This window comes from Camellia sinensis, unplaced genomic scaffold (genome assembly GCF_055761805.1).
Source record: "Camellia sinensis isolate YWXY unplaced genomic scaffold, ASM5576180v1 Unanchor13, whole genome shotgun sequence".
Classification (NCBI taxonomy): domain Eukaryota; kingdom Viridiplantae; phylum Streptophyta; class Magnoliopsida; order Ericales; family Theaceae; genus Camellia; species Camellia sinensis.
This window is the reverse complement of record NW_028129009.1, coordinates 1,518,808-1,634,068: the sequence shown is the minus strand read 5'-3', so window position 1 is coordinate 1,634,068 and position 115,261 is coordinate 1,518,808. Positions and strand designations below refer to the sequence as shown.

The window sequence follows — 115,261 nt, the reverse complement described above, 5'->3', positions numbered from 1 at the left end:
TACTGCGAAATGGAACTGATAACTGACTGAAATTGAAACTGAATTGACTGAGTATATGTTAGTTAATTGCATTCTATCTGTTTAATTGTCTGATTATCTGTTCATGTTTATATGTTTAAACTGCTAATTGAAGGCCTTACCGACGGCCGAATCTGAAACCGATTAGTGTTCTATGATCCTTAGAATTAAGGTGATTTTATAGTATAATTATCTGAAAATTGATTGGGTATGATTAAATTAGATTAAAATAAGCCAATTAAAGAGTTTGCCATATTTACCATTTTGCCACTATCTCATATACACACACTTGAGCCTTTTACACTCCACGTATGTGATCAAACTAAACATTTCTTCTCCTCTTCTTGCCTCAACCGACCCAAGCTAGAGAGTGAGAGAGAGTTGAGTTGTTCTTGAGAGATTTGCTTGATCTTGCTTGGAATTGAAGTGTATTTGCATATTTGAGCTCCCTTCTTGAACTACAAGACTAAAGGTAGCTCCATTGTCTTCTTGTCCATGTTTTGAGTTGATTGTTGCATGGTCCATGTTAGATTGTAGAGCTAAGTCATGATTTGGGTCATTAATGGTGAATTGAAGCTTAAGTGTTGCATGCATGTACATATATTGAAGTTTTGAGGTTGTGGTTCATCATACCTCACATGCATGTTCATCTTTTGGTCATACTCCATGAGTTCATCTTGTTTTTGAAGGCTTGAGCTCTCTTGAAACAGCATTAAAGCTTTGAAAATGATTTAAGATCATGCATGTCATGTTTGAAGATTGTTCTTGGAAAATGATTTGAAATTGGTTTGAAATTGGGTTTGAATTAAACACCCTTGGGCTTTGATTTCTCAAATTGGGCTTTAAAACATGTTATTCTATACGTTTATAGATGTTTTCTGGAAATTTAGCCCAAGAGGTCGAGTTTTGATGCTTTTGAACTTGAGTTCGAGCTTGGAGGTGCAATCTGGGTTTTCCAGATTTCGCACTTCCGCTCGAGCGGGGAAATTTACGCTCGAGCGTGGAATCCGAGCAACCAGCATCTCTCTGCACTGTTTTGCAGTCCGCTCGAGCGGAGTATTGGGCGCTCGAGCGGAGTCATGTCTCAAGCTCGAGCGGGCGTCGAGCGGAGATTTCACCCATCCAGTACTTTTACAGTACGCTCGAGCGGGAAAGTTTGCGCTCGAGCGTGTACCTTTGTTTGCCTGTACGCTCGAGCAGGGAAACCTGAGCTCGAGCGGGACTCTGTTTTTCTGAAAATCCTGAACATGCTTTTAAATGTACATCTGTGCATCCTCATCCCATTCTAGGCATTCTTAGGCCTAGTTTAAGGCATCTTGTTGAGGATATAGATGTAGAACACACCGAGGAATTAGGGATTAAGTTATTATATTTCCCAACTGTATAGCTTAGTGTGTGTTCAACCTGTGAACTGTGTAGGGTTGGCAACTGGGGAGACACGCTCTAGCATACTGTAGCCCAGAACTCTGTGAGTAACGATTGTGTAAAGATATGTTCAACTGATATCTTTTGAATACTGAACTGAACTGTTTACTGAACTGGTATTACTGAATGAATGTATGTCCTTTATTTCTGAACTGTACTGTGGCATCCTTAGTACCTACGGTTTACTGTTACTGTTACTGTTACAGAGATCTCTGTCGGTTCCCTCGTGGAACCACTACTGTTTACTGACTGATGGCCATCATTACTGTTCGGTCTTTTAAGACCTACTGTTACTGTTATGCTAATGGATGTACCACATATGACTGTTTACTGTACTGAACAACTGAAATACTGATTGAATTGAACTGTTTTCATTACTGTAAGGACATTCATTCTAAACCCCTTTACGCTTTATGTTATTCACTGGGCTTTAGCTCACTGCTCATATATATATGTAGGTGTACAGGCACCAGAACGAAGCTAGGAGCGTCAGAGTAACTCCAGTTTTGTCAAGCCAGCCTATGTGCCTCACTGCGAGGTTCCGTGTTGCCGTGCTATGACTTGGGGGTGTTTTGTTTGTTTTTTCCCCCGCCTGTCTCCTTACTGTCTGACTGTTCTGTATAGACTGACTGTTACCGTACTGTTTTGTACAGACGGAATGTTTTCTGTACCGCTATCTAGGGTTGAGTCCCTAGATTGAATGAATGTCAATATTGTACATACTGTTCTGTACTGTTTATGTATAAATGCAAGGAAAATCTTTTGCATACAGACTGTCACAGCTCATTGGACATTGTTTAATTACTGTATTGGCTTCCGCCAGGCCCTGTACTCTGTTTTACTGTATTACTGTTAAGCAGGCCTTCGGTAATCTCGGATTACTGGCCGGTTACGGTGCTAAACCCATAGGGCCGGGTTTGGGTCGTGACAGAGTGGTATCAGAGCGATACTTATCACGAGTTATACCGCACACACGTGTCCAAATGAGCTATAGGGTGTCCTAGAAAAGTTATTAGGGCATCTCATGAACTTGAAAAGTGTGTGGTTATGTTATGACTGAAGATCTGCTAATGTGTTAAACTGGTAAACAAATGACTGCTTATGTTTAAAACTGTTATAACTGCTTATAGTGAAATGGACAATGCAAATGAACCTGAGTCCTCATCTACTGAGGCAAGAATGGAAAGAATGGAAAGAATGATGGAACTGATAACTGCTAGACTTGAACAACAACAGAACCAACCGCCCCCACCTCCTCCTCCGGTTCGGCCGGAACCTAATGCGAATGTGGATGATGGGGATATTATTGCTCTCACCCATAAATTCAGCAAGATGAAACCGCCATCCTTTCAGGGAGGCCTCGAACCGTTAAAGGCTGAAGCTTGGGTGCTTGAAACAGAAAAACTATTTGAAGTGTTTCCGTGTTCAGAAGCAAATAAAGTATTGTTAGCTACCTTCACCCTACAAGAAGAGGCTAGAAGGTGGTGGATGTTGATCCGTGACTCAAATACTGTTATGACATGGGCTCAGTTCAAGGAGTCCTTCTTTGAAAAGTATTTCCCTCAGTGTGTTAGGGATAGGAAAGTGACTGAATTTGAACAGTTGAAGCAGGGCACAATGTCCGTTGCAGAATATGAAACCAAATTTACTGAACTTGCCCGTTATGCACCGCATATGGTGGATACTGAGTATAAGAAGGCCAGAAAATTTGAAGGTGGCCTTAATGTGGCAATACTTGACCGGATAAATGTTTTGAAGTTACCGACTTTTGTGGGTGTTCTCGACCGGGCATTGATGGCCGAGTCGAACATTGCAGCGGTGAAACAATCTGAAACACCAACAACTGAATGGCATGGAAAAAGGCAGGGTTTCAAATTCAAGAAAGGCAAGCACAACCCAGCCAACAAGAAACAGAATACGGGGACAACAACTAGCCCCAGTCAAGGGAGTGGATTCATACCACCCTGTCCTGAGTGTGGCAAGAAGCACAAGGGGGTCTGCTATAGAATATCTGGAGCCTGTTACAGGTGTGGCAAGGTGGGCCACATGGTTAAAGACTGCCCCTCTACTCCTCAAGGCAATAGTAAAGCTGCAGCCAGCGGTGCAGCATCAAATGCTCCACCAAAGCCTAACCCTAAAGCTGCCGGGAAAGAGCCTGTGAGGCAAGGCCGAGTGTTCGCACTAGTACCGGGAGATGTGCAGAATACCGAGACCGTTGTGTCAGGTATTCTCTCTATCTGTACTCAAAATGCATATGTACTGATTGATTCGGGGTCTACACATTCTTATGTATCGCATGCTTTCTCACGGAAATTGAATAGACCCTTAGAACCTATGAACTATCTGCTAGCCGTATCATCACCCGTAGGAGGGTCCATGACATGTGCTTATATGTACCCTGCATGTGAAATCATTGTTGGGGATATGCATCTGTTTATTGATTTACTGCCATTGAACATTGATCATTTTGACGTAATATTGGGGATGGATTGGTTACAAAAATATCATGCCACCATTGACTGTGTGACCAAGCAAGTTGTTTTCCGTCCACCTGGTTTGCCTGAATTTGCGTTTAATGGGAATGGAGTAGTACCTCCTCCGTATTTGATTTCATCTGTGAAGGCTGTTAAACTAATTAGAAAGGGATGTAAAGGATATCTGTGTTCTGTACTGACTGTGTCTACTGATAATAGTGATAAAACTGATGTGAATTGTATTCCTATAGTCAGGGAATTCCCAGATGTATTTCCAGATGATCTGCCAGGGGATTTGATTGACAGGGAAATTGAATTTACCGTTGATGTGATTCCGGGAACACAGCCAGCTTCGAAAGCTCCTTACCGAATGGCTCCAACTGAACTGAAGGAGTTGAAAGTGCAACTGCAAGAACTGTTAGATAAAAAGTTCATCAGACCCAGTACCTCACCATGGGGTGCACCAGTTTTGTTTGTAAAGAAGAAAGATGGCTCACTGAGACTGTGCATTGACTACCGTGAACTGAATAAGGTAACTGTAAAGAACAAATACCCATTACCGCGTATTGATGACCTGTTTGATCAGTTACAGGGTGCTAAAGTATTTTCCAAGATTGATCTCAGATCCGGATACCATCAGTTGAAGGTTAAACCGGAAGACATTGATAAAACTGCTTTTAGAACAAGGTATGGACACTACGAATTTTTGGTTATGCCTTTTGGAGTCACGAATGCCCCTGCTGCCTTTATGGACCTTATGAACAGAATTTTTAAACCATACCTTGATGACTTTATCGTTGTATTTATCGATGACATATTGATTTACTCCAAAAGTGTAGAACAACATGAACATCATCTGAGACTTGCCCTGCAAACCTTAAGAGAACAGAAACTGTATGCTAAACTGTCTAAATGTGAATTTTGGCTTGACCATGTTATGTTTTTGGGGCATGTTGTTAGCAAAGATGGAATTTCTGTTGATCCACAGAAAATTGAAGCTGTAGTGAACTGGCCTAGACCAACAAATGTGACTGAAGTCCGAAGCTTTTTGGGATTGGCTGGATATTACAGAAGATTTGTCAAAGATTTCTCCAAAATTGCCCTACCACTGACACAGTTAACACAAAAGGGGACATCATTTGACTGGACTGACCAAAGGAAATCTGCCTTCCAGGAGTTGAAAACTCGATTAGTGACCGCACCAGTTCTTACCTTACCTTCAGGTACGGATGGTTATACTGTATTTAGTGATGCTTCTCATAAGGGTCTGGGGTGTGTTTTAATGCAGAATGGGAAAGTTATTGCTTATGCTTCCCGACAACTGAGACCACATGAAAAGAACTACCCAACCCATGATCTGGAACTTGCTGCAGTAGTATTTGCACTGAAAATCTGGCGTCACTATCTGTATGGGGTGACATGTGAAGTGTACACCGACCACAAGAGCTTAAAGTATTTCTTCACACAGAAAGAACTGAACATGAGACAGCGGAGATGGCTGGAACTGATTAAAGATTATGACCTACAGATACTGTATCATCCGGGAAAAGCCAATACCGTTGCCGATGCATTGAGCCGGAAATCGATCGGAAACTTAGCATGTTTGCTTACCGGACAGAAAGGGTTGCTTTGTGACCTTGAAAAATCTGAAATAGAAATTGTTTTGAGAGAACGAGGTGGAACCTTAGCTGCTATTTCTGCTCAACCAGCACTGATTGAAGAGATTAAAGAGAAACAGCAACTGGATGATTTCTTGAAGAAGATCATCGAGGAAAGAGAATCTAAACCGAGACCGGGATTCAAATTCGAGAACAATGTACTGAAATTTCAAGAAAGACTGTGTGTACCAAATGATACTGAACTGAAAAGAAGAGTCCTGCAAGAAGGCCACAATTCGAAATTGTCTATCCACCCGGGGAATACGAAAATGTACCAAGATCTGAAACAGAATTTCTGGTGGCCGGGAATGAAGAAAGAAATTGCTGATTTTGTATCCAAATGTCTTCATTGCCAACAGGTCAAAGCTGAACATCAACGACCTGCCGGACTATTGCAACCCCTACCCATACCAGAGTGGAAATGGGAGCATATCACGATGGATTTTATCGTTGGATTACCTCGCTCCAGAAAAGGTATGGATTCCATTTGGGTTATTGTTGATAGACTAACCAAATCTGCTCACTTCTTACCTGTCAAGACGATTTATAATGCGGACAAATTGGCTGTCATCTATATTGATGAAATTGTTAGACTGCATGGAGTGCCTGTGTCTATTGTTTCTGACAGGGATTCGAAGTTTACATCGAGGTTTTGGCAAAGCCTACAGACGACACTGGGTACTGAACTGAGACTGAGTAGTGCCTACCATCCTCAGACAGATGGACAGTCAGAAAGGACCATCCAAACTCTGGAGGATTTACTGAGAATGTGTGTCCTTGATTTTCATGGAGACTGGGAAAGTCATCTGCCATTAGTTGAATTCGCCTACAACAATAGCTACCATTCGAGTATTGGTATGGCGCCTTTCGAGGCATTGTATGGCAGAAAATGTAGATCTCCGATTTGCTGGGCAGAAGTTGGAGATGGGCCGTTGCTTGGGCCCGAGATTGTGTATGAAACAACTGAAAAAGTGAAACTGATACAGCAAAGACTGAAAACTGCACAGAGTAGACAGAAAAGTTATGCAGATGTCAGAAGACGGGACAGAGAGTATGAAGTGGGTGATCACGTTTTTGTGAAAGTGACACCAATGAAAGGCCAGACTCGTTTTGGAGTCAAAGGCAAGTTAGCACCGAGATACGTCGGACCATATGAGATCATTGAGAAAATCAATCCGGTGGCGTATCAAGTTGCGCTCCCTCCTGAAATGGAGCATATGCATAACGTCTTCCACATCTCTATGTTGAGAGACTACCTTCGGGATCCTTTCCATGTAATAGAGCCTACTCGTGTAGTGCTGAGTGATGACTACACTTACGAGGAACGGCCTATACAGATTGTTAACAGACGGATCAAGAAACTGAGGAACAAAGAGATCCCGCTAGTGAAAGTTGACTGGCAGAACCATGGTGGTGTGTATGCCACTTGGGAAAGGGAAGATGACATGGCCAAACGATATCCTGAACTGTTTCCACTGAATCCTGTTTTCTTCCAGAATGAAGGTAACTCGAGTTTAGAGGACTAAACTCTTTATAAGGAGGGGAGACTGTAACAACCCTCATACTGTTTACTGATTAATGACTGAATGATTACCGTTAATCATTGATTACTGCGAAATGGAACTGATAACTGACTGAAATTGAAACTGAATTGACTGAGTATATGTTAGTTAATTGCATTCTATCTGTTTAATTGTCTGATTATCTGTTCATGTTTATATGTTTAAACTGCTAATTGAAGGCCTTACCGACGGCCGAATCTGAAACCGATTAGTGTTCTATGATCCTTAGAATTAAGGTGATTTTATAGTATAATTATCTGAAAATTGATTGGGTATGATTAAATTAGATTAAAATAAGCCAATTAAAGAGTTTGCCATATTTACCATTTTGCCACTATCTCATATACACACACTTGAGCCTTTTACACTCCACGTATGTGATCAAACTAAACATTTCTTCTCCTCTTCTTGCCTCAACCGACCCAAGCTAGAGAGTGAGAGAGAGTTGAGTTGTTCTTGAGAGATTTGCTTGATCTTGCTTGGAATTGAAGTGTATTTGCATATTTGAGCTCCCTTCTTGAACTACAAGACTAAAGGTAGCTCCATTGTCTTCTTGTCCATGTTTTGAGTTGATTGTTGCATGGTCCATGTTAGATTGTAGAGCTAAGTCATGATTTGGGTCATTAATGGTGAATTGAAGCTTAAGTGTTGCATGCATGTACATATATTGAAGTTTTGAGGTTGTGGTTCATCATACCTCACATGCATGTTCATCTTTTGGTCATACTCCATGAGTTCATCTTGTTTTTGAAGGCTTGAGCTCTCTTGAAACAGCATTAAAGCTTTGAAAATGATTTAAGATCATGCATGTCATGTTTGAAGATTGTTCTTGGAAAATGATTTGAAATTGGTTTGAAATTGGGTTTGAATTAAACACCCTTGGGCTTTGATTTCTCAAATTGGGCTTTAAAACATGTTATTCTATACGTTTATAGATGTTTTCTGGAAATTTAGCCCAAGAGGTCGAGTTTTGATGCTTTTGAACTTGAGTTCGAGCTTGGAGGTGCAATCTGGGTTTTCCAGATTTCGCACTTCCGCTCGAGCGGGGAAATTTACGCTCGAGCGTGGAATCCGAGCAACCAGCATCTCTCTGCACTGTTTTGCAGTCCGCTCGAGCGGAGTATTGGGCGCTCGAGCGGAGTCATGTCTCAAGCTCGAGCGGGCGTCGAGCGGAGATTTCACCCATCCAGTACTTTTACAGTACGCTCGAGCGGGAAAGTTTGCGCTCGAGCGTGTACCTTTGTTTGCCTGTACGCTCGAGCAGGGAAACCTGAGCTCGAGCGGGACTCTGTTTTTCTGAAAATCCTGAACATGCTTTTAAATGTACATCTGTGCATCCTCATCCCATTCTAGGCATTCTTAGGCCTAGTTTAAGGCATCTTGTTGAGGATATAGATGTAGAACACACCGAGGAATTAGGGATTAAGTTATTATATTTCCCAACTGTATAGCTTAGTGTGTGTTCAACCTGTGAACTGTGTAGGGTTGGCAACTGGGGAGACACGCTCTAGCATACTGTAGCCCAGAACTCTGTGAGTAACGATTGTGTAAAGATATGTTCAACTGATATCTTTTGAATACTGAACTGAACTGTTTACTGAACTGGTATTACTGAATGAATGTATGTCCTTTATTTCTGAACTGTACTGTGGCATCCTTAGTACCTACGGTTTACTGTTACTGTTACTGTTACAGAGATCTCTGTCGGTTCCCTCGTGGAACCACTACTGTTTACTGACTGATGGCCATCATTACTGTTCGGTCTTTTAAGACCTACTGTTACTGTTATGCTAATGGATGTACCACATATGACTGTTTACTGTACTGAACAACTGAAATACTGATTGAATTGAACTGTTTTCATTACTGTAAGGACATTCATTCTAAACCCCTTTACGCTTTATGTTATTCACTGGGCTTTAGCTCACTGCTCATATATATATGTAGGTGTACAGGCACCAGAACGAAGCTAGGAGCGTCAGAGTAACTCCAGTTTTGTCAAGCCAGCCTATGTGCCTCACTGCGAGGTTCCGTGTTGCCGTGCTATGGCTTGGGGGTGTTTTGTTTGTTTTTTCCCCCGCCTGTCTCCTTACTGTCTGACTGTTCTGTATAGACTGACTGTTACCGTACTGTTTTGTACAGACGGAATGTTTTCTGTACCGCTATCTAGGGTTGAGTCCCTAGATTGAATGAATGTCAATATTGTACATACTGTTCTGTACTGTTTATGTATAAATGCAAGGAAAATCTTTTGCATACAGACTGTCACAGCTCATTGGACATTGTTTAATTACTGTATTGGCTTCCGCCAGGCCCTGTACTCTGTTTTACTGTATTACTGTTAAGCAGGCCTTCGGTAATCTCGGATTACTGGCCGGTTACGGTGCTAAACCCATAGGGCCGGGTTTGGGTCGTGACAGGCCACTAAGAGATGGTCTACGAGACCTCTCCCTCCTTTCAGGAAGAGAAAATAGAACCTGGTTCGTAAATTGAGGCAAAACACAAAAGGGTCCCGAGGTCCGGGGGTAAGGCTCTCAGCCGAAACTCCGAAACCTCAGAACAAGCACAACATGCGCAATCACCGAGCGCTCAATCGATGACGTCTGAGTCTTAAGGTCGGTCAAAAATGGGGTGTCTGCAATACCAAGTATGAAGACTTACTTGAACAGAACGCTGGAGCATCAGAGCAAAGTTTTCATACTCGCTCATCTCGGCGTTTCGGTCGAGATCTCCAAGAAGAAGCAAAGTGGTACTAAGAGCGACGCCGACATTAACGTCGTTGGCACTATTGCCAGCTCTAACTGGCCTGTCCTCTAGAGTGATTTGGGGGGCCCAGGGGGAATCAGACTTCATGGAGCCCGAAGTTGTTGCAGAAGACGACCTCGGCCTCTTTGATCTTGTGAACTCGGATGGTTCGGCCTCGGCAGGCCTCTTTTCGGCAGCAGATAGGGCCTTATCACTCTCAGCCAATTTGGAAATTGGCAAGGTGTCCTCAGTATCACTCTCAGCCAACTGCTTTCTGGCGGCCCATCTCAGCGGCAAAAACTGTTCGGCGTCGTCGACGGCATTGAGATGGCGGGATCAACTGTGGCGCTGAGGTAGATGGTTGGTCTGCTGGATCTGAGGTTGAACCCTGATCCGGTCGAGATGAAGAAGCTGTTGGTGGAGTTGTGGCGGAAGGAGGAGACTTGCCTTTCTGCTTCCGTAGGACGTCGGGAAGTACCAACTTGTAAGTCGGGATGAAATTAAGTAGCAAAGGGGCTCTCCGCTTGTGTACTGGCAAAGCCAATAGTTTCTTCAAGTCTTTGCTGGGAAAGAAAGACTTGCGAAAGCCCTTTGGTGGCTGGGGGAGAACTGCAGAAAGGAGAGCACAGACGTTAGAACAAAGTATTGAAAACTTTAAAAAGAGAGTAAGAAAAAGTGACACTTGGCCCTTACCATCTTTTTCCCCGAAAACTATTCGGCTTAGGGGATAAAAGTAGAGGTCATCGTTGGGCTGAAACTCCCAGTTGCCCGAGACGATGAAGTAATCGTCTCCAGCACCCTTGTTTGAGTCTGGGAGGTCGGCAATGAGCTTGTACTCAGTGGACCTCGGCTTGAGGTAATAGATGTGTCCTTTTTCCGATTTCAGGCGACACATAGTGTAGCAAGACTGGAAATCGGCAAGAGTAACCCTAGCATTCTCTTGTTTGGCTAAGGCTATTGTTCCGGTTATGACTCGGTAAGAATTGATGGAAAGCTGCATTGGGTTCAGTTTATGATAGTGAAGGATTTCTCAGAAAAAGGTGTCAAGTGGAAACCAAAGTCCACACTCGATAAAGGCCACTACTAGGAAGGGCATGAGGTTCACATCGGGTATAATGAAATCCTCCTCCCTTGCCAACCTGAGGTGGACGTCGGCAGGGATGGAAAACTCCTGCCTAAAGTACTCTAATTTGGTCGGGGTGTCTACCCTATGCTTCCACATGCCCATGACGTCGACTTAGGGGGAAGGTGTATAAATTGGAAATAAAGGTTCTATAAAGGCTCAGAATACCTTGGCAAAACCTAAAGTTCACACTGGGGTAAGAATTTGTGAAGATCAGAAAGGGATTCGTCTCAGTTTTCCCTAAGATTCGTATGTTCTAGGGCAAATCTCAAACCTAAGTCTAAACGGAGATTGAAGGCAAGAATCTGGAGAAAATACAAAAAAACACAAACAAGAGCAATGATTCAGAATCAAGAATCATCAAGAACACTGTAACAGAGTGTGTGCAAGGGTACAGAGCCAAGAACAGTGACAAAAGTGAACAAATTTGTGAGTAGTATGTGAATGTTCAAGACACAAATTGGGCAAAAGCAAAATCGTAAAATAAATGTGCTCAGATACGTGGTTTATAAATCACGAACATAAGCATAACAGCAATGGCAAACAAATAATAAGGTAAAACTTTCTCAAAAACTGGAAACCAGGAGGGAACAGAAGCTTACCAGAGGAGTGAAGCCGGTGTTGAAGACGCCGGAGTCAGGAGATGATTACAATCAGAAAAGGACAACGAAAGCTTCACCAGAGGAAATGAATGAAAGCTGTTACAGAGCTTGAAAATCTGGAAACAATGGCATATTTTAGAGAGAGATAGAGAGTTGAGAGCTTGAGAATGAGGATGCAAAAGTGAAGAGACGGAGAGAGAGAAATTTATTTTTGATCAAAACGCAGAGAATGGCGGCAAAACACCATCAATGAGCCTAGAACGACGTATTGATCAGACGGCGTACGCAGGAGTGAGACGACTTACAGGCGCGTATCGAGTACGGTCTAATAGGGGACAAACACGTGGCAGAAATGGATGATTTATTTTGCGTGACGGCTCATACGTGTAATAAAACTCTTGGAGTTCTTGGTTTAATGAAGCAATGACATCGGCTGATAGGAAAATCTCGGCTAAATAAGCTCGATTAAACTTGGTTAAAAATTCTGAAGCCTTGATGAGACAGACTACAGGACCTGGTTGTGAGAAACCGGTATATTATGACTTCAGTAAATTTATGATACAACAAGATAGCCGACATTAACGATATATGTTCCATCACCTCAGGATGCCGAGGTAATAGAATCTAGGGGGCAATTGTGGGGATATATTTTATGAGTACCAATACGTGGCCAAGGTGACGCCGACGTATCAGCCGAGATGCCACGTGTCCTGGTCATGATGCCGAAGTTATCTCGGCTAGGCCGAGGTTATCTCCGAAGATATCGGAATTCGGGATAAGCGGATAAGGGACAAGAGTCCTAGAATGAGGAAGGACTTCAGCCTGGATAAGGATAAAACTCTTAGGGAGTTTATCTTTATCTATTGGAGAGTTCAAGATAAGCACTGAGTAGAAGTCCATTGAAGCTAGGCTTCTATTGAGACTAGGATTGAGTTGGCTATAAAAGAGAGGCACCCCCATGAGTCTAAGGTATGCAATTTATATTCTGAATAGTGAAGTTTAGCACTTTATCTATCTTTGAGAGATAACTGACTTGATCATCGGAGTGTCCCTGGGTGGACGAACCACCGCCGGAATCTCTTCTTTCTGTTGCAGGTCACTCAGGCGCCATCTATTCTGCCAGTGCTTTCCAGCTGAATACTGAGTTGGCAGTGTGGTCGGAAATTCACTCACACAGGTGGTTTGAATGGTTTTTATATTTTAGGAACCACAAATTGTAATACTTTATGTGAGATGAGGCATGCTGTAATTGTAATATTCTAAAATTTCAAACTTTTTTTCTTTGGACTGCAGTGATTATAATCAGTGTGTTTGGTTTGAATTTTTTGAATTAAATTTTTTGAAAATTGAGTTTTTTGGTTTTCGTGTTTTTTTTTTAGTGAATATTTTTAAAATTTTAAACATTTTTCTTTACTTTTTAGATGCAGCTTACTTAGATGTATCTAAAAAGTAAAAAAATTGTGAAAAAATATTTTAAAAAATTAATAAATACATAAAAATACAAAAAATATACTGAATTCTCGTATTTTTTTTAATATATTTTTGGTATTTAGTAAATTTTTAAGAGATTTTTTTCACAATTTTTTTACTTTTTAGGTATATTTATGTTAGGTATGTCTAAAAAGTAAAAAAAATTGCTTAAAATATTTAAAAAATTCAGTAAAAACAAAAAAAACAAGGAAAACAAGAAAGTAAAATTTTCTGAAAAGTGTTTTTTGAAAAGCCTAACCAAGCAATCTGAATACTTTTTTAAGTCATTGATTGTAATACCTTTTTTTTTTTTTTGAGGAAGTGGACAAGTTGAATTATGTTGAAAATTTATAAAATTTTAAATCGCTAAACCGATTCGCATTCATCAGCCAATCCGCTCAATCCACATCTGCCGGATTGGCGGACGAATGCGGATTGATTTTCTTCAATCCGTCAATTTGACGAACGGATGGCAGATTGGAGGTTTCGTGTCCGCAACCGACCCGTACTCACCCTTAATTTAAACAATTACAAGTAAGTAGTAGTAGGGAGTAATTTTTTCATAATAGTGTGGGCTAAATTGTAATAACAGTATTTCTGTGGGAGGGGGAGGTCAGCGTAAATAAAATTATTTATTTATTTATTTTCATTTCTTCTTTCCTTTTAAAAGTAGCATAATAACGATCAATAACAACATAGGAGAGAGCAACAGGAGGAGGAGAAGGAAGAGCACGAGGCATAATGATGGGCGGCGAAGAAGAAAAAGAAGAAGAAATTGGGAAAAAGGATGAGGAGGAGGAGGAGATGGTGGGGAGTATTGGATCGTACGGAGGGAGGGTGAGAATGGTATACTCGTCGGCGGCGGCGGCGGAGATGATGCTGCTGTGGGGGATTCAACAGCCAACGCTCTCCAAACCAAATGCATTCGTTTCTCACTCCTCCCAACAACTCCGCCTCGACGCTTGCGGCCGCACTCTTTCCATTCTCCAATCCCCTTCTTCCTTGGTAACTTACTCCCTCCTTCCCTCCTTTACTCCTCTGTGTGTGTGTGTGTGATGATTGCCATTCTGATGTGTACAAGTGAATCAATGGAATGGGAGGGTTGAGTGGTGGGTGGGGCGTATGATTATGATAAGATATGATATGCAGCAAAATTTCTTAATTAATTAATACCTAACTTAGCTGCCCTACTACTTGAAAGTTTAATCTCTCTCTCTCTCTCTCTCTCTCTCTCTCTCTGTGCAATGCAAGAAATCACTTCTAGGTGAATATTCTATTCTGGCTAAATGGCTGAATTTAGGGTTCTTTCTTTGGCATTATCAGATCATAGCAATACAATCATCGTCTAGCTGGATGTGCTCTAAATTGTGAAAATTATGTTGACAACCTCTATTGATTTTCATTTTCATTTTCATTTTCATGGTCTATATAAAATGGTCTTGATACGCTAATCTCTAAGGCCACTATATGCAATAAATACTCACCATTTTCAATTTCATTTTCTACACTAAAGCTTTTATATTAGTAAAAAGTGTTGGAAATTTTGGTTTTAAAGGCTTATGTTGGGCCATCTTTGAGTCCAAATTTCAGTGGGGCTCACACGTCATTTGAGGTGGGTCCAAGTGGTGGTGTGTTCTTTGCCGCATGGCAAGTCACAGGATGAAGATGGATCGTCAAAACCATTTATAAGTGAATGAGAAGTTAACGTTGTTTTCGGTTTGGTGAAATGAGAAGTTGAAGAGTCAAATGTGGTTTTAGGTATCCTACATAGAAACAATAAGAGAGCGCTTATATGAGTATATAAGCTTTAAGTTGACATGCTTGGGATAAGCCCCAAGGGGCACCCCAAGTTTTGTAAGGAGAGGAGTTATGGACAAAGTGGGTTTGACCCAAATCCACCACACGCGCCGCCGTCGTCCATCCAGCCGGGCCGGATGCGGGTCGTGGGTCAGGTCCTAGCTTTAATTTTTTGGACGAAATTCGTTTGACTTTTTTCAAAATTCTTGCGGGAAAATTTGAAATCCTAACGGATTAATTCAAACTGTTGTGCCAAAATTCGAATTCGATTTTTTTGCTTCTTGGAACAGTGCCGCTCTGGTCACCTCTCTTCATTTTTCGGCGGTTCTAGGTTTCACACCTGTTCGAAGGGTTTTCTACCCTTCCAAACAGACACCTCTTGGCCTAGAAATATAGGATCCTTCAGCAGATTCAATTCATTCCATTGTTTCCTTTCCCGTTTTCCTTCTATGCTGCATTATTCTTCATACTAGTTCTTAGAGGTTTAAGAGAGTTTCAGAACTCAGGTTCTGGTTCGCCAGAATAGATTGTTTGTAATGTTACTACAATCTGTGTGAATGATCATTGTATCCTGGGAGATAGACACCGATAATCCGTGAGCACCTGTGTGGTGGTGAATCTGTTTTAAGGATAGAGTGTTACACACTTGACTTGATCGTGCTGTTCTTCTCGGTACAAGAACTTCCTGTATGTAATTTATTTATTTTATTTCAGTTTTTTATTTTTTTACACAGAAGATTGTTCCATCAATCTTAAGACAAATTCGAATTATTCTGTTTATACAGAATTTTTCGTTTGTTTCCTTTTTAAAATTTCCTTCTAGTTTTTTTTTTTTTTACAAAAATTATTTTTTGTGTGAAATTTGTCAAAAATTAATTCTAATTTTTCAGAAATAATATTCTAGGTTTTCATTAATTAAACTTCTGATTTTCAGTATTTTAATTTTTGAAGTTTACAGAAATAATATTCTGTGTGGAATTAATTTGATTAAATAAAAGTTTATTTTCAAATTACTTTGAAATAAAAGTTACAATTTTGTTTATTTTATTTTTTACAGAATTATAGTGTTTTTTTTGGTTTAATTTTCTGTGTAGAATAAAATTTTAATTTTAATTCTATTTTATAATTTAGAATTTAATGGCTACTGAAACTTCTAATCCAATTGGTGTTGCGGCTGCCTCAATCCCTTCTGCTGTTGTGACAATCTTGGTAAATCACGGGAAAAAGCCAGAAAAGTTCCTAAGAACTAACTTTAAAAGATGGCAGCGAAAAATGCTGTTCTATCTTACGACATTAAATCTGACGCTTTTCCTTCATGAAGATGCTCCTGTTTTGAAAAAGGATGAAACCGACCGATAAGTGGTTGCTGCGGTCGATGCTTGGAAGCATGCGGATTTCCTTTGCTGCAACCATATCTTGAATGGGCTTGATAATACATTGTACAACATTTATAGCCTATCAAGACGACAAAGGAATTATGGGAGTCATTAGAGAAAAAATACAAAATAGAAGATGCTGGCTGGAAGAAATTCGTGGTAATTTTTGAATTTTGTAATGGTTGATTCAAAAACAGTGATTAGTCAAGTTCAGGATCTCCAACTCATTCTGTATAACATCTATGCTGAAGGCATGTCCCTAAGCGAGTCCTTCTAAGTTGCTGCCCTAATTGAAAAATTACCACAAGGTTGGAAGGAATTCAAGAACTATCTCAAACACAAGCGCAAAGAAATGACTTTAGAGGAATTGATTGTACGTTTGAGGATTGAGGAAGACAAGCGAACTTGTGAGAGGAGGGTTAGAAAACATTCTATGGAGTCAAAAGCTAATGTGGTGCAACATGTACCAAAAGCAAAGAAACGGAAATATACCGTAGAAAATTCCTTATAAGGGTCTAAGGGAGGGGAAACCAAGAAATTTAAGTTTAATGGCAAATGCTACATCTGTGACAAAGAAGGACGCCAGACCAAAGATTGTCGTAGCAAGTGAAGAAACCTGCTCAAGCCAATATCATCGAAGTGGATTGAATCTCCAATGGTATTGATGACATAAACCTTTCAGCCGTTGTCTCTGAGGTCAACCTTGTCGGAAATCTCAAAGAATGGTGCGTGGATACTGGTGCTACTCGTCACATCTGTGCTGACAAAAAGATGTTCTCCTCATATTTTGTTGTGGACAATGGAGAACAACTATTCATGGGCAACTCCTCAACTTCTAAAGTCGAAGGACAAGAAAAGGTTATTCTGAAAATGACATCTGAAAAGGAACTCATTGTTAACAATGTGCTGCATGTACTGGATATTCGCAAGAATCTTGTTTCCGAATCTGTGTTGTGCAAGAATGGGTTAAGGCTAGTTTTTTAGAGTGACAAATTTGTACTTACTAAAATCGGGATGTATGTAGGAAAAGGTTACATGAATGATGGCCTTTTCAAAATAAATGTAATGACTATTGTATTTTCTATGATTAATAAGAATACATCTTCTTCTTACTTGCTTGAGTCTTCAGATTTATGGCATGGTGGACTCGGACATGTTAATTATGGATTTTTGCGTAGATTAATTAATATAAAATGTTTATCTAAATTTGAAATTGATCCAAATCATAAATGTGAAATTTGTGTTGAGGCAAAATTAACTAAAACTCATTTTCATTCAATTAAAAGAAGTACTGAACCAGTTGAATTAATTCATAGTGCCATTTGTGATTTTAAATCAATTCAAACTAGAGGTGGGAAAAAAATATTTTATCACTTCTATAGATAATTATACTAGATATAGTTATGTTTATTTAATTCGAACAAAGGATAAACCTTTGGAAACTTTTATTTAATATAAGAATGAAGTTGAAAATCAACTTGGTAAGAAAATTCAAATTCTAAGAAGTGATAGAAGTGGTGAATATGAATCACTTTTTGGTCATCAAACCACTACTCCTTACTCACCTCAGCAAAATGGAATTGTTGAAAGGAAAAATAGGACCTTAAAAGAAATGATGAATGCCATGTTAATAAGTTTTGGATTACCTTAGAACTTGTGGGGGGAAGCAATACTTTCTAGTAATTATATTCTAAATAAAATACCAAAAAAAAAAAGTGAATCAAACATTTTATAAAATGTGGCATGAGAGAGTACCATTCTACAAATACTTAAAAGTGTAGGGGTGTTTGGCTAAAGTGACTATTCCTAGTCCTAAAAAGACTAAGATATGTCCAAAAACCGTTGATTGCATATTCATCGATTATGTCAAGAATAGTAGTGCATATCGGTTTTTGATTCATAAGTCAAAACACTCAGAAATTCATGTAAATATTATTATTGAATCTAGAAATCTATGAAGCACGGATACTCCAAAAATAGTGTCCTACGAGTACCGGGTTCTTACAGGGTGCGGGTGCGGGTACGCGAACTGGTACGGCTGCACGCGTACCGGGTACAACAAAAAGGGTTTTGGTACGTTTGGTTCAATCGGGTACGTCGTGGGTACGCTGGGGGGAAAAAACAAATTTGTAAGAGAATTAGGGATACCGGAGCAATTTATTTATGTTCTTTATTAAAAAGAACAAAAAATATAGTGTTATTTTGTAATATTAAGAATATATAGGTTTTGTCCCTTCTTGCATCTCTTCACTTCAGCAATAGCAAAGAGAACGGCGCAGTCTTCTTCGTCTTCTTCTTTAGCAACAGCAACATCTCTTCACTTTGAAGCCCTCCGGCAATGGTGATGCAACGACACCCTCCAGTGAGTGTTCTTCTTCGTTTCTTCGTCTTCGTCCTCGTTTTTTCTTCTTCGTTTCTTCATTTCTTCGTTTTTTTCTGCAGATCAACAACTGCTGGTCTTCGTCTTCTTTATTCCTTTCTTCGTCTTCCCTCCGGTGAGTGTTCTTTATCTCTCTCTCTCTTTTTTTTTTTTTTTGTGCACTTGCAGATCAACAATTTTGGTGGAAGAGATTATTGATTTGTGTAAATATAGTAGAGTATTATCTTGATTTTGACTTAATTCAAGTGCTTTTTTGTGTAATGTTAATTGCTGCTGTTGTTCTTCATCTGCTATCTTTATGAAATCTTTCTTTGATCTCCCGTTATGTCTTTGGCCTCACCCTATAAAAATAGCAAATTGATGAGCAAAAAGCAAGATTTGAAAAATAAATTATGATCACAGTGCATAACATGTCAAAATGAGAGATTTCACAAATATTATTTTTAATGCTTAATGGTTTTCTATTATAGGAAAATATGTTCATCAAGCAGTTTAGTTCTCTTTTTAATTTTGATATTTAATTTTAATTTGTAGGTTGGATCCTTTAACCATAATTATAAAAATAAAAAAATAAAAAATTATCAGCGTACCACAGCCGTACTTGTATCATACTTTTTTTTTGAGTTTTGCCGTATCGGCGTACCCGCACTTGTACCCCCACCATACTCTTATCCGCACCCCCCGTGCTTCATAGCTAGAGATGCATCGTTCTTTGAATATGTTTTCTAATAAAACTGGACAAGATATTAGTACTAGTCATGATCAAGAAAAAGATCAAGTACAAAAGCAAGAGATAGATCAAAATGAAGAAGAGGAACCTAGGCATAGTAAACGTGTTAGAACCTCAAAATCTTTTGATCCAAATTTTCTGACCTTTTTGTTAGAAAATGAGCCTTTAACTTTTAAAAAAGTTATGTCCAGTCCTAAGGCTCCTTTATAGAAAGAGGCTATAATCCATCTTGCAAAATCACATATAGGAATTAGTGGATTTGCCACTAGGTTGTAAACCTCTTGGATACGAGTGGATTTTCAAAAGGAAAATGAAAGCAAATGGATCAATTGACAAATATAAGGTAAGACTTGTGGTCAAAGGACATAGACAAAAAGAAAGTCTTGATTACTTTGACACATATTCACTAGTTGCTTGAACAACATCCATTAGAATATTAATTGCCATTGCATCTTTATACAAATTAGAAATTCATCAAATAGATGTGAAAATAACTTTCTTAAATGGTGAGTTACATGAAGAAATCTACATGGAACAATCAGAAGGATTTTCTGTTCTAGGGAAAGAAAAGAAAGTGTGTAAATTGGTTAAATCATTATATAATTTAAAACAAGAACCAAAGCAATGGCATGAGAAGTTTGACAAGACAATGATGTCAAATGGATTTAAAATTAATGAATGTGACAAATGTGTTTATGTAAAAAACACAAATGTTATGTTATAGTATGTCTTTATATTGATGATATGTTCATCATAGGTAATAATAACGACATAAAGAAAATGTTGAATGAACATTTTGACATGGACATGGGAATTGCTGAGGTAATTCTTGGTATGAAAATTACCAAAATATCAGAAGGATATGCTTTGTCACAGTCACATTACATTGAGAAAATACTTGACAAATTTAGCAAAGATGATTATCATCTTGCTAGAACACCTATGAATGTTAATTTGTTTCTTTCTAAGTATGTACAGGAAAGTATTTATCAGTTAGAGTATGCCCAAATTATTGGAAGCTTAATGTACTTGATGAACTGCACTCTCTCAAATATAGCTTATGCAATAAGTAAATTAAGTAGATATACGAGTAATCCAAGAGTAAAATACTAGAAAGCTATTATAAGGGTTCTAAGATATCTCAGATTTACTCGTACCATTGGGCTAAACCATACTAAATATTTAGCTGTACTTGAAGGATACTGTGATGCAAACTGGATATCGGATACTAGAGACTCAAAATCCACTGGTGGGTATGTCTTTACTCTTAAGTGGTGCGGCTGTATTTTGGAAATCTTCCAAACAGACTTACATTGCTAGGTCTACTATGGAATCAGAGTTTAGAGCATTAGATAAAGCTGGGAAAGAAGCAGAATGGCTTTGTCACTTCCTTGAAGATATTCTAATATGGCCAAAACCTGTGTCTGCTATATGTATACATTGTGATAGTCAATCGGCAATAGGTAGAGCACAAAGTCATATGTATAATGGTCAGTCACAACACATTCGTCGTCGACATAATACTGTGAGACAACTACTCTTTAATGGAATTATTTCTATTGAATATGTGAAGTCTGAAGATAGCATAGCGGATCCACTTACCAAAGCATTAGCAAGAGAGTTAGTTAAGAATTCATCGAGGGGAATGGGACTTAAGCCTATTTAATAAGAGTTACCACAACGGCAATTCAATCTAGTTGACTGGAGATCCCAAGACTAGGTTCAAAGGGACAACTGAGTTGTGTATGACTTATAAGGATCACCGGAGAGTCGAACTCTTACCATTTTTATGATGAAATAGTGATGTTTGCAGCGTGTGAGGATAAGCAATGTTTTTAATGATTCTTATATCTAGGAAAACCTAGTAGAGTATGACAGGATACTTTTCATAAAAATCACCTATATGAGTGTGAACTGGGCTGGTTCTATGAGTTTTGTAAGGGTTACAATTCTCTAGAGCACTCATGAAGTACCAGGTTGTTCAAGGCCAAAATGAACACAATCGTGAGAACCAAACTGTGTCTAGAAATATGTTGTGTGAGTTCTATTGTCTTGGTTTACACAAATAGTTGAACAGTTCAAGACATCACGTTCGTTGATTAGCTAGTAAATCCGATAGTCTCACAAGGGAAGGTTGAAAGTCAAAAGCTACCTATCCTTTGCAGAATATCTCCGATTTCTATACTCTCTTTAGAAACATCATGTTGCATTTTCTCTCTGTCAATTCCATTCATGTGGGGGATTGTTGGAAATTTTGGTTTTGTAAGCTAATTTTGGGCCATCTTTGAGCCTAAATTTCAGTGGCGTCCACATGTCGTTTGAGGTAGGTCTAAGTGGTGACGTGTTCTTTGTCGCATGGCAAGTCACACGGTAAAGACGGATCGTCAAAACCATTTATGAGTGAATAGAAAGTTGACGTCGTTTCGATTTTGTGAAATGGAAAATTGAAGAGTCAAATGTGAGTTACCTTGTTTTGGGTGTCCCATGTAGAAACAATAAGAGAACTTATATGAGTATATAAGCTTTAAGTTGACATATTTGGGATGGGCCCTAAGAGGCACTCCAAGTTTTGTAAGGAGAGTAGTTATGGACAAAGCGAGTTTGACCCAAATCCACCACATGCACGCACCACCGCGTCCATCCAGCCGGGCTGGGCGGGGTTGCGAGTCGAGTCCTAGCTTTAATTTTTTGGACAAAATTCGTTTGACTTTTTTTAAAATTCTTGCGGGAAAATTTGAAATCTTAACAGATTAATTCAAACTGTTGCGTCAAAATTAGAATTTGAATTTTTTTGCTTCCCGGAACAGTGCCTCTCCGGTCGCCTCTCTTCATTCGGTAGTTCCAGGTTTCACACCTGTTTGAAGGTTTTTGCCCTTCCGAACAAACACCTCTTGGCCTATAAATACAGGATCCTCCAGCAGATTCAATTCATTCCATTGTTTCCTTTCCCATTTTCCTTATGTGCTGCATTATTCTTCATACTAGTTCTTAGAGGTTTAAGAGAGTTTCAGAACTCAGGTTCTGGTTCGCCAGAACAGATTGTTTGTAGTGCTACTACAATCTGTGTGAGTGATTATTGTATCCTGGGAGATAGACGCCGATAATCCGTAAACACCTGTGTGACGGCAAATCTATCTTAACAACAGAGTGTCACACACTCGACTTGATTGTATTTTGCTATTCTTTCCGATATAAGAACTTCCTGTAAGTAATTTATTTACTTTGTTTCAGTTTTTTATTTTTTACAAATAAGATTGTTCCAACAAAAAGCTATCCACTGCGCAAAGTCCATTAATGTCAATTAAGTCTTGCTCTAGTTTCTACACACTTTCATTATCAAGAAAATGAAATAATAATAATTGTTCTCTAAGATTTTCAAATTTCTTTGCTTATGCTCCCTTCCATTTTTCTTTCATCTTCTAAATTTCTACCCATTGATCAACATGAAATGTTTTTCGAATTTGTTTAGTCATGGCCCTTTCCAATAATCTTTAATGGGTACTATTTGGGAGTTGTTTTTTTAGAAGCAACATAGGGTAGGGTTGCTATAGCAATTTTATATTATATCAATCAAGACGAAAGCTTAGCTTTGCTCTGTTCAAGTGATTTTGTCAAAGCCATAGAAAGGGGAAGTGCTTTTTCAGCAGGCTGATAAATGAATGTGAATGGCATCATGGAAAGTTATTTAAATTCTTCTTCCAAAGAATCTTTAATGGGCAACAAGTTAGATTTCAATTCTTTTAAAAATATACATATCTCATGAAATTATTGCCACTCGGTCATTTATTTATTTATTTATTTTGCTATTGCTAAATTACTTTTGCGTACGAGTCAACGTAGTAATTGTTTTAGAGTGTTTATAAATCATACCCTTCTTGTGAAAAAAAAATAATTTTTTCAATAAAAGATAATGCAATTCAGTGTCAGTAAAAACATGCTTAAACTGTAAAGCATAACAATAAAAATGCTTTTCATAGTTAAAGTGAAGCGCATGTACAAAAGTGAGTTTTTTTGTGTTCTTTTATTTTGTTTAATAAGATGTAATTTATTAGTTTTAATATAATAGTATTGAATGGGCCCTTGATAGTCATTATGCTAAAAAACTTGACAAAGCTTGACAAAAAGAGATTTCCAAGGATATTTTACTGGAATGGAAATACAAGCTTCATTACAATACTGCAACTAAGTCTCATCTGGAAAATAGCATCAAACATCAATTTCAATACTAATCTTAGCAAAACTGAGCCTTTTACTGAGGTCAGCATACAAAAGGGCTTCACGTTTTCCGTGCTGCATCACTCTTTTGTGAACTATAAATCCTATAATCCTTAGTTTTTGAGGGGAAAGATCTTAAAAGCATTTGGGAAATGATTTCTTTTGGCCTCTTTGATTGTACATGGCTCCTCCTTTTAGATGATTTTCTTTTTTAATTTTAATTTTCTAGGGAATGGAGAGCCTTGTGTAGAATGTGAATTTCTTTTTATTTGGATAGTTTTTCATGTTCTCTGTCCTTTTTTATTTTAATAAATTTATTTTGCGTTGTTTCCGATAAAAAAAAAGACGGTAAAATATGGGTCATAAATTCATAATGCTCTTACAGAAATGTGTTGTTACATGATTAATTCAAAAATAAATAAATAAATAAATAAATAAATAAAATAAATAAAAAAATCTGTGCTCTATTTGATGTCTAATTGTTAAAAACAAATTGCTCTAGAAATATCTTAAATTCTATTATAATAATCAATACAAGTCTACTCTTATCATAACATGTTCCTGGCCCATTCGATGGACTTGAACAATCCACGTTCCAAGTAATGTAGGTTTAAAGTCAAGAAACTTATACAAATACTGCTAGAGCTGCCAAGACTAAACTGCCAAGCATCCTGTATTGGCACCACCACCACTGAGTAATGGCTTTTTCTTTTTTATACTGTACAATTTTTTGTACCATTTGCTGATAAATAAGAATTTGCAGTGGGTGAAAGGATATTTGGGTTGACTGACCTATGGAGTTGAATGGTTATCAGAACTTTGTAAAGCAGCGATAGTTGATTTGGCTAATGGCTTCCTCATTTGGACCATCTTTTCACTTTGTTTATATTCTAGTTATGGTCATTTTTAGATCTTTGATTTTTTTTTTTTATTTGTTTTTCTTTTTATAACTTTAGGGAACTCCTGGAGTAACAGGATCAGTGCTTTGGGACAGTGGAGTTGTATTGGGGAAGTTCTTAGAGCATGCTGTGGAATCAGGGATGATGCTTCTTCAAGGCAAGAAGGTTGTTGAATTGGGATCTGGCTGTGGATTAGTTGGGTAATAATAACAACTATTTTTAAGTTCCATCTTTGTCATTATACCATACCATATGAGCAAACTGAGTAAGTTTATTTTCCAGTTGGTGAAATGGCTTTCAAATGAGGGAAGCAAAAAAATAAAAATAAAATTACATGGTCAATAAACCTTATAAAATAGGACTTTTATTAGAATTCTAAGCTGATGAGATGGTAGACCATGTCTACGAATGATTAGTAAGTGCGTAGCATGAGGAGTGGAATTTTCACTCTGATTTTTTTATATTTATTTTGCTAATTTTATATGAAAGTAATTGCTTCTCTTAAATTATGATTTTCTTCTGTTGTGTTTCCAGCTGCATTGCTGCCCTTTTGGGTGCTGAAGTTATTCTTACTGATTTGCCAGATAGATTAAGGCTGCTGAGGAAGAACGTTGGAACTAATCTGTACGGAAATGTTCGTGGTTCTGCAGCAGTGAGTCAATTCGTTTGGGGAGAGGAGCCTGATTTAGAATTGATTCAACCATTACCTGATTATGGTACAAAGATCTTATATCTTCTCTTCCACATAACAAAGGTTTTAAAAATTGGCTGTTTCTATAACCAAGTAGGTGTAACGGGTGTTACAACTCCGTTAAGTGCCTGTTACGGTGCCGTTACAAATTTAATGGCTATTGTAATCAATTTTCCTAAGAACCAATACCAGCTCTTGGTTGTTGGATGTTGCACCCGGACCTTCCACATGGCGTGTCTTGACCTACTAATTTAGTCCCATGCTCCATATGCATTGTCATCAAATTACCAAGTATTCCTTTAATGCTTCTGGGCCAAGTTCTGATCTTTTATGAGTTGTTTTGGTGCTCATTTAAAGTTTCTGAATTTTAGAGTTTTTTTTTTTCCTTAATTTTATATAGTCTTATTGTGTTATTCTCTTATTTTGGATGAAAAAAGTGTTGGGGTCAGATGTAATTTATGGTGAGGATGCGGTGATGGATTTATTGGCCACACTACTAGAACTTTGTGGCACCCAAACAACAATTATTTTGGCTGGAGAACTTCGAAATGGTACAAAAAATTTTAAGTTTGCTTTGTTCTGCCCTATTGTTCTCTCTCTCTCTCTCTCTCTCTCTATATATATATATATATATATACATATAAATATTTGTTTTTCTGTGCAGATGCTATCCTTGAATACTTCTTAGAATCTGCATCAAAGGAGTTCATCATTGGGCGTGTGGACCAAACTCAGTGGCATCCAGAATATTGCAGCCCACGAGTAGTGATTTATGTCTTAGTGAAGAAGTGAAATAAGAGAAAATGATGATTATCATTCAGCAATGAGTCATTATGTCATGCATCACATTTGTTTTGTGCTATTTTTCTTGGATGGCAAGTCATTTCCTTTGCCGTGACATGCTGCTGTTTGAAGCATGGAAATAATCTACTATGTTGGGGTGGGTCTTTGGCTGAAGATGTTTGATTGCTTTAAGGAATAGTCCTTTTTTAAATATATATATATATATATATATATGACGAGACTTCATGAATTTAGTGCTATGTTGTTGACCTACTTCAAAGTTATATGTTGCTGACCTACTTTAATTGACTTTGATTTTGTATATTTTGCAATTAGGCGAGGATGGTGAGGATTTTCCAACCAAAAAATCCCCCTCCTCCAACAGACAAATCACCACACTCGCAATGAGATTATACCATACACACAAGCTTACACTCACACAGCTGTCAGTCAAATAAGGAGGGCATCAGTTGGATCTTATATAAATGGTGTCTGTCCCTTCACTCAGTACTCTTTGCTTTTGCATTGATTGACTGATAGAAGAATCAGTTTAAGAGAGGTGTCCCAGCACCAATCTAGGGTTGCCATTCCACACACAGGTTAGAACAAATAAAGCTGAGATAAAAAAGATCCCATATTATGGCAGATCATCAGAAAAGTCATCCGGTCGTGGCGGATGGGGAAGCACAGCCAACACTGAATAGAGTGGAAGCACAACCAACGACACTGCCTTTAGTGTCGCGTGGTTTATCAAATTCAGAAAAAGGAGATAATCCAGTAGTGCAGCATCCCCGTTCCCTTCCTCCATTCAATGTTCCAGTAGTACCAATCCACTCAAATAATCCACCAAAGAAGCCGAGAAGCAGCTGTTGTTGCTGCAAATGCTTGTGTTGGACGATTAGCCTTCTTGTCCTATTATTGATAGTTGTAGGAATCACCTGTGGCATCCTTTACCTTGTGTTCCGCCCAAAACTTCCCAACTATTCAGTTGATAGCCTGAGTATATCTGATTTACGGCTGATCAACTTTGGTATGAGCCTCTATGCCAAATTTGATGTGAAGATCACTGCCACGAACTCAAACAAGAAAATTGGAATCTATTATGAAAAAGGGAGTCAGCTAAGTGTGTGGTACTCTGACACCAATCTATGCCAAGGAACGCTCCCAAAATTCTACCAAGGTCACCAGAATACCACACACCTCGACGTGGCTCTAACCGGTCAAACCCAATATGCGAGCACTTTGATGACAGCATTGCAGCAGCAGCAGCAGACTGGAAGAATCCCTTTAGATCTCAAGATAGATGTGCCTGTCAGCGTTAAACTTGGCAAGTTGAAATTGAGGAAGGTAAGGGTTTTGGGCACTTGCCTCCTCGTAGTTGATAGCCTATCTGCCAACAGTTTGATCAGCATTAAAGCGAGCACTTGTAAGTTTGGGCTCAAGCTCTGAGACTTTGCCATCCTTGTACAAGCTCATAGTCATGGATCTCTCTTCTTCTTCTTCTTCTTCTTCTTCTTCTTCTTCTCGAATTATTATCATTATTATTTTTCATCAGTTTTGAAATTGAGCCGACGAGATTCTCTTTTCCCTTCACTTGTCACATTATCACTTTCATTTTTAATTGTTATTATTATTATTATTATTATTATTATTATTATTTTTTGTTTTTCCATCACAAACGGTTTATACTCAGAATCCGTACAACTGTAACAGCAACAATTTGATGAATATTTGATGAGTGTACAAATAGATCCTGACCGTCTAACTAACTGGTAACAAAAAAGGGCTTCTATCAACAGTAATGCCGTCCATCTCCATGAAAACAGGAAAATTGACTAGACTGTACTGTATCAGTACCCATTAATTACACTATAAAGCACTAATCACTCACCAGTTAAAGCACGTGGCCTATGCTCTATTGTAAACAGAGACATTCCGGTTTGTGAAATAGCTCTCACAAAAGCCATGTTTGCAGTTAAAGTTGGAGCTCGCCATTGATCTCCTGTGCCAAAAACAACCTTGTTCTTGTAGGCCAACTTTCTGGTGGTTGGGAGACTCATCATGCGTGCTGACGGACTGTCACCCACAACCCTGCACCAATAATTACTTACTTCATAAGCATAAAGAAAATTCGATTAGAGTATGATCCACATTGAATCAATGTGCTTTCTAATTTTACTATTTTTACAATATAAAATCAGTGACGACGCTAAAAAATTACTTACTTCATAAGCATAAAGAAAATTCAATTAGAGTATGATCCACATTGAATCAATGTGCTTTCTAATTTTACTATTTTTACAATATAAAATCAGTGGCGATGCTAGAAAATTAGAGTCTTGTGTTGCATAGTTTCCTTGCATATATATCCACATCAAATTTTACTTCTGTAAATTGTTGAAAACTGGAGGGAAAGGGGGAAAACAGAAAAGAAAGAAAAAACAAGAAAAACAAACAAACATTAAACAAAAGGGAAGGAAAAAAAAACGTTCCATATACCACTGGCGCAGCCCTTGACTGGTTAGAGACCCATTTGGAAGCTTAAGGTGAAGACCATGGGTCCAATGCAAAGGCTCGGGCTTAATGGAATTGTTCAATTGCACAATTCTTTGGGTATTTTGGTTAGAAAGGAATGCAAGGAATGAGAATTTTTTAAGATAAGTTCGATGAATTGGGAGTCTTGTGGGATAGGATTTATTACCTATTTTCATTTTGGTAGTCAGTTTCTCCTCCTAAGGAGATCCTTTTATTTTAGATAGGTAGAGAGATTGGAAAGTAGTGTGCAATTTTCTACTTTTTGTTTCTCTTCTTTTCTTTTTTAATCTTCTTGGTGGATCTCTGGTCCTCCTCCTATTGTAATAGTTTTGCTTAATTAATTTTTTTTCCCTGTTGCTGATAAAAAAGAAAAAAAAAAAGAAGAAGAAGAAGCATTGTTATGAACAACTCGCTAATAATAATCAAAGCAAAACCTAAATTGGATTCTATAATAATGCATATATGAATAGAAATTTGTTAACATTATCAGGTTATGTCATCCAGTCTAACATTTCTTTTAGTCATAAATAATAAACCATTTAAAAGGAAAATATGCAAATTAAACCTAGTTGTTGTAATAAAGGATAAACTGATCATAAAACTCACATGAGGCATTTTAGCAAGTGATCAGCCCTTGACTTCTCATTTGGCCCCCCACACATTGACACTAACTCTTTAAACTCCGAACAAACACTTTCACATATCATGCCTCTCTTTCCAAATAGCACACCACCAAGTTCCATGTGGATTGGATTCTGAATTTCAGACATTACCTGGCAAGATGTATAGATCAATTTCCATCACACATGGACATGGCGAGTATGATTAATGCATGAACACTTCAAAAATGCCACAAATATACCAGAGATTCCATGTGATAGTTATCCCCACGTAGAAAAGAGAACTGACGCCATTATTAAATGTGCAGTTGGACTTTGAAATCAATACTAAATAACTGAATGATCTCTAAGTATTACTAAAGTTTCGACAGATTAATACTATGAATGATTCCATTTTTTCTACAAAATTATTAAAATTGTAAGTTCCTTTTTTCATATTATGAAAGTCTTAATATATGTACAAAATAATACCTATTTGTATCAATAGATGCATGTTAAACAAATTATGTGTGTGTGTGGTTCAAAGTAACATTCTAATAAATGACATATCTTCAAGGAATGAAACTCTTAACCAATCAATTTCATTAGTAAATACCAATCCCATTCATATTTAAGCTAATAATAACCTTACTTGATAAAGATTAGGAGCTCTTTTGTTGACAAAATATGCAAATCTGTGAAAAATATCACCAATTTTATTTATTTTTTTGCTTTTTACTTTTTCGGGCTGAAGAAAGAACCACCATTAACAAACTTGAATAGTGTTTTTTGAACTAAAACCAAAAAGCTCCTCCGAGGTCTACTGCTAAATAGTAACTATGCAACCTATTCCTTTGGAATGACGTACTTTCATCATGAAGCCTCATTGACCTGGATAATGAATACCTTTGTTCAATCTTGAAATCTCTATCTTGATCTTTATATTCTCATTGTTAAGGTTTAAAATTCTCCACATCTGAGTCCAATACAGCAATGAGACAAAATGCACAAGAAGAAATAATGAAGGGAGAAACAAACTTGTAAGGGAAAGTGGACATAAACCAGCAACAATAGGAGAAGAAAAAAGGTGAATAAAAATACATAAGATTAAAGGATAGTGAAAGAAGTTGGTGATACAGAAAAGGAAAGGAAGATAAAGAGAGAACAGATGTACAATGAAATGCAAAGACACAGAAGAAGAAATCAGCCAAGATGAAAGAACCAGAAATGAATCAGAAATCAAGGCATAATTGAAAGAAAATGAACTAGCAGAAATCATGGGAGAGAGAGTTTCCTGTCATCATATATCCACAGTCAGCCTTTAGTTGCAAAAAAAATTTCCACTAGTAGTGTACACTGTACCCACAGTTGTTTAATATAAATTTAGCTGATGACAGTGTTCAATGCTAAAATGGAGGGGAAAAAAATATCCACTCAAACTATCCTAGGTCTCATAGCTAGCTATATTCAAGGAGATGCCTGAAATACAAGTAGCCAAAATTGGAAAGAATAAGCCTTCTTGATCAGCTTTATATGTTCACTGCACGTAGAATTGGCAGAAAAGATAACTAGTCTAATGCATACAATAAACACAGGATGATGCTCAAGATTATGATGTGGATGGCACAGCGCATGCACTTGAAATACAAAATATATACCTGGGCAATCACAAACTCATAGTTGCTCTTAAAGCGCTTCCTTAATTCGCTCTCGGATTTAGCCAGAATATTGTGTGTACTGCCATTACTGATTCCCGATATAAGAGCAATCAAAGCAGTAGTATCAAAATTTATGAGATCAGCTTGAAGCGACAAGTCCTTTTGTGGAGCAAATTCAGCGTCATTGACATTGACATTGACATTCAAGGGGCCTAATTTCATTCTAGAAATGAGAGAGAAGAAAGAGGTAGCCAAGTTGAAAGGAATGCAGTCTTCTCTGGTGGGGGTTGCAGCAGCAGCAGCAGCAGCAGCAGACAGGAGCAGGAGTGAATCCTTTAACCCCCCACATTCTATCTGTGGAATGGGATCCCTATCCCTACCCCTTGAAAGATCAACCTTTATTTGAAGGACACATGGAGACGGAGGAGGAGGAGGAGGAGGAGGAGGAGGAGGAAGAGGAGGTGGAGGTGGATATATCCAGTCACCACCACCCTCTAATTCCTCAGAAAGATGGAAATGGGGAAAGTGGAAACCCAAGTCAGAGGAGGCTCCAAATTCATGTTCAAGCTTAGAGCGAATAGTGTCATCAAGTCCATTTGAGAAGAAAAGGATGATTGAACAAGGTTTAGTTGATGGGGGGGAGTGGGAAGCCGCATCAAGAAGTTGTTGAATTCGAGTTCTTAAAAAGAAGGTCTTCTTCTTCTTCTTCTTCAAGTTATTAGTATTAGTATTATTATTATTATTATTATTTGCACAAGAAGAGGCATTATAATTGTTATTATTCCAAAAGATATAGTTGGGATTTCTAGCAGAAACAAGGAACCAGACTGGGTTTCCATTGAGACTACATACTATATCAACATGTATTTTTGAATTTTTATTGAGGAGATTCGAAGAAGAAGAAGAAGGAGGCAAAGGTGGGAGAGGAATGGGCTTACAAACACGAGACACCCCTTTCACAAATGGCTGCTGGAGGATGTGGACCACTGCCTCAAGATGACCAATGTTCAAACTGCGTGAATTCAAATTCAAATTCAAATTGGGAAGAATGGGTAAACGAGAAAGGAAAGAGAGCTCGGACTGGGCAAGTCTGAGAAGGGTTCGGTTGCAGGAGGAGGAGGAGGAAAGAGATGAGCATGAGGATGAGCTGAGTATTCGAATTCGATCTATAACAAGTCTGCATCTTTGCTTAGCCCTTTCTATTTCTATTCCTATTTCTATTTCATCTCCTCCGCTCAAACCCACCACCGCCTCCTCCCTCTCCATCTTTGTCTTCATCCTTGTCCCCCAATCCACCATATTCTTATTTATACTCCCTCATTTTATCCTTTATTTATTTTTATTTTTTTATATTTTGAGTTACATTTTTTTTAAGTGACAACAATACAAAATTAAATATTTGAAACATTTACCAAAAAAAAAAAAAAAAAAAAAAAAAAAAAAAAAAAAAAAAAAAAAAAAGAAAGAAAGAAAGGTTGACTAAAAAATAATAAACTAACTTTTTAATACTTTTTCAATAAAATTTAATTTATTTTTGCTTGCAGTTACTTAAAGAACTTTTAACAGTGTCTAATACTCATTTGTATAAACATACTTAAAAAAAAAAAAAAACTTACTTAAAGTTGAAAAAAGTCCAATAAATTTTGAGCTGTGAATGGCAACTTTGTTAGATAATATCTCAATGGGACCACATAATTAAATGTGGTGTTATCATTTATAAGAAACCTACAATTTAAGTGATTCAATTTAGTTAATAGGCTTAAGGGTATATGTGTTATGGACCTAATGTGTAGATACTAGTTGTATAATTTCTATTTCTATGAGGGGCAGAAATAGAAATTAAAACATATTCGTTAAAGTTGGTTTTCATTCCTTTTGAACTTCCACAACCTTTCAGTTTTGAAAACCAATTACAACCTTTAAAAGGTTATGGTCCCTATTCCTTCCCAAGTGGAAATAAGAACACTGCCATTTTTTTTCTAAATCCTCTCAAGGAAAAACATAAAGCACCAAAGGGGAAAGGATTAGAAGGCAATAACATAATCAATAACAAAGAGTTCATTGATAATCACGCTTCCATTTAACCGTTCATCAATAGATTCAGGTATGTCATTTTGTCTTGATTTCTTGATAATACACATGGTAAATGATCCAAAGTGTAAGGTTTATGTTCTGAAATTTATGTTAACAATTGGTATCAGAGCAGCATATCATGTGTCTTATCAAAATTGATATGCTTTATTCATTCTATTTAGTTTCCTAGAATCAGATTTGTAAATTTTTTTTTTTTGGACCCGTCAATTCTATTTATATATGTATATATATAATTGGAATTGCTTCAGATTATATAACATATACGGGGTCACAAATTTAGAAATCTTTAAATTTAATGTAATTTCATACAACGTCTACAAAAATTTAATTTTCTAACATTCTCAATATAAGTCAATTCAAACAAGATGTCACAAAAGTGATCTCTCTTGTCTAGATTGTTTTATATAGAATGTTTTGAAGTTCATGTCTGTGTATCTCATGCGGGTATTTATCGGTCCAAAGACATGATTAAGACTTGGCAAAATTACACACACATTTTGTGGTGATAAACATGTGCCAATTGTCAAAAAAACCTAATGTGAATAATAAATCCATCAAAAGATAGATTTGTTATTTGACATAACTTATTGTCAATGTTTGATCATTACAACAAGAATACCACTTACAGTTAATATCACTACCCAAAGGCTTGGTATTAATGTTGTGCTAGGTATCTTGAGATGTTGTCATTAAATTAATTTATTTAGAGATTATCTGTTTGATAACTTAATGTGAGCATAATTGTTTATTCCTTTTATTTTCTTTTCTATTAAGCTTTAATGTCGACTACTTCAATCTCTGCCAACATGAACAATGTTCCAATGTTAAATGGAACAAACTTTAAGGACTGGAAAGAGAACATATTGATTGTTCTCGGCTGCATGGACATAGACTTGGCATTAAGGGTGCCAAAACCGAATGCTCTCACTGCACAAAGTACTCCTAAGGAAACTGTGTACTTTGAAAAGTGGGATCGTTCTAACAGGCTAAGTCTTATGATCATGAAGCGTGGGATTCCAGAAGTTTTTCGGGGTGCAATAACAGAGGATGTTACCATTGCCGGTGAATTTCTTTCAGAAATTCAAAAGCGTTTTGCTAAAAACGATAAGGCTGAAACAAGCACGTTTTTAGCAAGCTTGATTTCAATAAAGTTTGGGAACTTGTCTCATTACCAGTTGGTACGAAACCCGTAGGTTGTAAATGGATATTTAAAACCAAAAGGGATTCAAATGGTAATGTGGAGAGGTATAAGGCACTGCAAGACCACTTAAGTTATATTGTGACAATAAGTCTGCAGTTTTATATTCCAATAACAACAGGAGCTCGACAAAATCAAAGCATATTGATATCAAGTTCCTAGTTGTAAAAGAAAGAGTGCAGAGTGGACAGATTTCCATAGAGCACATTGGGACAAACTCCATGATAGCGGATCCACTTACGAAGGGACTACCACCCAAGGTCTTTCATGAGCACACTGCTCAGATGGGTGTTGTTCTATTTGAGAACATTCTGGTTTAGTGGGAGTTTATATTTATATTACTGCTTTATGTCAGCCTTGAGTTTTATCTATGTAATTAGATTAATTTCTGCAGAAATGAAATATTCAGTTTATTACGCTCTGTTACGTATTGTGAAGTATTGATCTCAATAAAGTTAAGTAGGACCAGTTGGAAATAGGCATGTATGGATCACATCACATGTAATTTCCATGCTACGCATCCATGATTGATCTATGTCATTTAGCTGTATTAGTATACGTGACCATTGGTGGGTCGAGTTACGATTGATGTAACGAAGACCGCTATGATCCTATATTAATATAGTTAATAGACAAGATTGTTTGGATACCCTCAAGTTATAATAACAAATTTCTGAGCTCACTAAAGTTAAGCACATTTTTCAAGATACATATGTGGTCCAGTGGGAGATTGTTAGATAATGTCTCAATAGGACCACATAATTAAATGTGGTGTTATCATTTATAAGAAGCCTACAATTTAAGTGATTCAATTTAGTTAATAGGCTTAAGGGTATATGTGTTATGGACCTAATGTGTAGATACTAGTTGTATAATTTCTATTTCTATGAGGGGCAGAAATAGAAATTAAAACATATTGGTTAAAGTTGGTTTTCATTCCTTTTGAACTTCCACAACCTTTCAGTTTTGAAAACCAATAAATAGAAATTAAAACCAATAATGGTTAAAGTTGGTTTTCATTCATTTTGAACTTCCACAACCTTTCAGTTTTGAAAACCAATTACAACCTTTAAAAGGTTATGGTTCCTATTCCTTCCCAAGTGGAAATAAGAACACTGCCATTTTTTTTCTAAATCCTCTCAAGGAAAAACATAAGGCACCAAAGGGGAAAGGATTAGAAGGCAATAACATAATCAATAACAAAGAGTTCATTGATAATTACGCTTCCGTTTAACCGTTCATCAATAGATTCAGGTATGTCATTTTGTCTTGATTTCTTGATAATACACATGGTAAATGATCCAAAGTGTAAAGTTTATGTTCTGAAATTTATGTTAACAAACTTGCCTAAATTTACTACACTAATTTGATATGTAGTAAATTAATCATTTTGTAAATGAGAATGAGAAGGTGAATAAAGTGAGATTTTTTTCTCTCTAAGTCACAATAGTTAAGAGATACGTTTAATCAAAATAATCTCAAATTTATATGGTGCAACTTTATTGAATTGGAAAAAGTATACATTATTATGCTGTGTTTGGTTGGGGGATTTGAGGAAGGATTTGGAAATAGAAAGGGAAAAGGTGTGTGAAACTATGTGCAATTTAGGCATGTTTTATTCACATTTCACCTACATTTTCTATTTTCCTTTCCAAATCCCTCCTCAAATCCTCCAACCAAACACAGCATTAGTGTATTTATCCATTGTAGGGTTTTTTTGTCCCTACATTATTAATTAACCTGTCAGTTTCAAAAGCCCAACACCATAAAATTTCATTTTCTTAAAACATTTAATATATGACATGGGATATTTCAGTATGATGTCATTAGGTCCTAAGTTTCTCCATTGACAACAAAATGAAATGAATGCTTTTGGTGACAAAATAAATAAATAAGTAGACACAAGTGAAAGAAGGATCAGATAGAGCCAACCACTTCCTAGTTCTGTACATTTTGGACTATTAGATAAAAAGAATGCTATTATGGTGTGGTGTGGGCATATACGCAGTCACTAATAAATCACTTTCAAACACTAATATCAATCATCATCTTCATTCCCAAGGCTCAAAGGCAAAGCTTATAAAAATCACCAATCTTATGTTGGCCTTGCCATCCTTTCCATGGCCAAAGAAATTATGTGAATGTTAAAAGCTCCATTGGCAAATGCCAACCAGCATATGCCCATGCATGCACAAACAAACATAGACACAAAATCAGAGAGAGAGAGAGACAGAGAAAAGAGCATAATTTGCAGGAAAAAAGGAATACCGACCAAGAAAATTATCACGCCTTCATTTAAATAGTCAATTTTACACAACAGGACATGTGCAACGCTTTTCTATCAAACAAATGGACAATTGAGCTCGCTTCCATTTAATGAGAAGGAAAAAAAAAAAAAAAAAGAAGAAGAAAAAAGCACACATTAGTTGAGAATTGGAAGGATAAAATTATTCCTTTTCCTGGAATAGTAAGTTTACACACAACAGGGACTTGTACAAAGCTCTTTTACATGTGAGACAAGAACCTCTCAAGGAAAAAGGACCAAAAGATATCTGTAAAAAGAAAACAGCAATGTAGACCTTTTTGGTAAAACAGTAACTGAAGAATTATTTTCATTGTCGCAAGTCGCCAATTCCTTGCTTGCAATTATCCCATCCCTGTACGGCGGCGGCCACATACGACAGGAGAACGCTACCATAAATGGCTTATGTTCTATCACCCTTGAGCGTGTTTGAGCTGTTTTGCCCCTTACTACTTATGTTCTCATCATTCCAAGATACATGCACTGGGGGAAGTTGATAATCATCGGGTTTCAGGGCCAAAGCAAAATCAGGTAATGTAGGAGCTGTCTCCATGATTCTGTAATCAACAATTACGATGTAAGTAATTCTAGCAAAGAGGCAAATCCTGCTCAAATGTATTTTAATTATGCATGAGATCATCTGCAGTGCCATGCATATATACCAAATATAGCAATAATGGTAAAGACCAAGTGATGGCACAACTCTAAATTGGATAGAGGTCCATCATCAGATTTGGAAACCTAGGGTGAAGCCTGCAGGTCCATTGCATAGACTGAAAAGTTTTTGGTCTAATAAATGTAATTAGTAGATTATTATTATTAATATCTTAGTTAGGATTTAAATAATTATTAGTTAGGGTATTTTGATTATGTAATCAAATATTATTAGGGTTTTAATTTCCTATTTTTATTAGGATTATTACTTATTAGCCTACAAATTGAAATTTGGTTTAATAATATTGCGGGTGTTTATATGGTTGTAGCCTCTTGAGTGTTTCTTCGCTCTTTCTCCTACGACATTCTACACCACTTTTTTTTTTTGTTTTGTTGGGGGGGAGGGGGTGGTGTTCTTTTTATTTAAAAGAGCAGCCTGAATGGAGATTCCTACTGCATTTTGCACAAATTGAAGCCCAGTATTGCCACTTAAGACTGAAGAGAACCCAGTCATAAAGTACAGTGCACAAAAGATATCTGTGCCAGTGACTGGGAATCCATGTGAATTGACCAAATATAAGAGCGCAAAAAAAGTTCATTGATGGAAACCCATGACGCTATTCTCCATGGGATAGTACTGATTATTTAATCATTATCCACATTACAATCAGTAACTGAAACTAGAAGGAATTGCAATCCGATATCAAGCTTAATACACAAAAGCAAAGACTTACTTCTCATAGGAATACAGATCCCGGTTTATTCGCACCTTACTTGATGTATCCTTTGGAATCTTCTCAGAGAGATACTTCATGGTTCCCCAAAGAGGGGGATTTCTGCACCAAAAATGGCAATTAGGAGGTTTGTATAATGCAATATCATCTACGGTACAAGGTGAAGCATTCCCATCTCCACCCTTGTTGGCGAAGTAAGTAGACAGTAAATGAGAACAATTACTTCTTCAGAAAGTAAATTTTGCATTGCAACGATCAAAAGGTTAAGTCAAATGACAGAGGTTCAATGAGCAGTAACAGCAAATTGACACAATACAGTAACAGCACGTTCAACATGTCAAGGTATCTGTGAGAGGGATTTACAATGTAAATTGACCAAAAACTGATTATGAAATTCTCTTTATATACCATCATAACATAGTTAAAACAACATCGGTACAGCGACTTAAATATATCACTTGTTTTTTCACCGTTTTATATCACCAGAATACATGTCAAGATATCATTTTCTTTCAGTAATTACTTAGTAATTATCTCAAAACAAGAGAACCAATCATGAGTACCCATGTGGGAGGTGATACAAATTGGTGACAAAAAATCAGTGACATAGCAATTCTCTACTGATCTTTGCTTCCAAACAGCAAGAAAAGAGCAATGTGCCACTTGCCGAACTTAAATACTAGATAGAATCTATGGATTTGACGCTCCCTTAGTGAAATAGAGGGGAAATCGTGGGATCATTGGCTGGGAGGCTAGTAGGATTTGAAATCGAACTCCGAATCCTAGAGTCCAGAGAAGTCAAGAAATTGCAACTAGGTTCATCTGATTATATCAGATCGCAAAGAAAATGAAACCACTGAAAAAATGGGGTTTCCTAAACTTCTAAAAGTAGAACAAGCAGGAGCTTTGCATGGTTTTCTCTAACTTGATTCAATGGTCTACAAGAAGGGAGTATAATTTTTTTGATATCAAAGAAAAGCAAAGTATACATCATCAGAATTAGTATTTAAGAAGATTACTAAATATTGTATTAAGAAAAAAAGGGATCTTGTGAACATATTCTAGTAAATCCAGAAGGCAAGAACAATTCTGAATTTAGCAGTGCTATTAATCAGGCCATGATTTAGGCACCAATTTCCAACTGTATTTCTCGTTCACAAAGAATGGCCTTAAAAGCCAAAGCTGACGGAGATGGTAAAGTAAAGTGTTATATTTTAAATTGTGAACACACCCCTTCACATGTCACGAAACTCCAGGACTGGGAGGTGTTGGGATTCAGAAGCAGGATCTGCTTACTCCAGTATTATGTTAACAACCAACTGCTCCAAAAGTTTTAAGTGAATAGAAAGGATATACTTGCATGTTCTGCATACTCCAGTATTATGTTAACAACCAACTGCTCCAAAAGTTTTAAGTGCATAGAAAGGATATACTTGATGTCTTTTTATTTTTTATTTATTTATGTAAGGCTCATAAGCAAATCAGATTTCCTGACATCTTCAACACCCAAGATGTTGTTCTAACTGTATCTGTGAATCTGCAGAATGCATTTAAGGAACCAAAGAGGAAGGAAAACCATAACTGGAAAGACGAGAGCTTTCTCAAACATCATACCTAGAAACTTGTTCATCTGCCTGAATCCAAGTATTTCTAATAAAGCAGATAGCCACAAATGCCCAGTGGAGAAATACAAAGACAGATTCATAGCAGAGGGTTCCACTCCAATACATGGAACTTATTATGCAAAAAACTTTTTGACTGGCCTTTTGAAAAGTTTATATGTGCAGATGCTAAAGTTCGAACATGAAGATGTCCCCTGATTGGAATCTTTACACAAAATACAAATGTGAATTTGAACCTTGCTTGATGCCTGCAGAAGATGTCATCAAGGCAAAAAAAAGATCCATTATGGAGAAAATTCCAATTAGGATGTATGCTGGATGGAGGCAGGGTACCTAAGCCAGAATGAGCAGCAAAGAGGAGCTTTATGATGGCTGTGGAGTAGACATAGGGGGAAAAAAGAGACAAAGATCCTCTTCTTGTAGATATTGAAATCAGCTAATGTTGTTTGTTCCATTGGGAAGTACTACCACACTCATGGCAGCGGACATGAAGGTGGTCAACTCACTCATCAAGTCAGTGTTGTCTACACTAGTCCGTCCCTCTTTTTGGCTCCCTTCTAAGGGGTTAACTACTCTTGACAACTGGCAGTTAATATGTGATTTGAAAGCACAGGATGTTATCTCTTGGGGACATTTTATTTATTTATTTTTTTTTTTCTTTCCAGTGCAACACAGGAAAGCACCCTCTTTTTGTCATCCCTGCAGCTTTCCAGATTTGTATTGAACCCGTGGCGTAGCTAGGACCCTCATGTTTGAGCCTATGCTCAAACCCACCTTCTATTTGAGTAAGACTGGAAAGAATGCCCGCCAAATTCAAATAAGGGAATCCTTCCCCCAATCATTCAAGGAAAAGCTCAATGAAGGGAGGGAGATGCGGTGGGGTAAGAAAAATGCTTTTGGAAATCAAGATATGATTTGTTTACATAAAAAAATGAAGAAGGTCAAGTATGTCCTAGGGTGCGTGTTATCTAAAGGGCCATTTTGGCTTCTGCTTATATATATATATATATATATATGTATTTACTCAAATTTTGAAAATTGAACATAATTTTCCTTGTGTAGCTGTAACTTGTAAGTTTTATGTAGTGTTTACTTGAAGATATGAATTATATAATTTTAGTTTGTTTAATCAAATAAATGGATGGTTTTATTTTTATTGTTTATTTATTTAACATATGTAACATGGAAGTTTGAAACACAACACTAATAACAGAATAAATAATAATAAAGTGATGTATTATGAATTTATGACACATGAAATCATTAAGAAAATTCCTTTTCAAAGCTACTTAAATATAGTACAAAATTTAGCACATATATTGGACCATGTAAAAATATACAAAATCCACAAAAATTTTGAAATAAAAATATTTGTATCAGTAAGTTTATGTGAAGTCATGTGGAAAAATAATTTCACAGCTCTGATTGCCACAACCATTATGCTACACCCATTACTTCCCTACTTTGTGTCACTGCCTCCATCATTATTGCAGATACCACAACCGTTACTTGAAACCTTGTTTCAAATGTAGGGACTAATTTAATAGCTAAAAGATGATTTTACGGTTGAAAATAGTGGCTTCTAAGATCTGGTCAGAGAATATGTTGGAAATTACTTGAAGAAGAAGAAGATGCGCTCTAAGGGGCTTACTCTCACAAGAGCTAAGAAAACCATATACATAACACACTAAATAATTCTCCAAAACTCAATTCTTATTGCATAGAAAGATTATACAGGTATATAGGGTATAGAGTCCAACTTACTCCAACCATGACTAGAACTTCAAAATAGGAAACCTTTGACTTTCTTGACTTCTAAAGTACTTTAGATCTAGCAAACCCATATATAACAACTCATTTAATAACTTGACCCAAAACAAGATCCACATATCCATATCACAACCCAAGTCCAACAAACATTTTTTGGAAATAAAACTGCCTCTCTCGTTCAGGCCCCGGGAATCCCTTGCTTTTGGCGACGGTCTTTATTTACTTTTTTTTTACCACTCCCCCCTATCACAACAAGGCCGGAAGAAAGTTTTGATTTCCCAGAGTTATTTACCAAGCTTGGGACTAGTGGAACATTTTAGGAATTTGAGGTATCGCTTGAAGTAAGGATGAAGTCTCATTCATATAGTTATGTCCCTAGCTTGCGCCCCAACATTTCACATATAAAATGTTGTAGTTATTTGAAAGTTAAGAGCATAATTGAAATTGAAGATGACACTCAAGCTGACCCCAGCAAATCATAACATACCGTGCTTCAAAAAACAAATCCCACACGTTGAGTGAAAACCACAATAGAAAATTGACCCATTGGTTTTGCCAACAGAAATTTCAACAGATAACATATGTAAAGTTACAACAAATATAGTAAAGGGAAAGGTGTTACATGTTCTATTTTGTCTGTCTCCATACTATGTTGCCTGACACAGTTTGTCTGAAGTGAGGGGGGCAAACAACCTCTTAAATTAACCCTAGTCCTATAGATTTCTCATCCAGCACTTTTCAAATAGTCTTCAATCATGAGGGGGAAAAAAGATAACTGATAAATAAAATTAATTCCCGGTAGCAAAGAAAATAGGGATTTCAGCAGATTACCGTGAAAGAGGAGGAACTGTGTTGAAAGCTTCAGATGCCTTCTTACTCTCTTTGAGATACTCATCTGCCGCTTGCAAAGCAGCTACAGCCATCCCATGGGATTTCTCTGTGTTTCCCTCATCAAGGATCAAACCGTGATAATAATATGCTGCAGCCTGGGGACAAAAGTATAAAAACTATGCATCACTCTAAACAAGAATAGCAAAAAATATATAATTAGGAATTGATGGAAATTCTAAATACTAAAAAACAAAATGAACAGAAGAGACCATGTTCTGTTATAAAGGTGCTCCAATTCCAAAGAATGCTGGTGGCCTTTTGTTTACCCATTCCCTATGCTACTGTGTGTCAATCTGCAACAACTAATGCTGGTGTGATTTGTACTCCCTTTGAGAGAACTGGAGATCAACTAGCAAACATCTCAACTAAAAGAGTATCTACTATCTACTATTCTGTTTTACCCAGTTCCTGACAAACTAGGTATTCAAAATATCTTTGTTCCAGCTTGAGGGAGGGAGGGTGGGTCGACTATGCTTTAACTTGCTTACCATTCCTCCTTGTATTAGTCAAGAGGGCATTTTACTAATTTTGCCAACTGGTATAAATACAAGGGATTAAGGCAGAGAACAGTAATTTTAGTTCTCTCCTTTTTCTCAACATGTGCCTATTCTCTCTATTTTCTTGTTTTTCCTCCATAATCAACTTAAGTTCCGTTTTGATTGAAGTTTTAGTATGACGTTCACGACCGAGCTACATTTTGATCAATTATGATTTGTCAAAAGACTTAATGCATTGATAGTTTGGGTTATCCATTGATGAGACCTATACTTGTTCTTTGTTGATTTTCTTGTGTTTCACTTCTTGAGTGATGAAATGGTTGTTGTTTGTGAGCCAATAATATATTTATATTTCTTAATCCCATCATTTCATAGTGGAAGATTGATTTGGAGTTTGACCAATGTAGTATGTAGGCCCATTGCCAAACCATGTAAATTTGGTGTCTTGTGCTTACTTTTATTTGCTTTGAATTTCAGCACCTTGTTGTTATTGGTATATTTGCTCGTTCTCTATTCACATAGAGGGAAAATATAGTGGTTTCTCCCTGTGGAGCGAAATCCCACATTGCCTGAATACTAAAGTAATGTTACGCATATAAGCGTGAGGGCACTCTCACCTCAATAGCTAGTTTTTGGAATTGAATTCTACCCAATACCATGTAACATGATATCAGAGCCAAAGTACTCAAGGATGGGTAAGGTGCATGTCTCTGACCTGCACGTGAGGGAGGGTGTGAAGCGAAGTCCCACATCTGAGTACTAAAGTGATGTTAAGCATATAAGCGTAAGGGCGCCCTCACATCAACAAATAGCTTTTGGGGTTGAGCTCTACCTAATACCGTGTAACACTCCCAACACCTAATACCGTGTAACACTCCCAACATGACGGACTTGGCTCAAGCCCAATTGGGACAAGCCAGGCCAGGCAGCTAAATTTACATGCCTAGAGTCTACATACAGCTTCAACATACATAAACAAAGAAACTAGACTAATAACTGAAACTGAATGATAAAAAGAATAAACAACAAAGAAAGCAACAAAACAATCAAAAGATACCTTTGCTTCGATGTATTTCCACTTAACAAAGAGCCGATGCTTTTCTCCCCAACCATTTGATAGTGGAAGGTTCATTATGTTATCTTGAGCCTACAACATGAGAAGCAAAGACAAAGCAACACATGTTTTAGGTGCATCTCTATATTTGTCAACAGACAACATAAAAACAGTATGATTAATGCACAAGGTCCATGATGGATAATCAATAGCATGTACGTGTATGACAGACAAAAACAGGTTAATAACTTGTTGTTAGAGAAATTTTTTTTGACAAATTAATGATGCCAGAACAAATAAAATCATTATTCCCTTTGTCCCAACCAATGTTTCCAGAACTGCACTCTTTGACCAACCCACAGATGGGATTGGTCACAAGCCAGCTATTCAATAGTCGGTTTGTGTGACAAACGCATGATATCATCCCATGAAAAGAAATAATAGAATTATGTACAATCCGAAATTTATGGAGAGTTTTGGTTTCTACAATTAGCTATAGCCTTCACTTGCCCATTTTCCTACCAGTTAAAGATCCCAAAAAGCCAAAACCTTATAAATCATCAGATCATTGACAGTAACACAATATGAGCATCCATACTTAAGAAAGACAAAATTGTGGGGCGCCATGCGCAAACCGCTCTTCAATCTCCTGGTGAGTTGGATGGGAACAAGACACAGTGGGTTATCTATGAAGCAAGAGATAGATAACGTGTGCAGCGGCGGTCAGCAAGATAGAAACGGCAGTATTTATCGAAAGGAGGTAGACTAATGTTGATTAAGAGTGTTCTATCCAACATTCTGCCTTACTTTATGTCCGTCCATGTGATTCTGGTGGCAGTGGCAAAGCGGATTGAGAAATTGCAAAGGGATTTCTTGTGGGGTAGTGGGGGGGAGGGTTTTCATTATCACTTGGTGGCTTGGGATCGAATTTGTCATCCCAAGGTGAATGGGGGTTTGGGGATTCGAAGGTTGGTCTTGTTCAGTGTGGCCCTGTTAGGGAAGTGGTTATGGCGTTTTGTGGAGGAGCGGGATCGTCTCTGGAGAAGGGTGGTGGTAGCGAAGTTTGGTGTAGAGAGGGGAGGGTGGTGTTCAGGGCGGGTGGGGCAATCTCATGGTCATGGTCTATGGAAAGGGATTTGGCTGGGGTGGGAAAAGTTTTGGAAGAGAGTGAAGCTAAAGATAGGGGTGTGAGATAGAGTTCGGTTTTGGCATGATAGGTGGTGTCATGACCTCACTTTAGAATTGCGGTTCCCCTTGATTTTTGGTATTGCCAATGACACTGAGGTGATGTGGGTGTTGTGCGGTCTGGCCAAGGGGTTTCGACTGTTTGGAATGTGCGCCTGCACCGTAATGTACAGGATTGGGAGCAAGATTAGTTGGTGGAGCTATTGGGTTGTTTATATGAGTTACGAGTAGGGGAGGTTGGGCAGGATTCTTTAGGGTTGGTTTGGCATAAACTAAATAATACAAAAAGTCAAAAAGTCACTATCCTATTTAAATCACATCATCTTATTTAAATCACATCACCTCTCTAACACATCACATCAAACCCAACCCAAACCCAACCCATATAAGCCAATAAGTCAAAAAGTGCACTTTTTTAGAACATCTCAAACCAACCCTTAGTATGGGAATGTCCTGGGGACGTTTTCTGTATCTTCTTATTATGGTGTGCTTGCTCACGAGGAGGCGGTTGCTTTCCTTGGAAGTGTGTCTGGGTCTCGGGTACGCCATCTAAGGTGGCCTTTTTTGTGTGGATGGCCATGTTGGGGCATATCTTGACTATGGATAATTTAATTCGTCGGGGCCACATATCGGTTAATTGGTGTTGCTTGTGTTGTGGTGATGCGGAGTCGGTGAATCATTTGTTCGTTCATTGTCTGGTTACTTCTCGACTTTGGGTACTAGTTGTTGCGACTTTTGGATTGACTTGGGTGTAACCGAATTCGGTTAAGGCAGTCATGCAAAACTGGGTGGGGGGTCAAGTTGGAAGGAGCCGTCAGAAGGCGTGGATGCTTAATTATCATTGTATTCTATGGTTGGTTTGGTTGGAACGGAATAGGCGTGTTTTTCAAGAGGTGTCCCATTCAGTCCCTTGGGATAGCTTCTTACAGTTTTACATAGTTGGGTGACAAGTTCAATTGATCCTGATGTTTTAGCTTTTGTAGATTTTGTGAAGGATTTGATTTGTTAGTCCGTTGAGCCTCTATGGCTTCCATTGTTGTATTCTTTGCATCATCTTGATGCCTTTTAATAAAGTGTGGTTCTTTATCCAAAAAAAAAAAGAAAAGAAAAAGGAGATAGATAAGTATAACGGAACTGGAAGCATAACAAAATATGATAAAAACAGGCTTACGTCATAGCTTAAAGGGGCAGGATGTATGCTAGTTGTTAGAGTTGACTAATTGCTTTCACTATCTGTTTTGAAGAGCATGAAATGAACTGATATCCTGATCCGACCAAAGTGGATTCCAAAATCTAAACCTTCCTAAATCAGGAACTGTTTTCACACCATTGACCGAAATCGACTCATCTCAATCTTTAAGGAAGAGATCGACGATCCCAAGTTATTTTACTCCATTAAGAGAGTCCTTTCCACTAGACAACTCCTAGGAGGTGAGAACCCTATCCGGCTCTTCACCTTATTCTAATTGATGAACACGGAGGTTGCGGTTTCTCGGGTTGAATAAGCCTTAAAGGAAGCAAATAGGTCTCAAAGGTTCCATTGAAAAGAAATGGTTTCTCAAAGGGGTCAAGTCAAGGAAGATCATAGTGGTCAAATGAAAATGAATTTTTTTGGGTTGAGTCAATCAATTTAGTTCTAAGATAGAAGAACGGAAAGGGATAACTGTGAAAAAATCAAGAGAGCAAGAGTATGGCATAGAAGTAAAAAGAGACAATCCGAAACTAGTTGGATTTGATATCAAGAGAGAGCATTACGTAAACCACTATATCCAAAAAATGAGGCTTGAAAGAGGATAATCAAATGGTTTTTTAGTGTGAATGCAGTCAGGTGGAATTATACATCAAAGCACACACAAAAACCCAGAAGGGTAGATTCATTTATAGGTGATGAGAGAGTGGAAACCTTCATATTAGAAATTGAATTGGGACAGCCCAGCAAACCTGCAATCGTTTCAAATGGACCATGGTTTAACCAATCCAATTGGAGAAATCTATTAAAAGAACACATTTTTTAAAAGGAAGAGATTTTGGAGATTATTCTGGACAGGTGACCAATTTCAGGTGTAGAACCAGAATTTTGAAACATAGGTCCCTATAATAAAGGATAGAACTCACAGGGCACAATAAAAATCGTGAAAACTGTGCAGTGTATTGTAAAGTAGGACAAAAACTAACTCATAAACTGACTAGTTACCAATTCAGAAAAGCTAAAGGGAGGGTTTGATATCTTTCAAATTAGAAATTGGAATTAGTTGGGGCCCCCGCAAGTGGACGGTGGGATTGGTCCCCAGGAATAGTCGGTCCAATGGGCTAGATACCAAGTTATCAAAAAAAATATTAGAAATCGAGTTGGGACTGTTCAGCAGACCCACAACAGTTTCAAATGGACAATGGTTTAACCAATCCATTTGGAGAAATCTATTAAAAGAACACATTTTTTAAAAGGAAAAGATTTGGAGATAAGATAACCTATTTTAGGATATTTCTTTGAGAATATATTTACATGATTGGGTTACAGATGAGCTGGTGAGCTTCTTGAGGTGCTTAATCATGCATCTAGCAAGATGTATTCGGAGAGGGGTAACAAGATTAGATGGAAATTATCAAGGTTAGACCATTGTGAGCTGAAATCTTTCTGTGGTCACTTGGTGGGATACCAAGAGGATTTTTTCCTTGAAGTCTCTTAAGGCCCCCTCCTAGTTGCTTTTTATGGATGGTATGAGACACATGGAAAGATTCTCACTATTGATAAGCTCTTCCCTAGATGATTGTTTATTGGTCATCTTCTTTTTTATTGCTCAATGGCTAGAGAGTCTTGGGTGTTGATCCTCCCTTTGTTTAGGTTGCATTGGGTGGTCCAAGGTCGAGGATGCGATATATAGTTGGAGAGGAGGTAGAGTGTGGAAGAAAGACAACAAACTTGGCTTTTGGCTCCTTTGTGCCTAATGGACTCATTTGCGGAGACCAGAACAGTAAATCATTTAAGGGAGTGGAGGTTCTTTTGTATAGGTTCAATAGTAATTTCCATCGTTTTGTATTAGTTCGGTCTTGGAAAAGTCTCCCCTTCTCTTTAGCAATTTTTGAACTTTTGGCCTCCTTCATTATCGATGAAAAATAAATCAAATCTTGATCTCTAAAAGCATTATCATTATAGAGCACTTTGATATGGCAAGAGGTGTATATTGTGTCACTTTTGTTCCTTTGTGCCTCATAAATAATATTTATTTCACTCTTCAAAAAATATATATATTCATATAATTAGTAGTACAATAATAACTACCCTATTGATAATTGATCCCAAAAAAGAAAAAAAGAAAGAAAGAAAGAACAATCATATTATTCCCACAATGCAAGACAGCTGGGAGCCACAAAAAAGGCATGTTAAATTGATAATCACAACCCCAATGACTTATATCTGTAAGTAAGAGCTTAGAAACAACAGTGAAAGGTAATGCAGTAATACCTGCTGCCAGTACTTTACCATCTCACACGCTATTCTTCGCTTCACTGCAAGCGTTGCCTTGGTACTATCAATTGCTAATCCAAGCTGGATATCAACAACCTAAAACAGCCATTGAAAAAACATATTAAAAAATGATAAAACAGTGTAGTTCCCATGTAAAGTCAGTTTCCAGAATAAATTTAACAATGCAAGTACTCCATTCAACTTGAACCAGTTGACTTAATAATACGACCCACTAAACCAACAACAGGGAGTCGATTGCATATAAATCATCAGTGAGAAACTGGTAAGGATATGTCTGATATGTTCCCAATAATGCTGCTCATCATTTTAGAGTTTGTGAAAATAAATGAGATATGTAACATTTTGTAGATAATTTAAGTAAGAATATGAGGTTTTACTGGCCGTAAGAAGCTTTTCCGAAGAATAACTTGCATGAATTTGTGAAAAGCATTTGCGAGTACTAAAACGAGTAGTAGTCATAGAAGAAAATTGCAGAGACAAAAAAATAAAATAATAAAATAACTAACATTCGAGAGTTTAACCATCCAAAAATCTTGTTTTGTTGTAATCAACCCTACTTCATAAGAGTTTCAACCGATATCAAATTCCAAATTCACTTCCATATCAGCAAGATTCAATACCAATATATATTACAACATACAAATCAATTAGAACTTAAAAGGTTATTGAATGCGACTTGTTATAAATATGAACCTTCGCTTACCATATTTTAATATATATCACCAATCCATATAATGACAGGCAATACTGGAACTTTATTGTTCTTTACCTTTAATTTTATTGTTTCGTAAATAGAATAAAGTGGCAATGAAAATATGATTCCTTGGGATAAGAAATCAAAAGGTTTGCTAGCTTTCAGTGATATGACCTGAATAGTTGAATACACTTTTTTATCAAATAAAATACAGAGCTCAATATTTTGGCCCCGTTTGGTAGAGCTGTGGGAAAGTGATTATAGATTATACCTTAACGGATTATACCTTATAGTTGTGATGTGAACATAAGCTGGTAACCTGTTTGGTGTAGCTGTAGGATTATAGATTTAAGCAACAGAATAGTGTTTAGTAAATAAGCTGTAAAATAGTTTTTTGCTTTGTGTAATTGTCATTTTCGCCCTTATGAACATAAAAGTTGTTATTTTTTCATTTTCTTCAATTTTAATTTTAAAAAAAAATTATTTCATTAATGAAAGTTAATATAATTAGTATCAATTAATATAAAAATTTATATAATTCATTACAACAATTGTTATTTCATTTTTTTTATTTCATTTAATAAAATTTATTTCATTTTTTTTCATTAATATCAATTAGCAACAAATTTTTTTTTATTACAATACCAAAGAATTTTATATAAATATAAAATTCTTTTAATAGAAGTTATTTAATTGAAATAAATTTATATCAATATTAATTGAAATAAATTATGCAATTTATATCAATATTAATTGTGAAATAAATTTATATCAATCTTTTCTTTTTCTCCTTATTTTTTTTTCTCTTCTTTTTTTTTCTTCTCTTCTTTCTTTGTTAATTTTGTTTAATTTATTAATTTATTAAAATTAATACCAATTAATATTCATGTTCTAATTTATATTAATGTTGTGATTTTTTTACATATTATTTGTTATTTAATATAAAAATTGTTATTTTATATATATTTCATTATATATTATTTGGTATTTTTAATATAAAAATTATTTTAGTGTGATTTAATATAAAAATTGTTATTTTATATATATTTTTTTATATTAATGTTGGGTACAAGCCGGAGATGGCTCGCTGTCGCCGTTGAAACAACACTAGAGATGCGCGCGCGCACGCGAGAGAGAGAGAGAGAGAGAGAGAGAGAGAGAGAGATCATGAAGAGAGGAGAGAAGAGAGAAGAGAGAGAGAGAGAGAGAGAGCGCTCTGGTTTGACCAGATCGCGACCAAAACCCTAGCCTGGTTGTCCGACCAGATCGCGAAGAGAGAGAGAGATAGCTCTGGTTTGTTGAGAGCTCTGGTTCTCCGACCAGATCGCAATGCTCTGGTTAGGGTTTCAAATCGCGATGGCGGTGGTGAAGGAGAGAGATTTTCAGATCAAGAGAGAGAGATCGCGAAAAGAGAGAGAAGAGATATCGAAGAGAGAGAACTCTGATTTGCCTCCGCTGGAAATCACTCTCGTCAGAAATCTCTGCTGGAAATTGCCTCTGTCTCTCTCTCTCTCTCAAGTGAGCAATGAACAGTGTTTTGTGAAATGGGATTTATATAGTTGGGTTTTTGGTAATAGTTGAGTATTAACGAGAGCATTTAAGTAATTTTAGCCCCCCCCCACACACACACCCAACACCAGCTGCACGCTTAAGTCGAAATCTAAAACACCCCCTAACCAGCTTTTGAGATAAGCTGAAAAATAGCATGATTTAAGGTATAAGCTAGCTAACTTAAGCTACACCAAACATAATATTTTAGCTTAAATTAAGCTAAAAGCTGAAATAAACAGCTTATAAGCCCTATCAAACAGGCCGTTTATATACGTATTAACTATGTATGGTTTTCTGATACTCTATGGTAATATTATTCTTACTATCTACAACCTGACAACAAAAGAGAAATGATTTAGAACCAACAAAACTTTAATCGTTCAAAAAGTTAAACACATAAGATACACAATCCCAAGCTACCCCAACAATACAATTTTGACTATGCTTTGGCTCATGAGGCATACACCTACAGAGACCCTTTTATTTTTAAACCCCTCAAGGAATTGAGTATCAATTCCCCTTAAGACAAGTTTTGAATCAATCCATAGGACAACTTTCTACAACTATTTATTTAGTATGATAGATCATACAATATTATATGTAATAAACTTTAAGATCAGATTTTGTTCTGAATCATTTTGTTGCCTATTTCATTGTTTCAGCTATTATTTTCTATTTTGTTTTTTCATGTTGCTATTCTTTTATTCTTGAATTTTTGTCCATTTAAGACCACCAACCAATAAGTGCTATCTTGGGTCAACTTGGTGCTGACCTCCAGCTTTATTTAAAATCGAAAGCAAACTATATAAGCTCAAGATTAAACATGATACCCACAAATTGAACAAACCATGGGTATTGGTAATCCTTCATACCCTTCAGAAAGCAGCTAATTATGAAACTAGGAATTCACAATTTAATTATGGCCTAACAAATTTCAGCCTTTGAAAAAAAAAAATTTAAGTGCAAACAATGAAGTGTACAAAATCAGATTGAAGTTCTAGATTCCAGTTCATTTACATTGACAGGCTAAGTACATTCATTCAAATTATGACTGTCATGTGAGTAGAATTTGAAAAATGTCATTTTACATGTTGATAAAGCAAATAAAACAATTCAAAACTTTTTATCCTCTTTACAGCTATTGTGTCAATTTTATTTAACTTCTTAATTTAATCATCTCTGTGATAAACTGGCACATTAGTATTTGTATCATAAATCTGTGAAATAAAATTCCTCATGATTGCCTGTTGCAACTTGATTACTGCCAAAAGAAAGACAGATCATTTGTGGAATCAGTTGAATGATAGTCAAACCTAGAGCATGGTTAGAAACGTAGTAGTGTAAACAGATTATTTACAAGTAAGTATATTGGATTGTGTCCATGGGCATGCTCATCTGTTGGTATGAAACCTAAACAACTTAACAGTTTAACTAAAACCACCAAGACACCAAGTACCTGCCCTAATGCTTGAAGGCAAAGTGCTCGTAGAACTCCTTCAGCTAGGTCAACTGGTAGATCTCTCCTAAAATCAGAACAAGAGTCAAATGAGTAACCTTGCAGTGTATGAAAATTATTAAAATCGTACGCTAGTGAGTAAGCAAGTCTTTTCATATGTAGACCTGAGTTCAACAGGCAACAGCGGGAGTACTTGTTTGACAGAACAATCAAGGTATCCAGCTGCCTTTAATAATATGTCAATTGAAGCCCGCCTGCTCTCTGCCACATCAAAGAATAGAAAACAACACACTTACAGAAGAACCATCCGTAACAAGAAAAGCCAAGTCAGCATAATGGCAAAAATCAAAACAGTAATTGGGCATGACTGCAATATTCTTAGCTCCTTACACTGAAGTATAAGGATTTTTAGCAATATTAATAGGCCACAACTACAATATTTTGTAATGATGAATCACTCAGCACATCTGAAATTTTGTCACCATAAAGAGCTATTTTGTCAAACTACAAACAATATATCCTTATTTGTTGCGGTACAAAGAAATCTGGAATGGGCACACTAATAACACTTAAGAGCACCTTCTGAAACTTTTGGTTGATAACCATCAGCAGATGTTCTTGGAAGAAGCAGCAAGTTAGCTTGTGATAATGATAGCACTGCCATCAAGTGCAGAACTGATAAAACCTCATACCAAGCATTAGACATTGCTGTTTCCTGAAAGATTGTTAATTCAGATTAAACAAGCCTTCATCTGAATAGAAAAAATATCGTGTCAAATAAAAAATAATATAGATAGAAGAAACAATCAGATTCTATTCTCACCTCTGCATCATCCTCCTGATTAATCCAAACAAACTGTACCATGTGTTGTAATAAGCTTCCTGCAAAATAGAGACAAGTAACAATCAGGACTACTCGTAAACATAGAAAATGTTCTAATGGGATCAGCACGGTTCGTGTTTTACCATCTTTAACTAATCCAAGAAGAACAGGCAAATAATCTTGAAGAGCCTGCTGAAGATCCGCCAAAGTTGAACCTCCTGAGAGACAATAACTGATGCATTACTATTTCCGATTACAAACAATTCCAGAAGACATCAGGCTACTATATGACTAACCGTGTTGAGTAGTAGTTTTTCTCCTTGTTCTTGTAATTGTTGGAGCTTCTTGGCCTGCCATTACAACTATTCGGGTTCTAAGAGCAGAAAGGCGTTCAACTAAAGTTCTAGGTAATTGATCACCAAGTGACTGAGAGAAGTCCACAGGTGTAGGAATCCGTAAGCCAGGAACAAAAACAGAAACTTCCCCAATGTTTGCTGGCCGCCTTCTGTTTCCTCCGGAGTCCTTTGGGGTCGATACCAGGCATCCCATGTCCAAAGATTTGCTGAATCTGCCAACCCAAATTATATAGAGTCAGGGAATTGAATACATGACACTGAACAAGAGAATCAGAAAAAAGGAATGGGAAACAAATGACCTCTCTTACAAGAATCAATGTTGATTAGAGAACAGAGTACACACACTTATTCTAATATATGGGGAAAAGAAGAAAAACTTAGAACTCAAAAATCGAAGTTCAAAGGATGTGGACAACGTTCACAAGAAATATAGAAAAATAGCAATAAAAAGGTCACAAAGAGGAAGTAATAAATGACCAACCAACAAAGTAGTGGGCTACTCACGGGCAGTGGCAGAGTGATTGTCACCAAAACTCTGTCTCTCTCTCTCTCTCTCTCTCTCTCTCTCTCTCTCTCTCTCTCTCTCTCTCTCTCTCTCTCTCTCCCCATATGTAGTATAGGAAGTAATATATACGTTAAAAGATAGACTTTATTACCTTGCCTTTTTTATCAGAAGAAGATCAAATGATGGGTCGGAACTTTTAGTAATTTCTGCATAAAGAATTTATAACTGCAAGTGAGGCCAAGAGGTATATATACAGAAATAAACAAAAGTAACAGAACTTCACAAGAATGGCATGACTAGTGACAGGTGTTGTGTCATTTTTCTGACTTTTCTTAATTTCATTATTTCTGAATGCCTTCTTTTCATATTTCCAACTAGAAAAAGGAATTTCCAAATAAAGAAATGGAAGACACCAACGGATCAAAAGCTTTAACTATTGTATGTATGTGCATGAGAAAGTATACATACATACGTACGTAGACATATACATATACATATATATATATATATATATATTAAAGAGCTTCAAATCGTTTTAGCTTGTGAATCAAGGATCATAAAACTGAGTTTGAATTATCACAAGAAGAAGCCATATGAATTTCTAAATTTGGATTGAATCTACCAAAAATCAAGAATCCAAACAAAAATTGGCAAAACAGAAGCTACAGAGCAGCAGGGGCGCCCAATAAGAGAAACTAAACAAACCCAAGAGGAAGAAAGAGAATTCTGAAGATTCTACCGAAACCCATTTGAATTCAGCAAAATTGAAGGAGTAAATACAGAGATCATTTCAACTGGAGAAGATGGAAACCAAGGCAACATACATGTATGTACCATGTCGTCTCTTGCATTTGAGATGAGAGACAGTCAAAAGTAACAGTGCTCAATAGTCAAATTCAATTGAAATAAAATCAAATCAAATTAAAACCAACCCTAGTACAGAAAGCTGAACATCGAATCGAACTGGTGAATTCCTCTCAGAGTAAGAATTTAAGAAAAGCTGACGACAACAACACCTACTACAACAGAGAGCAGCTGAGGATAGATCACGCCCTCACACAATTTCTTCTAACTTTCTAAATTCAGAATTCAACTTCTTCTTTTCCTTCCTTCTTGTTCCTTTACTTTATTGGAGAGAGAGAGAGAGAGGCGTGAGGGAGAGAGAGTGTCTTAGAAGGTTCAACTTAGAGGGGAATTGCCGATAAGTTCGCAGCAACTTATCAAGCAGGGGAGAGATTTTTTTGGGAAAAATTACAAATAATAAAACTAGTAGAAAAATAAATAAATAAAACAAGATTTTTACCGATAATAACTAAAATCCTCCCCCTAAAAAATTTTTTAAAAAAATCCTCACCAACTTGGATATCTGTTTATAGGAAAATTTTATTGGTAATTATTCAGTAATTCCGAAATATAGACACGTAATATTTTATAATATTGTGATTGGTAGAGAAAGTGGGCAGATGAAGTATTATGTTGGGAGGCTCTATTTACACACCACTCTCTCGCTCAAGACAAACCACTTCTAAAGACACATCAAAAATAATTTATAAAATTAAATATTTTTCTCATCACACACCACAAATTTATATATTTACTCTTACTCACACATCCACCCACAACAATATATACACAAAGTTCCAACTTTGTCCCCACACAGCCACACACCCCACACCCACGATATTCATATCCCCTTTCGTTCTCTATTTACACCGGTGAACATCATTGTTGAAAACACTCATCAAGACGTCGTCAGTGGTGTTACTCAACACAGTTCTGGAAAATAAAAAAAAATTTATAACTGTTCGGCAGTACAGAGTTGAATTAAATGAAAAAGTTCGACCGTAGTGATCCGAACAAATTTCACTTGTTCGATTGTAGTCTGTTGGACATATGTAAGTTGTTCGATTGTAGTATGTTGAACAGATGTAATTTGTTCGATTGTAGTCTGTTGAACATATGTAATTTGTTCGATTGTAGTTTGTCGAACAATGATATATCATTCACCTCTAGTTAACCGAACAACGATTTACCACTCATAAACGAAAACGAAAACGAAGACGAAAACAACAACAAAAAAAAAAAACATTTTCATTGCTCCATTGTTCCGAATGAGAATGGTCAGATGCATCCTTTATTGAATCCAATCAAAATCTTCAATTATACTATATTTTTTATTATTTGTTGAAGGGTTTTTTATTTTGGTTTTAGGATTTTTGGATTCTTGACAGAGAAGATACGTACGGAACAAGTTTGAAATTGATGATTTATATTATATTGATTCTTGTCCTTTATGGTAAATACACAAATGGGGTGTATCATAACTTGTCATTTATAGTCATTTCACTTAGGCAGTGGCTTTGGTCCAGTTCAAGATCGGATTGGACCGTGCTATTGGGCCCGTGGGGGCCCACTACGGGTCCTGTTTTGATAATCCGAACCGTGTAATGTGTAGAACTTGTCGAGTACTATATGCCTATAAAAAATCACGTTGATCGGATATCGATAGTTATATGAACAAAATAGTTTTTTATCAACCGTTAATTTTTTCACCGTCCATTTTTTTTAATACAAAACTGATTTGATCACATAGCTATTGATATCCGATCAACGTGATTTTTTACAGGCATGTAGTACTCGACGAGTTCTACACATTGAACGGTTCGAATTATCAAAACGGGCCCAAAAAAAGGGGCCCTATGGGCCGAATTGGACGGGTCCAGTCTTGATCTCAACTTGAGACAAGCTGGACCCTTTCACTTAAGGTTAAAATTGTAATAAAAAATTAATTAATAGTTTGTCTTGAGAGGAAAAGTGATGTGTAAATAGAATGACCCTATTATGTTGGGTGATTGGAAAATATGGAGGCATATTGAATAATGATTGATAAGGAGTACAGACACATAGTAAATATTGAATAATTTCTCAAATTGTATTATGTACACTACATGCTCTATGTACTTTTACGCCAATTTTTTTAGTTATGATTAATTTTTTTTAGTTATAATATTATTTTAAGATATTGGCTTCGTTTGAGAAGTGAATTGACTTTTTGGTTATACCTATAACTAAAAAATCTTGTTTAGGTGGGACTTTTGACTTTTTTTTTTACTTTTGTCTTATTAATTTTTTGGTCTATTTTATCTTTTTGTAACTATTTTATCTTAATAATCCCTCAACTAAGATGCCAAATGAGGGCATTTGATTATGATTTTTTTATATTTGATTATGATTTTTTTTTTTTTAGTTATTCAAAAAATATAAAATTATGTCATTTTATTCTGTAATTATAATAGACAAATGGTATAACTTATTTACAAGACCAAAATCTCTTCAACATCAATTCATTTTCTTTTGTAATCTGATGCCAATTTTAATTTCATTTTAACTCAATCACATCTCTTATCAATCATTCTAATTATTTATTTGAATTTTTTGTACCTATTTTTATGTAATTATTAAATTTTTTACCAATTAATATGAATGCGGCTTCCACATCTTATCTAGCTACACTATAAATTAAGGGGGGAATTAACCATTCAAGAGTGATTTTGAAAAATTATTACATATTCATGACGAAATTTATAATTTTAATTAGTAATATTTATGATATTATAATTATTTTTTCTTAGTACCACAGTCAATTTCTCCTAAATTGAGATATAAAAGAACTTCTACCAATAATTGCATAAAAATGGAAATTTTCATGAATAATTATAAAAGAAATAATTACAATATAGATGAAAGCTAAACCTTAATTTTTGAAACTTGATAAAAGTATATACCCTTTCTTAATCATATTCCTCCATCTTCTTCTTAACCTTCTCTAACACTAGTGGCCTGTCCACATTTTTCCTGTCGTTTCCTCTTCTTCGCCCTTCATTATCTTCTTTAACTGCTAATTGGCGACCTTTCCTCAACTCTGTCTCAACCTTCTCCGCTCAACCCCATTTTTGTCGACACTACAACAATTTTTGCAGCCCCTCCCTAGACCATTACGCCACCCACACCCTTCGTTCTCTCTCCTTTTTCTCTCTCTCTCTCTCTCTCTCATCGTGATCTCTAAATGTAGCGGTAGGAGATGAACAAGGAATAAACAGAAGAAGTTGGAAGAAAATGATAGTTGGAAGAAAATGATAGTGGTGATGGTGAAGGCTAGTGGTGGGGAGGTTGTTGGCTAAGAAGCATAGGGAAATGGTCACCGATGGTAGAAAAGGTGGGAGCGGAAAGAGGAAAAGAGATAATAAGGGAAGAGATAGGGAATGGAAAGGAAGGGAGGGAAATGTACTTCTAGCTATGTTTTGGTAATTTATTTTTGGGCGCTCAGGCCAAAAGTCCAATTTTAAATTTTTATTGCTCAAAGATCTACACTTAGAATTACTTTGTTCATAAGGACATGCTTTTGCGTAATGACCAAACTGCTCTACATATATATATATATATATATTTTTTGTCTCGAGAACAAAACCTTAGCCTCCGTTTACAAAGTAGGTTGACTTTTTGACTTTTTTGACTATTTTAGCCTGGACTAAAAAGTTTAGTTTAGGAATGATATTTTTGACTTTTTTGACCTTTTTTTGTGAGAAAATAATGTAATAATTATGGATTGAATGTGATGTTTTATTTTTTGTGACTAAAATAACCTATTTCATCTTTTATGATTAAAATAGTCAAAAAAAATCTCGTTTAGCTCTTGCCAAACGGAGTCACTCTCAAACTTGCGCCTCCGTCTCTGTCTCTCTCTCTCTCTTCGGAGTCTCTCTCTCTCTCTCTCCCTTTCCGTAGCGCTTCTCCACTCCCTTACCACCGCCCAGATCTGCCACAGAGGGAGTTCCTGACTGGTAAGATGGCGTGATCGGCGATCTAGAGTTCAAAGGCGATCCAAATCTGAGAAGACAGTGAGAAGAAAAAGAGAGTAAGAGGGAGAAAAGAGAGGAAAAGAATATGAGAAGAAATTTTCTACGTTCGACGACGGCGCGACGGAGAGAGATTAGAGAACCGAACCAAACGGCGGTGCGTAGATCTCAACGGAGACAACAATTTTCAAGAGAACTCTAGCGGCAACAGTGAAGAATGCTACAATGGTGAAGAGGTCGCCTTCTCGAAGGTCGAAGGTCGAAGGCCATCGGCGGAAGTGATTCAAAGAAGGCTCGGAGAAAGAGTTCACAAATCTACAGATCCACCCACCATTGCAAAAACCCTCCCTCCTCCTTCTTCTTCCACCGTAGACACCGCCGAAGTTCTGATGATTGACAATCGTAGGTCAGCAGCTCAATTGCTAATGGCGAGCTGGTCAAGCACGTGTTGTTGTTTGTTTCCACCATGATCGTCTCTGACCAAATCCACCATGATCATCTTTGATCTCTCTTATCAGAACCATAGTTGGTTTCTGTTTGTTTCTTAGGAAAAATAAAATAAGAAGTGGTGATTTCCATGGATTTGGAAGTAGATTGAAGAACAAATTTGACTGTGTGTTGTTATATATATATATATATATATATATTCTACTATGTGTGTTGTTTTTAACCGTGTGTATGTCATATTTCAAACCTGGGCATGACCAGTCGTAGCCTATAAGGCCTTAGTCCAAGGCACACGTAACCTAAACACAAATTTATAATCACATAAAATAAATATAATAATAGTCTACAAATAAATAAATCAATCAAAACTCAACCCAATGATATGTCACAAGTATAAACTGCCAAAATCAATCCTAATTATTACCATCCAAACCAATGGGACACAAACAACCCACGTAACAAAATAATCATAAATGAATCTCAACAAAAGGGTATGCACAAAATTGACTTAACAACCAAAAAAATAAAATAACAAATGAATGTCTTAGTGGTCCATGCAATTGAGTCCCCGCTACGTCATGTGTCCACTCTAAGTCCTATCACCTAGAAATGATAAATAATTAAGTCAGCTGTGTGAAAACCCACATTTAATTATTCTTAAAAAAAAAGCATCATAAGATGTGAAAATAAATTGATTTTATCTAGAGTCTATTTAAAATATATATTAGTATATAAATTAGTTTTAAACCATTCCAATTTAGTCATTAACAAGAGCATTTTTAAAAATAATAATTTTGTGGGTATTCAATATTTATTGTTTATAATTTATTTTGATAAAGATTCAACTTAATAATTATTCTTACTAAATACCTTAGTTGGAAACCTTAATTAATTGATTGTAAGAAATCCATACAAATATACAAATATACAAAAATAAATAAATAAATAAATCATGTAAAATTCGGTGGCAGTATGAGGTGATTAATCACCCAACACTTGTAAGCATGCATGCAATAGTAGAGGGAGTAGGGTTATGATCAGTCTTGGATTTAGAAGAGTTGATGGGATATAATAGAATGATGGGAGAGACATTCGGTGGCACTGTGAGGTGATTAATTACCCAGCACTTGTAAGCATGTATGCAAGGGGGGAGGATTATGATTAGTCTGGGAGGGATTATGATTAGTCTGGGATTTAGAAGATTTGATGGGATGTAATAGAATGATGAGAGAGAGAGAGAGAGAAAGAGAGCCTCGGGTGTTTTGATGATGCTGTTATATATATCGGTTCCGATTGGTAGCTCGAATAACACGGCTCGAAATCTGGCTCGACACCAAAACGATGTCGTTTTGGTGTCGAGTTTTTTTTTTTTTTTTTTTCTTCCCTGGTTTTGTTGCAGAACGAAAAAGAAGAAGAAGAAGAAGGGAGAAGAAGAGAAGGGAGAGGGAGGAGGAGGAGGAGGAGGAGGAGGAGGAGGAGGAGGAGAGGGGGCCATAAAAATCGATTGGAGGAGGAGGGGAGGCTGGACAGACGACCGGGACTGGCAGACGACGGTGGTGCTGCGACGTCGGCGGGGCTGGGCGAGGCGACGGTCTGCTGCGGCGATCTGCGGCGGCGGCGGTGGCGAGGCTCTGCTTTTCCTCTGCTTCTTCCCTTCCTCCTCTCTTCTCTCTCTCTTTCTCCTCTGTTTCCTCTCTTCTCTCCCTCTTTCTCCATTTCGAGCCGTTTCGAGCCTCTAAAAATCGAGCTACGAGGCATTTTCCTATATATATGGCTTGCAATTCTCTTCTCAACTGATTGGAAAAGAATCTAATAAATAAATAAAAAAAAATTGTGAGCAAAGTTGAGTCAAAATAAGAAGAAGAAGAGTAGAAGAACAAGGAAGCTTATAATTTTTCCTACTATTTCATTATCCCATTTTAATCCTACCCAGTAAAAAAATCCTCTCAACCCTCTCATTCTTTTTAATTGTTGAAACTTTTAGATTGTATTCATATGATAAAATGACTAAAATTGTAGATAGAATTTTATTTATAATTGTATGTAAATTTGTGATTTGTATATCAAATATTTGAAGGATATTTTTATATTAGTAGCCTTAAAATCATGATGTAATTTTAGAATTAAGTTTGCATGTATAGTTTGTGCCATTAAATAGATGATTAAAGATTTTATTTGATTTGGTTATATGACTCTTAAATTTATCAGAAACTTATATGAATTTTTAGAAAATTTTATGCTCAAAATGTTGAGATGATTTCTTCTACAAAGTTGTTAAGAATGATGTCTAGTTCATCCAGGAATTTTTGTAACAATTATTCTAGTTTTGTATGAATTTATACAAAAATTTAATTAAATCTGAAGCTGTAAACAGATTTTACTACATGTTTGAAAAATCATTAAAAATCCTATATTAAACCAAATCTGATAATTTCTAAATTAAAAAATGAAATTTGAGAAGTCTAGTATCATAACAAATTTTATATTACGGACTTGATTTATAAATTTTAAGTGTGGAATTATTTTAAGAAAATGTGATGAATATGTGTCATGGAATTTTTTGAAATTTTATAGAATTATTTATAACTTATTTTTGGGAATTTCTTCCTGAAAAATTACCATAACATGTTTTTTGAATATTCCATGTATTTCCATGAATTTTAGAATTGTATAAATAGTTTATTTATAATTTTAATTACGAAAAATATGTTCTAAAATTTTCTGGACAGATTGAGAAGGAACCAAGATTATTACTTCAATTATCTATTAGGACTAAAAATAAATATTGTGCTGGTCTAATTAATTAAATCATGTAAATTAGTATTCCATGCATGTGTGTGGTTGTGGTTGTGGTTCACTTTTAAGTATCTAAAATTATCATTCATGCCATGGTTTAATTTAACTGTTTATTATAATTTTGTATATTGTTTGATTATTTTATAACATATGAGTAATATTTTATGTTGGGAATTTTAATGAAATGGTATAACACTTGTGGTGATTGAAATTTGTAATTATTTGTGATTAATATAAAAACTAACTAAAATGATTAACGACATGTACAAAATTAATGATTAAAGGTTAACACCGGTAATTCAGGGTGAGCCCTAGTTTTTGATAATTTTTACATAATTGTGTTGTGAAACCCTAGGATGGCACGTGACTTATTTGAACCCTTATTGGTATTTGGTGTTGAGATAAGGGTGGATATGCGAGTGGCAAGCAGGGAGGTTACGTACCCCTGACAGACTCCCTTGGGACAGACCATGGATGTCACGGCTTGGGTATATAACTCTGGGTATAGGCATCATTGGTAATTATAGTTGGTAACACTTGAATATTTGACCAACTGAGGGTTTTCAAATTAACCGTGGACATGACTTAGTGGTTGGTTAGAAAATCTCTTTAGTGAGATTTTGAGTGTCACCTAAACTATTAAAATTATTAAAATTGTTTTAATGGTTATTATATTCTTATCCTAATAATTTCGTTATTTTCTCTTAATTGCCACGATTATTAATCTGATTATTTTCTCTTAAAAAGAATGGTAAGTTTGTTATGTTTTCTTACTATGTTGCAAAACTCATGACATATGTTTTGTTGCTGTCACGACCCAAACCCGCCCCAATAGGTTTTGTGTCATAACTGGCCAGTAATATGTGATTACCAGAGGCCTAACTGAACAAACAAACGAATGAGGCTAGCGGAAGCTAATACATAAGAAAGAAAAACGTCCAACGAGCTATGAACTTACATGAGACAAAAGGCATTGCTATATATATATATATATACATATGTACATCAAGGTATCACAAGCTTGACAAAATACAACCAAAAGAGGAAAGTCATTCCCATCAACAACAAATATAATGCCAGTGACAACCAACTATAACACGTGAGTGAGTTCTAAAAAGGTGATCACTGGGTCACCCAGCGCTCTAACAGATGGGAACCTCGACGTGAGGCACAAAAGGGTACTTAACAAAACTGAGGCAAAATCGTCGTCACTATGTTCTCTCCTGAACTGGATCACTTACAATATATATATCAAAATGTGAGTTAGAGCCCAGTGAATAACAGTTGTGTAAAGGTGTTCTGAATGATGATCATAATGTAAGGCAAATCACAAATTGAACAGATTCTTATCTTCTACAGAAAGCATAAAAGTATACGTGGTACATCCCATAGAAAGCTGATACAGACGGTCTAGCAGACCGAATAGGCGGTCATAAAGACCGGTACTTAGATATGATGGCCATTAACATAATAAACAGGAGTTCCAAGAATTGAAAATAAGACAACATACATGTATGTACCTTGTCGTCTCTTGCATTTGAGATGAGAGACAGTCAAAGGTAGTAGTGCTCAATAGTCAAATTCAATTGAAATAAAATCAAATCAAATTAAAACCAACCCTAGTACAGAAAGATGAACATCGAATCGAACTGGTGAATTCCTCTCAGAGTAAGAATTTAAGAAAAGCTAACGACAACAACACCTACTACAACAGAGAGCAGCTGAGGATAGATCACGTCCTCACACAATTTCTTCTAACTTTCTAAATTCAGAATTCAACTTCTTCTTTTCGTTCCTTCTTGTTCCTTTACTTTATTGGAGAGAGAGAGAGAGAGAGAGACGTGAGGGAGAGAAAGTGTCTTAGAAGGTTCAACTTAGAGTGGAATTGCCGATAAGGTCGCAGCAACTTATCAAGCAGATGAGAGATTTTTTTGGGGAAAAATTACAAATAATAAAACTAGTAGTAAAATAAATAAATAAAACAAGATTTTTACCGATAATAACTAAAATCCTCCCCCTAAAAAATTTTTTTAAAAAAATCCTCACCTAAATTAGTTCTGATTCAAACTTGGATATCTGTTTATAGAAAAATTCTATGAATAATTATTCAGTAATTTCGGAATATAAACACGTGGTATTTTATAATATTGTGATTGGTAGAGAATGTGAGTAAATGGAGTATTATGTTGGGTGATTGCAGAATATAAGAAGAATATTGAATAATGATTGATAAGGAGTACAGATACATAGTAAATATTGAATAATTTCTCAAATTGTATTATGTACACTACATGCTTTATGTACCTTTACGCCAATTTTTTTAGTTATGATTAATTTTTTTTAGTTATAATATTATTTTAAGATATTGGCTTCGTTTGAGAAGTGAGTTGACTTTTTAGCTATACTTATAACTAAAAAGTCTTGTTTGGGTGAGACTTTTTGACTTTTTTTTTACTTTTGTCTTATTAATTTTTTAATCTATTTTATCTTTTTGTAACTATTTTAGATTAATAATTCCCCAACTAAGATGCCAACCGAGGGCATTTGATTATGATTTTTTTATGTTTGATTATGATTTTTTTTTATATTTTTATTTTAATTATTCAAAAAATATAAAATTATGTCATTTTATTATGTAATTATAATAAACAAATGGTATAACTTATTTACAAGACCAAAATCTCTTCAACATCAATTCATTTTCTTTTGTAATCTGATGCCAATTTTAATTTCATTTTAACTCCATCACATCTCTTATCAGTCATTCTAATTATTTATTTGAATTTTTTGTACCAATTTTTATTTAATTATTAAATTTTTTATCAATTAATATGAATGTGGCTTCCACATCTTATCTAGCTACACTATAAATTAAGGGGGGAATTAACCGTTCATGGGTGATTTTGAAAGATTATTACATATTCACAATAAAATTTATAATTTTAATTAGTAATATTTATGATATTATAATTATTTTTTCTTAGTACCACAGTCAATTTCTCCTAAATTGAGATATAAAAGAACTTCTACCAATAATTGCATAAAAATAGAAATTTCAATGAATAATTATAAAAGAAATAATTACAATATAGACGAAAGCTAAAACTTAATTTTTGAAACTTGATAAAAGAATATACCCTTTCTTAATCATTTTCCTCCATCTTCTTCCTAACCTTCTCTAACACTAGTGGCCTGCCCACATTTTTCCTGCCGTTTCCCCTCCTTCGCTCTCCATTATCTTCTTTAACTGCTAATTGGCGACATTTCCTCAACTCTGTCTCAACCTCCTCCGCTCAACCCCATTTTTGTCCACACTACTACAATTTTTGCAACCCCTCCCTAGAACACTACACCATCCATCCCCTTCATTCTCTCTCTCTCTCTCTCTCTCTCACTCTCATCGCGATCTCTAAATGTAGCGGTAGGAGATGAACAAGGAATAAGAAGTTGAAAGAAAGTGATAGTGGTGATGGTGAAGGCTAGTGGTGGCGAGGTTGCTGGCTAAGAAGCATAGGGAAATGGTCACCGATGGTAGAGAAGATGGGAGCGAAAAAAGGAAAAAAAGAATAAGAGAAGAGATAGGGAATGAGAAGGAAGTGAAGGAAATGTACTTCTAGCTATGTTTTGGTAATTTATTTTTGGGTGCTTAGGCCAAAAGTTCAATTTTAAATTTTTATTGCTCAAAGATCTACGCTTAGAATTACTTGAGAGCATCTATTTACACACACCAAATACTCTTTTTGCACATCTTTCTCACTACACACACCAAAAAAATTAATTCATAATTAATCTACTTACCACACACACAGTTTATTCCACATCTACCCTCACACACACACAACCCCCCCAACCCCAAACCCAGCTCTCTCCCAACGGTGCAAATACACACACCCATTGAAGCTTAAGCTACATCTTCAACCTTGAGGATACATACACCCATTGAAGCTTAAGCTACATCTTCAACCTTGAGGATACACACACCCATTGAAGCTTACCGTGTGCAAATACACACACACAGCTTTCATCCCCAAATACACATACAGAGCTTTCATCTTCAACCTCTGTCAGTAACAATAAATCACAAACCTACTGTTGAAATAAATCACAAATGAATTAATCAAAACGTAGAGTTTTGTTTTTATCATTTTGAAAACGGACGAAGGCCCACGGAGTGTAAACAAATCGTTCGGAACTGGTTTGCCGAAATTAATTCATTTGTTCGGAAGTAGGATTCCGAAATTGGTGATTTATTTCAACAGTAGGTTTCCGAAACTTTTTGATTATTTCGGCAGTCAACTTCCGAATATATTAAATTCAAACAACAATCAAGTTCCGAAATTAATTTTTTGTTTCGGATTTCAACTTTCGAACAGTATATATACTTTTGGTTTTAAACTTCCGAACAGTGTTTTTCTTTTTTTTTTCTCCCTTCTTATGTATATTCTTTTTACATTTGTGGTAATCTCTTATTGAGTGATAAATAATTTGAGAAAATGTATTAAAATTTTAATTATTGTAACATAATTTATACCTATATGAATCAATCACTACGTATTGTATTTGATATTATTTTCAAATGTAATGACATTGCATGTTTTGTATAACATCACAAATTTTTAATGGCATTATAAAGATTAATTTGCAATTCGAAACTGTAAATTTGGTATACAGTTTGCAAATTTTTTTTTTTACTTCATTCGGAAGTAGTTGTCCGAATTTATTTTCAACTTTCGGAAGTTGAATGTTGTAAAAGTTAACTTTGTTTGGACAACAACTTCCGAAATTAAATAATTGGTTCGGACAACAACTTCCGAAATTTATTAGTTTGTTCGGACAACAACTTCCGAAAATAAATAATTATTTTGGTAGTAGATTTCCGAACCAAATAACACAATTCGGCTCTGATTATCCGAACGACGCTGGAAAAAAAAAGAAAGAAAGAAACTCGCATTTCCTTCGCTATGTTTCTCATAAACACTTATTTACTGATTTTTATAAGATAAATCCTCCATATCAATGATGAATGAGGAAGAAGCTATGAATAAGGAAGGTTGAAGCTTCAGTTTCAACGTGAAGTTTGGATGTATGCATTGAGATGAACGTGAAGTCAGGATGTGTGCATTGAGATGAATTTGGTTGATGTCTAAAATAGTAATTTCATTTAAGGATAAAATTGTAATAAAATTAAATATCATTAAGTGTGTGTATAGAGGAGATTAGGTGTGTGTATATAGAAGCTCCCGAATTACTTTGTCCATAAGGACATGCTTTTACGTAATGACCAAACTACGCCCTATATATATATTTATATTTTGTTTCGAGATCAAAACCTTAGGCACTCTCAAACTTTGTGCCCCCCTCTCTCTCTCTCTCTTTCCGTAGCGCCTCTCTACTCCCTTACCACCGCCCAGATCTGCCACAGAGAGAGTTCTTAACTGGTAAGATGGCGTGATCAGCGATCTAGAGCTCAAAGGCGATCCAGATCTGAGAAGACAGTGAGAAGAAAGAGAGAGTAAGAGAGAGAAAAGAGAGGAAAAGAATATGAAAAGAAATTTTCTACGTTCGACGACGGCGTGACGGAGAGAGAGTAGAGAACTGAACCCAACGGCGGTACGTGGATCTCAACGGAGACGACGATTTTCAAGAGAACTCGAGCGGCGACAGTGAAGAATGCTACAATGACGAAGAGGTCGCCTTCTCGAAGGTCGAAGGCCATCAGCGGAGGCGATTCAAAAAAGGCTCGGAGAAAGAGTTTACAAATCTACAGATCCACTCGCCATTGCAGAAACCTTCCTCCTCCTTCTCCTTCCACCGTAGACACCACCAAAGATCTGATGATTGACGATAGTAGGTCAGCGGCTCAGTCGCTAATGGTGAGCTGGTCAAGCACATGTTTGTTGTTGTTTGTTTCCACCATGATCGTCTCTGACCAAATCCACCACGATCATCTTTGATCTCTCTCATCAGAACCATAGTTGGTTTCTGTTTGTTTTTTAAAGTAAGAAGTGGTGATTTCAATGGATTTGGCAGTAGATTGAAGAACAAATTTGACGGTGTGTTGTTATATATATATACTAGCATATGTCCGTGTCTGAAGATACGCTATAAATAATGTTAGGATTAAACTATAATTAAGATTTATACAACTACACAATTGACAAAATTCAGTTTGATCCAACTTTATAGACTCACACATATATTCAAGAACAATCACCACAGAGTTCTATTTAAAAAATAGCAAAGGAAGCTAAGTAGAATAGATTTAGTTTCCATTGCCTTTGTCGGACTGGGAAGAAATAGAGGGTGGGAAGGCAAGTAAAGCAATAATGTAATTAGCAATTCTAAAGCAATAAAATACACCTGAGAACAATATTTTATAAGCAATAATGAAGGCATCTGAAGCAACATTGCAAATAATGTTAGGATAAAAATGTAATTGAAATTTGTAAAATTTGTGAAAGACAAAATTTAAATAAAATAAAACAACAAAAACATTCAAGCACATGACAACTTGATTAATTGTTCGTAGCATGAGGAAATTAGGCTCTTGTTCATTCCACTCTCAAGCGGATCTTAAAACAATCAAAATGAAAATGAAAAAACTGATAGCAAAATAGGTTTAATAGTTAGCAATCAAACAGAGAGAGAAGGGGAGAGGCAAAACAAACAGACACAACAGCTGTCATGTGCTTAATTTTTGAGTGTATGAGTTAAACATTTTAAAAAATTATAAATGACTTTAACAGGCTTTTTTAACACTAATTAATATACTTTTAAACCCTTCACCCACTTATCATCAGGTTCACCTTCACCACCGAAACCATCTTTGGCACCTCTCATAAATGACGTGTGAACGGAAATAGTATAACTTGACTTGTAATTTAAATCAAAAGTGATGGGGCTATTTGCCCAAAACAGTCAAATGAAAAATTTGGTGCACAAATGGAAGGTAGATAATTTACAACAGTCAAATAAAAATAAATATTGGCCCAAAACAACAGTCAATTGAAAACATACACCAAGGAAAGATACATGCCAAATCCATGCATAACACAATCATAGAAAGATACATGTCCTGTTTGTAGGTATAATTAACCACTAATCAGGGAAAGATACATGCCCTGTTCGCAGCTTGAATTATGTTTCTACTTCTTTGTTACCATTTCCCAAAAAACTTTATTGATTACTAATGAAAAAACAACCATACGTATAGTTTGGTTATATAATTTTAGACACCAAGAAACAAAAAATTAGCAATAATAAAAGTTAACATGGATTTCATTGGCAATGAGATGTTATTTCCAAATCAGTTGCTACCAAATTAAATAATAAAATTCAAAATTTTATTTAAATAAATAACTGCTATGGATAGAAAATGCTTAAAATAGATGTAAATAAATAATCAAGAGGAGAAGAAATAAAAAAAATAAACATCTAAGGAATAAAAAAAAAGGCCAACCCAATGTTTAAAATAGATGTATTTTAACAATCACATTAAAATGATAAAATTAAAATCAGAGCACAACAATTGTCCAAATTTGAACTCTTCTCTTTTCTAATCGTCTTCAATTTTATAGAGATGAAATCAGAACCCGTTATAATCATAAATTACTATAGTTCACCATTTATCACTTGGAAAATCCAAACATAAATTTATGCCACCAAAAAAAAAAAAAAAAAAATCAATAGATAACAAAGCCATTTTGTAAACAATAATGAATAATTATTTCATGAAGGCAACTATAACAATTTTATACTCCCTTAAAAAGGTGCCAAAAAAAAAAAAAAAAAAAAAAACAAACAAACAAACATAAAATCTCTTGCCATATTACATATAAATGTTAAAATGCCAAGTTTCTGAATTTTTTCTTTTCATTAGGAACTCTAGATATTCAAAAAAAAATTATATGAAAAATATTTATCATATGTACATTAGAATCACACAGCAAATATATTACATTTGAATGGTACAATTTTTTTTTAATAATAAAATGTTAAAAGATCAGCTAAACAAATCACCCTTATTTTCTTTTTAATAGCTCCAAACAAACAGTCACTTCCCTTAAAGACTAATTTAGAATAGATGTATTTTAACAATCACATTAAAATAATAAATTAAAATCGAAGCACAACAATTGTCCAAATTTGAACTCTTATGTATCCTAACTGACTTCAATTTTGTAGAGATGAAATTAAAACCAAAATCAAAACTCATTATAATCATAAATATTTTAAAGTTCACCATTTATCACTTGGAAAGTCCAAACGTAAATTTATGCCAAAAAAAATAAAATTCACCAGATAACAAAGCCATTTTATAAGCAATAATAAATAATTATTTCATGAAGGCAATTAAAGTAATACACACACATATACATTCACTGAAATTTTTTGAAATACAACATAGAATATTATACTCCCTTAAAAAGGTGCCAAAAAAACAAACTCTCTTGCCATATTACACATAAATGTTAAAATGCCAAGGCTCTGAAATTTTTCTTTTAATTAGGAACTGTAGATATTCAAATAGTTAATGGCAAATCTAACTAAAATTAAACGCAAGGTTCATTAAATAAAATTAACTGTACTATTTTTTTAAACAAAGATTACAACCAAATACTTAAGCAGATTTGGGATTAGCAGTTCAGATTATTCAGAATTAGAAGTGAGCAACCAAACAAACCCCTAAGAAGTGAGGCAGTGACTTGAAGACTGAAAAAAGGTTTCTAACAAATCTCTATCAAAATGGTGGGTTTTCTTACCTATCAAAATGATGTTGAGGTTTTCATTTTTCTAGGGTTCCAAGAATTCAAATGTTTTTATTTTGGACCTTTTGTGGGTAACAAAACAGAGCAAAAAGAGAAAGAGAAAGAGATTACCTTGGTGAGAATTAGTTCAGTTCCTGCTCTAGAGTCGGAAATTTCTATTTGGTAATTGGTAAAAACAATGAAATCAATAAAGAAAGAGGAGTGAGGAATTTCACAAATTAATGATTCAAACCCATCGAGGAAATTCTATTAGTAACAATTGTATATTGCAATGACAGTGAAGAAAAAGTTATATAATATCTCCTCTATGAAAGAAAGAAGAATTCAAGAAACAATTAAACGAAAAAGTTAAAGGACAAAATTTAAATACGCTAGAAACTTGAACTGAAGAATTTAAGGAAAGAAGAATTCAAACACATCGAGAAATCAATATGTTTGCAACATTCAAAGGACAATGACAGGAAAATATTACTTCCCAGCACAATGACAACAATTTAATTCCAATCTCAAACTGAAACCAAAATGAAAATGAAGAAACTACAATGCATTTATAATTATTCCACTCTTAACATCATCATACCAAAAGGTTAACGAAAAATAGGTTTAATTTCAAATCGGTTTAATTTCAAAGGACAATGACAGGAAAGAAAACATTCCCTTTCTTTTTAAAATCACACAGTAAATATATTACATTTGAATGGTACAAATTTTTTTTTTTTTTTTTGAGTGTGTGAGGTTAACATTTTAAAAAATTATAAATGACTTTAACAGGCTTTTTTAACACTAATTAATTATACTTTTAAACTCTTTACCCACTTATCATCAGGTTCACCTTCATCACCGAAGCCATCTTTGGCACCTCTCATAAATGACATGTGAACGGAAACATTATAACTTGACTTATAAATTAAATCAGAAGTGATGGGGTTATTTTTAAAATACAATTTTAATGAAAATATAATGAACCCATAAAAAAATAGAGTGGAATTGGGGTTTATTTGGATTAGCCTCATAGTAACTCAAGAAACCAAACTACCTAACTATATTAATAAATTTTTAATTTCTAATTGAATTGGGTTGATTCAAGATTCAACCAACCCAATTCCATTATTTCTATTTGAAATATTTTAGGCTTATTTGCCCAAAATAGTGAAATGAAAAACTTGGTGCACAAATGGAAGGTAGATAATTTACAACAGTCAAATAAAAATAAAATGATTGATGTTGGTACAACAGTCAAAGATACATGCCCAATCCATGCATAACACAATCATAGAAAGATAAATGCCCTGTTTGTGGGTATAATTAACCACTAATCAGGGAAAGATACATGCCCCGTTTGTAGCTTGAACTGTTAAACTGTTAATCACTGTACAAAGCAATAAACTTTATAGTGATTATGGTGGGTTTTATAAGCAATAAATTATCATAAACGGGGGGAAATGTGTTGGGAATTCAAAAAATCTAACCCAACACATTGAAAATGCAATGGAAAGTTTAAATAAAACTTACAATTGATGAATATCAGTATTGGAGTTGGTCATCATTGTTGTTACCATTACTATGATTATTGTTATTGTTATTGTCATTATTATTATTAGAATATCTTCCTTCTAACTTCTATGCTTTGTTGGGTTTCCATCTATGTTGCCATATAAGGATGGGGAAATTTCAAATGAACTTCAAACTTATCAACTACCTAAGAAGATTGAATTGCTGAGTGATTCACTGACACCAAACTTATTTCAGATTTCAGATATCAACATAGATGGAAACCCAAATGGGTTGAGTTTGAAGTGTAATAGAATCAAGATGAATCAAACTCATTTCAGATTTCATATATCAAACCCATCAACCCTATTTGAGTTTGAAATGCAATAGAATCAAGATGAATCAAACCCATTTCAGATTTCAGATATCAAACCCATCAACCCCATTCAGATTTCTAAAAATTAAACCAATTTCAAAAATCAAAACACATTTAAAAATGAAACCCATTTCACATTTCAAAAAACAAACATGTTTAATTTTTCCAACACAAACACAAATACAGTTTCAATTTGGAACTTTGTATATATTATTCTTCATTAAGCTAATAATATGTTACCTGTAGATCAATGAGGGAAAAAATAATCTAAAATGCAGATATCAAAATCTAAAACCAAAGTTGGAATTCGAAAATAACTTCATAATTGAAACAATAAAGAATGAGAGAAAAAATTTAAAATTTAAAGTCATACTAATGGAGAATTCTAAGAAAATAAAAAGACCTTTGCTAATGAAAAGTATGTTATTACAAATTCCAACCAATTAAGTCGTGAATTTCAAAATCAATTAACTGAAAAAGATTCAAATCCTAACAATTAACAAAATAAAATTTAAAGTCATGGTTGTCTAACTTGACTACACCAATCCTACCCAAAGAAATAATCACTAAACAACAATGCTTTAATTTAAAGCAATGCTTTAATTTAAAGCCATGCTTCAGTAAGAATACAAATCAAATTCTTACCTTAATGTTTGGACGTCCTCAAGTTTCCTAATGACCATTCACTGTTCTTAAGAAGTATCAAGCTGTCTAATGTGAGCCTTTTTACACCAAATTCACACCAAATACGTTAATTCACACCAAATTCTCACAGAGGATATCATGATTATTAATATGTGAGCATCAACAATTTTATGGGAAGAAGAATACCATGGTTTGAACAACTATTATACAAATTTAAGGGGTATGAATAATGGTGAAATAGGACTTTGTACCCTTGACTGCGAGTGTCTCTAGTCTATGGTTTTGCTGTGAGTGTGGAGTTGTAGTTGACCTTAGAATTAAATTGGCTGGCTGGCTCAGGCTGTGCATGATGTGGATTTATTCAGAATTGATTAAATTGTTAACTGTTAAAAATTTGAAAATCTAATTAAGCTTTGATAGGAAAAAATGTGAACACCCCTTTTTTGTGATAATTATGTATTGCTATCATAATTTTGGTCATTTTGTTAATTGATCTTATAATTTTGGTGCTTTGCTGGTTGGGACTGTTCAATGTCTCTGGAGGCATCGACACTTTTTGATGCCTCTGACCCTATTCGATTAAATGGGGATTCTAACATAGTTGGGGGATTTTGCCTTGTCTTTCATGTAACATACTTTTGGTTGTTCAAGTACAAAACCTCATCAACTTTAGCATTTATAGTTGGTTTGCGGTAGTATATATATATATATATATATTTTTGTATTCTTTTATAATGAAGATTTTTTATTTGTAATTATGTCAATAACAATAATTTTTTTTCTTGCTTTTTTTCTCTTCAATGGTTGGAATATGAACATTGTATTCTAAGCATTCCTTGCATTCTCAAACACTGAATTTTTTTGATTCATTTCCAGGTAAACCACACAAAAAGAGAGCTGCACAATGTCTTCATTAAAAAGTTTTATAGGTAACAGTGTGAAGGCAGTGAATTCTTTTAGGATTAGAATATTGCTTTTTTTCAATGACTATGATTATTTTAGGATATTGTATTCCTTTAGGATTAGAATACAATATCCTAACTGTATAGTGAATTATTTTAAGGTTAGAATATTCATTTCTAGGTAAACCACACAAAAAGAGAGCAGAACATTGCTTTTTTTTCTTTACAAATGACTATGTTTTTTTAAAAGCAGACTTTAGATTATTGATATTCTTTTACTATTGATAACTTTAGCTACTCAGCTCAACTGTACTGTATTTATTCTTTTACTATGATGTTTGGGAAGAAGAATACCATGGTTTGGGAAGTGAGTTAAGTTTGAAGTTCATCTTGAAATGTGTTTAATCATTTGCATTTCAAACACAAATACATTTCACCAAACTTGAGTGATTCACTTATCAACTACCTAAGGAGATTACTTCAAACTTATTTTTTTGTTTTTTATTTGTTATCTTTTATAGGAGTAAAAGTGTTGTGAAAATAGGTGAAATGATTAGAAAGTGTATTATGTTTCTTTTTAGAAAGTGTTTTGGCATAAAATTGGACATATCTCTATAAAGTTACATGTAAAATAGAAGGTTGACCATTTCAAAAGGAAAGCACTGTGTGCTATACATGAAATCTAAAAGTAATACAAAAAAAAAAATTATCAACCAACAAATCCTTCAGGATTCAGAATTCAAGCAATAAATCCAAACAACATAATCAACCAACAACAGCAGTCAAGAGCATAGAAAGGGAAAAACACAACAGCGATCAAGAGCAGCGAGTTCAAAGTCTTACCTGGCTTGGATGCTCTTATGAACTTTGCAATGCCAAACTAACCTGCCAAGAATTTGATAAAAACACAGATTTATAAGACATGAGCGTATTACTCGAAGATTGAAGCTTCAATGCTTCAAAAACCTTGGTGGCACAACTACTCGAAGGTTATTTTACGGTTTATTTGCAATCCATTCTGTTTTTGTGTTCCATTCTCATTTGGTCCCTTATTTCATTTTTTAAATTTTTGAGAAAGAACTATCTCATTGCTAATCAAACAGTCTATCTGGTTGCCATTCTGTTTTTGTGTATATAGGTTTACCCCAAAAGAAATAGTCCCTTATTTCATTTTTTAAATTTTTGAGAAGGAACTATCTAATTGCTAATCGAACAGTCTATCTGGTTGTGTACACATGCAATAAAAAGGACTTCAAAGAAGCAATTACAACTTGTTCTTGAGGCTTGAGATCCTTGGGTCTAACCAATTTGTTATGTTTACACTTGAAATTGGAATTACTCTTTTGTTGTTCTTATGAAATAGTACTTGATCTTCATAAAATCGATTTTGATTTTAGAAATGTATTTTTATTTTCAGTTTGATTTTAAGAAATGGATTTAATTCCTTAATGGAAAATGAGTGTTTATTTTTTATGATTTTGAAAAACCTTTTGAAATGGGTGTTGTTTTGAAATGGGTGTATTATGTTTCTTGCTTCCAGTGCATGATCATGATCATGATGATCAGAGACCATTTGATTGCCTCCAACACAGTGAGTTCTTGAACCAGTGAGTTCTTGGCCAGTAAGTTCTTGAACCAGAGCTCTGAACTCTGAAGCTGTTAGAGGGATGGAAAAGAGAGAAGATAAGAGAGAGAGAGAGAGAGAGAGAGAGAGAGAGAGAGAGGAAAATGTAGGAGCAAGACAGCCCAGAACATATGTATGTGGAAAATGGAGGAGCAAGACAGCCCAGAACATATGTATGTGGTGGCAAGGTCGAGCGGGGTGATGGCTACCAAACGTTACCAAAAAAATAAAAACCAAAGTGCGAGGGTTATAGATGACTGCACCATGAATCAAAGCGAAACAGAGAGAGAAGGTGAGAGGCAGAAATCGATATTACCTTGCTAGCCGAGGGAGGGTGAGAACCTTGAAGCAGAACCTTGATGAAAAATCGAAATCGAACAGATCAGAAATCGATTTTCAGAACCTTGAAACCACCGAAACAGATCAGAAATCGAAACAGAAAGTGAAGGGGAGAGACAGAAATGGAGGACATTACCTTGCGAACCAAGCGAAATCGAACCCTTGCGAGTGGTGATGATGAGCAGCGGCGAATGTATTTGAGCGAGAGAGAGATATTTGAGCAGAGGTGATGAGCAGTGGTGATGATGAGCAAAGGTGGGTGAGAACAGAAAGGGGGAGAGAGACGTGAGTAGGTGGAAGGGTGAGGGAGAGAGATATTTGAGCAGGAATGTATGATCTCAGAATTGATCTGCACCGTTAATAGATTCTTACAATTGATCTAGACCATTGGATTGAGATGTATCTCACACACATTTTATACATTTTCAAAAACTTTCTTCCCTTATTATATAGATATATATATTCTACTATGTGTGTTGTTTTTAACTATGTGTATGTCATACCCCAAACCTGGGCATGACCAGTCGTAGCCTATAAGGCCTTAGCCCAAGGCACACGTAACTTAAACACGAATCCATAATTACATAGAATAAATGTAACAATAGTCTACAAATAAATGAATCAATCAAAACTCAACTCAATGATATGTCACAAGTATAAACAGCCAAAACCAACGCTAATTATTACCATCCAAACCAATGGGACACAAACAACCCACATAACAAAATAATCATAAATGAATCTCAACGAAAGGGCATGCACAAAATTGACTTAACAACCAAAAAAATAAAATAACAAATGAATGTCCTAGTGGTTCATGCAATTGAGTTCCTGCTACGTTATGAGTCCACTCTAAGTCCTATCACCTAGAAATGATAAACAATTAAGTAAGTTGTGTGAAAACCCACATTTAATTATTCTTAAAAAAATAAAATGCATCATAAAATGTGAAAAATAAATTGATTTTATCTAGAGTCTATTTAAAATATATATTAGTATATAAGTTAGTTTTAAACCATTCCAATTTAGTCACTAACAAGAACATTTTTAAAAATAATAATTTTGTGGGTATTCATTATTTATTGTTTATAATTTATTTTGATAAAGATTCAGCTTAATAATTATTCTTACTAAATACCTTAGTTAGAAACCTTAATTAATTGATTTTAAGAAACCCATACATACAAAAATAAATAAATAAATAAATCATATAAAATTCGGTGGCAGTGTGAGGTGATTAATCACCCAACACTTGTAAGCATGCATGCAATAGTAGGGGGAGTAAGATTATGATTAGTCTTAGATTTAGAAGATTTGATGGGATGTAATAGAATGATGGTGTCACGACCCAAACCTGCCCCTACAGGCTTAACATCGTAACCGGCCAGTAATCCTAGGATTACCGAAGGCCTCTGAGACAAATTAACATAATATTAGGGGCTAGCGGAAGCAAATAACAATATACAACGTCTATTGAGCTGTGCAGACTTATATAAGACAAAAAAAATTTGAAACTTTGTATATACATATATACACATCATCCCTACGTCATAATATATATACAAATCAGACAAAAAGGACTTAGCACCTTTTTGAAAATACACAAGACTGGTTTAACCAAACAAGAAAACAGAATTTAAACTTTAACTCACATAGCGATAATCACTTGACATATCCGGGACCTCCACGGGAGGCACATAGGTTGGCTGACAAAAACAGAAATGAAGGCCGTCAACTCTGGCCCTGATCACGCACCGACTCACCTACATACATAACATAAACTGTAAGCGAAAGCTCAGTGAACAATAACAGAGTAAAGGGGGTTTTATGAATGATGTCCAGCACAAGTTAGGATCCAGTATTTAAATCAGAACATATTTAGACTTCAAAACAGAAATACATATATATACATCATCCCTACATCATAATATATATACAGATCAGACAAAAAAGACTTAGCACCTTTTTGAAAATACACAAGACTGGTTTAACCAAACAAGAAAACAGAATTTAAACTTTAACTCACATAGCGATAATCACTTGACATATTCGGGACCTCCACGGGAGGCACATAGGTTGGCTGACAAAAACAGAAATGAAGGCCGCCAACTCTGGCCTTGATCACGCGCCGACTCACCTACATACATAATATAAAATGTGAGCGAAAGCTCAGTGAACAATAAGAGAGTAAATGGGGTTTTATGAATGATGTCCAACACAAGTTAGGATCCAGTATTTAAATCAGAACATATTCAAACTTCAAAACAGAAATATATTTAGATACACACTCATGTTCATAATCAGATTTTGTATAAAATTATACGTGGTACACCCATTAGCTATCAGATCAATTTGGTCCAGAGACCCACATACATAGTTGGTACCAACGACCATAAAGGTCCATATCTTGCGCACAAGTAGCCATGGTATTGTTACCCCCAAGCAAGGGCGACGTGCAGATTGGCCGTGGTATTGTTACCCCCGAGCGAGGGCCACGTGAACTAAGGGTACCACAAATACTTTTTAGAAAATTGGACATCCATTCATAATTCGTAAGATAGCATTTTAGAAAACAGATCATACCATACCAGTCAGAAAATACTTAAGTTAAACATAACTTTACAGAGTTATTACTCACAGATGGCTGTAGAAGCAAATCAGACAGACTGGACATATCAGATAAATTAGGCAGACAATGGCACGTGACCCACACAAGCACATAACATATACACGTTGAAATACAATATTACTCCCTTGATCAAACTTGACTTTCCTAGTCTTTTTCCGTCTAAACAGTCCGAAGTTCTGCTATGCTTATTCTTTCTCATTCAAATAAACCGGGTTCTTATTTCACATATTCTTTCATTACTAAGCCCTTCTTTTCCCAATAGATTGATCTTTTACTTGGCTTCTTAAACAACTACCACTAGATCAATGATTCATTCTTCAACTAACTAATCTATGTTGATTGGTAGCTTATTAATCTTTATTGAATCATAAATCATGTCTAGAATGCCTTGGAAAGAGATGAGAATAAAAATGTGAATTAAATGCAATTTTTCAAAATATGCTGAAAATGGGTCTCCGCTCCGCTCGAGCGCCACTTTGGTCACTCGAGCGGACTGCAAAATTTGAAAAAACTACTGGGAGCTCGATTTTCACGCTCGAGCGAGACTTTCCTCGCTCGAGCAGACAACACAAATTCTGAAATTTCCAAAATTATAATTGAAGTTCATATTTGATATTCAAAACCTCAAAACATGTATTTTTGATACACAAAAATGGAGAACCATTGGATAATTTAGTAAACACTTTCAATTAGAAATCATTCATTCAAAATCATGCTCCAATGGTCTAAATCTAGTTTTAACTCATCTTCTTTACATCAACCCACAATTCTAAAATATAAATTAGACTTCCCAACCTCTTGAAATTCCATAACGTATGTAATACAAATAGATCCTATTTTATTATTAATAACAAAATCAACTTAACTATGAATTACACAAATCAATTTCTTAGAAATTCAACTTAACTCAATTTCTAACCAAAAACTTAATTTATAATCATGGGTGTTCTAAAATGTATCTAAATTGAATATAATTCTTAAATTGCATCACATGCATGGATTAAATAAAAATCTAATTATAAAATCAAAACTTTAGGATTAATTCTAAATTTCCATAAACTTGGTTTTCTTAAAACATTTTCTTTGTCTCTTCAAAATAACAAGAAAATACTACAAGAACAAATCAAAACAATTAATTTTTCAAATTAATTTCCACAACTATGAGTTTACTTAATTTCTTACTTAAAACCTTATTTCTTAAAAAATCCATGAGACTGATTCCATAACTTTCTTAATTCATGATGCATGTAAAGATGAAGTCCAAATTCATGAGGAATAACACAAATTTAACTTACTTGATAAATTTTCCCAAACTCATTTCCTTAATCTCAAGCTTAACTCAATTTATTTTAACCTCAATTTAATTCATAGTCATAGATGTTCCAAAATATGTTTAATTTGAGTCGAACTCTTAGATTACATTTCGTGCATGGGTTAATAATTAAAATCAAAATCCATATTTATTCTTTAATTTTTCCAAATTACATGCGTGTAGAAATAAGGCCCAAATTCATGCAAGATTACAAAAATTAAATGCAAAATAATTAATTTCTAAATTGATTTCCATAATCATTAACCTAATTCATTTGTATGGCCAAATCTTTAATAAACTCTTATTGCATGTAATTTATAGAAACCAATTTATGAATGATTATCAAAATTAAACTCAAACATAACAAATTTAAAGAACCATAACTCATATTTTCAACCTAACTTGATTAAACATGCAAGACCCAATTTCTATGAATTTATATAATTAATCCTCAACTTTCTATTTTAATTCTCTCAAATCCACCCTCAATCAATTTATAATTTGACTTCTTAATTTATATCACAATTTAATCTCAAGCTCATAACCTTTAAAATATGAATTAAATTCTAAAATCTTGAAAATTCACAATGCATGTAAGGATTGTAAGATAAATTGATAGAGAGAGAGAGAGAGAGCAAGTGCATAAATGAGATGTTATTGATTTGTTGATTTACAATAGATACACACACTCCTTCATATATAGGAGATGGGAAGATGCTAAAGCTATACAGACACCATCATAGGAAAGGGACAGAAAGGAAAAGCAGCCGAAAACACAATGCCACTACTGCCACTAACTATACATTAATCTAATCTATGTATATAGATTATATATATTATCTATGTAGATATATTATATATATTAACAGCCCCCCTCAAACTCAAGGAGGATAGGTACTAACCAACTTGAGTTTGGAGAGAGTAACAAAACAGGAAAGTAAACTGATAAATAAAATAAAATAGGATAGGAGACACTGTATGGTTGTGTCAAATTGTTGTTGAAGACACGGTATGGTCGTGTCACACCGTTGTAGCAAATAATGTCTGAATCAATGTCGGGACAGTTTACGGGGTCATGCCGGACCGTTGTAAAAACTGACCGGAATCAATGTCGGGACAGTTTATGGGGTCATGCCGGACCGATGTTGAAGCTGACCGGAATCAATGTCGGGACAGTTTACGGGGTCATGCCGGACCGTTGTAAAAACTGACCGGAATCAATGTCGGGACAGTTTATGGGGTCATGCCGGACCGATGTTGAAACTGACCGGAATCAATGTCGGGACAGTTTACGGGGTCATACTGGACCGTTGTAAAAGCTGACCGGAATCAATGTCGGGACAGTTTACGGGGTCATGCCGGACCAATGTTGAAGCTGACCGGAATCAATGTCGGGACAGTTTACGGGGTCATGCCGGACCGTTGTAAAAACTGTGGTGGTGCACCGAGGAGGCGACTTAGGGAGTGCGCCATGGGGTGGCTTGGTTGGTTCCCATGGTATATAACCATGCTTATTAGCTTGGGTGATTCGCATGGTGTGTAACCATGCTCACCATGATATATGTATAACCTCCCCTCAAATTCAAATAGGTGTGAAGATAGAAACCTATTTGAGGTTGAAACAAAGGGATTGATAAAGTGGAGCAAAATATTTTTATATGTTTGTATTTTTTTTTTTTTTTTTTTTGGGTGTAGAATGGTGAGCGGGGTGAAGCCCTGATATGAATAAAATAAGGGGTTGATGAAAGGATGAGTATGGTGATGAAGAATACAATCTATTATAGTATATTATATTTTATATATATATATATATATATTAGATGGTCATGGGCAATTCGGTGAGTGGCCAAACAATGATGACAGAGAGATGGAATATATTATAGAGGGATTATGAGGATTTTTTTTTTTTTTTTTTTTTTTTTTTTTTTTTTTTTGTGGAGGCATACACTTGCTTTATTTGAAAGACAAAATGTAGTGGATGTCAATATTAAAATAAAAAGGAAAGGAAAAGAGAGGGTTTAAAGTGAGAGAAAGAAAGCCTCTGAGTAGTTGAATACTCAAACAATTCACACTGCACCAGGTGGGGTGGTATGGCGTATGATAATATATTATAATGGTGTGAAAGATTGTGCCACAGCTGGGTTTGCATAAAGGTGTGAAAGAGTGTGCTAGAGGTGGATTTTGGACTTTTCAGTGTTCTTATCGGCAATGATCACAGCCTCAAGAGCAAAGAGAGGCTGCTTTGAAAGTTGCAGCACAAACATATGGTGGCGGAAGACGACAGAGGCGGCTGCCATAGCGGCGGCGGTGATGAGGCTAAAGGTGGTGAACACGAAGCAAGCTGTGCGAACTGTGTGAGCTGGGTATTGGCTGACTGTCGCATGGGCCGACGGTGTGCAAGGTTGTGCAGCCGCAGCAGTGATGGTCCTTGGTTCTTTTTCTCACGCTCGTGGCAGAGAGAGGAGATTGGTTTCAGCTGTTATTGCTGTGTATCTTTGTTATGCATGGAGAGAGAGTGCATGTGTGAGAGGTGTGTTGTGTGTGTGTGTATCAGTGTGTGTGTGTGCGTATGAAGCTTTATGTGTATGGCTGCCGTGTGCATGCGTTGTGTGAGTGTGTGGTCTGTGTCAATGGTGCGTGTGTGCTGGGTGTGTGCCCGTGTGCATGGGTTTGCCGTGAGTGAGAAGACGAAGTTGGTGGCGTGTGTGTGTATGAGAGTAGAGTGAGTTGTGTGGTATGCTCAGATCAAGGGTGGTGTGAGTGTGCCTTGTGTGAATGGTGTCTGTGTGTGTATGTCTCTTGTGTGTGTTGTGTATGCCTCTGTTGGGTGTGAAGGTGCTACCCGTGGGTGTGATAAGTGTGTATGAAGCTCTATCTATGGCAGCGTGTAGGAAGCTCTGTGTGTTTGCCGGAGTAATCAGCCCAGGTCCTTGAGTTTGTAAACCAAAAGAGCTAGAGAGAAAGTTCCGGGTGCAATTCCCGACACTAAGTCAATGCACAATTCTACTACCCGTCGGGGTGGAGGCCTATGTGTCTCCTAAAATGTACCTTCAAACTCACATACCACATCTACCTCACTAATATTCTGCTTAGAGATTTCTACCAAGCACAGAAGACTTGTCCTCACTGACACTCTTCTACCGCTATAAGTGTGGATAAGCCCTGACCTACTAGTAATATCTATATTTATAGTCCTTCTAGCACCATCTAGAGTTACAAAATGCTTTCGCAGGCAATCCGTACCCAAAATAATTACAAACCCCGCAAGCCCTAACAAAATTAAGTCTGCATACAAGACTCTACCCGCAAAATCAATCTCAAAATCTTTACACATCCCATAAAGAGTAACTGCCCCTCCTAAAGGGGTTTCAACACAAATAGGTCTAGACAAATGAGGTAGTTACAATACGTTCTCTTTCTACAAACTGCCTAGATATGAAACAATAAGAGACACCAGTATCAAAAAAAAAGTACTCTAATCGGTTTAAAAAAAAATAAAGGTACCTTCCAGCCGCCACCTTCAAGTTAAACACATAAGAAGAATTCGTTCTTAAATACTTAGAATAAACTCAATTACAAAACTAAACCAGCTAACCCAGGTTTCCACAATCCGAGGATCACCTAAACTCTCACAAGTCTAGGGTAACCTAGAGCTCTGATACCAAACTGTCACGCCCCAAAATTTGGACAATTAAATATTAAATTAGGACTAAACCCCAATCAATATTCCATCATCCAAATCCTAGGGGTGAAACAAAAATCTAAACATTCTAATCTCAATAAGGTAATTAACAAAACACCAATCATACCATGCACCATAATTTCATAAACTATCTAATATACCCAACGTTACAGTAACATTAAATACTTCAAAACAACTTAAATAATGTAAGGTTACAACCTAAGCCAAATTATCCAAAATACTAAGGTCATTAAAAAAAATAATAATTACATAAATTAGTATCAACCCTAAGCTCAAGAAAAATAAAAGAACTCCAAACGACATGTCCTACGATCACGGTTATTTCTCGTCACCACCAAAGCCTCTACTAATCCTGCAAAGGAAGCTCAGCTGCGCTCCAACAGAACGCACCCGAGTTGCCAAGAGACAAAACGGGTCAGTATACAAGTATACTGGTATGAGTACAAGAATTGACACCCACGTGTCCACCAGACACAAACAAAAAAGTACATTATTTCTTATCACGGGACAAGACAAGTAGTTCCAACCGCACCGAGACGAATGGGTAGTTTCTCGAGACACGGTGGCATTTAGTTTCTTGTCCGTACACAACGAAATATAAATTGATTATAAAATAAACAAAATAGAAATAGAAATATGGTGGGTCAGCCCTGCATAAAAAGTTAGTAAGACCCACCATCCTGCAAAACAAATAAAGTTAGTATAATTTAATCATAAGTAACTTGTTGAAACAAATATAAAATTACACCGTTTCATACTTAAATAATTCGAATTGATCAAAACTCAAAGAACGAAAGTTGTACAGAATCAAATTTCCTATAAGGCAACGTGAACGAATTTAACAGAAACTGAACAGGTTAAGAGAAAAACTTGATCTAAAAATCTAGACGGAATTCAATCGAAAAATATGAAGCTGAAAACGAACAAAAACTGCCATAAGATATTTTTTTTTTTAGAAAAAGTTCAAAACATGAAAAGTGTGCAGAATAATGTTTTTACTTCAGTTTACGCGAAACCAATAAAAATGAACTCGTTTCGTGGTTAAAACAGCCTATGAAAATCTGCATTACCAGAGTGAATCAAACCGACAATAGCCAAGGTCATCCGATTATAAGTTCTAATCGATCTTTTTAATAAAAAGGTACAACACAAGAGTTGTCCAAAATCACGTATACATGCCTCTCCTCAAATTTCATAATTCATCAAGATCGTTTACTATTTTTTTATCATGTACATAACAGTACCATACACACTATACTAATAAATTCATAATTAAATTCTTTGTTCCTTAACTCCACCACTTCGGCTCTCCCCTTCCGGCCTGCACATATATCCCATGTGCCTCCCGTATACCTAACACCGCTCCGAAGCCAAACTTGCACGGGGATATCGTCCCGAGTTTGACTCACACTCCCCGGATGGTTAGCATATACGTACGCGCGCAAATCAAAGCACTCGTCTACTCATGAGAACGAGGCAACAATATAAATAACATCTCATCAACATCATGAGACAAATATAACAATGCCGGGCATAAGGCATTAAACAACTCTCATAATCCTCACTTTTTTTATACACTCTTTCTCCCCATCACTCAAATAAAACAACAATCCATGGAGTCATGGTGGAGTATAAGGAATTTATCTATATGTTCTTAATTAATATCAATTTCATATGACCATGAGTGTAATTACAACCATAAAATAAATCCATATAAAATCCTAAACATGGCATCCACAACTAATCAAAATAATTAAAATCAATCCATCATCTACAGGCAAATATAAAATCAATCCAACATCAAATATAAATAAATAAATAAAAACAATGAATCAATCCATCCTCTAACCAATTTCTATGGATTCTAAGTTTATTTTAATTTTATATAATCATGAGTGTGATTACAATCATAAAATCAATCCATATAACAACCATAAATCTTGCATATACAACTAATCAAAATAATTAAAATTAATCAATCATCTAAAAACCCTAAACTTTACATACACCACTAGTCAAAATAATTAAAATCAATCTATCATCTTTGTGTGAATACAAAATCAAACTAATATCAAATAAATAAATAAAAACAAAGAATTAAATATAAATCAAGGGAAGTGGATTTTGTACTCACAATTATTTTTGAAGATCAAAGAATCACTCAAAGAATTAATAAAGTCACCCAAAATAAAACCTTAAACCTTGCATACCCAACTAATGCAAATAATTAAAATCAATCAATCATCCAAAAACTCTAAACCTTACATACACGTCTAATCAAAATAATTAAAAATTAGTCAATCCTTTAAAAATTTTAAACCTTACATATCCAACTAATTAAAATAATTACAATCAATTAATTATCTAAAATCTTAGACCTTACATATACATCTAATCAACATAATTAAAATTAATCAATCATCTAAAAATTCTAAAACTTACATATACATCTAACCAACATAATTAAAATTAATCAATCATCTAAAAATTCTAAACCTTACATATACATCTAACCAACATAATTAAAATTAATCAATCATCTAAAAATTCTAAAACTTACATATACATCTAACCAACATAATTAAAATTAATCAATCATCTAAAAATTCTAAACCTTACATATACATCTAACCAACATAATTAAAATTAATCAATCATCTAAAAATCCTAAACCTTATATACTCAATTAATTAAAATTATTACAATCAATTAATCATCTAAAACCTTAAACCTTACATATACATCTAATCAACATAATTAAAATTAATCAATCATCTAAAACAATCCCAAACCTTACATACCCAACTAATTAAAATTATTACAATCTATTAATCATCTAAAAATCCTAAATCTTACATATACGTCTAATCAACACAATTAAAATTAATCAATCGTCTAAAAAAAAAAATCCCAAACCTTTCATACCCAACTAATTAAAATTATTACAATCTATTAATCATCTAAAAATCCTAAATCTTACATATACGTCTAATCAACATAATTAAAATTACTCAATCATCTAAAAATCCTAAACCTTACATACCTAACTAATTAAAATTATTAAAATCAATTAATCATCTAAAAATCCTAAACCTTGCATACCCAACTAATTAAAATTATTAAAAATCAATTAATCATCTAAAAATCATAAACCTTACATACCCAACTAATTAAAATTATTAAAATCAATTAATCATCTAAAAATCCTAAACCTTACATACCCAACTAATTAAAATTATTAAAAATCAATTAATCATCTAAAAATCCTAAACCTTACATACCCAACTAATTAAAATTATTAAAATCAATAAATCATCTAAAAATCCTAAACCTTACATATACGTCTAATCAACATAATTAAAATTACTCAATCATCTAAAAATCCTAAACCTTACATACCTAACTAATTAAAATTATTAAAATCAATTAATCATCTAAAAATCCTAAACCTTACATACCCAACTAATTAAAATTATTAAAATCAATTAATCATCTAAAAATCATAAACTTTACATACCCAACTAATTAAAATTATTAAAATCAATTAATCATCTAAAAATCCTAAACCTTACATAAACAACTAATCAAAATAATTAAAATTAATCAATCATCTAAAAACCCTAAACTTTACATACACAACTAATCAAAATAATTAAAATCAATCAATTATCTAAGAACCCTAAACTTTACATATACTACTAGTCAAAATACTTAAAATCAATCTATAATCTATAAACCCTAAATCTTATATCCACAACCCATCAAAATAATTAAAATTAATCTATCATCTTTATATAAAACAAAATCAACTAACATCAAACAAATAAAAATAAATAAATAAATAAAACAGCGAATTAAACATAAATCAAGAAAAGTGGATTTTGTACTCACAATTATTTTTGAAGATCAAAAAAATATTTAAAAGATTAATGGAGTCACCAGAACAAAACCCTAATCTTTTCTTCCTTTTCCCTTTTCTTCCTTGCAGCCGTCCCTCTCTTTGCTCCTCTCTCTCTCTCTCTCTCTCTCTCTCTCTCTCTCTCGCCCTTTTCCCCGTGGCTGCTTAGGTTCCTTATAAACTCATACACCTAGTTGAATTCTTATGTTTTATTATATATATAATAATCTAATTTCCTATTATAATCTAATATGATTATTATATAATATAACATAATTACAATATATATAAATATAAAAATAAGATTAAATATATATCTATATTTATATCACCTCTCTTTTTTTATATAGAACAAACATAAATATTTAAAGATTAATAAGATATAATTAAATGACACATTTAATTGATTAATTACCACATTACATTCATTAAATACCACATTAAATCTCATGTAACCTACACAATTAATAAAGTCAAAAATAAAATAAGATATAATAATCATAATAATAAATAAATGACTTAAGAAAATTAGGGTCGCTACAGGAACCAAGATTATTACTTCAATTATCTATTAGGACTAAAAATAAATATTGTGCTGGTCTAATTAATTAAATCATGTAAATTGGTATTCCATGCATGTGTGTGGTTGTGGTTCACTTTTAAGTATTCATGCCATGGTTTAATTTAACTGTTTATTATAATTTTGTATATTGTTTGATTATTTTATAACATATGAGTAATATTTTTTGTTAGGAATTTTAATGAAATGGTATAACACTTGTGGTGATTGAAATTTGTAATTATTTGTGATTAATGTAAAAACTAACTCAAACGATTAACGACATGTACAAAATTAACGATTAAAGGTTAATACCGGTAATTTAGGGTGAGCCCTGATTTTTGATAATTTTTACATAATTGTGTCGTAAAACCCTAAGATGGCACGTGACTTATTTGAACCCTTATCGGTATTTGATATTGAGATAAGGGTGGATGTGCGAGTGGTAAGCAGGGATGTTACGTATCACTGGCAGACCGTTCCCTTAGGACAGGCTTGGGTATATAACTTTGGGTTTGGGCATCCTTGGTAATTACAGTTGGTAACACTTGAATATTTGACCAACTGAGAGTTTTCAAATTAACCGTGGCCATGATTTAGTGGTTGGTAAGAAAATCTCTTTAGTGAGATTTTGAGTGTCACCCAAACTATTAAAATTGTTAAAATTATTTTAATGGTCATTATATTGTTATCCTAATAATTTCGTTATTTTTTCTTAATTGTCGCGATTATTAATATGATTATTTTCTCTTAAAATGAATGGTAAGTTTGTTATGTTTTCTTATTGTGTTGTAAAACTCATGGCATATGTTTGTTGCTGTCACGATCCAAACCTACCCTTATAGGTTTAGTGTCGTAACTGGCCAGTAATATGTGATTACCAGAGGCCTAACTGAACAAACAAACGAACGAGGCTAGCAGAAGCTAATACATAAGAAAGGAAAATGTCCAACGAGCTGTGAACTTACATGAGACAAAAGGCATTGCTATATATATATATATATATATATATACATATGTACATCAAGGTATCATAAGTTTGTCAAAATACAACCAAAAGAGGGAAGTCATTCCCATCAACAACAAATATAATGCCAGTGACAACCGACTATAACACGTGAGTGAGTTCTAAAAAAGTGATCACTGGGTCACCCGGCACTCCAACAGATAGGAACCTTGACGTGAGGCACAAAAGGGTACTTAACAAAACTGAGGCAAAACCGTCGCCACTATGTCCCCTCCTGAACTGGATCACCTACAATATATATATCAAAACGTGAGTTAGAGCCCAGTGAATAACAATTGTGTAAAGGTGTTCTGAATGATGATCATAATGTAAGGCAAATCACAAATTGAACAGATTCTTATCTTCTACAAAAAGCATAAAAGTATACGTGGTACATCCCATAGCAAGCTGATACAGGCGGTCTAGAAGACCGAACAAGCGGTCATAAAGGCCGGTACTTAGATATGATGGCCATCAACATAATAAACAGGAGTTCCAAGAATTGGAACTAACAGAGATCTCTGTAACAATACGGGCAGGTGCCAACGACGGCACGAAATCTAGTGTAGGAAAATAGGATCATCATTCATTAAGCATAAAATAAACACGTCAAAACAGAGAATTATATAAAGCAGAAAAGAGATACTTTAAATTTAAACATATCTTTACAACAGTGTTACTCATAGTTAGCGTCACAAATTACGTGGTCAGGACGTGGCGTTTGACCTACACGGACAGATATAAGCATAGCACATTTAATCAGTTGCAACTAACTAACCGTTTTCATCGTTTAATGATAGGTTGATCTAATTGTCCGTAATTCTTTTTAAATGATTGTGCAATACAAAAGAATGTCAACTACATGTGAAAACCATGCTAACGGAGGCTCGAAAGAGGGACAAATGTAGCAAAAAAATGAAATCGGGCCAGCCAAACCGCCACACGTGCACCAGCAGGTGCTTCTATTTCAGAATACACTTCTCTTTTCCCCTGTTTTCTGCATGTGCGGGCCCCCTCGCCGCACGTGCGCCACAACTTCCCGCACATGCAGTCCTCCCAATCGCATGTGCAATTCTGGGTGTTCAGAACCTAAAATTCTGCTCTGTTTTTTGAGCTTCAAACCTCCAAAAATCAAACCCAAGTTTAACAAATCAAAGCTCAACTTTTACAAAAACACATTGCATGGGTAAATTTTACCTTCAAACTAAGATCATACTTCTAAAACAAAACCCATAGCCCAAACATAAGATCAAAACTTGAAGTTGAGAAGGTTATCAAGAAAACTCCATGAAAAATTCCTTCCTCAAGCTCAAAACCCAAGCTAAACAAGAAATGAAACATGCAAATGTCATGTATCTCTAATCTTTTCTTTCATAGCTTTAAATTGTGTTCCTTTGGAAATTTACCCCTAATCTTTTACTTAGAACCCTCACATAAGCATAAATCTAACTCAATTCTAAAGGATTATGAGTGTGATATTTCAGTTTTAGGAGGTTAGGTAGGAATTCTTACCTTATGTGTTGATTTGGTAAAGTTTGCTTCAAGTTCTCTTCTTCTTCTCCCTTTCTTTCTATTTTTCTTCTCCTTATTCTCTAGATCTCTCTCTCTCTCTCTCTCACTCTCTCACTCTCTCTCTCTGTCAGATTATATATATATATATATATATCTCTTATTTGAGTTCAATATATATATATAAATTATCTAATTTACTTAACTTGGATTAATTAAATTAGAATCATGTCAATTAAATTATTTCTTACTATCACCTAAGTTAGTTGAACCCTACTTTATCTGATTAAGGTGAATTAGGCTCTACCCACCTAGTCCATTATTTAATTTGTACCCTTACTCTTTAACGAATCAGACAGGTCGTTTTCATAAATTAACGTATCTGTCAAGCAAAACATAGTGCATTTGTTAAGCCCTTGAAAAAAATGTATTCTCTTTAAAAACCCTTATGTTTGAATTATTTCCTTGAAAGCCCCTCAGTTTCTTGAATTATTTCGAATCTTGCAGGTTAGCATTTTTTATTTTTATTTTCATCGAAATAGGAATATCCTAGCCGAATTAGGTTCCTTAGCTTAATTTAATTTAATTCTACATAAATAAGGTTCCAAAACATAAGTTTTATTCCAAGCCCTCACTTCTTTTATTAATTCCAAGATTTGCCCCAAAACTAGTACATGTACTTTTTATACTATTGTACCACCAAATCAATTTGAGATCTATATATATATATATATATGCATTGGGAAATGTGTCCATAGCACCTATATATTGAATAAAAAATTCCCCATTTCCCTTCCACATGGCCGGCCAACCTAAGAGAATGTGAGGGACCAATTTTCAAGACTTGTAATTATGATATTCTAGAAGCTCTAGTACCTAGTACCCTTAAATCTAGGGTTGTGTTCCCAACACTAGTTCCATTCCAACTAAAGGCCAACTAAATATTGTCTAATCACATGATTAAGTTCCCTAATCACTCCCTATTCTATTAGACTCCAAGTAAATCCAAACTTTTCAATCCAATTCCAACTAGTGGGCCTTTATGTCTTTTTACACCAAAATTGCCTATAAATACAACCACCCCCTAGCATGGCATACACAAACAACACACACTCACATACATTCAACCTAGAAGAGGGAAAGGAGAGCAAGAGAGAAGTCTTGAGAGGGAGAGGAAGGAAGAGGAGAGCAATCTTGTTCAAGCCTAGCAAGTAAACCACAACACAACTCTCTCTTTTATTTTCCTTTTTCAAATACATGTTCTTAAGGGGTCTACCCATTGTTTTCAAATGTGTTATTAATGATTTCCTTGTGTTAAAAATGATAAGAGTTGAGCCATGATTCTACCTCTCTTGTAGTTCCCCTCATTTCGGTACAAAACTATCTTTTTCATACCAATCTCTCAAACTTTCCAAAGGCACACCTTCAAGCTAATTTTCTGAGTTTAATATATATCATTTAGCATGTTTTCATCACAAAAGAAATGAAAAATTTCCCATAGTGGATCCCTTTCTCACAAATCTTCTTGTTTTGGGTATTGTGCCTTAAGAATTTGTTTTCACAGCCAACTTTCAAAATTTCTAGAAACATGTAGAAAATTATTTTGGACCTCCATTTTATGTGAAAATCTTACTTAAGGAGTTATCTTTCAACTAAAATTGCTTTCATTGAAAACAAGTGAGCGATTTGTGAGAAACTCCAATTTTCGTAACGGTCAACAAATCTGGACAGTGCTGAAGTGTTTCTTAAATAACTAAAAATCTAGAAAAGCTATCCCATTTCCGAAACATGTTCTAAAAACTAGATTGAAATCTCTACGAACCATAGGAAGGCTAGGTTCAGGAAATATCTGAATAGCCCTTTTGATTTTGATCTTTAAATGGTATTGAATCTGGAAATTTAGTTTTGCATGGGTGTTTTATGCTCTTGTGTACATGAATATGCTTATTAGTTTATGATCATGTCTTGGTATGGTATTTCGTGTGTTATGGTTATGTTCATTATCTTCTTCATTTTAATGATGCTCATGCTTATGTGGATACTACTATCTTGTTGAGTTTGTTCTAACTTGACTTGAAACATTGATCCAAACGGAAAACTTAATTGGGGTGGTATTGGGTTTTCAATCACTTGAATAATGAAGAGATGATAATGTGTTAAGTATGGATTGATGGGACATGGAATGAAACTGAATAAGGTAACTGTAAAGAATAAATACCCATTACCGCGTATTGATGACCTGTTTGATCAGTTACAGGGTGCCAAAGTGTTTTCTAAGATTGACCTCAGATCGGGGTATCATCAACTGAAGGTTAAACCGGAAGACATTGATAAAACTGCTTTTAGAACGAGGTATGGCCATTATGAATTTTTAGTTATGCCATTCGGAGTCACGAATGCCCCTGCTGCTTTTATGGACCTCATGAACAGGATTTTTAAACCATACCTTGATGATTTTATTGTAGTGTTTATTGATGACATATTGATTTACTCTAAAAGTATAGAACAACATGAACATCATCTGAGACTTGCCCTACAGACCCTAAGAGAACAGAAACTGTATGCTAAACTGTCTAAGTGTGAATTTTGGCTTGACCATATTATGTTTTTGGGGCATGTTGTTAGCAAAAATGGAATTTCTGTTGATCCGCAGAAAATTGAAGCTGTAGTGAACTGGCCTAGACCGACAAATGTGACTGAAGTCTGAAGCTTTTTGGGATTGGCTGGATATTACAGACGATTTGTCAAAGATTTCTCCAAAATTGCCCTACTATTGACTCAGTTAACTCAGAAGGGGACATCATTTGACTGGACTGACCAAAGAGAATCTGCTTTTCAGGAGTTGAAAACTCGATTAGTGACTGCACCGGTTCTTACCTTACCTTCAGGTACGGATGGTTATACTTTATTTAGTGATGCTTCTCATAAGGGTTTGGGGTGTGTTTTAATGCAGAATGGGAGAGTTATTGCTTATGCTTCCCGACAGTTGAGACCACATGAAAAGAACTACCCGACCCATGACCTGGAACTTGCTGCAGTAGTATTTGCACTGAAAATCTGGCGTCACTATCTGTACGGGGTGACATGTGAAGTATACACCGACCACAAGAGTTTGAAATATTTCTTCACACAGAAAGAACTGAACATGAGACAGCGGAGATGGCTAGAACTGATTAGAGACTATGACCTGCAGATTTTGTACCATCCGGGAAAAGCCAATACCGTCGCCGATGCATTGAACCGGAAGTCAATTGGAAACGTAGCATGTTTGCTTACCGGACAGAAAGAGTTGCTTTGTGACCTTGAAAAATCTGAAATCGAAATTGTTTTGCGAGAACAAGGTGGAACCTTAGCTGCTATTTCTGCTCAACCGGCACTGATTGAAGAGATTAAAGAGAAACAGCAACAGGATGACTTCTTGAAAAAGATCATCGAAGAAAGAGAATCTAAACCGAGACCGGGATTCAAATTTGAGAACAATGTACTGAAATTTCATGAAAGACTGTGTGTACCAAATGATACTGAACTGAAAAGAAGAGTTCTGCAAGAGGGCCACAATTCAAAATTGTCTATCCACCCGGGGAATACGAAAATGTACCAAGATCTGAAACAGAATTTCTGGTGGCCGGGAATGAAGAAAGAAATTGCCGACTTTGTGTCCAAATGTCTTCATTGCCAACAAGTCAAAGCCGAACATCAACGACCTGCCGGATTATTGCAACCCCTACCCATACCAGAGTGGAAATGGGAACATATCACGATGGATTTTATCGTCGGGTTACCTCGCTCCAGAAAAGGTATGGATTCAATTTGGGTTATTGTTGATAGACTAACCAAATCTGCTCACTTCTTACCTGTCAAAACAATCTATAATACGGACAAATTGGCCGTTATCTATATTGATGAAATTGTGAGACTGCATGGAGTGCCTGTGTCTATTGTTTCTGACAGGGATTCGAAGTTTACATCGAGGTTTTGGCAAAGTCTACAGACCGCATTGGGTACTGAATTGAGGCTGAGTAGTGCCTATCATCCTCAGACAGATGGCCAATCAGAAAGGACCATCCAAACTCTGGAGGATTTACTGAGAATGTGTGTCCTTGATTTTCAGGGAGACTGGGAAAGTCATCTGTCATTAGTTGAATTCGCCTACAACAACAGCTACCATTCTAGTATTGGTATGGCGCCTTTCGAGGCATTGTATGGCAGAAAATGTAGATCTCCGATTTGCTGGGCAGAAGTTGGAGATGGGCCTTTGCTTGGGCCCGAGATTGTTTATGAAACAACTGAGAAAGTGAAACTGATACAACAGAGATTGAAAACTGCACAGAGCAGACAGAAGAGTTATGCTGACGTCAAAAGACGAGACAGAGAGTATGAAGTGGGTGATCACGTATTTGTAAAAGTGACACCGATGAAAGGCCAGACTCGTTTTGGAGTCAAAGGCAAGTTAGCACCGAGATACGTCGGACCATATGAGATTATTGAGAAAATCAATCCGGTGGCATATCAAGTTGCGCTCCCTCCTGAAATGGAGCATATGCATAATGTTTTCCACATTTCGATGTTAAGAGATTATCTCCGGGATCCCTTCCATGTAATAGAGCCTACCCACGTAGTGTTGAGTAATGACTACACTTACGAGGAACGGCCTATACAGATTATAAACAGACGGATCAAGAAACTGAGGAACAAAGAGATCCCGCTAGTGAAAGTCGACTGGCAGAATCATGGTGGCATGTATGCCACTTGGGAAAGGGAAGATAACATGGCTAAAAGATATCCTGAACTGTTTCCACTGAATCCTGTTTTCTTCCAGAATGAAGGTAACTCGAGTTTAGAGGACTAAACTCTTTATAAGGAGGGGAGACTGTAATAACCCTCACCACTGCTTACCGTTAAACATTGATTACCGTTAAACTGAACTGATTGTGACTGATAATTGGACTGATTAAAAATACTGAACTGACTGACCGAAATTGAAACTGAATTGGATGAATACATCTGTTTGAATTGCATTTTTATCTGTTGATTGATTATTTGATCTGTTTGTGTTTTGTGTTTAAACTGCTAATTGAAGGCCTTATCGGCGGCCGAATCCGAAATTGATTGATGTTTTATGATCGTCATGATTAATGTGATTTTTGGTATATTTATCTGAAAACTGTTAGGTATGATTAAATTAGATTAAACATTGATAAATTGCAATAGTTGCCGTAATTACCATTTTGCCACACTTAGTGGGCCACTACCTCACACACTTAGAGACTTGTATATGCTAGATCAAACCATTTCCTCAGCCCATTCCCTTTGTTCTTGCCGACCAAGAGAGGAGATAGGAGAGAATTGAGCTCATTTTGTTGAATTGCTTGGAATTGAAGTGTAAATTGTCAAATTGGACTCCTAAACCTTGAATACAAGACTAAGGTAGGAAACTCATCTTCTTCTTGTGGTTATTGAGCTAGTTCTTGCATGATTCATACTTCATTGTAGAACTAAGTCATGATTTGGTTCAAGAATGTGGAATTATAGCTTCATTTCATGCATGCATGTTTGAATTGTAGATGTTTGAGTTGTTTTCATGGCAAAAGGTTACATGCATGTTCATAATTATGTTTAAGTCCATGATTTCACCATGTTTTGAAAAGAATTGGCTCCTTAGAGCATCAAATTGGAGCTTCAAAATGATTTGAATTCATGCATGTTTGCATGTTCATCTTGTGCTTGAAAAATGGTTTAAATTGAGTTTGAATTAAACACCCTTGGGCTTTGATTTCTTAAAATTGAGCTTTGAAACATGTTATTCTATGTGTTTATAAATGTTTTCCAGAAAATGGGCCCAAGAGGATCGGTTTTGATGCCTTTGAACTTGGTTTTGAGCTTGGAGGTGCAATCTGGAATTTCCAGATTCTGCACTTCCGCTCGAGCGGGGGAATCGTCGCTCGAGCGTGGAATCCGAGCATCCAGTATTTCTGCACTGTTTTACAGTCCGCTCGAGCGGAGTCATGTCTCAAGCTCGAGCGGGCGTCGAGCGGAGATTTCACCCATCCAGCACTTTTACAGTACGCTCGAGCGGGAAAGTTTACGCTCGAGCGTGTACCTTTGTTGCATGACCGCTCGAGCGGGGAAACTTGCGCTCGAGCGGGACTCTGTTTTCTGAAAATGCTTTTTAAATGTGCATCTTTGCATCCTCATCCCATTCTAGGCATTCTTAGGCCTAGTTTAAGGCATCTTGTTGAGGATATAGATGTAGAACACACCGAGGCATTAGGGATCAAGTTGTTATCTTTCCCAACTGTGTAGCTTAGTGTGTGTTCAACCTGTGAACTGTGTAGGGTTGACGACTGGGGAGGCACGCTCTAGCATACTGTAGCCCAGACTCTGTGAGTAACAATTGTGTAAAGATATGTTCAACTGATTATCTTTTGAATACTGAACTGAACTGTTTACTGAACTGGTATTACTGAATGAATGTATGTCCTTTATTTCTGAACTGTACTGTGGCATCCTTAGCACCTACTGTTTACTGTTACTGTTGCAGAGATCTCTGCCGGTTTCCTCGTGGAGCCACTACTGTTTACTGACTGATGGCCATCATTACTGTTCGATCTTTTAAGACCTACTGTTACTGTTATGCTAATGGATGTACCACATATGACTGTTTACTATACTGAGCAACTGAAATACTGATTGAAATGAACTGTTTTCATTACTGTAAGGACATTCATTCTAAACCCCTTTACGCTTTATGTTATTCACTGGGCTTTAGCTCACTGTTTATATATATATGTAGGTGCTCAGCCACCAGATCGGAGCTAGGAGCGTGGGTTAGACTCCAGTTTTGTCAAGCCAGCCTTTGTGCCTCACTGCGAGGTTCCGAGCCTATCGTGTTAAGGCTTCGGGGTGTTTTACAATTCCCCCTTCTATACCGTCTACTGTTCTGTATAGACTGAATGTTTACTGTACTGTTATCAAGGGATTAGGTCCCTGTACTGTGTGACTGTAAATTTTGTATAGACTGTACTGTTTGTGTATGTGAATACATGAAAAATCTTTTTGGCATACAGACTGACACAGCTCAACGGACATTATTCATTTACTGTATTGGCTTCCGCCAGGCCCTGTACTCTGTTGTACTGTACTACTGTTCTGCAGGCCTTCGGTAATCTCGGATTACTGGCCGGTTACGGTGCTAAACCCATAGGGCCGGGTTTGGGTCGTGACAGGTTAGGAGGATGAAATCTCTTTGAGGGATTTCTAGAATACTAACCACTAACATTATAACCTTTGTTATCTATTTGAATGACACGTTCCTTTTCTCTATTATTGAAATTGCTGTTATTGACTTGAATATCATGCTTCACTAAATGTGATGGTGTATTGGATTGGGAAAAAAGGGACAGGGTATGTGTGCGTTTACTGGGCATCCAAAGCTCACGGTGTTTCATGCCAGGTATTGAAGACTATTAGGCTGGTCGAAGGCAAAGCTGAAGTATTTGAGGACGTAGGGCTATCCTATGAAAGCTAGGAACTAGTTATTTTAAACGTGTTTTGAGATTGTAAGTGATAGATCCCATGTTGTATTTAAGACTTGATATTTGTAATTTGTATATATATAATATTTGTAACCTATCCTTATACTCCGTTAACTCATGTAGGCCTTGTGTTAATACCCTGTCAAGATCTGTCAAAAGGTAGCCTTGCTATTTAAGGTGGTTGGACTTAGAAGGAAGGCTATTTTGACTCCTCCGACCTTCTTGGGATCTTACTTGGTTATTAGCCAAAGGACTCATTAATGACATTTCCTACTCTTGTAACCTTAGATAAACCCTGTATTTAATGGTTAATATATTATCTGATGTTCCCAATTTTTGGGGCGTCACAGCAAATGGCACATAACTCATAATTAACTCACACATAGAAGCATGTAAGACAGGAAAGTCACATGTAGGCACACAAATAAGAGAAGCCACAGAAGTAACTGTTAATTATGAAAGTAAGTGTTACAGTTGCCCTAGCGTTTTATGCCAGATTTTGACAAGGAAAAAGTGGAAGTTGAAATTGGAGCAGCTGCTAATATAGAGCCTTGGGTAACTTAAAGCCATGATTTTAGCAAAATATAATTTTACTATCTTATGTATTAATGATTAAGGATGTTATAATGTCGCTTAATGTTGTATTTGGACTTTTAATTTTTTTTATTTTTTAATTTAGTGTTGTTAAACTTTTGGTTGTTGTGAGAATTGAAATTTTCCTATTAAGATGTTAAATTTTCAATTTAATAAGTTATTTTGTTATTTAATTTCCTATGATGTTCCCCAAAAAAAAAACATTTGGGGCATCACAAGCTGATAGCTCAGTGAGTAGAAGTATGGATAGTAATACAGTTTTGAAAACATAGTTCAAATCCAAAATAAGATATATATCACAAAACTAGATTGACATACAGTTTTGATAAAGATAATCTGTTTCAAAAAAAAGATTCTACAGTTTAACAGTTAAAAATACTCATGTCTCTCAAGAACATAACAAATGACATTCTCCATTTTAAAACAAATTACAACATGATCATCAACAATTTGGATACGAAGAATAACAAGTAACATGCCACAAAGTTCTCAAGGCAATAAACTTATTAGATCCAATATCGAACCAAAAGTCATCCCCGGGATGGCAACCCAGGTCTTTTCTCTAAGATGATCCGGTTGAAGGTCACTTAGCTTAGCCTAGGTCTTTTCCTTACAATCGTTGAGTACTAGAGTCATCACAGCCCAACCCAGATCTGTTCCCTAGTGGCCAAAGTCACCACACATGGTGGAATAAATTCCCTGGACTTATATATATATATATATATGATCCCAATAATCAATACAATTTAGTTTCGCAAAACATGGTAGTTCACCATTATAAACATGACGCCCCATGACGCCAAGTTTTCACATGTTTCAGAAATAATTTAATTCCATTGATAATATAATAATTTTATCAAAATAACTGAGTCCTGAAACAACAATTTAATTTTCAACAGTTCAGGATAAGGGAGATTTATAAAAATATGTAGCATGCAACTACTCACCTAAAAATGGAATAATATAATTATCGAATAGAGTATGAAAGTCCAACTAGTGCCCTGAACAAAGTATTAAAACTATGCGTCATTACTAATTCAAAAATACTAAAAGGAATAATAAATTAAGTAATCCCAAACTAAAGTGCACCAACACTATGACCGACATTTAATTATTTTTAGAAGAAAATAAATAAGTAAATAAATAAATGAATAAATAAATAAATTAGTTTTATCCAGTGTCTATCTAATATTAGTGTATAAGTTAGTTTTAAATAAATCCATAGCAAGAACATTGCTAAGAAATAATAACTTTGTGGATATTCAATATTTATTGTTTATAATTTATTTTAACAATGATTCAACATAATAATTATCCTTATTAAATACCTTAGTTAATTAATTTTAAGAAACCCACACAATTACACAATATATAAAAATAAGAAATAAAAAATAAAAATCAGATTTCCGGTGGTAGTGGGGTGACACTTGTGCGTGTGACACTATTGTAGGAGATAGGCTCTCCTGATATCTCTTGGAATGGGAAAATACGATGGGACTTGATAAAATGATGAGAGAGAGAGAGAGAGAGAGAGAGAGATCAGCAAGATGAACTCATATATATATATATATATGCATGTTTGCTTCTCCTCTGATCATAGAAGAGGAAAGAATAGGGAATATATATATATATATATATATATATATTTGTGAGCAAGTTTAGTAGAAGAAGGAGAATAGAAGATCAAGAGAGTTAAACTTTTCCTACCATTCATCACTCCTTTTCAATTCTACTACTAAGTAAGAAAACCCTCTCAACCCTCTCATTCTTTTTAACTGTTAAAATTTCATATTGTATTCATAGCAAAAATTGTAGATAGAATTTTTTTATAGTTGTATGTAAATTTTGTGATTTGTATATCAAATATTTGAAAATATTAGTAGTCTTAAAATCATGGTATTATTGTGGAAATAGACTTGCATGTGTAGTTTGTGCCATTAAAGAGATGATTGAAGATTTTATTTGGTTTGGTTATATAACTCTTAAATTTGCTAGAAAGTTGTACGAATTTTTAGACATTTTATACTCAAAATTTTGAGATGATTTCTTCTACAAAGTTGTTGAGAATCTAGTTCATCCAGGAAATTTTGTAACAATTATTTGGGTTTTGTACTAATTTATACCAAATTTTAACTAAATCTAGAACTATAGACAGATTTTACTATATGTTTGAAAATTCATTAAAAATCCTATATTAAACCAAATCTGGTAATTTCTAAATAAAAAATGAAATTTGAGAAGTCTAATTTCATAATAAAGTTTTAGATCATGGAATTGATTTATAAAGTTAAGTATGGAATTAATTTAAGAAAATGTGATAAATCTATGTCATAAAATTTCTTAGAATTTTATAGAATTATTTATAACTTGTTTTTGGGAAATGCTTTCTGAAAAATGACCATAACATGTTTGTTGAATATTTTATAGATTTTCACAAATTTTAGAATTTTATAAATAATTTATTCATAATTTTAACTACAAAAGGTATATTCTAAAAATTTCTGGACAGATTGAGATAGAACCAAGATTATTACTTCAGTTATTTAATTGGATTAAATTATATATTGTACTGGTCTAATTAATTAAAGGAAAAATTATTGATAAATCCCAATTAGAAGTGTTTTAACCCAAGAAGTCCATGAGGGAATTTTTTAACCCATTTAGTCCCATGTATGTATAGTTTTATTCCATAAAGTCCTTTTTCTTGATTTACACTATTTTCTTGGACACTTATACCCTTATATTTAATTTTGATACCCTTATAAATATTTTTTGAACGGTTAGCAATTTTATGATGTGAACATTTATATTTTAAAATTCACATTGGTAGGAATGTAAAATTGGCCTGTGGGTGGCCCGAAACCCGTCTGCAAGCCGGGGCGAGCCCGGCCCGTTAACAATGTGAATATTAACATTGACATGTTAACATTCACATTAATAGGAGTGTAAAATTGGCCCACGTCCCATGGCGGTGCCCGCGGCCCATGGGCGGCCCGGGGTTGGCCCGGCCCGTTAACAATGTGAATATTCACATTGACATGTTAACATTCACATTGATAGGAGTGTAAAATTAGCCCGCGCCCCGTGGCTGCCCGAAACCCGTCTACGGCCCGTGGGCGGCCTGGGGCGGGCCCGACCTGTTGACAATGTGAATATTCAATTGAGATGTTAATATTCACATTGATAAGAATATAAAATTGGCCCACGCCCCGTGGCTGCCCAAAATCCGCCCACGGCCCGTAGGCAGCCCGGGGTGGGCCCGGCTCGGCCTGTTGACAATGTGAATATTCACATTGACATGTTAACATTCACATTGATAAGAGTATAAAATTGGCCCGTGCCCCGTGGCTGCCCAAAACCTGCCCATAGCCCATGGGCGGCTCGGGACGGGCCCAGCCTGGCCTGTTGACAATGTGAATATTCACATTGACATGTTAACATTCACATTGATAAGAGTATAAAATTGGTCTGCAGCCTATGGGCGGCCAAAAGCCCGCCCGGGCCCCGAGGCGGGCCCGGCCCGTCCCGGCCCATTGACAATGTGAATATTCACATTGACATGTTAACATTCACATTGATAAGAGTGTAAAATTGGCCCGCAGCCCGTGGGCGGCCTGAAGCCAGATCGCAGCCCGAGGCAGGCTTGGCCCGACCCGTGACAATGTGAATATTCACATTGACATGTTAACATTGACATTGATAGGAGTGTAAAATTTGCCCGCTGCCCGAAGCTCGCCCGCGGCCTAGGGTAGGCCCGGCCCGACCCGTTGACAATGTAAATATTCACGTTGACATGTTAACATGCACATTGATAGGAATGTAGAGTTGGCCCGCCGCCCATGGGCTGCTTGAAGCTCGCCCACGGCCCGGGGCAGGCTCGTTTGGGTCCGGGCCCGAGCATGTCCGAGACCCTAGGCTAGGGCCTAGGCCATCACTTTGAAGCCCGGCTAGGCCCATTGGCCCGCTTAAGGCCCATTCAAGGCTCGGTCCGAGGCCCAGCCCGCCTGAGGCATAATGTCTTTTTTTGTGAAAAATAATAAAATTTTGGTAGAAAAAATTAAAAAGAATTAAAAAAAATGGCTAGGCCCGCCCAAGCCCAGCCTAAGCTCGAGCCTAGCCCTAGGCCCATCAGCCCGACCCGAGGCTGTCGTCTTCGAGCCGCGGGCCAATTTTACACTCCTATCAATGTGAATGCTAATATGTCAATGTGAATATTCACATTGTCACGGGCCGGGCCGCGCCCGTCTCGGGCAGCGGGCGGGCTTCGGGCCACCCACGGACCGCGGGCCAATTTTACACTCCTATCAATGTGAATGTTAATATATCAATGTGAATATTCACATTGTCACGAGCCGGGCCGAGCTCGCCCGGGGCCTCCCACGGGCTTCGGGCCGCCCATGGGACGCGAGTCAATTTTACACTCTTATCAATGTGAATGTTAACATATCAATGTGACTATTCACATTGTCAATAGGCCGGGCCCGCCCCGACAACGAGCGGGCTTCGGGCCGCCCACAGGCCGCGGGCCAATTTTACAGTCCTATCAATGTGAATGTTAATACGTCAATGTGAATATTCACATTGTTGCGGGCCGGACCGGGCTTGCCCCGGGCCGCTCACAGGTCGCGGGCTAATTTTACACTCCTATCAATGTGAATGTTAACATGTCAATGTGAACATTCACATTGTACATGGGCCGGGCCCCTACACATTGACGATATGAACATTCACATTGACGGTGTGAACATTCACATTAGGGGTATTTTGGTAATTATGTCACCCATAGGACTTATTGAAACATAAGAAAATAATATGGACTAAATAGAACATAAGTAGATGAAAAGGGTATTTTGGTCTTCTTATCTCAAATAGGACCTAATGGAATAGTCAAAAAGAATATGGATTGGATGGAACATAAGTAATTAAAGATGGATTTATGGAAAAAGCTCCCTTAATTAAATCTTGTAAATTAGTAGCCCATGCATGTGTGTGATTATGGTTCACTTTTAAGTGTCTAAAATTATCATTTCATACCATGGTTTAATTTAACTAATTTTGTACATTTGTTGATTATTGTACAACATGTGTAATATTTTATGTTGGGAATTTTAATGAAATAGTATAATACTTACGATGATTAAAAATTGTAATTATTGGTGATTAATATAAAAACTAACCAAAATTATTAACAGCACGTACAAAATTCATGATTAAGGGTTAATACCGATAGTTCAGGGTGAGCCCTGATTTTTTATAATTTTTACATTATTGTGTCGTAAAACCCTAAGATGGCACGGGACTTATTTGAACCCTTATCGGTATTCGGTTTTGAGATAAGGGTGGATGTGCAGGTGACACGCAGGGAGGTTACATACCCTGGTAAACCGTTCCCTTGGGGCAAACCACGGATGTCATGGCTTTGGTATATAACTCTGGGTGTGGGCATCATTGGTAGTTCTTAAATATTTGACCAATGGGGGGTTTTCAAATTAACCATGCCCATAGCTTAGTGGTTGGTAAGAAAATCTTTTGGTGAGATTTTGAGTATCACCTAAACTATTAAAATTGTTGAAATTATTTTAATTGTTGTCATATTATCATGCCATTAATTCTGTCATTTTCTCTTAATTGTCATGATTATTAATGTGATTATTTTCTTTTTAAAAGAATGGTAAGTTGGCTATGTTTTCTTACTGTGTTGCAAAACTCATGGCATATATTTTGTTGCCCTGGCGTTTTATGCCAAATTTTAACGAGGACGGAATGGAAGCTAAAATTGGAGCGCTACTAATATAGAACCTTGGCTAACTTGAAGTTAAGACTTTAGCAAAATAAAACTTTACCATCTTATGTATTAGGATGTTATGATGTTATTTAATGTTGTATGTGGACTTTTAATTTTTTTTTATTTATTTATTGTTGTTAAACTTTTGATTGTGTGAGAAATTTAAATTTCCCTTTGAAGATGTTAAATTTTTAATTTAATAAGTTATTTATTATTTAAATTCTTATGATGTTCCAAAAATTTTGGGGCGCCACAAACACAGCTCAACCCAACTCATCATTACTCTTAAATAATATCTAAGTTCATGTTCTTCAAGGTCTCAAATTACCAAAGACATGGGTTCAAATTGAAATTTAATTAAATGTGACTTTGAGATAAAATAGAATTTTGAACAAATTTTTCCAATATATTTGCTAACTTTGAAAATTAAAAACCCATTCTACACCGTTTGAAAAATTCTAAAACCTTCTAGATGTCAACTAATATATCCTAAGTTTCATACCCAATTAGTTTTACGCGATTTTTCTTATCAAAACAATTATTTACAATTAATTATGTCCAAACAGGTCGTTTTCTGCAACACTTCAAAGAAATTGACGGTTCTCTCAATATACACGAGCAATCAATGCAAGGCTAAGAATGTAAGAAACTAGACTCGTAACCGGTTCTAATGGCGCTGATTTGATAATTATCAGATTTATACCCAAAGAGAACGACACTTCTAAATTTACTATTTTAGACTAGTTTTCTAGACCGATTTGAACGCACCAGTTTATATAGATTTTGGGCTTGTTTGGTTTGTATCTCAAGATACAATTTTTGAGAAAAATTTCAAAATTTTGTTTGGTTTAAATTTTTTGAAAAAATTTCCAAAAGCACTTTCTCTTTCCTACACATCAATCAATCACTTTTTCTCTCACACACATCTACTCAACTCAACAAAATATCAAATCATCCCAAACTTCCAAACTCCCAAACTCTAAAACTATTTTCAAAATATACAACCAAACAAACCCAAAAAGAATTCTAAACTCTCTCCCCAATTTTTTTTTTGAAGATTTATCTCAAAATACAAACCAAACACACCCTTTGACTCCGAAAAATTATGAGAAAATTCTAATATAGGGTTCAATATTTAATAAAGTTACTGTAAAAATTTTCACTTTAAATTTATTCGGTCGATATATTTCCTATACCTCTATTCATGGTTGTAGTCTGTAACTAACAACAACAATAGCGAATATATATATATATATATATATATTAAATAAAATATGAATATGCTTTTATCTTTGGCACCATCTACCATCTAAATAAAAGATGAATATGCTTTTATCTAATATGGGGTTCAATATTTAATAAAGTTACTGTAAAAATTTTCACTTTAAATTTATTCGGTCAATATATTTCCTATACCTCTATTCATGGTTGTAGTCTGTAACAAACAACAACAATAGCGAATATATATATATATATATATATATTAAATAAAAGCTGAATATGCTTCTATCTTTGGCACCATCTACATGTCCCAAAGTCAACCTACGGCTGAAACACACCAACACACATAAAGTAATACATAAAATATTTACCTATTTATGAGAGTTCCCTTCCCCTCCGTCGACTTTTCACTGATGATTCTCCTCCTCCCTTTCTCTGCTTCTCTCTCCCTATCTCACTCTCACAGTTGTCGCTGTTAGGAGAGTTAGGTTGATTAAAATTACAAACACAACATCTCTAGGGTTTACCTTCCCTAATATATATAGCCAGCAGTCCAACTTAATTATTATTATTATTAACCTTTAATATTATGTGTTTAAAATTAATTAAAATATTCTCTAATAATATTTAATTTGCACTTTGATATTTACCACCAAAATGTTTGAGAATTATAAAATTATTATTATTATTATTATTTATTTGTTTATTAGGTTCTCACAATGTATATATATTTTTATATATTCAACTATGTGTTATGTGTGTGATTTTACTTGCAAAAAGAGAAGGATGAGCTTTGTTGTTTTTAACTCTATGTGTATATATATTTATATATATTCAACTGTGTGTTGTTTTTAAGTGTGTGTATATATATATTGTAACAATCCTGATCTGTAATTAACTGATTAAGCGTGATTAATAATGCCTAATAAGTAATTAAGAAGAAATTCCGAGTTAATTGCATGTGGATTGTGTTATTTGTGTTTATATCTGTCTGTCGTAGAAATATATATATGTGTTTTTGTTTCATAATGTGAATTGAAGGTTTTATCGACCACAAAATGTGAAATTGACTTGGTTTATGTGTTATTTGGAATTTTAGAATTTTATGGTAGGTTTAATTGGAATTTGATTCGAAACCCAATAATTAGAATAAAATAATTATAGTTAATAAGCTTAAGTAAGGCTTACTTAAACTTCCTAATCAGCTTGGACGCTCAAGAATTTGACTACATGAAGCTCAATTGGGAAGTTTAGGTGAGAATTCAAGCCTTTGATTATGCAATTAATTTAGCTAATACATGAGTTCAAAGGAAATTCAATATTAAGACAAGAATTGAGCTCATATTATTGGATCAAAGCATAAGACATGCATGCATGCTCATTTAATTGTGTTTCGGAGATGTTTTCAAAGAATTTCCTCTTGCATGTCCTCATTTTGGATTTGTTCTAAGAATTCAACATGTATTTGAGTTAAAAACCTCATTTGATCATGTTTTAAAAGCTTTGAAGCCAAGACAATTCATGCATGTTGTCTTCTTGTTATGTTCTTTAGGTTCCAAGTTTGATTTTGCACAATTGGCATGCTTTTGGCCTTTGATTTTGCAAAATGATTTTGAATTCACAATGTTTTACAAGTTTACATATGTTTGCTCAAGTTTTGGGCCCAAAAGGATGTGTTTTGAAGTCTTGAAGTTGAGTTTTGAACTTGGAACTACAATATGGAAATTCCAGAATTCTACATCACTGCTTAAGCGATCAAATCTGCGCTCAAAGACCACTCTTTGTTTGCACTTTCACTTGAGCAACTGAAAGTTGGCTCAAGCGTAAAATTCATGCTCTAATTACTTTTGCAGACATGAGCCTCTGCTCAAGCGAGAAAACTTGCGCTCCAGAGACCACCCCTATTTTTGAACCTTGGCTCGAGCAACCAGAAGTTGAGCTCGAGCGTTAAATGAGAGCTCCCAGAAGTTTTTTCAGAATTTTGCAGTCCGCTCGAGTGACCAAAGTTTCGCTCAAACGAAGACCCTGTTTTCTAAAATTTGACTAAGTGTTTCAACACATATTTTGGGATCCTCATTGCGTCTTAGGAATTCCTAAGCCTTAATTAAGACATAATAATGAGGATAAGACTTAGAAACACATTAAGAACGAAACGTAATGAGTTAAGTATTTTCCGAGCGTGTGTTTCAGTGTGTATCTGTCATCTATTTGTGTAGGTCACGCGTCATAATCTATTCTATCTGTCTGCTTTTGGAGCCAACTATGAGTAATAACTTAGTAAAGTTATGTTCAACTTTATTTATTTTCTGTATGATGAAAGACGATCTGTTTTCTGAAATGTTATGTTCCGTACAATGAATGATTGTTCAATTTCTGACAAGTATTTGTGGCATCATTAGTAGATATATTAGCTATTACCCAGTATCGGAGGTTCCATTATGGAACTTAGTATATCTGTTATCTGTTGCCCGTACTGGAGGCTCCATCATGGAGCTCAACATATCTATTATCTGTTACTCAGATCCAGAGGTTCCTTTATAGAACTGGTTACTCATAACCACCATATGTTCTATATTTGTTCTGTTAGCTCTAATAGATGTACCACATATGATTAAGCATGAACTGCGATTTCTGTATATGATTTGAATAAGAATGTGAATATGGATCTGCTTCTGTTTTTGAGATAAACATGAATCTGCTTTCCGAATCTGATATAGGACATCATTTATTTAAACCCCTTTACTCTGTTATTATTCACTGGGCTCCCGTTCACTGTATTATGTATGTATGTAGGTGATTAGGTGCGTGACCAGGCTCAGTGATGGTAGCCTGGAGATTTGTTTTGTGTCAGCCAACTACCGTGCCTCTTGAGGAGGTTCCCGAGAAGTCATGTGATCGAGTTTTGTGAATTATGTATAAGTTTTCTACTTTGTTTATTTGGTTTGAACAAGTTTTTGTATAACCGTTCCTCGGGGCTAAGTCCCAGTTTGACTATGTGTACATGTGTTGGTGACGTAAGACTTTGTTAATATGACATCACGTATGTGTGTAAATAAAGTTTTAAATTCCTGTCTCATGTATATCTGCACAACTCAATGGACTATGTATGTTTTATATATCTGCTTCCGCAGCCCCTTATTAAATGTTAATCTATTCAGAGGCCTTTGATAATCCAAAGATTACTGGCCGGTTACGACGCTAAACCTATAGGGGCGGGTTTGGGTTACGACATATATATATTCAACTGTGTGTTGTGTGTGTGATTTTATTTGCAAAAGAGAATGATAAGCTTTGAAAATCTTGAATTGAGCCAAACTTTCAGTTTGAATGCAAGCCAACACCAACATCCTTTAACCTGCTTTCTTAATATGCTTGATCTTGTGTTTGTTTTTGTACAGATAAAAAATCTCATTAAACATCTCTAGTATTTTTCATCTCTAATATGAATTAAAGGTGAAAATTTTGTATAAATAAAAAATCTCATTAAACATTTCTTGTATTTTTCATCTCTGATATGAATTAAAGGTGAAAATTTTGTATAGATAAAAAATTGCACAGCTTAAATTTATACAGAAAAGTTTTGGTATAAAGTAAAGGTGAAAATTTTGTACATATAGAGAGAGAAATTATAGCGATTATGGTTTTAGACCCAACCCATTTGATATTCTGGACTCGAGTTTCACATTTCTATATTGTTGTTCTTGTCTTGTTCCTCTTTTCTCTCCTTGAGTTTGACTATTGGGTTATATTGGTTGCATTTGGAACAGGGTTAGTAGCTTGGTTTTCAAACTTTTGTTGCCCAAAATTTTACTCCTCCGCTCGAGTGTTACTTCTTGCATTCAAGCTGCCTTTCTTGCACTCGAGTGTTGGTCTGTTGTCTGCAAAACTTCTGAGAGTATATAATCTACGCTCGAGTGTCACTTCTTGCACTTGAACGCAACAACTTATTATGTCTGGATACTTGAGCGTCGCTTCTTGAGCTCGAGCAAACTGTGCGTATTTCAATCCGTAAAAATGACATTTTACATCACTTTTCATTTCATTCTTGTCACGATCCAAACCTGTCCTAGAGGTTTAGCGTCGTAACCGGCCAATAATCCTCGGATTACCAAAGGCCTCTGACCTGAATAACAAAATATAAGGGGGCTAGCGGAAATAAATATAGAAACATACAGCACATCTGTGCGTGCTATCCACCATATCTGTAGTAAAATGGGTGCCATCAGCAGGTGATTCCTTCTCGATCACATAGTCACATTATTCCCCAAGTTCATCGATCCAATGCCGATAGAATTTGTAGGACCTGGTAGAGTGATGACCTTAATGTCAATTAGATCTTGAACTTCATGGCGAAGACGAAAACAATTGTCAGTGTTATGGCCGGTTTATTGATGGAAGGCACAGTACTTGGCAGTATTATACCTAGGTGGAAGGGGATCAAGAGAGACCGAGGGTGAAGGGATTTGAGATGGCCTTGTCCTACGAGGATTTGGAGAGCTTTGGATAAGGTCATGAAAAGGGGATTATAGGTGTGTTTACCAATCCTGCAAGGATTTGCGGGTGTTGATTGGGTTTGATGATCTCTTATGAGTGTAGAATTGGAGCTAAAATGGGTGTTTCTAGTATAACATCCCTTTTCCTGGCTTGCTCATTGATTCAGAATGCTTCCAACTTGAGCGACAAAAGTGTCATCCACAGTTTTTGCAACAACTGCAAACACTTACTATTTGTTCAGCCCTTCGACCATAAAAGCCTCTATAGCCCACCGAAGATGTGCATCAGGATCGATACTTGCCCCGGCCTTGTTCTTGCCACTTGCCTCCACTTTGCCAAGGGATTAGGTCGTTACATCGAGGTGAGGCCCAGTTGTTATTGACATGCCACCACCTAGACCTGAGATAGCTTTAGGTTGACCCTTTTCAATTACAGCTCACCCCAAGATTGAGGAGCCTTTTGGCATGAAATTTCTGGACTGTAATGTGATCGATGAGGGAGCCAAAATCCCAAAGGCTAAATCTACCATTGTTCTCTACAAATCTTCATTCATGCTCATCAGCTCAGAAGTAGTGGGTTCATAGGTTTGAGATGATTGGGGTTCAAGTGCATCCGTCATACACAAGTCTGTGCTTTCTGGAATGAACACCTCAGGCTTGGGTAAATAAGCCGAGATGATGTATCTGCTGAGGTTGTAGGTGGATGGTAGAGTATAGATTAGGTTGAGATGTGAAGGTAATGGATTAGTGGTGGCCTGAGGTCTTTTTGGTGGAGCTATGGTCTCTTCGTCAATAAGATCCTGAATCTTATGACGGAGGTGGATGCAACGGTTTGTGTCATAACTGTGTTGTTGATGATAGACACAGTATTTAGTGGCATCATGTCTTGGTAGAAGAGGATTTGAAAGGGGTCAGGGTTCTAGAAGCTCTAGGTGTCCCTTTTTCCGCAGCATTTTCAAGGCATGAGAGAGAGAGCCATGTAAAGAGGATGGAAATTTCGGGCTTGGGGTCGAGTTGAAGTGGTTGGTCGGCTATTATCAGCAAAAGGGTTTTTGATGGGACTAGTGACAGTGTTTACTTCTGAGCATTTCATAACTGTGCTACCACTGGGGTTAACATTGGAACTACGAACAATATTCTTCTTTACAGGCTCATTATCTTCCACAATGAGCCCTTATCTGATGGCATCCTTGATTTGAACCCCAATTTCATGGAGGTCCTTAAAATTGAATATGATTGTCTGCAATATCTCAGCTTGCCCAGCCATATCTTGCTGCAGCGAACCTACTAATTGCTGAAGACAGATCAGTAAATCCTCTAGATTTGTCAGAGGCTGAGCCATGATAGGCGTAGATGGTCGTGCTCTGAACAGAGGTGATGTAGCTGGTAAATGTTGAAACAGTGGAACCGGTGAGCCCTGCATGGCCCTTCTTTGTGTTGGCACCGGCGAAGGAAACACTGGTTGCCCTTGAACTAAATTTTCATACTGATGAAGTCTATCGACACGAGTTCAGAGTACCTGGGGGATACCAAAGCCTTTGGAAGCTATGGTTCCAGCACTACCTAGCAAAAGAGAAAACAGACGGCACCTCAACCCAATTGCACTAGAATAGATATGATCACAGCTGAATGACTATACTCCTCAGTGTATTATGCCCCAAAACAGATACCAACTGTACCACTGATATGAACATTCATGTATAGTTTCACTGTAAAGCACATATCAATTAAAAAGAGCCAAAACACCCTTACAAGGCGGTATGGTTACCCTGTCCTAGTTTTGGCATAGACTAGGGTTTCACTACTTCAATCAAGCAATTTCACGCAATCCTGCATTCGGGTGAGCGTCCTGTCCTAGTTTGGAACAGTCTCTATGGCTTTTCTATATGCAATTAGGCCAAATGGTCAAAAAATGGGTACCTCAGCAAGACTACCTAATATACCTCTCACACCGAACACCGAGGAGTGAAAGAAGGATCAAGCGATACAGCGGTAATCCAGATCCAAGGGTTGTGTTCCTAACATGGCAGAGCCCACGACCTGTCAGCCTTTTGGCAAGCTTTTGGGAAAACCTCCGGCAAGCCGTCCAAGAATAGTAGATGACAAACACAGTGACTTAAGCTCACCAATGCAAATGCAATACAAAGAACATATAAGTGTAAATAAAATTTCACATCATGAAGTTCGAGTCAAGTTCTCTAATTTCCCCAACAGAGTCACCAGAAACTGTAGCTCGACTTTTCGCGCTCTTTTCGGAAGATGACTAGCCCTACAGTATTGGACTCCCGCAGTTCTGAATCTGATCTCACAAGTGCAATGAGAAATAGATAAACACCAAAGAGTCCAAATCTGACAAATCTTTTGAAAAATCAATTTTGAATCAAAATGCAAAAAATGGACTGCTTTGCTAGATATAGAGTCGCCACCTAAATATATTTGAGAAATTTAGGACACTCGTGACTCTTGCCGAAGGCCACGTGTCTGTCATTACCAAGATTATCTCGGCTCTGGAACTTAGGTACGAGAGGGGAAGGCCATGAATTGAGCACCCCCGCTCGCCCAATCAAAAGATCGGTCTTTACTAATCATAATGTGATTTTTATTTACATTATATGCTCATGTTCCGATTATTAGGCTAACATTACTATGTGATGCGCACACAAGTACAGACTGATTTGTAAAAATTGGAACACTTGATTTCATGTATGTTTTTGAAAAGTGTTTTGCATATGTACCACTTAGAAAAATGATCGCATATGTACATTACTCAAATTATTCCAATTCAAGCAATCTACCCTTCATCCACAGGCATACAAATAGTTTATCACTTAAACACTTAGCCTCATGGTGAACATGCTTTTTGACGTGGCAATACTAACACATGCAATATGCTAAAGCAAATAAAAGCTCACATAGTACTCCAAGGCAAACCAAACAAAGCAAAATAATTAGAAAAATGCATGTTCCCAACTAATGCGATATGACTAATGCAACACATGCGATATGCAATCTAAATAGGCTCGACTACTTATCATGGCATGTTAATCAATTTGATAGCATGCGGTAAAGCACGTATTCAAAGAAGTGTAAGCAATAACAATGCAAATTAGAATGATACGCCGAGCTCAATGCATGCAAGACAATGGATGCAAGGCATGTGAGATGCTAAACGAAATATGATGCTCTAAACTAACTATCATAAGCAAGTAAATAAAATGGAGAAAGACGTGGGGTTGGAAGACATATACATTATTATAATTATGCCCTCACGCAGAACGGTCCGAATAAACTAACTAGCTATTACAAAACGAACTAACTAACTATTTCAACAACAAATAAACTAACTATGCTATCTAGTTATTACAACATCACAATTAATGAACTACTCTAGCTAATTAGTACACTAATTAGAACTAACGAAGTAAGTGCACTAATTAATTAATTACAAATTCTAATTAACTAACTATTACAGCATGAATACAACATAAAATAAGTAACTAAGCTAACTAATCAGCCCCGGGAAGCGAGGAATGCTCATGCATGTACGGATTTTCACCCGAAAAGCCCACTGTTCTGCTGCCAGAATGCTTCTGTTGCACAGTAGAACATCTTTTCACCTCAGCCCCTGCTCTATTCTGTTTCAAAAAGTTGCTGCTCAATTTTACAAAAGTGGCCGGCAAGCTAGAAGTAGTGGTCGACCGGCCACAAATGGTAGCCTGCCGTCCAGAAATAGTGGCCTACCAACCACCGATGCTTGGTTCCTCTTACTGCAACATAAAGCATACAGAGTACAAACAGGGTATTCTCAAGGTATGTTTGTACATGAAAACAGCTCAAAGGAGTAACAAGCTCAATTCATAAGCCACCAATCGATGCAATTTCATTGCATGATGGCCTATGAACCAAAGTATACAATTTCAATAAATGCAACAAAAAAGACTCTCAAACCTCCTTCCTATCATGGCTTAATCAAGGAAAGTAGTTGACATTGACTCTTGAACCATTTACATTACTAGCAAGTATGAAATGACTCAAGACTCAATGGGTTCAATTAACATCCAATTGAACCCAAGTTGATTTTATCTTGCGTCACTTTTAATCCTCATTTTATTATTTTATTTTAATTACCAACCATTCCTTAGTTAATTAAGTCCAAAAGTGAGCTTTAAGTCCTCTAATGGAAAGGAGCACCAAACCAAGTGTTGTTTTAGGCATGAGAAAAGTGTCATGCCGTTGGTAACGAACCCTTAAAGGGTTTAAACCATTAAGCACATGACCTCAATCTCAAGCTTAAATAAACAAATAGTTTGAACCAACTTTCAAAGCAAAGTAAAAGCCAAGAAATAAGGGAGGTTATAGAGGTGATTAAGGTGATCACAAGTATGAAAAGCTTAAAATAAACACTATCAACTCAAATAGGATAGTGGCTAAGGCCTAAACTACCAAGCCTTTGAGGACAATTATACTACAAGCATGCAATACAAAGCTCAAATGCAATGAACCACTAAAAACAGTCCTAAAACAGTTCTAAAATAGTCCTAAAACATGTTGGAATTAAGTTAACAATAGCCAGAACAATAAGCTAAAACATGGAGCATGTTAAGCTAATAAAAGGGGAGGCTACCCCTTTCATTTTTGGGACTTCAAAACATGGTTTTAGCCACTGAAAAAGCTTTAAAATTTAGTATTAAAAAGCTCAAAGAAAGTGGACAAAGAGGTGGGAAACACAAGGGCAAAGGCCTAAGAAATAAGGTACAAAGAAGGGTGATCCACCCCTCTACCCCTAATAGCCTTAAACCACAAGTTTCAGCCCAAAAATACAAAGTATAAACAGCCCAAAAACAGTCTAAAATAGTAGGCAAAATAGCAAATAAAGCAAAGCAACAAGCCAAGACTTATACCTCTTGAAGAGGAAAACCCTTTCCAATTGTTAAACCAACACTTACACACCCTCAAGAGCTCAAAGTGGGCTCAAAAGTACCTTATCTCAAATACCACAAGGTTTGGTTTAAAGTGTATAGGCAAAAGCTTGCAAAAGCTTAAGAATTTGCAAGAGAGAGAGAGAATTGTCGAGAAAGAGAGATATAATTTTTCTCCAAAATGTTCAACCCTCTAAAATGTAAGGAGAGGTCTTCTATATATAGAAAACAATGAAACTCC

At 35.8% G+C, this 115,261-nt stretch overlaps 4 protein-coding genes across 10 annotated transcripts; 2 read left to right on the top strand and 2 right to left on the bottom strand.

Moving 5' to 3' along the window:
• The first annotated feature begins 13,742 nt into the window (after positions 1-13,742).
• LOC114316590 (uncharacterized) lies at positions 13,743-26,202 on the top strand. Its single transcript, XM_028263275.2, has 5 exons — positions 13,743-14,082; positions 24,532-24,674; positions 25,009-25,190; positions 25,603-25,716; positions 25,830-26,202. The coding sequence occupies exons 1-5, from the start codon at positions 13,819-13,821 to the stop codon at positions 25,955-25,957; spliced, it is 831 nt and encodes a 276-aa protein (XP_028119076.2). The 5' UTR covers positions 13,743-13,818; the 3' UTR covers positions 25,958-26,202.
• A 136-nt stretch (positions 26,203-26,338) lies between these two features.
• LOC114316591 (NDR1/HIN1-like protein 6) lies at positions 26,339-27,534 on the top strand. The gene has a single exon (XM_028263276.2). It carries the CDS (start codon positions 26,588-26,590, stop codon positions 27,395-27,397), a length of 810 nt encoding a protein of 269 aa, XP_028119077.2. The 5' UTR covers positions 26,339-26,587; the 3' UTR covers positions 27,398-27,534.
• A 113-nt stretch (positions 27,535-27,647) lies between these two features.
• On the bottom strand, positions 27,648-32,043 carry LOC114316589 (uncharacterized). 2 transcript variants are annotated; one of them, XM_028263272.2, is made up of 3 exons: positions 30,741-32,043; positions 29,090-29,256; positions 27,648-28,039 (listed from the first exon to the last, which is right to left on the bottom strand). In XM_028263272.2, the coding sequence occupies exons 1-3, from the start codon at positions 32,037-32,039 to the stop codon at positions 27,832-27,834; spliced, it is 1,674 nt and encodes a 557-aa protein (XP_028119073.2). In that variant the 5' UTR covers positions 32,040-32,043; the 3' UTR covers positions 27,648-27,831. The 2 variants fall into 2 exon arrangements, with proteins under 2 accessions (XP_028119073.2, XP_028119074.2); XM_028263273.2 differs by lacking the exon at positions 27,648-28,039 and adding an exon at positions 28,062-28,840 and having other exon boundaries at positions 30,741-32,039.
• A 4,415-nt stretch (positions 32,044-36,458) lies between these two features.
• Positions 36,459-54,896, bottom strand: LOC114316593 (uncharacterized). Of its 6 annotated transcripts, none has more exons than XM_028263277.2 (13): positions 54,546-54,896; positions 53,765-53,819; positions 53,049-53,320; positions 52,896-52,970; positions 52,753-52,811; positions 52,509-52,644; positions 52,094-52,190; positions 51,930-51,996; positions 48,205-48,303; positions 43,560-43,649; positions 41,946-42,100; positions 37,723-37,824; positions 36,459-36,891 (listed from the first exon to the last, which is right to left on the bottom strand). In XM_028263277.2, exons 3-13 carry the CDS (start codon positions 53,299-53,301, stop codon positions 36,738-36,740), a joined length of 1,287 nt encoding a protein of 428 aa, XP_028119078.2. In that variant the 5' UTR covers positions 53,302-53,320; positions 53,765-53,819; positions 54,546-54,896; the 3' UTR covers positions 36,459-36,737. The 6 variants fall into 6 exon arrangements, with proteins under 6 accessions (XP_028119078.2, XP_028119081.2, XP_028119085.2 ...); XM_028263280.2 differs by having other exon boundaries at positions 54,438-54,799; XM_028263284.2 differs by having other exon boundaries at positions 53,770-53,819; positions 54,438-54,799.
• Positions 54,897-115,261: the final 60,365 nt, after the last annotated feature.

What these genes read in the sequence shown, in the direction of transcription:
- LOC114316593 (XM_028263277.2), bottom strand. Translation starts at nt 53,301, where the DNA reads ATGGGATGCCTGGTATCGACCCCAAAGGACTCCGGAGGAAACAGAAGG. An exon ending in CTGTTGCCTGTTGAACTCAG is followed by an intron (nt 51,997 to 52,093) that starts GTCTACATATGA and finishes TTCTGATTTTAG; the next exon opens with GAGAGATCTACCAGTTGACC. An exon ending in ACAGTTCCTCCTCTTTCACG is followed by an intron (nt 37,825 to 41,945) that starts GTAATCTGCTGA and finishes TTTTTGGTGCAG; the next exon opens with AAATCCCCCTCTTTGGGGAA.
- LOC114316591 (XM_028263276.2), top strand. Translation starts at nt 26,588, where the DNA reads ATGGCAGATCATCAGAAAAGTCATCCGGTCGTGGCGGATGGGGAAGCA.
- LOC114316589 (XM_028263272.2), bottom strand. Translation starts at nt 32,039, where the DNA reads ATGGTGGATTGGGGGACAAGGATGAAGACAAAGATGGAGAGGGAGGAG. An exon ending in ATGAGTTTGTGATTGCCCAG is followed by an intron (nt 29,257 to 30,740) that starts GTATATATTTTG and finishes ACATCTTGCCAG; the next exon opens with GTAATGTCTGAAATTCAGAA. An exon ending in CACTTGCTAAAATGCCTCAT is followed by an intron (nt 28,040 to 29,089) that starts GTGAGTTTTATG and finishes TTATTGGTGCAG; the next exon opens with GGTTGTGGGTGACAGTCCGT.
- LOC114316590 (XM_028263275.2), top strand. Translation starts at nt 13,819, where the DNA reads ATGATGGGCGGCGAAGAAGAAAAAGAAGAAGAAATTGGGAAAAAGGAT. An exon ending in TCCAATCCCCTTCTTCCTTG is followed by an intron (nt 14,083 to 24,531) that starts GTAACTTACTCC and finishes TTATAACTTTAG; the next exon opens with GGAACTCCTGGAGTAACAGG. An exon ending in TCAACCATTACCTGATTATG is followed by an intron (nt 25,191 to 25,602) that starts GTACAAAGATCT and finishes GGATGAAAAAAG; the next exon opens with TGTTGGGGTCAGATGTAATT.